The sequence below is a fragment of the Cryptomeria japonica genome, chromosome 3 (assembly GCF_030272615.1).
Source record: "Cryptomeria japonica chromosome 3, Sugi_1.0, whole genome shotgun sequence".
Taxonomy (NCBI): domain Eukaryota; kingdom Viridiplantae; phylum Streptophyta; class Pinopsida; order Cupressales; family Cupressaceae; genus Cryptomeria; species Cryptomeria japonica.
This window is the reverse complement of record NC_081407.1, coordinates 81025652-81169830: the sequence shown is the minus strand read 5'-3', so window position 1 is coordinate 81169830 and position 144179 is coordinate 81025652.

The window sequence follows — 144179 nt, the reverse complement described above, 5'->3', positions numbered from 1 at the left end:
GAATAAGGAATATCTAAAATTGGTTGTTATCAAGGTTTCCAATAGAAGTAATAGAATTTTTTTTCCAAAAAAACACAAATAATGTACTCAAATTATTCCATAATACCTTTTTTCTTATTTAGTGTTACATTTATTTTTATCTTAATGCTTACTTATTTCAAATCACTTCAGATAACTTCTCTCCCACAGAATGACCATCAAAATCTTGAATGCAAACCATCTAGCCTAATAGGCTAAATTTTTTCTCCAAAACCAATTTTCTCCAAAATAGGGCGAGTTTATAATCAAAATTCATGGAAGTAGCCTCTTGGACTCAACCGTGATGTCCAAATTATTGTAGGATGCCCCCAAAAAATATAGATCCCCAAATCCAAAAATTGAAGCCTCCAATAATGACTAATCAGAGGACCCCTTTAAGCTTTGTTACCATGTGAGATTTTGCCAAGATCAAGAGCTCAATGAAAATTACAATAGAGAGACAAAATGGATAATAGGAATAAACTGTATTCTATCAAGATGAAAATACTAATCAACTGGATCATCAATCAATCAATCAATCAAATACATACAAGGAATATGAGTCTGCTTATATAGGCAAGGCTATATGGATATGTGAGCACACAAATATGACATGTGGCTTAATGAGAAACAAGGGTAGGTAGGAAATAGGTGTCGCAGGTAGGAGAAACAATATAATATTCCACATGAGGTGGACCACCCTCCGAAGGTGGAATGTAACAACAAGATAAGACCACAAAAGGTAGAAATTCTCCTACACACACTATCCCAATGTGGCACAAACACCCTAGTGTCTCATAACCAAAGTACTATGATAGGCATGTACAAAATATTTTTTTATCGAGAGGTATTTCAAAAGTTTGGTTTTTAAATAAAAAATACCAAAAAAAAATTGTTTTTCTGGGGGGGCATGACAACCACCCCCGACACTCCATACTATATTTATTGTTGCATGGCCCGATGCCTGCTTCTGTCGCTACTGTGCATCTTTTCTGCCAGTTTCTGACCTGACCTATACCTCCACCGGGTCCTGCTGCTCATCCCCACTCCGTCTTTCGTTGCTCTGGTTTGTACATCCCCTTCCGACAACCCCTAGCAATGGATGCTTCATCTACCGACGGTCTTCGCTCCGCCTACTGCTCACCGCCCGGTGGCTACTTTGTGCCTAGCCCCCGCCAGCGCTCACCTTTCTGGCAACACCCGGCAACTAGTCCCTAGTGACCTCCCCGATTGACCTCCCCTGTTGCCTCCCCATCGACCTCCATTCCGCCTGTTGCTGTAGTCTTCCCAGGCGGCCCCTCCTGTGGCCCTCGCCACTCCTATGCCTTCCAGTGGTCCCACTCCCTATCACCAAGTACATTGGATCTATACGGCCATGCTGTCTTCCACCTCAACACACCACGTCATTTGCACTCTCATCATCTGTACAAGTACTAAAGCATTCATTGACTTCCACGTAACCTTTTTCATATGGATAGCCAAGGGGAGCAATGATCATTTTGACGGTCATATGACCAGCAATTTTAAACTTGCAGGTTGTTGACGTCAGCCTACATCAACATTTTTTTAAAATTTGAAGACCCCCTTTCATTTGCATTTTTCAATTTTGGAGTCCGACTTCACATGGCCATATCTTGATCATTTTGGCTCCTTTTTTGGTGCAATATTATTTGAATTGGGATATAATTAAGTTCTCTTCGTAGTGGTGGAGGAATTTTTTGATTTTGATGGACGAATTTTTTAGAATTTTTAGATTTCCATGACTGTACCTGTCGAATCCCCGATTTCGGAACTTCAAAGGCTTCATTTGGGGTGATATGACCTCCTTTTCAGGTGCAGTTTTTTTTGAAAGTGCATAATATTTTGTCTACTTTCATAATCTGCCATTAGTTTGTAGTGATTTTGAGTAGAAATTGTACTTTCAGTATTTGGTCATTTTTGGCCTATTTGGTACTTGCATTTTGCTTGGATCTCAGTTTAGACCACTTGAGGTATTTGTTGGAGTCTCTTATAGCCTATTTGAAGCAGTTGTAAAATTGAACTTAGAAGTCCACCTTTCCTTATTTTGCAAGTGGCCCATTGTATATGCACTAAGTATAAAGTTCCAAATCACCATTTTGGGGAGGGTTTCTTGATTGAGTGAATTTGGGGGGCTATCTTGTGTGATTGTGCCTCTCTCTATTTTGTTTTTTTTTTCATTTTGGTGCTATGGGTTCTCCTAAATTTCCACTTTTAACTCTTTATAATTATGCATCATGAAAGATTAAGGCTTGGAGTAAACTTCTGGAAAAAAAACACATTCATTATATAAATGGAACTATTAGAACACCACCTGATCCTAAGGCTGATCCTAATGCTCAAATTGAATGGCTCACTAAGAATTATATGGCACTTGCAACTCTTAGAAAGTATGTATTAGATGACCTCATTTTTCACATTGATAAGTGTACTACAATTAAGGAGGCTTGGGATATTTATGAGAAATTGTATGGTCCAATTGGTGAGATTAAGGGCTACAAGCTTGATAGTGAACTCACAACTTTGGATCCCAAGGATTTTAATACAATCCAAGATTATGTCACAAAAGCAAATGAGGTAAGAGCAAAGCTAAAGGACTGTGGCATTGACAAAAAGGATGCTCAATTGGTTTATAACTTGTTGAACAAGCTTCCATCAGAGTATGCAACCTTTGTATCTAGCTTTCACACCCATAGGTTAGTCAAGGTTCCTCATATACTTCTCCCTCTTTTGATGCATTCACGGAGATATTGATACTTGAGCAATATAAGTTGACCAAGATGTGGATTCTCAAATCTTCAAAGTCACAAGCATTTGTGGCTAATAAGAGGAATCAAAGAAATCAAGGAAAAGGCAAGAATCAAAAGCAACCAAAATAAAAAACACAACAAGATGGAGCACAATACTCCTCTCCACAACAAGGTGACTCAACTAAGAGGAAATCATATAAGGACAATTTTTTTTGTACATATTTCAAGAAGTCGGAACATGATGAACATCATTGTTACAAGAAGGATATTGATGAGTTGAAACATCTTCTTGAGAAGAACAAAATCAACCTACCTTTTAGAATGTCTACATCGGCTTCTTCTTCCAAAGAAAAAGATAAAGGAAAGGATCACTCTTTTGGGACAGATAAAGAAAGGGACAAGCTCTTTGTGCTACTACAAGTCATGATTCTAGGAGATGGCTTCTAGATTCAATGGCTTCTCATCATATGGCATCTTTGTAGTCTATGTTCTCTTCATTTGAACCTTGCCACATGCCATAGATTTTGATGGGAAATCATACATACATGGGTGTGATTGGGAAATGATCTATTGCCATTGGGGATAACTCCTTCAACAATGTGTTCTATGTACCCCACTTGACAAACAATCTTCTTTCCATCTATCAAATCCACATGGGGCAACTAGGAAAACTGTGGAGTTCACCCTTGATTCAGTTATCATTAGAGACTTGGATACTTGAGATATCATTGTGACTGGGGTAGTTGATCATGCATCTCAGTTGTACTCCTTTTCACATTTTGGTCCTATTGATGAGGTTGATTCTTCCTATGTTGATGATTCAGATTTTGAGGAGAAATTTAGGTACTTGAACTTGGGTGTTCTCATATGTGACCCCATTCTTGAGCCTTGCATTTCATCTCCTCCTATTGATATCACATCACCTATTGCACCTGATGATGTAGCTAGAGCGACAATTTTTCCTTCTTGTGATTCAGTGCAACAGGATATTACTTGTCTTCTAGCTTCAGTTGATTGGGATGACTACTTGATAGACATTGCAGGTTTGCTTGTGGAGTCCTAAATTGCAGATTTGGTAGACATCATTGATGACATTTATCTGCTCTTTGATGAAGATGATCCTTCTTCGATTGTTGCGAGGGAACACTCTGACCCTCCTGAAAATTCTCTACATGATCATTCGTTTGAGGTTGACATGATTGTGGATAATTTTGTACATTAGTTGGAGGAGATCTCTTTATATTTTGAGGAGACATGTGAGTATTTGGATATTGTTCTAGATTCATCTCCACTAGATCTTGGAGTGCTTTTTTCAGCAGTGTGGAACAATTCACCAACTTTGGACGGGGTACCTTTCAGCATCAAAATGCAGAAACTTGAGCAGTTTTCAGAGATTCCATTCATCATGATTTTTTTTCCTACATCTTCCCTTCATGATTGGGGAGACTTCATGGATACGCCTTTGGTTTTGTTTCTTCCCAAGGGGAGGAATGTTCTTTGACGTTCGTGGAGCAATTTCTTCATACATCATTGAGCTTCTATCATTGGTGCAGATTCTATATTGAGGGGAGGCTACCAAGTCTCTCTTTTTCTTCTCTCATATGGGGGGACTTTTTCCTCACATGAGTTTTTTTTCCTCACATACTTCTATGAGAGTTTCTTTGTATATGGTTTTCATCTCTTCTTGGTCTCGATTTTTCCCTATAATGCTAGTTTTAATTCTATTGAATCACGTGGATTTGGTTCCAAGACACTGCACAAAGAGATGATGACTTCCAATAGAGAATTAGATAATTCAAGGTTTGTCAATGGTGATAAAATAATGATAATCAGTTGGAATAGGATTACCAATGAAGAAATGAGCCTTATACAAATTGGCTCACACTTGGAATTGAGCAACCAATGAAAAAAGCCATGGTAAGGGTAAAAAGATGGATTCAAAGAGGAAAGGTGATGGATTGATATGATGAAACAATTCTTCTAATGGATTTGGATTGTTTGACGTGAGTAGAAGGTGTTGGAATTAATCTCAAGTACCACTCTTTATTATTCCTCTGTAGGGTCTAATTTTCTTCTTGTTGTTCTTAACTTCCAAGTATGCTCACCTATCATCTTTTATGCAGAGGGTCAGGGGTTTTAGGTGATTTCAAGAAAATATGTTTTCAAATGCTTCACACTCCTTGTAGTTACCTAGTGTTTCCAAGGCACCTTAATGGTTTTAAAAGGGAAAATCTCAATCCACTCTCCACAATGACTCCTAAGGTTGTTAAACACCTATTCCAACCCAATCCAACAAGATTCAACTAGTTTAAAAGGTTCAAGTCTTCACCATGCTCTTAAACCCCACTATGTCTGCTACTAGCCCTAGAGCCTCAATTAGACCACCTGAGGCTGAAATAAATTGTTTTCTCCAACTTTTCCCAAATAACTCCAAAAAAAAAAAAATATTTTCAGACACCCTTTTTGGCTTACTACAACATATCAAAGATTGAGGGTAGGTTGTTTTGGACCGTGCCTTTGCTGTCCTAAGATTGGGACAAATTTGCTTGCCAAAAACCCAAGTTTTACAAAGCAAGTGTAAGAAATAATTCCTCCCCAATATTGAAACTCTCAACAGTGTTTATTTATGCCTCAAAACTAAGTAATATCCAATAAAATTGGTTCTATGTGCTCTTTTAATGTGCAAACCCCAAAACCCTCACCATTAGGCTCCAAAACCAAGGATTTTCTAATTAAAACCTTTCCAATCACTTCGAGGGCTCATTCAAAGTCCCTTCACCATCTCCTTGTTCATATTAACCAACTTCAATCATCAAACTACCCTCTCCAAGAGGTAGATCTTCTGCTGCTATAAGTTTGCTATGCTTCCTACTCACTTCTCCCTCATCAAACTCATGGTGTACACCTGTTAAAACACACTTCCTGCAAATTTTTTGGTTAGGATCATAATTTACATGTTATATTGAGCCTCCTCTATGATAAACAGGACCTTACATCCATAGAAGGGCTCCAAATTGCATTTTGGGCCTTCAATGCCAATGACACAACTCAGAAAATTTTAGGACAGTCAGCACAAATGACAAAATCTGAGCAAAACCTGCTACAAAATCATTCCAAATCAATTATTACAATGTTTAATGAATGCCCAAGACTTATACCATGAAATATCAATCACTTTCAAGCAACAAAACACAAGAAATTGCAAGAAAATGAAGGTTTTATTCACTTTTTCTGTTAAATCCGTACAACATCCATACTGTAGCATCCAACCACACCAAAATGGAATTCCAAGGTTTTATAATACCTTCCCCTAACTTCCCAAACCGAAATCCATCAGTTATTCATGATTAAAATGCTTAACAAGCAAGTTTTTAGCTTTTCCCCCCAAAATGACACTAGCCACTATTTTCAAATTTTTGAATTTAAAACTCTTATGAAATGGACTTCTACCCCAACCTAATGACTTCTAAAGGATCAAAATGATTTATCAAATAGGTCTAAACACCTTTGAGACCCTTCCCAATTCTATATCCATGAAACCCTATATTTGGTCCTATGGCCTTATTAGGTCCATTAGGACAATTAATCATTACATTAGGATCATTACAATAAAATGCCATAATTGGCTTCAAGACATCATAATTGAGTCTATTAGACCCATACACCTCCTTGTCATGCTTCCATGGTGTCCTCCAAGTTGTCTTCATGCCTAGTGCCCCTGCACCAATCTTTCATTGCATATGACTCTAATTTTCCTCTTGTTATTCTTATCTTCCAAGTATGCTCACCTCTCATCTTTCATTGCATATGAGAAAATTTTGGTTACAATCCTGATTGTGATCTTTGATTGCGGGTATGCTTTCCTAAACCAGGTCTTGTAAACTTTGATTTTTAAATATTAATATATTTAGTGGCTTGCCATTTTTATCAAAAAACTATATATATAATTTAATATGTTAATTAAATTATATGTAATTTATTTTCAACTCTTTCGATTGAATGTTTTATGTATCAATGTTTTTTATGTTTAAAAGAAAAAAAATTATGAACTATAATAAGTAATTATTAAATAATAAAATGGCATAAAATAATTAATATTAATTTTTAAAAAATAATAGTATTATTTTCGTGAAAGATTTAATAAGTTTATTTGAAGATCACAACATAAAAAATATTTGATTCCTTTAAATAATTTATGAAATTTTTAAAAATTACTTTTATCTTAATATTTAAAGAAGGTCTTAGCCTGTTCATTAAGCTATAACAATGTGAACTGAAACAAAAATCAATATTAACAGATATACAAACCATTAACATCTTCATCTTTTTGCAATCTTTTGTTAACCTCTAAAATCAGAAAGTACACATAAAGAAAGATAATAACCTTTTTACATTTTAATGATATAAAAGACATTCTTTATTTTAAAGAACTTGATAAATTATACTACAAGAAAAGATATCATGATGTTGCGGATGTGCATATCAAGTTTGATCTAGAGGAAAAGACCTATCAGATAATTGTTATAATTACAAATACTTATTTTCTAAAAAGAAATAAATTAGTTGTCTTGATTTATAGATCTGCATAAGAGAGATGGAAAATTAGGGACGATCACTTAGAGCAAAGAGTTGATGGGCATATGACAATTAGCTTTTTTCCGAGCATTAGAAGGCAGAACCAAAATTTACTGGTTTTTCTGAAGATGAAGCTGAGTGGGTATGTATGATATGAATGGCGATGGCAATATTAGGTTTCTTTATATTTTCGGGATGCACCAGACCTTGGGAATTATTATGTACAAGAACAACAGAATGATAATGGTTTGTAAAAATGAATCAATGGAACTCCCGCCATATACACATGCAATCAATGGTTTGATGTTTTACAAGTTTGATGAGCTTGGCTTGTAGTAGAGATCTAAATACGGGGCAATTGTATCGGCCAAAAATTAAGGGACAATAAAATCAATGGACCTGAAAATTCGGCAAGAAAATATAAATTTAAAATTCAGGAAGAAAATCTAAATGGGTTCTTATCTGAACAAATACAGTCATTTTGGAAGACCGTGTCTAATATAACCACAAATTAATATTTTGAATCTTGAACTCTTTTCAGAACTCTTTATTGAAGGATCAGCAGATAGACCTCAGGGTTTCACAAATAAATTCAGATCTGTAGGAGAAGCCAAGTTCATCAAATTCGTAAAAAATCAAAACATGTGTGTATGGTGGGAGATCCATTGGTTTTCTTTTACAAAGCATCATCATTCTTCCCTTATGGATAATGATTCCCAAGAAAAGGTGCATCCCCAAAATAATCTCCATTCATATCAAACGTACCCAAATCTACTCCGTTTTTAGAAAAACAGGAAGTTTTGTTTCTGCATAAAAATGCTTGAAAAATAGTTAATTGTCATACTTCCATTTACTCTTTGACCCAAGTGAACATCTCTGTTTTGCCATCTCCGTTTTGCCATCTCCGCTTGCCAGATCTATAAATCAAAACAACCAATGTATCTCTTTGAGAAGATAAAGACATCCAATTATAACAATTACCTAATAAGTCCTTTCCTTTGAATCAAACTTGAGGTGCACACCCACATCATCATGATATCTTTCCATGTAAAATGAAATATTGCAGTTTTTTGGTCAGTCTTGCATCTTCAAACAATAGAATTATCTTCTCCACTTATCACTTTACCCTTGCCATGTGTATCTTCGATTGATCCATCCTCAATGCGTGGCCCAATTCCATGTGTGAGCGAATTGGTATAAGACTCATTTTCTTCACTGCTAATCCTATTCCAAGTGATTCTCATTCTTTTAGTGCCATGGATGAACCTTGAATTATCCGTTTCTCTCCTGGAAGCCATCATCGCTGTGAGGTTTGTAACTTGTTAACAAATCCCTGTAGTTAAATAGAATTAAAACTTGCACTGTGAGAAAATTTAGAGTTATTCCAAAAACTTCGGCTGTTATTTTTTTTTTGTGTAGCCATGCATTATTTTCAATCAAATTTGACTCTCTTGAGAATTTGAATTTGAACAATCTGTAGAGTATTATCCATGACTAAGCACCAATCTTCTTGGGAGAAAATGGTGAGATTTTTGGAACGTATATTTTGCTGATCTCCAATCGGAGTTAGTGTTCGGGAGTTAGTGTTCGGTCCCAATGCCATCTCAGGATGGTAAAAACGGAGAAACTTGCGGGTTTTCAATGCGTAGTTAGTTACTGGCTTTAACAGGCGTGTTTCTTGTCCGTCTTGTTTGCTTTAAATTTTACTTTTATTCGTTTTATTCGAGTTATACGTCCAGTAGGGATTGTTTCTCTACTTGAGCCTAGTCTTCACCCCTTTACAAAGACACGTTATCAAAAATAAGATCGAAATAATAGGATAAGCTTAACAATGTACTCAAATCAATCTATAATACCATTTTTTAATAGTTTAGTGTCACAACCTTTTTCTCTTTTCCCAAAACTAACATTGCCAAGGATCTTATTTATTTATGTGAACTTTAGTACATATGGGCGCAGGATAAGAGAATAACAGAATTTTTTTTTTTTTAATCCTATGATTTACTTAAAACCAATCTTTGTCAATAAATAGCGAAGTCTTTGCATACTTGAATCTACACATGAGGGAAATAGTTTTATACATTGTCTTTTGCTAGAGACTTTAACTGTCCAATTTTCCTCTGGGGAAGCTTCAGAAATTAATCTTTTGAAATGACAATTAACCGCAATCATCTGGTACAAAGCAAGGATTTAGGTATTTCATAACGAAGCATGTGGAGTGCAGAGTTTGGCAAGAAGACATTATTATTAATCAGGGCAGGACTACTTTATACTGCTCCTATTGTCTCATAGACATACCGTACTCAGTATAACTAGACTGGCAATTACACCCTCTTAATGGAGCCTGGTCATGAGATCAAAGCTTGCTAGTCTGGAATTTGAACAATGGCAAGGTAAATGGATAAAAAAGTGTGGGTTTCGAACTAGAGATGTCTCAAACATCAAATTGATGTCTCAAAACTATCCTTTCAATCGTTCCAGACAATGAAGGCAAAAGTTCAAGTTGTATTTAAATCCATACTTCATAGTATAGGCATCTAAAAATGGTCAAAGCTATGTCATACTTTAACATATCCGCATTACCTTCTTTGTCAGCATTACCTTCTTTTAGGGCATTTTCAATTAGGTCTTGTCAACATCATCTATGAATTGTAATCTTTGATTCCGATCAATCCTATCCTACCCTTTTCAATGTCAGAATTAGGGTTTTGTCCTCAATCTTTATCATTGTCAGTAATCTTATCATTTCAATTGGACATCGTCAACCCTTTTCGATGTAAAGTTAGGATTTTGTCTTCAATCATCATCAATTTCAATCATCTTTGATCAATTATCATCATTATCAATTTGCAACCAATTCATCATTGGTCTTTTGTCATTCAACCTTCATCAAGACAACCTTTTATAAATCTTTGATCCATTTGTCATTGATCTCAATCAATCATCATTTCTTATCAATTTGGATTGATTAGTTATTGGCCCTTGTGAATTGTCATCTATTAATGTACATATATGAAAAAAAATTTACTATCATTTTTTTCTCAGTATTTTAGCTGATAGCTAACCAACAGATTGCATTGTCTGTTGCCTATATCTTGTGTAAATTTCTTAAGTTCTCCCATCTCTCCCAAATTTCTTAAGTTCTCCCATCTCTCCCAAATTTCTTAAGTTCTCCAATCTCTCCCAGAGATTGTATAATTCTTTTTTAAATCTTGGGGATAAATTTTCTTCAATTTGCTAAAGATATTGAACATCATTAGTGCAAAGAGTATCAAACAGTAATTGAAAATTACACAAAAAATTAAGATTGAGTGTAAACAAAATTATCAATTAAGTGCTATGATACAAATTAAGACAATAGAAAAGCATTATTTTTATGGTTACACCTTTTTTATTTAGATTTTTTTTTTAAGTCAAATTTTGTTGATGGAGATGGAATTTATTGCAATATTTATCAATGGCATGGTTTTGCAGTCTCAACCACCTATTAAGGTCTGCTTTTGTAACCTTTTGCAAAGGGTCAATCTTACATGTGGGTCTAAGTTTTTAAGGGTTTGTGCCTCTTACTGAAGTGGGAAACTCCCCAAGATTTAAACCTTAGTTGATGCCACTGACATCAGTATCAACACCATTAGCATTTGTTTATAACTTTATTCTGCTAGTTTTTTCAAGGATTTGTGCCTGCTGACAAGGTGGGAGACTTTTCAACATTTAACTCACTTAGCATATGTTTACATATAGATTCACCCTTGCAAACTTATACCAGTCCATTTATGGCATCAACTTTTCAAGTCTTTTGTGTTTTTCTCTACATTTTAGAATAAAAATTATAGAAATGCCTATATCTTTACAGATGCCTTTTGTTCAACAAATATAGGTGATAAAGTGTTTTATATAGGTGAAAGGATTGGTGTGTAAATCATCTAGTTATGATAGGGACAGATGCCTTGTATTCAACAAATATCATATGGTATATAAGAGTCAAGTACAATGGTTAACTATTACAGCTGCAGAAATAAAATATTGGTTCATAATTCAATTTTAAATTTGGCATGTTTCTTTTTTGAGGGTTCTAACTATTGGAGGAAAAGGATGCGTCTTTTAAACAAGTAAGGAACCACTAGCCTTAAATTCTATGATCAATATTTGTTTTGGCGTACGTATGAGATTTTTAATATACTTGATTGGTAATTTGTATCTTATCCATTTCTCGTATGTTAGGTCTATTAATTATTCCATTTAGTTTGTTCACATTATTCTTCTTGCCTTACTACATTTTGTCTAATCATGCTCTCTTTAGTTGTGATCATAATTATTGTAGAAGCTTCGTTACCATCCAAGCTTTGATTTGAAATTTTTTTTTCCTGTTGTTGTTGTAGTATGTCTTGCTTTCTAAGAGAAAGATCGTAATTATTGCAGAAGCTTCGTTACCATCCAAGCTTTGATTTGAAAGATTTTTTTTCCTGTTGTTGTTGTAGTATGTCTCGCTCTCTTAGAGAAAGAGAAATAATGTAAACTGGAAGAACTGAGAATTGGTGGGAACTTCAGCTATAGATCGATTAGTATGACAATATTTTAGATTTACTACATTGGACACATGCTTTATGGATATATTTTTGATAGGAAAAATTTGAGAACAATAATTCACAATACTTTTTGTGTGTTTGTGTTTGTCTCCAAAAGCTTTCCAAAACAATCAAATAAAATTTTGAAAATACAAGGAGAGCGAAAGTTTCAGAAAAAACTAAAAGTGTCACTTATTATAGGATAATGGACATGGTTCACATCTCAAGTTTTATACGTATACATAGAATGCCAGTACAAAATTAGTTTAGTTTTGTAAGCTTAGTGATGTAAGGTGTACCTAAAATTGTCTTTATTTCCGACTTTGCTGTAGGCTGGAAATAAAATTTTAAGAAAACTAGTGAAAAATTCATCTTTAATGTTATTTCTTATGTTTGCGGACATCATATGAGTAGTTAACATGTTTGGCAAGCTTCAAAGATAGGCCTTTAAGTTTCCTGAAATTAAGATCCCAAGTTAACTTCAATCTATCTGCCTGTTTTAACTATTTGCCATTTGAACGGAGTTGTGAAATACTAAAAGTTGAAACTCTCAGAAAGAAAATACCCTTATCTTATTTTAAAACAGCAAGTTCTATTAATGCTGATTCAATTTCCTTCAAGTCGACTAGTTGAAACTCAAATTTGCAACAAAAGAGAAGATCTATGAACCTAACTGAAAAACATGTGTTTGTTGCTCCTACTAACTAGCAAGTGGTAAATGGAGTCCAAGGTGCCTGTAACAAGGCACACAAATTAAGATATACTTAATCATTTTGAATGGATGCAAATGAAATTGAATATGGTTACTATATTTGCCAATATACGAGTCAAACCGTTTAAAGAATGAGCTGATCAATTTATTAGGTAATGATGCTCCAATTAGAGGATCAAAAAGGACCTAAACCCCCTCATCATGAGAATGAAAACATTTAAAGTAACTCATCTCAGCAAAAATGAAAAATACTAGAAGCAGATGTATCTGTATATCTCATTCAAAAAATAATCTCTGGGAAGGCATTTGCAATCAGTCTGAAGGATAGATACTAAAGAAATGGGATATTATCAAATCAATTACAATTTTTCGTTGATGGTATAATGAATAGACTTGCTTATGGTTATTGACAGGTCATCGAAGACAGGAAATGGAAGGAGATAACTGTCGTGTTTAATTTTCCACCAACAACAACCAACGCATCCTTTGTTCTAAGTACATTACCTGGCTTCATCATTATGAGCAAGTTTACTTCTTTGGGGCCCAAGGTCAACTGATTCCCCCGCCACAAAGTAGGTGGAATTCTCTTTATGTTTCTCATGTTATTTTGTTGCGAAATGCATCTGACAAAAGTATTTTAACTTTTTCTATTGTCTACTCCAAGCCTTGTTTCAAACTCTCTGATTTTAAATGAACCTGCTAATCCACCTTTTGATGAAGTCCAGCCTTGTTTCAAACTCTTTGATTTTAAATGAACCTACTAATCCACCTTTGGATGAAGTCCAGCCTCTGATCAAGAGAATAAAGAGGAGAGCCTCAATTCCTATTTCTGGAGATTGTCAACTCCTGCCAATTCTATTCCTTAACGGATTTTTAGGCTTACTATTCAAATAAATTAGATTTTCTATTTAACTAGTCATGTTTATCTGATAAATTCTTGTGTAGCTTGAATTAGTGACTATTGCTAAAATATATTTCATTTTCCTTTCTCACAGGTAGCCTTGCGTCATTTGTGGGTCATCTTGTAGTTAACCCTACATCATTTGTGGGTCATCCTATGGCTGGAGTTATGTATGGGAAACTCAAATTTACAACACAAGAGAAGATCTATGAACCTAGCTGAAAAACAAGTGTTTGTTGCTCCTACTAAGTAGCATGTGGTAAATGGAGTCCCCAAGGTGTTTGTAACAAGGCACAAAAATTAAGATATACTTAATCATATTGAATGGATGCAAATGAAATTGAATATGGTTACTATATTTGCCAATATACGAGTCAAACCGTTTAGAGAATGAGCTGATCAATTTATCAGGTAATGATGCTCCATTAAAGGATCACAAAGGACCTAACCCCCTCATCATGAGAATTCTCTTTATGTTTCTCATGTTCTTTTGTTGTAATGATGCTCCAATTAAAGGATCACAAAGGACTTAACCCCCTCATCATGAGAATTCTCTTTATGTTTCTCACGTTCTTTTGTTGTGAAATGCATCTGCCAAAAGTATTTTGACTTTTTCTGTTGTTTGCTCCAAGCCCTGTTTCAAACTCTTCGATTTTAAATTAACCTGCTAATCCACCTTTGGATGAAGTCCAGCCTCTTATTAAGAGAATAAAAAGGAGAGCCTCAATTCCTATTTCTGGAGATTGTCAACTCCTGCCAATTCTATTCCTTAACGAATTTTTTATGCTTACTATTTGAATAAATTGGATTGTCTGTTTAACTAGTCATGTTTATCTGATAAATTCTTGTGTGTCTTGAATTAGTGACTATTGCTAAGATATATTTCATTTTACTTTCTCACAGGTAGCCCTACATCGATTGTGGGTCATCTCACAGTTATCCCTACATCATTTGTGGGTCATCCCGTGACTCGAGTTATGTATGGGAAGTTCAAACATGGTTATATTGTTACCGTGGTCGTTGGCTAAGAGAAATTAAGTGGTGTATGAGAACATATCTTTTGGAGTATGTAATTTTGAGGGTTCGGTCTTATTATATTACTCCACAGTCCACATGCATTTTACTTTCTCCACATGCTTTTGTTTAACATTGCAAGGCCTCTTCTTTCACATACAGATCAAAGCGCTGGAAGTTGTACACCAAAATTTGTCGAGAAGGTATGTTTTATATTTTACAATTGTGTCAATATTTTAGATCATTCCCCATAATTTAGTTAGAAAAATCCTTGTGGAGATTTTACTATTTCTATTTCACGTATTGCTCTTATGTCCAGTTGAAAGACCCGTGTGGAGAATTATTGAACAAGAACTAGCTTTCGTTGGAGAATTTCTGCTAGTTATTTTAGAAATTTAATTATATTCCCTACCTTTCTAATATTAAAATCAGTTTACTATTGATATTTTAAGAAAGGAGGCTCTTTTACCATTACCATGGAATGTAGAAGCTCAAAATATATAATTATTATACATTTGTAAAGCAAAGGTTGTGAATGGAACAGGTCAAGGGCGTCCTGCTATAGAGGAAGAAAGCCAGGAAGAAGTTAACAATAATGAAAAATAGGAGGTGGTCAACATCAATTTGGACTTGAAGTAGCCCTAAATTTGTAGATAGAAAAGGTCCAAATTGATACTGACCACCTCCTGCTTCTTCATTATTCTTAACTTCTTCCTGGTTTTCTTCCTCCATAGCAAGACGCTCTTGACCTGTTCAATTCACAACCTCTGCTTTATAAATGTATAATAATTATATATTCTGAGCTTCTACATTCCATGGTAATGGTAAAAGACCCTCTTTTCTTAAACTATCAATACTAAATTGATTTTAATATTAGACAGGTAGGGAATATAATTAAGTTTCTATAATAACTGGTTGAAATTCTCCAACAACAGCCAGATCTTGTTCCATAATTTTTCCCAAGGGTCTTCCAACTAGACATAAAAACAATACATGAAAAAGCAATAGTAAAATCTCCACAAGGATTTTTCTAATTGAATTATGGGATATGATCTAGAATATTGACACAATTGTAAAATCTAAAACATACCTTCTGGACAAATTTCAGCGTGCAACTTCCAACGCTTTGATCTGTATGTGAAAGAAGAGGCCCAAGGCCTCCATTTATAGGACTGTGTAATGTTAAACAGAAGCATTTGGAGAAAGTTAAATGCATGTGGACTGTGGAGTAAGATAATTGGACTGAAGCCTCAAAATTACATACTCTGCAAGATATTTTCTCATACACCACTTAATTTCTCTGAGCCAATGGGATTTTCCAGAGAATAGTTTGGAGAAGTACCTAGTTACCTGGATGCGGATGTTGCTTTAGGGGTTTGCCCTCGTCGCCGTCACTGGAGAAAATATGAAATTAAGAAAAAGGATTCAGATCATCCTAAAAAAAATAGGAGTGGCTACACTTTTTTCTTTATAAAATTGAAAGTATTGCATCTTGAAAAGGATAGGGAGATCAGTAAAATGATTGGTGATTGGTGGATTAATCTAAGTGAAGAAGAAAAATCGGTAAGAGAGATATGAATTCTGATATGAACTTTTCTTTTCCCACTACATAATTAGTCTTCTTTATTACTTTTTAAGCTAAAAATGAATGTTTTTCTGTTGTCTTTCTTAATATTTTATTCTTATTGAATATGTCAGGTTTACCAGGAGCTAGCATTGAATGATAAGGAAAGGTACATAAGTGAAATGCAGGAATACAAAGAGAAACAAAAATCGTAGTTCCATGACACATAAGGTACATAAGTGAAATGCAGGAATACAAAGAGAAACAAAAATTGTAGTTCCATGACACATAAGTGTTGATTGCTTGTAATGAAAGAATAATTCATGCTGGAAATGAAGGAATAATTCAACAATTGGGAAATCAGCATAGACAACAATTTGAATGAAAGGGAACTTCCATTACTATAATTGAGGGAATGAATCTCCAATTTGCCAATCATTCTAGTCTCTGTGAACACCAACCAGACAGTCATGAATCTACTATAGAAACAGGCTTTAAGATGGTGGATTTGTTTGGTAACTCTGACACTATAAATACCATTGTGCCTGAAAAACAAGAACCTCTATTTGGTAGCATTGTTTCAGAAAATCAACCATGTTCTGTGGATACCACCATGTCCATTGAGAATGAAAACTACATTCAAGAAGACAAGTGTAAGAAATCAGTATCAAAACAACAATTCCAGCAAAGTAATAAGATTCTGATTAGAATAGCTCAATGAACTACTCACATTTATAATAGACATGTAATGACAAACTATGCTTAACTCCTAATTCAGTTATTCATCTTGAAGGTTTCTTTATTTTTTGTGAAAAAACTAAATAATAGACACAAATTGCTACATAGCAATAATCATAGAATTGCTTTAAAAAATAGATAAATCTTTATATTTATTCAAAGTTGAATACAAAACACTTCTTGATCACATGATCAGAGATCAATGATCAAAAGATCAAAGACAAAGAATTCATTACAACCTACCTCTTTATATAGAAGTCTTTGGCACATGATTGCCAACTAAAAATAAAAAAGCAAACATGCATTTAAAATCTTGATGTAAATTTTATTTTTAGAGCTCTTATTTTAGCTCTTACAAACTAGAGTTCTTCTCATGCAAGTGGAAGAAATTAGCAATATTCTATTTTTATCTCATGTAATGAACTGCAATTCAAACTACAGTTGATCACATGCATGTGGGGAAATTAATATGCCAACATTCTCCCCATTAATTTCAACAACTAATCGATCTAATAGTATATTTTAGCTGATAGCTAACCAACAGATTGCATGTTCTGAATTTTCTTCAATTTGCTAAAGATATTGAACATCAGTAACTAAATGTATTGGAAGTCATGACAGATGTAATTTCATTAAAATTGGCGAGGGTTCCTATTTTCATGTGGAGATATTGTAATGTTCTCTACTCTTTTATTAGGAAGCTTTATTATGATATTTAAATTACACAAAAAATTAAGATTGAGTGTAAACAAAAATTATCAATGAGGTGCTATCATACAAATTGAGACAATAGAAAAGCATTATTTTTATGGTTACACCTTTTTTATTTAGATTTTTTTTTTAAGTCAAATTTTGTTGATGGAGATGGAATTTATTGCAATATTTATCAATGACATGGTTTTCCAGTCTCAACCACCTGTTAAGGTCTTCTTTTGTAACCTTTTGCAAAGGGTCAATCTTACATGTGGGTCTAAGTTTTTCAAGGGTTTGTGCCTGCTACTGAGTTGGGAAACTCCCCAAGATTAATAGAGGGTAGCTAGGAAAAATGATAAAATAATGAAGGAGGTGGGTAGAGGAAAATTAAAGGATAAATGATGTGTATTTTGATATATTTTGTTGAGAGGTGTTTGGATATGTAATATTTGCCACTATTTGTTTTCGATTTATAAATATTGCAAGGTTTACTTGCTTGGGTCTTGTAAAGCCCAAAGAGAAGGAAAATTCACTTATTCTAGTGAGTACTCGTGTAATTGGCCATTTGTCTTAAATTTATACTATAGAAGATGGCCAATTCTTAGGAAAATTTGAGGTATCAAATGGGGAAACCAACACCATGTCTATCTTGGATTGAGCCATCCGCTATGCGTGGACCAATTCCATGAGTGTGCCAATTGGTATTAGAGCCCAGTTCCTTAGAGGAATCCTAACAACTTGACAAAGATCCAGAAGATTGAATCAATTGACTTTGGTTTGCAGAAGCAACTTACTATGGCACTTGAAGATCTTGATGCAACAATGAAGGAAAATAGCATCTTGAAAATAATTTGAACAAATTTGAAGACTTCATTAAGACATTGAAAGATCAATTGAACACCTCTAGAGAAAAGAGAAAGGTGCTGATGGATAAGTTGCAATAGAAAGAAGAACAAAGTGTTGACAATCAAACCTTACAAGACAAAACATATGAATGCGAGAAGCTACCCAGGGAGAATGCAGTTTTGAAGAATGAGATGCAATCTATTATCATGATGCTGACTAAGGATATTGAAGACTGAAAGAAGAATGATGAAATCTTGTCTCAATCATTGAAGGATAGATGTGTTGAATGTTGCAGATTGATATATGAGAATGATCAGTTGAAGCTTGAATTGGTGCAAACAAAGAATGATGGACAAGAACTTGAAAGACATATCATAATTCTGAGAGATGAGTTGGCTATTGCTAATGAGTACAAAGAGAATTTTAAAGCTAGTTCAGTCTGATTGGATGAGATGCTGGATAGTCAGAGGCATGGAAAAAACATGCGAGGACTTGGATTTGAGAAAGGAGAATCATCTGGTTGTGGTTAAAGCAATCATCAACAAAAGAACAAGAAACCTTCGATAAGACAACCTAATGCCTATAAATTCAATGGTAGATGTTTCACTTCCAATAGATTTGGTCATATGGAAAATCAATGTAGAAGTAGGATGGATAATGGGATGATGAATAATGGTCCTGCCTTTATCAGTCAATGTTTCATACGTAACAACTTTGGTCATAAGTCAAATATGTGCAAAATAGTGATAAATAATTTTTAGAACAATAGATGCTATGCTTGTGGGATTTTTGGAAAATGAACATATATCTAACCAATGCAGGATGAGACCAAATCAAATGAACTTTAGGCCTATGCAGAGGATTGTTTTCTTCCATGCATGCAATGAACAAGGTCATATTGCAAGACATTGCAAAAGAAAGAATGCATTGGTGAACAAGAACAAACCTGATGAGAAAGGAAAAGAAAAGGTAGATGAAATCATAGATCAATATAAGAATATATGGGTGACAAAAGGAATATTCAAATGTGCAAAATGTCCCCACACCTGAATCCACTGATGGAACCTCATCCGGTAACTAGGGCTTTTTGGCCTTAGGGGGAGTTTTTCATGCAGATCAATAGAACCCCCTCTTTGGAGACCTGTAACTGATTCCAAAAGGTTACAGAAGATCTAGATCAAAGCATGTAGATAAAATCTGGAAGATTTCATGGAGATTTGAGACTCTGATAGGCAATTTCATGAAAAGTAAGATAACTGGAAGCTTTAAGGATGAACATTTATTACAACTCAAAATTAGGTTTTCAAAGGTTAAAAGGGCATTTCAAAAGTTTATTCTTCACAATGTGAATGAGAGAAAAGAGTAGAGAAGCCGAGTGAAAGATATTTGATAATAACAATCGAGCTTGAAATGATCATTGAACAATTTCTTGCACCCCGTTGTGAATCAAGAGTTATTTATCTGTTCATGAGCTATCTTTTATTAAACCCTAAATTTGTTAGTGGCATTTGCATTCGGTATTGCTACACCTCTGGTAGTTGAAATTTCTGATAGAGAAAGGCCAATTTTCAAAAAGCATCATTTGAAATCTATCAAAGATGATCCAGAAGGAGCATTTTCTTCAGTCTCATATGGTGTTCTTAACAATGAAGATATCAGGACATACATTCATCGTGATATTGAAGAACTTGTCAATGCAAATATGGTTATACTCTATAATAAGCATATGATGGATAGTCTAGGAAATCTGAAGCTCGAATACAAGATTCTTCATGACAAGGGTTTCAGACAATTTATCTACTTTCTGGTATTTGATGAGGTGGAATGGGTCTGATACACTCTTAGTAGGGTTCATGATGAGTTCATATGGCTATACAGACCTCATAAGATTACAAAGCAGGCCATTCAAGTAGTCACATGCTTGAGTGCAACTGGTGAGATCCCTAGTATGAGGAAAGTATAGAATACCACTATGGTAGCTGTCATCGGTTCCCAATATGACAACCGATTGATGACAATTAGTGACATAGTTGAGAATGATGTAAGATTTTATTCAATGGTAGTGGGCTACAAGGTATATCAATCCAGTAGGCAGAACACAGTCTCTGGTACTTCCATATTCTCTACATATCAGATGCTCAAGGAGGATAAAAAATATGATCTTTGTTTAGTACTCCTAAGTGAATTGATGAGAAACTTGAAGAAAATAAAGAAAGACAAGAAAAATACCTTTAATTTTGGATCCCTTATTGTCTTTTTAGCATTACACTTCATGAATGAGATCCCTGGTATAGGAAAATTCTAATGGGCTTATGACAAACCTGTGGCTATGCAAATTAAGGAAGGACTATTGGGTATAGGTGACAATGTAATTAGAATATCTACCTTATGGGGCTATTTCAAGACTTTCCACGCCACTATGAAAGACAAAGAGAGAATTCCTAAGATCATAGTAGAGAAATATGAGAAAACTATCTATTTTATGATGGACAAGGATCAATGTCTGATGGGGGTAGTTGAGCCAAGAAATATGTGGATCATGCCCATTGGGTATAAGGTTTAATCTAACACACTTGATGCATATGCTCAACACACTCTAAGGAGGAGAGTATAATGGGAGGATTGGCGAATAAATTTTCTCTTTTGGTTCTTTGATAAATCAGGAGGTAGGGTGTTATCTTTTAGGTATGTGTAAGTTTGGTCATAGCGGGAGGAATCATGCCCAACAAGGTGACAAATAGTTTGGGAATCAGGACAATTATGAGTAGGGTAAAACAACTCTTCCACCAGGAATTCATAACGTTGTTGATTTTTTTGTGTCTGAAGTGGAGAAGCAAGTGTAGCCATGGCATCTGCTGCTTTGTTGTCATTCCTTGGAATCTACTGAAAAGTTATTTCTACAAAGTATTTCTTGATATCATCAACTATGTTTTTATAAGGCATTAAATTTTTCATCCTTTGTTTGATAATCATCATTGATTTGATTGATGATGACCTGAGAGTCTCCAAAGACTTGAAGTTGTGTAATGTTCCATTCTATAGCCATTTTGAAGCTTGTAACCATAGCTTCATATTCTGTTGTATTGTTGGTGCATGGAAAGCTTAATTTGTATGCTTTTGGAATTGTATGACCTTGTGGTGTGATGAATAGAATACCTACTCCTGATCCATTTTGTGTATATGAACCATCAAAGTATAATTGCCATGTTTTTGTGGTGACTGTTAGGATATCAGCATCGGGAAATTGAATCTACAAAGGACAATTATCCTGAAGCGGTGCGTCGGCTAGTTGGTCTACAATGACTTATCCTTTTATAGCTTTTATGTCTACATACTCAATATCAAACTCACTCAGGATCATGATCCATTTTGCTAGTCATCTTGTTAATGTTGCCTTGTTGAGTAAATACTTCACTGGATCAATTTTAGCTATCAACATGATGGAGTGAGATAGAAGAAAAAACTACTACCAAGCATGCCTTTTCTGTTGGTGAATAGTTGAGCTCGTATCCCACTAATATTTTACTGATGTAGTAGATGGCTTGTTCTTTTTCTTCATTATCATGTTGTGCGAGGATAACCCCTAATGATACTTTAGTGGTTGATACGTAGAGTAACAACTACTTTCCTAGAATTGGCAACATTAGGACAAGTGGTTGCATGAGATAGGCCTTGATCTTGTTGAATGCGTCCTCACATTGATGGTCCCACTTGAAATGAACATTTTTGTGTAATAGATGAGTAAATGGTTGACATTTATCTGCCAGTTGAGCAACAAATCTTCTTTTTGACTGGAGTCTTCCTTGGAGTGATCTAAGTTGACTTATATTCTTGGGAGATGCCATTTCCATGATTGCTTTGACCTTAGCTAGATCTACTTCAATACCTGTAGGTGAAACAATGTATCCCCATAGCTTGCCTGAAGTGACACCAAAGGCACATTTCTTAGGATTGAGTCATATCTTATACTATTCTAACCTGTCAAAGATCTTTTCTAGTATTCCTATATGGTCTTCTCTATTGCATGATTTGGCCAAGTCGTCATCCACATAATCTTCCATGAATATATGCATCATGTCATGAAATATCATTGTCATAGCTCTCTGATATGTGGAACCCACGTTCTTTAATCCAAAAGGCATGACGTTCTGGCAAAAAGTACCCCACGGGCATGTGAAAGTTGTCTTTTCTTGATCTTCAGGTGCTATTTTAATCTGATTGTATCCAGAGAAAATATCCATTAGAGAGAACATGGAGTGCCCAACTGTTAAATCTACAATGATGTCAATGTTAGGCAAAGGAAAGTCATCCTTTGGACATACATTATCAAGATCTCTGAAGTCTGTACATATTCTAATACTTTTATCAGGTTTGGAAATAAGAACGATGTTGGAAACCCATTGAGGATATGCTACAGGTCTGATGAATCCGACATCCAACAATTTCTTTATTTTTGCTTTGGCTAGAAGAGCAATATGCTTATGCATTTTCATTAATTTATGTTTAACTGGTTTGACTCCTAGACTGACATTTAAGTGATGCATAATAAGCTCTAGATCTAACCCTGACATGTCTGCATATGACCAGGCAAAATTGATTTTCCTTTGTTTGAAGAATTCCATATACTGCTACATTTCTTCTTCTGACAGAGAAGGTGTTGGATGTAGGATCTTAGGTTGCTCTGTTGTCCCAATGTTAACTGCCTCTATTGGTTCGATCAAAATAGATGACCTTTCTTGATAGTGTGCAGGTAAGGTGTCAAATCTCCCATCTTCCAACACCTCGAGGAGGTTTTTACCGTTAGATGCGTCCTTTCTTTTTACTTTTTCTTGATCTAATGTTGCCAAGAAATGGTTTTCAACATTAGACCTGATATTGTTTTCTTTATTTTCCTTTTTGCAACTAGGAGATTTGGCAACCACTTGACTGGAAGATGCGTTGCTGAAATTCCTGGTGAAATTTGTTGCGGCTTCGATTGCATTAAGATATACGGATATGGCATGGTCATTTGGAAAGGTATCAATGGCAGTATGTCCTTCATTTTCCTAATCAATAAGTTCATTGTGGATTAGAGGTAGGGGGTCCTCATGTTGAGATGTTTCAAGAGAATCAAGGGTCATGATGGGCGTATCAAAGTTTTTGATATGCATGTCGATGTCTATACCAGTACTCTCATCAAAATGACCTTGCACTAGAAGCTCCTGATCATCCTTGATTAAGTCCAAGTCAACCAAATGTGATTCTGATTCAAGTGAACTAGTTCCTAACGTTTTCCCTACATACGTGTGAACTACATTGACTCCTACATCTTCTTCAAAGAAATTTTCTTCAGCTGATTCTTCAGAGTGATAGGAATCCCATTTCCATTCATTAGAATCTGTATCACTTGCAACTTGCAATCTAGAGATTTGTTCATATAGTATTTGATTTTTTTCTTCAACTTTTCTTGTTATATCTTTTCTTCTTTCATATTCAACCTCTTCAGGATTGAGATTGAGTTTTGTCAACCTTGCTATGAGCTCTCCTTTATTAGTACCAGGTTCGTGCTTATTTTGATTGATATTTAAGGTTGCTTGGGAGGTACTTTTAGTTTATTTTTCTTGTTGATTTGAAGCTTGATTCTTTTCCCATTTCATGTTTGCTTGTGCTTGTTGCTTAGCTGATGTTTCTTCTCTTTTAATTGCTAGTCGTTCTTGTCTATTTTCATATTCTTCTTATTGTTGGTTAAAAGATGTGTCTTCTAGTAAAGTAACTTGTCCCTACCCTAAGCCTATTTTGTCTATAGCTTGTTGAGTGTAAGGCTAGATAGGTTTTGAGAAATCTTCTTTTCTTTTCCCTATAGGACCTGTTCCAGTGTATCCCATTTTTCTGAGAATGTTAAATCCTTTTCCATACTTTTCTGTAGGTATGTGGACATTGTTGATCTTTTGTTGAACTTCTTCTTCCTTGTATAGCCATTGTAGTACATTTTTGTCTTCTGTTTCCTCTGATAAGGTCTCAACATTAACAAATGCTCCATCAAATGTCATAATATTTTTCACAATTGGTTGTTGTTTAGAGTTTGATGGTTTTCCAAAGGATTTAGGAGAAAGTGGTAATTGTGAGATTGAATATTCTCCATTCCCTCGATCTCTTAGTTGCATTTTTTTTCCATACTTGACAAAATTGAGGCAAATGATTTTTCTTTAGATTCTCTGTTTGAAGATGGTGCCTCCCTATTATGAGGAACAATGACTTCTTGAGCTAGTTTGAGATTACTACAATATTGAAATTTATTTGAATCTACTGAGATCGTGATTTCCTGCCCATTGCAGGGAAACTTTAGGCACTGATGATATGTTGATGGAACAACTTGTATGTCATATATCCAAGGTCTTCCCAAGAGTATGTTGTACAATAAGTCCAAGTCTAGAACTTGGCATGCTATGTTTTTCTATAAAGGTCCCACTCTGATGGGTAACATCATAATTCCTTTAGAGGAATTCTTTTCTTCATCATAGAATTTAATGGTGATCTTTTTCTGGGAATCAACTGATCTTCTGAATAACCTAGAGCACGAACTTGACTCAAAGAAAAAATGTTTAAGCTAGCTCCTCCATCTATTAGGACACGTTTAACTCGTGTCTTATGAGTGATGACTTTGATATGTAAGGGAGCATTATGGGGATGTTGCAAGGACATGTTGTGTTCTTTGGCAAATGATAAGCAGTGAGGGGTTGTGAGGTGTCCCACCATGGTTTGGAATTGATCTATATCGAGATCTTTACACACTATTGTATCTACCAATGATCATTCAAGAATTTCTTTGTGTGCAGGTGAAAGCTTTAAAAGTTTTAAGATGGATATTTGTGCGGGCATTTTCTGCAATTGTTCCACTAGATTATATTGTTTTGTAGTGGATGACGTGTTTGTTGTAGGACCTGGCAAAACAACTTTAGATTTTCTACTTGTGATAGCATGAGCAGCTTCTTGATTTTGCTTTTCTTTAACTACAATCACATTTACCACATTATCATATGTATGAGTGTAGTTTACCTTCGCTTTACCCTTACCATTATTTGTTATTGATGATTCACCCATCTCATAGTTTGGAAGCAGAGTTTTAAAAGTTGTATGAGATTCATTTGTTGTATGTCCATCCATAATTATTAATCTATTATCAATAACATCTTGGATGACACGTTTCAACTACTGACAATTATATGTGTGATGTCCCTTGTATTGATGGAAATCACAATAATGATTATCATTCCACAAAGGAGGTTTTACTTGATGTTCCTAGTTCCTTTCTTCTCGTAAAGTAATCAATTTTTTTGCGAGAAGTGTATTTATTTCTGACCCAAGGGGTTCACCAATATTTGTAAATTGCCTTTGAAAGAAATTTTGGATAGTTTCTTTTTGGTGATGATTGTTTTGCTGAGCTGCTCTTGAGTGATGGGATAAATTAAAAACCAGTTGCTTTGGTTTCATGTTGTTGTTATCTATTATTCCATTGCTGACGATATTACGATTTCTATTCCAAAAATTTGGCTTATCATTGGGATTGTTGTTATTAGAATTGTTAGGAGGATGGACTCCTCCTTTGTATATTTTCAACTCACCTTTCTTTATCATGGCTTCCTCCATTCTGATTCCATTATCGATCATCTTTCTGAATCTTTGATTTACTTTCATTTTTAGGTAATAACTCATTTGGTCATTTAGGTTGTCGATGAATATGTCTATTTTTTCATACTCTGGCATTGTACGAGGATATCATGAAGCTAACTGTCTCCATCATTGTAAAAATGTCATGAAAGGTTCTCCACACTTTTGTTTGGCATTACATAGGTCTAGCATTGTTACTTCATGTTGTATGTTTTAAGAGTAATATGAAACAAACTTATCCACCAATTCTGAGAATGATCGGATTCCAAGTGGAAGTTTGGAGAACCATTCCATAGCTAGTCTAGTTAAGCTTTTCGGAAATAATCTCATCAAGTAGGTATCCTCATGTGCAAACTCCATACTCATTGTGAAAAATTCTCGTATATGATCTTGAGGGTCAATGCTTCCATCATATTTTTCATAGCTAGGAGTTTCACAACCTATAGGAAATGGTATCATGTTTAGATTTATGTCAAATGGATAAGGACAAATTTCTTGAAGTGAGTATCTTCTAACATTTCCTCTCTGCATATCTTGAAATTGTGTTTGTTGTGTTTGTATTTGTTGTGTGAGAGTTGTGATAGGATTATCAATATGATTTTTTCTTGCATAATCATGATTTTACATTCTAGGAGGATCTTGATCTCTTCTTATATCATCTCTACCCCTTCTTGTAGCTTCATTGGATTGAACATTATTTAGAATTTCCATGTCATCTATTTTGGGAATGTAAGTTTCCTCATTGGTTCTGGTGTTACTAGAAATTGACGTGTCATTCATTTTGAGACCAAAACTATCCTCATATTTTTCATTATTACAGGGAGGGTCACTTCTCTTTTGTGTCAATTTGTTCACATCAAAATCTTGGGGGACTGTACCACCAGATTTTGCTAAAATTAGGAAATATTTTTCTTTTTCTCCCTCCAATAATTTCTGCATAAATTTATCGAATTGAGGATCTTTTTTGATGTCTATGACATGTTGTTATGTTATTTCTTCTTCAACTTGTATTTCATCTTTGTGTTCCATGGTTCTATAATCTTCAGTTATTTTAAATGTTTCTATTTCCTCTTTGCAATCTTTCATCTCTGAGCCCTGGTTAGAACGGGCATACACCTGTGTTAGATATTGCGCTAGGATTCAATTGTCCAAAAGTTGTTTTGATAAGTGATTAACTATCAATGTAAATGCGATAGAGTGATATGACATGAAAAGATGATTCAAGTGTTTAAAAGTTTATAAGTTTATAAGTTTTTTGATCTTCGGTTTTGGAGTGCAATGATGATGATTTGATAAAAACCAAGTCCAATAGGAATGATATATCCTACGATGTGAGACAAGGTTATCTTGACCAAATATTGTAGTTCTTTGATAGAGGATGATATATCCTGATGAGAAACTATATTTTTGAGTGATCAGTTTATCAAAGAGGGTGATGATGCACTTCGAGATGCTGGATCTTTAACTTGTTGAATGTGAATACTTGAAAATCTTGAGGTGTCTATTTCTAAAGTATGATTTGAGAGATGATAACTTGACTAGGCGGACAAATGAGACAATACAAGCACAAAATGACATATAACAGGTGTTTATGTTCACTGTAAACTAACCAAGGAAATATGGCAGATCTAAAAAAGACATGCAAGAAGACAGTTCTGAACAGACAAAGACGTAAATTCATACGACACCTTATACAACCTCGAATGACAATTTAGATAGGCTCATACGACAAACCAAAAATATCGCATGATAGAAGACATAAACTCATACAAGCTTTCTCACAGAACTAGATGACAAATGATGACACAAAATTCCTTGCTAAGATGACTTGTACGATAATTCTCACTGAACCAAATGATAAAAGATAACCCAATTTTTTTTGCTAAACTAGCTCATACGACAATTCTCACTGGACTGGACAATAAACTAGATTCCTTGTATGATAAACTAGATGCCTCGTACAAAAAACTAACAAGCTCATACGACAGAGGAAAGAACAGAGACAAAAACTTTGTTTGGACAGATTTTTGATCAATGAAGTTTGATGTTTTTCTTCTGTTTTCCAGTTTTTTAGATGTCTGATTTTCTTTTTAGGGATGAAGACATAATAAACACGTGATATGTTAAGTGACCTCAAGCAAAAAACTCAACCTAAATAAATTGGCTGAGAGAGAAATCCTTTGCTTGCAAACTTAGGTACACACCCAATAGCTAATCAGAATACAACTGCTATGTCTCATGCAGTGGATTCTCAACATCGTATTATCCTACTCCAAATGCTAATGGGGGCATGATATGGCAAGTGCCTTGGGAGAGTTACTATCTCTCTTGCACAAAGATTATCCCCCTTTTCAAGGTGAATCGGGTAGCTTCTAATTTAATTGGAATTAGTAAGGGATCCGTTTGACGCATCGATAAAATCAATTAAGAGGTCTCCCAGCCTTGAAAACCAAGGTTTGATATACCCGAAGGTACAAAGAAGGGCTATTCCCAAGCACTACCGTTGACTTGATTTTCATCAAATCATGTTTATTTTATAGTGGGTTGGAGTACTTGGTGTTAGCTTTTTCCCCTTGGGTCATTCCTCTCTCACTGGCCTTAATGGCTTTGGCCTTATAGGATCCTCGGGAAGGTAGGCCCGGTAAAGGTATGCACCAATGAAAGAAAAGGATGAGTTTGGCTTTCTGATCACCTAAGAAAGGTGAGAGAATACTCACCTATCATCAAAATACATAAGACATGTTTGTTCATTTCCATTAGCAAAAACAAGTGTGCCTAGAAAGTTTAAAGAAGACATAAAGTTTGGTTGAGTCCTCCTAAGCAACCTGCAAAAAAGATATGTTAGTAGTCATGATGTTTGGATGAAATGAAGCTTTGACAAGTGTAATATTTGACAATCGTCCTGTAAAAACCAGTTAGGTTGCCAAAAATTTGACAAACAGACCAGGGTTAGCATTAGTAATAATCAAATTAAAGCATGAAAACCCTAAAATGCAATATGTTTTAAAAACATAGAAACTAAATTTCGTACGACAATTCTCACCTGATCGTACAACAATTCTCTTAGCTCGTACGAGGACACAAAGGAACTCATATGAGGCAAAAAGGGAACTAGTATGAAATTAAGAATCAAACCCGGTCAGAAACCTACTAAATTGGAAATTTTATGATGCTAAGAGGCCAAAAATGAGTTTTCCGACCCACAATGGGTGCCAAAATGTCGTGCCTCTGAAGTGTGATACCTGCAGCTGCAACACAAATAGTCAATAGATCATTATAAGCATGGTTAGAAAATAATAAGAAAACAAAGATGAACCATGACAAAGTGACCTATCGCCTCCTAATAGATGCGAGTATGGATTTTCTCTCAGATTTGGATAAGCAATCCCACTGACTTGACTACACCTAGACGAAGGATTTGAAATGATAATGATATGAAAAGATGAGATTGATTATGCTAGATTTATCCAAGAGACTAATTAAGATAATGATATGCATGATTAAGCTATGATGATGATGATGATGCAATTAAGGTAGAAAAGAGATTGATTAAGCTACATGATTCAACAATTATGCTAGAAAATGATAAAATTAAGCTAAATATAAGATGCATTTTCCTATAACAATAATTCTCAAATGATATACCTATAGTAACAATGCCTAAATTGATAATGAGATGGGATCCCTATTGCTCCAAAATAGGGGATATTTATAGGATTTCCAAGGCCAGGGGTGAGGTGGCAGGAATCAACGATCAAGATTGACTCTAAAGATATCAAGGGTGAAATTGGAGGAGGTTGGATAAGAGGTTGGAGGAAGTGACACTTGTCATCTCTCTGGTGACAAGTGTCAAGGAGCCTTGCTCATAAAAGGGCAAGTTTCCAAGAGAGGAGACATGTGGCCGAAGTGCCATGTGTCTCAAGAAGAAAATATACACACCATAGGAGGTTAGGATAAGGAGGTTAGAATTTGCAAGATAGGATAGGGTTGGTTAATCCCTAGGTTAGGTGGAATGGGTTAGGTTAGAGGGATGGTTAGGTTAGGTGGTTATAAGTTAGGAGGCATGTGGGTAATTTGAATTTTAAAATTCAAATAATAGGAAAAGACTAATTAATACTCAACAACTCATAAATTGATTTGTTTTAATTAATTAGAGGATTAGAAGAATTGATTGAAGTGGGGGGAAGATTAATTAATTTGAATTAATTAATCAAAGGGGACTATTGAAATGAACTTAATAAATACATCCTTAGATTTATTAATAAGTAGATGAAAGGGATAGTTTAATCAAATTGCCTAATGAATTCAATTAAATTAGAAAGGGGGATTAATTAAATAATTGCTTACTTAATTAATTATCTTCAGACCATTTTTAGGTCTATACAAAAGCCATTCACTTGAAACTACCCTTATGCACCATTTTTCTTGTACTTGTCTAATTGTTTTAGACATCTAATTGGTCTTCTATGGTTGCACAACCCAACTCTACACTTGCAGGCTAGTCACATGGCACTTTTCTTCTAGTTGATTGCCTCTGGCTAAGGCTATCTTCTCCATTATTTTTAGGCATATTGTTTATCTCTTTTTCTATCTTTCCACACATACAGTCCTCCTCTTTATCCGGATGCCATCTCAGGATGTTAAAAATGGAGAAACTTGTTCACTTTCAATTTTAGTTTTTCTTGTTTTGTTCGAGTTATGCATCAACTAGGGATTTTTTCTCTAGTGGAGCTAGGTCTTTACCAAGGAACGTAGGATATTAAACATTAGAACATTATTCTATTTCATGTGTGATGAATAATGTAAGATCTATATTTTACTAATAATAAAATAATTATATTTTTTAACATGTACAAAAGAATCGTATCTATGTTTTTTAATTTGTACATATTTTTTAATATGTACAAAAGAAATATTAATAATGGTGGTTTTAATTATTGTTGGGTCTTTGGTGTTCTTTATTTTTGTTTTCCTTCCTTTTATTTAGGTGGTCTCTATTTTTATTGTTAATTTGTTTTGTTTTTTTTGGGTTGTGGTCCTTGTTTCCTCTTATTGATTTTTTTTCAATGTTGTAATCTTGGTATTTTCATCTTGTGGTAAAGTTAGTTCACCCAGCATATCTTCTCAAATATTTGCATCATTAAAAATCTAATACCAACAATCTCCTCCTTTGGCATTGATGTCAACCTCTATCAACCTTGCTCAAATTGTCCACCTTTGACAATAATGCATAAGAGCAGAACAACCAACTCTCAACCACTTATGTTCTCCCCCTTTGACCTTCTTCACTTAGCTACACACACATATCACTCTTTTTCACAATTGTATTGTACCTATTGTAGATAACACACCATGGACATCAATAACATCTCAACTTCTTCCTTTGCGCAACAGTAATACCTGCTACCATTTTGTTCTCTATTTAGCAACAATCTCCCCTTGAGAACCATTATCATTATGTTCCATATCTTAGGGAAAACACATAGGTTTAATGACGTATAACTGAAAGCCACCAGTCCCTCCTAAACCACAAGCCTCTATACTCATTTAAGTGTTGAAGGAGGGAGCCACAATACCTAACCTTAATCTTAGATATTGAAAAGTATCCTTAGGCAAAGGTTTTATAAAAATATCAGCCACTTGCTCACTAGTACTAACATATTCCACCTTGAGATTTTTTTAAGCTACCTTCTCCCTCAAGAAATGATACTTAATTTTTATATTTTTTGTTCTTGAGTGCATGACAGGGTTCTTGGAGATATTCATAACACTTGAATTATCACATTTGATGGAGATTGGATTTGCATAGTCTACCTGAATGTCCTTGTGTGTTTACTTCATTAAGAGAACTTGTGAACAACATGTAGCATCAACTATGTGCTCAACTTTAGAAATAGATAAAGAAATGGATTCCTATTTCTTGTTGTGCCATGAAACTAATATGTCACCAAGGAAGAAAGCACCACCACTAGTGCTTTTTCTGTCTTTCACAAAACCAACCCAATCTACATTTGTGTAGGCTTGCAAAGTAAAATCATCATTCTTTGGGTACCACAAGCTAAAATCCAAAGGGCTTTGCTAGTATCTAAATATCCTTCTCACAACATTTACATGAGTTTTCTTTGGGGCAGCTTGAAATCTAGCTACCATGCACACGGCTTGCACAATGTCTAGCTTGGAAGCAGTTACATACAAAAGACTCCCAATCACCTCTTCCTCAATATTTCCATTTAAAAATGCAGATTTTACATCCATTTGATAAACTTTGTAACCTTTGAATGCTAAGAATGCCAAAAACATTCTAATGGCCTCAAGTCTTGCAACATTGGAAAATGTCTCTTCAAAGACTATGCCCTCTACCTATGAGTATCCTTGTAGACCAGCCTAGCCTTGTTTCTTATCACCTTGCCATCTTCATTCACTTTGTTCATGTAGACCCACTTTGTTCCTATGACATTCTTGTCAGTTGGCCTTGGTACCAAACCCCATGTTTTGTTCTTCTCAATTTGTTGGAGTTCTTCTTCCATTTCCTTCACTCACTTCTCATTCTTGCTAGTTTCAGTGTAATTCTTTTGTTCCATCTCAGTCAAAAGGAAAAAATTTACTTTCTCATTGTTTGTATCATTCTTCCTTCTTGTTTGTACACCTCCATCCTTGCTGCCTATGATATGATCTTCAGGATGGTACTTTTGTGCATAGTTGTTTGGTCGCTTTTTAGTGACTTCTTCTTCATTTTTCATTTTCTTCATATTATTCATAACACGGTTCCTCATATAGATGTATAACATTTTGCTTTCCTTTTTGCATGTCTCCATCAACTCTTACATGTACAATTTCAACAACTTTCTTGATGTGTTTGTTGAAAAATTTATATGCCTTGCTATGAGTTCACTAGCCCAAAAATATTCCTTCATCACATGTTGACTCAAAGCTACCTAATTCATCCTCATCTCTTTTGATGAAATATTTACTACCAAAGACATTGAAATACTTGACTGAAGGTTTCTTATCATACCACAATTCATATGAAGTCATCTTGCTATTCACCATTAGCTGAACCCTATTAAGTGTATATACAATTGTATGAACTACCTCTTTTTAATAATCATCAAGCAGATTATATTCATTTAACATTGTTCTAGCCATCTCCTTGTCAATTCTATTCTTTCTTTCCACAACACTATTTTATTGTGGTGTTCTTGGAGCTGAATATTGTCTTCTAATTCCACATCACTCACAATAATCTTCAAATTAATTTTATGTGAATTCTACCCCTCTATCTAATCTCAAATATTTCAATTTATAACCACTTTCCTTTTCAACCATTTTTCTATAAATCTTGAATCTTTCAAAGGATTGTGACCTGTCTTGAAAGAAGGTGATCCATGTCATCCTTGATAAATCATCAACGAGCAGCATGAAATACTTCTCACCATTGAGAGCTCTTGTTCTAGTTAGACCACACAAATCAATATGCACTAGTTCCAATGGCCTTGTAGTTGAGTATTCCTTTGTCTTCAATCTTACCTTAGTTTTCTTTCCTCTCTGACACTCATCACAATTGGTGCTTGCAAGCCTGACAACCTTAGGTAAGTGTCTTACATTTTTCTTTCTTGCTTACCTTGACAAGGTTGTCAAAATTTATGTGACCCAATCTTGTGTGCCACAACCAACTCTCATCAACTTGCCCCATCATGCATTAAGACTCAAAGCATTCTTTAAAGTTGTAGACATTTCCATGAGTCCCTTTTTCCTTCTTCAACTAATTTGACATTGATCTCCTTTTTTATTTCACATTCTTTGGAGTCAAAAGTGAACTTATATCCTCTGTCACACATTTGACTCACACTAAGAAGATTGTGTTTCAATCCTTCTACATACTATATTGTGAGCTTTTAACTTACCATAAATTCTTAGTGTGCCCTTGCCTTTTATTGTAATTGAGGAGTTATCAGCAAACCTCACCAAGAATCCATTCGAATCTTACAACTTGGTGAACTTCTTCCTATCCCCTGTCATTTGATTGGAGCAACCATTGTCGACAAACCAGCGATTTCTTCTTTCTGCATGGAGGGTTGTTTGCACAATCAAACTTGAACCCATATCTGCTCAGTCTCATTCTTCTTCTCTACTGTAACATTTTGAGTAGGTGTAGTTTTTTATTCTATTTTTGTTGTACTTTTGTGTTTAGCTACCTTTAATTTGTAGTGTTTGACATTGTGGCAAAAGTTTTGACAATAATAGCACTTTACATTCTTATTGAAAGATGAATTAGGGGGACTTCTATATGACTGAACTATATTTCTTCTACACTCATGAATTTTATGACCAAATCAGTTATAATTATAACATATGACATTCACATCTCTTAGAGTAGCAAAAGTGTTCTTACTTACTTAATTAGGAGGCGGTCTATTTATAAGTCTATAATCTGAAACTCTATGTCCATAAGAATTACATTTAAAGCAATAACCATAAAATTTAGGAGAAAATGAATTACTATTTTCGAAGGTGTTTTTCTTTTGTCTCCTTGGAGCAACATAACTTGGTCTTCTTGAGTTCTTCCTTGTGTCCTTGATCTTTGTGAAACCTTCATCATCCACTTTTTCTTTTCCTTTCGGATCAACATGTTTATTTCTTGTAGAAACAACAATATTATTGTTCTTTGGATCAACAACCTGAGTCTTCATCCCCTCAGTTGTAGTATTTAAGTCTATCTTTTTTCTTGGAGCATTGTTAACCTTGAAAATTTTATCATGATCATTCATGTTTAAAGATACAAAATTTATGTCCCCTTTAGATCACTTAGCACTAGCATAAATTTGTCCAATCTCATATCCTACACTTGTAGAATATTTTGAATGATTTTTCCATTCAACATATCATTTAATGCATTGGTGTTGCCCTCATACTTCATCCTCAACTTGAGATCTTCCTTAAATTTTTCAAGTTCTTCCCTAAGGCTTCCCACTTCTTGTTCCAAATTTTGATATTCCTTTTATTTAATATATAACTCTAATTTTATTTCATCACCTTTTCTCTTAGTATCTTTTAGCTCAGTTGTCAAAGCAGAAATACTCAGATTAGCTTCTTCAAGACATTTGTTTAGCTAGTTTTTTTCCTTTGTGGTTGACTTCTTATAGTTTTTGAATTATTTCCTTACATTGTGAAGTTATTCAAGATCACATATTATCTCTCCTACAAGATCAACCTCTACATCTGCATCATCTTCCTCATTGTCATTTAAATTTTTAAATCATGCTCTAATTTTCTCCTCTTTAAGGACCTCTTGAGCCATGAAGAGATTAATTTATTTTTAATCTTCACTGCAATACTCTACTGACTCACTTTAATCATCAGAAACATCACTATCAATAGTGTAAATAATTTTCTTCTTTTGAGAGTTCCTTCTCCTAGTATTATTAAACTTTTTACCTTTATCCTTGACACTTTCCACATCATTATCTTCCTTCTTCTTATAAGGACATTTAGTAGCAAAATGTCCAATTCTTCTACAGTCAAAACATTTTAAGGGAAGCTTTCTTTTATACTTACCTGATCCTTTCTTCAATTTTCTTACAAAGTTGGCTTCAACATCATCTGATTCTTCGTCATCTACACAATTTGTAGCCTCTTTCCCTTTCTTCCTAGAGGTGAAGGTAATTTCTTTCTTTGATGATTCAACACTTAGAGTTCTCATTTCATATGCAAGTAATGATCCAAATAGGTCATCAATGGAGAATTTTTTAGGTCTCTAGCTTACTCAATGGTAGAGACCTTAGTATCATAGTGTTTTGTCAAAGATGTCAACACTTTCTTAATTATAGATTCATCTGGAACATCTTCTCGAGGACCTCTTATTCTATTTACTATCACATCCACCCTTAGAAAATAGTTAGAAATATTTTCTTTCTCAGTAATCTTCAAACATTCATATTAACCTCGAAGATGATACAATTTAGCCTCCTTTACTTTAATATCTTCTTCATATATTCTCTGCATATTGTCCCATGTTTCTTTTGTAGTTGTACAATGCATAACTTTAACAAACTCAGTGTCTAGCAATCCAGTAACGATAGAATTCTTGGCTTTAGCATTGTATTCATATTCCCTTTTTGTATCAGGATCAGTAGGAGTGAGAGGGACAGTATACCCATTCTTAATAGTCATTGAGACATCATATCCCAGGGCTGACAAGTATGTTTCTATTCTTCTACTTGAGAAAGCACAGTTGGTGCCATTAAATATCAGTACTTTAACAGAGGATGACTTATTTCTAGGCATTGGGTTCACACACCAGAATCTACACAAGCTAGAGAAAGCATATCTAAAAGGGAACCTAGGGGTTTGATACCAATTGTTGAACACAAATGGACTACTAAGAGGAGGGGGTGAATTAGTGGTAACTAGAAACTTGAAAATTTTGAAAGGTCTAAGGTTTATTAATAGAAATCAAGATACTATGAGAAGAAATGTTAAACACATTTGCACACATACACAAGGAAAGTACACAACTCAAGACATACGAGGAAAACCCATAGTGGGGAAAAACCTTGGTGAAAAATGTTGCTAGAGTCTACTGCTCTAATCCATCCTCACAATAAAAATTTTTGATTACAACATTTATAGGTACAAAACTAAAGGAGCAGTGTGAAACCCTAGCTTGATGAGGACCAACTCAAAGAAGCACCTACCCCTAATCTGAGCACCGACTTAGATGACATATAATGAATTAATATTTAATATCAACTAAGCACCTTCTTACAAATAAAATTTTATAACTCGCAACTTGTTATCTGCACCTCATATTGTCGTGATTCTTCTCTTCTCTCAATCTCTATTCTCTGCTCTTTGATCTCTGTCGTCAAACCCATCTCTCTGATTTTTTTTTTTTACAACTCCTATTTCTCTATCTCACTCTATATGGATGACCTTCTGTGTTATCATCCTCGGCTCTATACTCTTTGGGCTTTGGCCTCTACTATTCACTTCAATTCTCTTCTCTATCTCTCTTTGATCTTTCTTTCAGCTGCCTCCTATCTCCCCTTCACCTATTGATTATTCTTCATTCAATCTATTCTACGATTTTCTGCCTGCACTGGTGTCATGTTATGTGCACTTGTGAAAATTGCTTCTTTGCAGGTTTCTTTTTCTTCTTTGTTCATTGTCCTTTGTTTTTATTGAGCTTAATTTATTGCATTCCAACAACACACTCTTACTCATCCACCACTTCCCTTATTTACAAACTTTTCTTCTTTGTCAATTAAATATCCAAATTTTTTTTCCCTTCAATAAGAAATTAAAAAACAGAGAGTTCCAGCAAAGAAAAATCTTGTCTCCTCATTTCAGATTTATAATTGTCCACATTAAATGGCTCTTTCCTTCTATGCTAACCTAACCTTCACATGTCACTAAGCCACATGGCAGATGGTGGGACCTATCAACAACATCTTATGCTCATAAAAATTCTATGTGTGGAAGAAATCTATGTTGGATTCACAAGCTGCACTAATGTGTTCCATAGATTCACTAACACACATGTTATACGCATCACGATATAACAAAACCATCCTTCCTCTAGACTAGCAGGATAATGTGCCTTCTTCCTCTTAATTTTCCCATGAGATCATTTTTCACTCGTCTTCTCGGCTGCGAGATGGTAGGATGTCTCACGCTTCTTCTTTCTTGTTACCCCGCATGACCTTTTTCTTCTAAGATTCTTTACCATGGGATAGTGTGGTTTGTAAAACTTCTTTATTTTTGTTACCCCACAATGGTTTTTGTCTTCAATCTTCTTTTCCATGGGATAGTGAGGGCTTCCATTTTCTTTTCTTTTATGTTACCCCACAAGGTCATCTATCTTCCATTATTCATGTCGCAGAATAGAAGGGGCTACCATTTTCTTTGCTTTTATGTTACCGCCTAGGTTCTTTTCCCTTTAGTCTTGTTTTCCGTGGGATGGTGGGGGAACTAACCTATCATGTTATGTGCATCCCTTGTTGCAGTTTTAGCATTACCCCGCAAGGAACTTTGTCTGAGGTCTTCCTTTGTGCAGGATAGTGATAACATGGTGTGTTATGCGCTACCAGTAATAGTGTGTTACTAATACTCCTAGTAACTGTGTGCGACTAACATGGTGTGTTAGCCTAATTGCAACTGCACTATTTCTTGAGTCAAACCAATTTTTTTAAAGCCTTACCAACTCAATGACCTATGTTTGTTAAATAGAAATAAAACTTGAATTGTGAGAAAGTTTTAAGCTATTTCCAAAACTTTGGGCAAATTGAGTCTCTTGGGAATTTAAGTTTGGACAATCTGCAGAGTATTATCCATGACTAAGCACCTACCTTCATGGGAAAAAATGGTGAGATTTTAAGAACGTATTATTTCTTCTTAGCTTTAATTGGAGTTGTGTTAAGCAACATTTGTCTCAATGCCATCTAGGATGGTTAAAATGGAGGAACCTGTTTGCTTTCCATTTTACTTTTGTTCGTTTTGTTCAGGTATTTCTCTAGTGGAGCTAGGTCTTTAGCAATAAAACAATTATATTTTGAAATATGTACATAAGAATCGTAACTCTGTGTAGGATAATCTCATACAAACATAGAGAAAAATTTCATTGAATCTTACTTTATTGTAGACATTAAAATAAGGAAATCCAATTATCTAGATGATCCATACTTGATGATTAAAGGGAGACGATTAAAGGGGTCAAATTTATCATGCAAATCTACATTTTAAAGTCGGGGTCAACCATATTTTGAAGGGGTCCCAAATCTTATTTACATAGAGCTATCATCAGAATATCATTAGCATATTATCAGCAAACTGGCAGCGAAAACATTAAAAACCAGAATATCATTAGCATATTATCAGCAAACAGGCAGCGAAAACATTAAAAACCAAAATAAAACAGAACAAAATAAACAAGAAGAAACAACATAAATTCTTCAAAGCTTCAGCTGCTTCCACTTCAAGCTGAGAAAGGTTCATGGACAACTTAAAGCTTGTTGTTGTTTCCCTATCAGATTCATGATTGTCCGGTCAATGCTCACAAAAACAAGAATGATTGGCAAGTTGGAGATTCATTCTCTCAATTTTAATAATGGAAATTCCCTTCCATTCAAACTATTCTCCATGCTGATTTCCCAAATATTTTATTATTCCTTCATTTCTAGCAATCAACACTTCTGTGTCATGGAACCAGGATAAAATATTAAGAAAGGTAGCTTAAAAATTAACAAAGAAGACTAATTATGTACTGGGGAAAGATAAGTCAATATCAGAATTCATTTTTATCTTACCGATTTTTCCTCTTCATTTAGATTTTTCATGAATTATCAATCATTTTACTAATCTCCCTATCATTTCCAATATCAATGCTTTCAATTTTGTATACTGTTCAACAAAGAAAAAATTGTAATCACTCCTATTTTGGTTTAGGATTATTCAAATCCCTTTTTTAAGTTTCATCTTTTCTCCTGCAATGGCAACGAGAGTGAACCCCTAAAGAAGTATCCCCATTTGTTATGATTATTCTAGTAATTATGTACCTCTGCAAACTGTTCTCTGAAAAATCCTATAATAGAATAGTTGATTTCTTTGAGCCAACAACCACGATACCAAGATAAATTAAGGAGTTTACAAGACAAATTAAGTTGTGTGTTATAAGAGTTTTTAGAGAACAATTTGCAGAATTATCTAGTTACATGAGTAATCATAATAATGGGAATGAAATTAGAAAAGGGATCTTGATTATCCTAAACCAAATAGGAGTGGCTACACTTTTTTCTTTGATGAGCAACATCCAAAATTGAAAGCATTGCATCTTGGAAAGGATAGAGAGTTAGTAAAATGATAGGTAATTTGTGTAATGAAAAGAAAAATAAGTAAGATAGAAATGAATTCTGATATGAACTTTTCTTTTCCCAGTACATAATTAATCTTCTTTGTTACTTTTTAAGCTAAAAAAAAATCTTTTCTGATGCCTCTCTTAATATTTTTTCCTGATTTAATATATTAGATTTACTGGGAACTTGCGTTGAAAGATAAGGAAAGGCACAAAAGTGAAATGCAAGAATAAGACGGAAACAAATATTGCAATACCATGACACAGAAGTGTCAATTGCTGGAAATGAAGCAATAATTCCACAATTGGGAGATCAGCATGGATAACAGTTTGGATGCAAGGGAATTTCCGTTACTACAACCGAGGGAATGAATCTCCAACCCCTTTGTAGTTGTAGACTAGTTCAATAAGCTGTTGTGGGAAAGTAAGATTGTTTTATCTGACCTAGAGAAACACCAAACTTTAAGCTGTCCATGAACCTTTCTTGGCTTGAAGTGGAAGCAGCGGAATCTTTGAAGAATTTGAATTAGTTGTTTCTTTTTGTTTTGTTGTGTACTATTTTATTTTGGTTTTTGTATATTATCGTTGGTTGTTTGCTGATGGTATGCTAATTGTATTCTAATTTTTTATGGAACCTTTTCTTAAATAAGGTATGGAGTCCCTTCAAAACTTGCTAGACCACTTTAATAAAAAAACAAGCTTTAAGATGGCAGATTTACCTGAGAAGTATTACACTACAAATACCAGTATGCCTAAAAAACAAAAATCTTTCATTTGTAGCATTGTTTCAGTAGATCAACAATGTTAAGTGGATACCACCACGTTCATTAAGGATGAAAGTTGCATCCAAGAAGACAAATGTAAGCAATCAGTATCAGAACAATAATTCCAATAAACTAACAAGATTTTGATAGAATAGCTCAATGAACTACTCACGTTTAGAATAAACATGTAATGACAAACTATTCTTAACTATGTATGTTTATTTCGTTCTGGTTTTAGTGAACAGAATGCCCCAAAACTACTGTAACTGAGCTGGTTAAAAGAACAACAATATAGTGTGCCAATGTTGGTGTGCATCTTTGAACAAGTAAAGTACATAGTAATTCGTCTTTTCTGTTGCTTGTAATCGTTGAGGCCTTCCAAGTTGGAAGATGGCAGTTAAATTAATAAAGTCACAAAAGGTTGTTTAGATTTAAATATCCACAATATCAAGCACAATCAACTTGATAACAAAGTTCTTGTTTTAATCTTAGGATGCTATTTCTTTTATGAGCATTTTAATCCCCTTTCAATCTCATGATTTTATTTCTCGTTTGAATCACTAAATGTGGTTTTTTTTAAGTTTCCTCTTCAAGATTAATCTTCTGTCATTTTTTATTTATTTTTGGTTGGAGTTTGCATGCCATCTGTCATGTTGGTTTGTAGAAACATTACTTTTTAAGATTTACTTCTTACATGGATTTGTAAAGTATGAGGAATAACAATGCTAGTGTTTCTTGATAACAAATGGTTGAATTCATACTGACATTTGAACTCTCACCTTTGTTTGAATTCACACTCAAAAACATATGAATATCATATAATGTAGTTCAATCTTACCTGGATGTTTGCAGCTCATTCTTGAGATATTGGAGAAATTATATAGGCAAAAGAAAGTCTGTCTTATGAATTTCGGTCCTTTCAACTCCAAAGTCTTTAAGAGTATCTTTGGATTTTGACGGGAATTACATTCCGTTTAAGTATTTTACTGGAACATGCTCATATATTCGTCACTAATTTTTATCTGTCTACAAGTATTTCATCCATGTCACGCCCATTTTCTCATAAGCCTTGATGAATTCGAGTGCATGGGTATTTTTGGCCAATATTATTGCTTTTTAATCTTCATCCACCATATTCAATAGGCTAAAGATATAGGGGCATACTATTTCTTTTAACCTTTTCTAAATCCTAATTTCCCCATTTTTTTTTTAAGAAAAAAACAAAACAAAAAGATATATATATTCACTTACCTACTTAGCATTACCAACCTCTTATAAATATTGAAACTAAACAATATGAAATATTGTATTGATATGATATATATAGATATGAACAGACGATGCATTATAATATTTTTATATTTGTTGTTCGAGAATATGAATCTAAATACTAATAGGAATCTAAATTTTCGGGAAAAAATAGTTGATATAAATCTCATGATCATAGGAACGTCACATATTCATTGTTTCTAATTATAAATTTTCATAAAATATAATAAAATAGTGTAAATATATTAAATACAACTATCTAGAGATGTTAGATATATCAATCAAATTAACTTTATCTAACCTTTGTAATGAATCTAATACAAAAATAAAACTAATATTTTTCTACATCTTTTAAGTAAATGTACATTTGATATCTATACTATTTATATTTGAAAATTATTGAAGCAACTCTTTAAAAATATAATTTTTTTATTTTTCTTTAAAATAAATTAAAAAAAAATTATATTTATTTTCTTACGTACAATACATAACCATTGGAGAGTTTATTTTCTAGAGGGCATAAATTTAATTTAAAATTATATATTCCCTTATCTATCCACCATTTGGTTGTCACACAACATAAGTTCAGTGAAATTTTGTGGAAACAAATCCTTGGAAATCTTTACTACAATATGCAACCTTTGGATACAAAACTCTTTGAAAAATAAAACTATTTATTTAACCTTTTTGAAATCTAAAATTCCCTTATTCTAATTTATATGTTGCAACTTAAGTCTATTTAGAAATTACTAAAGGGGATCTTTTAGAATATAAATTGTTGATTTTCATTAAAATAGAATTATAAAAATTATTTGGAGATGGAGCATTATTTTCTAGAGGGCATAAATTTAGTTTAAAATTATAGAAATAACCTTTTGGAAATACAAATTTCCGTTTTCTTCTCTCAGAAAAAGAAAAGATATGTATTTCCTTACCTACCCAACATAACCATTGGATACAAAACTCTTTGAAAAATGAAACCTTTTTTTTGCCACTTTTGAAATCCAAAATTTCCTTATTCTCCTCTAAGATAAATAATAAAACTAATAATATTCACTTATCCACCTAGCATAACCACCTCATCACTTAGTCATCATGAGGCATGAGTTTAGTGAGAAAAATCCAAATTTCCCTTATTCTCCTCTAAGATTAATAATAAAACTAATAATATTAACTTATCCACCTAGTATAACCACCACATCACTTAGTCATCATGAGGCATGAGTTTAGTGAGAAATTGAAAATTGTAGTGAGAAATTGAAAATTGTAGTGAGAAATTGAAAATTGACTATTGCTTTTCATTATAAAATAAAATAATATTTCTCTTACCTACCCTCTTTAAATATTAGATCAAGAATATACCAAGTGGTATAACTTTAGTGGAAAATTATAGAAACAACTCCTTCAAACTATTAGTTATCCTATGTAGGAACTATTGCTTTACCTTATAAAATAAAACAATATTTCTCTTACCTACCCTCCTTAAATATTAGATCACTAATATACCACAAGGCATAAGTTTAGTGGAAAATTATAGAAACAACTCCTTGAAACTCTTAATTATCCTATGTAACGGTTTGATCACGAGACTCAAAATATTTGAAAATGGATTCACCTTATAAATAAAACAATGTTTCTTTTACCTACCCTTCTTGACTATTGGACCAATGAATTAAAACTATTTCCATTTATTTTGTCTTAGTGTCTACATACTTGAGTAAATTCTATTTAGCCATTCAATTATTCATTGTCATTAATCCCAAACGTTTTTCTTTTCCAATGTGTCCCCCTCTATCACATGGCATTCACTTGTTTGTGTGATCTAGCAGGTGCAAGCTTGTGAATTAGAACCAGAGAGTGTGTTCAAAATTTTTATATTGAAAGACTTTGACAATAAGAAATTTCAATGGATGGAGGGAAGTACACAGGTGACTAAATAAGCCTTTCAATTTAAGGTTGGTTTGTTCTTTGATTGTAGTCAACACAGAGAGTAGGTAGAAGTTTGGCCTGCTTCTGTCACCGCCGTGCATCTTTTCTGGCTCTTGCCGACCCAACCTGTACCTCCACAGGGTCCCGCTGCTCGTTCCCGCTCCATCTTTCGTTGCTCTGGCCCATACATCCCCTTCCGACAGTCCCCAACAGCGGATGCTTCGTCTACCGCCGGTCTTCGCTCCGCCTGCTGCTCACCGCCCGGTGGCTGCTCTATGCCTAGCCCCCGCCAGTTCTCACCTTTCCGGCAACTCCTGCCGACTAGTCCCCGGTGACCTCCCCGACCGACCTCCCTGGTTGCCTCCTCAGCGACCTCCATTCTGCCTGCTGCTGCAGTCTTCCCAGGTGGCTCCGCCTGTGGCCCTCGCCACTCCTGTGCCTTCCAGTGGTCCCACTCCCTATCACCAAGTACGTCGGATCCGTACGGCCACGCTGTCTTCCACCTCAACACACCACATCACCTACACTCTAATCATCCGTACAAGTACTAAACCATTCACAGACTGCCACGTAACACTTTCTGTATGGCTAACCAAGGAGAGCGACGATCATTTTGACGGTCATATGACCAGCAATTTTAAACTCGCAGATTTCTGTCTATGGTGGCATGGACCCTAGAAGTTTTTACTCATTGGAGGGATTGATATCAAGAAGTGGAGTAGCTTGGATTTATGTAGTGGATATCCCTTGAGGATAAACTCGAAAGGTGTCATTGTTGGTTTCATTGTTTATTGGTGATGGTGGGGATTATTATAATTTAAATCTTAATGGGATAAGGGAATGGTGATAGAGATGGAGATACTTGTTGGCCAAAATATTCATTGGAGATAGGTATGCCATTGGTGTGATTGTTTTGAGATGATTCATTGGTAGACATAATTGGGTAATTTTCATAATTCTTGAAAAATGTATCTTGATATATGTCTAGTTCCTCATTAGGTGAATTATTAATATGTTCTTCAATAATTATGTCACCTTGATAGGTAAGTTCTTGAATGAGACTTGTAAGATTTTTGCAAATATACGTCTTATGTCATATGTTTCTATTGTATTTAACAAATTTATTACCATGACACAACGATGGTTTTATTCTAGGTTCAAAAGGTCTACACTTAAGAAGTATAATTAGCTTGGATGCAACAATTTTTTGCAAGGTGAACTCTAATTTCTCCTCTAAAGGTGTTTCTTTTTGCCTTTGTGTCTTACCAATGTTTACTAGAAGGGTTTTCATAGATTTGTTGATTCTAGCAATGCAAAAGTTGTTTTGGTTTTGGGGAATGTAACTTGGATGTGTGACTTCAGAGTTTGGCCTAGGTCCTTTAACTTTCATAACATATATTCTAATCAATCCTCAAATTTTGGCTATGGGTTGTATGTCTTTGTGGAGGAGAGTGTTTTGTTGTTGTTGAGGTATATATTTTTGGTTGAGGGTTTGAGACGTGTGAGATGGATTTATAAGATGGTTGGAGGTAAAATAGTAAAATAATACAAAATTGACAATATACATCAAAAAGATAAAAGATACAAAACTTGAATCCTATGCATGAGTACAAATATTGAAATAAGATGCAAAGAGGAACTTGTCACTAAAATCTACAGGTAAAATTATCATTTAATCATGTTGAGTGCTATTGATCTAAAGGTGGTTATATTATCTAAAAATTTAGATTCTAGATTAGGATGTTTTGTACATCCTTTCCCCTAAAATTTATCCAAAAGTATCAATTACATGTGCAAATTGGCATACACTAGGGATTTTCACCTATACAAACTCTAACACTATAGGTCTCAATCTACTCTCTACAAATCTACAACCTTCTTCAATCAAATCTATAACCTACACATAGAAAAAAGAAACAAATGGTTGTGCTATATAGGAGCTTACCGAGGTCAAACCTTGGGTAGTTGTTTGTACCTCCACTACACTTATGATAATAAAAAAGAGAGCTTACCCATTGTAGGGAAAAAAATTTTAAAAAAATGAAATATTGAATTGAAGTGTTGAATTGAAATGGTATTACATTAGGATTGATAATTGTTGTGATGCAATGCTCTTAAGGTAACACCTCCAACTATTATTACAATAACATGAATAAATCATAACATAATCTCTCATGGAAACATACTTGAACATAAGTTGTATTACAATTTTAAACCATTTTAGGCATGGTAAAATTATCTCGATTCCTTTCTACTTGGTTTCATCCTTGGAAAATAGTTTACCCAAACATGCTGAGAACCAGGATAATCTGCTACTTCATAAGGGGCTTATCATTTAATCATGGAGTATGCCAAAGCTCGTGAAGTGAAACCTTCCCCCATGGATAAAACCCACATTTCTCCATCTAACCCTGAGGTGCAATTTGTTTCTGATACGAAGATGGATGAGGATGACAGTGGCATTGTCGTTGATTGGCATGATATCAAGCATTAGGAGGACCTTGAGTATAGACCAGAGAAACAAGGGGAGCCTATGGTGACCCCTGGAACTAACAACATTAGGAAAAACAATCTTCCAAGGTGGGCAACAAGCAATTTTAAGTCTAGCAACAAGAAAATGAAAGACCTCGGGCCACCCATTAGGAAGAAAATAAATTTGACCAAGTCAAGTGGCTCCAAAGACAAGGACCATGAGATTATGCTAAACTTCCCCATCAATGTGGATAACGAGGAACATGGGATCATGAATAAAGAAAATGAAGGTGGTCAAAAGGGGGAGAAGGTGCTGGAAGACCTGATTTTGGAGGTCACTAGGGGCCAAGAGAGCTGCTGGAGGTGGGTTGGTAAGGAAATTGGAACTCTGAAAGATGGGATTAAGGACTGTATTGACACTTTCACAGATTCCCCTAGGCCTAGTAAAATTAAGAAGCTCATGAGCTTGACTCAAAAATTGTCTCATGATGTTGAAACTATGAAGATCAACCACGAGCACAAAATTGATAAGCTGGAAGAGTAAGTGGTTGAAATCAAAGACAACATGAATAATTTGGTGGAAATCAGTAGGGAGGTGATGAGTAACAACGCTGAGGGTTTGAAAAAGATCAATGCCATGATTGTAGACTATAGAACGAGACCCATATCCAATGTTCCTCCCTTGGGAGAAAACCAAAAAAAGAATGTTACGGAGGGTGGCAAGAGTGCTGTTGTAGGGAAGACTATCTCGAGTCCTTGTACTAGGACCAAGAGTCAGACCCCGGACCACTATACCTCCAAATTCGTCATGGAGGATCAAGAGAAAATCAACAAGAATATTATTCAGAAGAATTATGAACTGGTGCACTCTCTCAATTGAGTGCTTTCCCTTATTTTTTGGGGCTTTTCTTGTTGTTTTTGGCTTTGGGTATGTGTGGGGTTTATCCCCTATTTTGCTTTTGTTTAATGTATGTTTGGCTGCTGGCCTTGGTCTACAAAACTTTGGGTTTTGGGTCCCTATAAAACCTATTTATCTTTATAAAAAAAACATAAGTTGTTTTATGTCTTGATACTCCTTGTAATTAGATTTACTATTATAGGAATTAAGAATGATTGTGCATAAAATTGTTATATTATAAAATGAATTAGAGATGATGCCCTTATATAGGGCTGGGTTGTCAAGGTATTTTCACATTTAGGCCAACTTCTAATAGCCATATCAAAATAACGAGACCAGATTATAGTAAATATTTTTTATATCAAATTATTTTCACAATGATTGAATTGTTTATATCCTTTTACTATAAAATAGTTCTAGTCTATACTACATTCAAATATAATTTTACTTTTGTTTATTTAGCTCATTTCTTCTCATTCTTATTTTTAATAAAATAAAAAATAAAATAATGTTTCTGTTAACTAACCTAAATAATTATTGTTTCATTTATTTGCGGTAACATATGTTAATTGTAAAATAATGTTTTTCTTACCTACCCTACATAATTGTTGGGTCATTTATGTTTTAGAGGACATATGTTTAGTATATAATTATAGAAATAACCTTTTGAAAATTTGAATTCCCCATTCTCCTCTAAGAAAAGAAAACAATAAATATTATTAGCTTCCCTACCCAACATAGACATCTCATTACTTATGTGTCACCCAAAAATTGTAGAAACAATTTTTAGCAAATCTCAAGTACCCTATGTATCCATTGGGCCATGACATGGAAAACTCTTTAAAATTTTGAAGTATTTCTTTTAATATTTTGTAAATCCAAATTTCCCCATTCTCTTCTCAGAAAAACCTACTGTACATAACCATTGGGGCATTTATTTTTATAGTAATAACCTTTTGGAAATATAGATTTCTCTATTCTTTTATATGAAACTAATCTTTGGAAATCTTTACTATAATATGCAACTATTAGATACAAATCTCTTTGAAAAATGAAACTTTTTCTTTTCCCTTTTTGAAATCAATTTTCCTTATTCTCCTTTAAGAAAAGAAATAAAATAAATAAAATCCACTTTAACCATCGCATCAATTAGTCCGCATGAGGTGTTTTTCCTTATAAAATAAAACATCATTTCTCTTACCTTCGCTCCTTAAATATTAGACCACTTATTTACCATGGGGCATAAGTTTAGTGGAAAATTATAGAACAAATTGTTCAAACTCTTTAACCATCCTATGTAATCATTGGGAGACTCAAAAATCTTTGAAAATTGAAACTATTGATTCACCTTACAAATAAAACAATGTTTATCTTACCTACCCTTCTTAACTATTGGACAGTTTAATAAAAAATATTTCCAAATATTTTATCTACTTAGTGGCTACCTACTTTGAGTAATTTCTATTTAGCCATTCAACTATTTATTTTCATTCATTCATATGTTTTTTTTGTAATGTGTCATCTTCTATCTCATTGCATTCACTTGTTTGAGTGACCTAGGAGGTTATGGCTTGTGAATTAGAATGGTAGAGTGTGTTCAAAAAATTTGTATTGCAAGGTTGTGACAATAAAAACTTTCAATGGATGGAGGAAAGTGCATAGGTGACTAAATAAGTCTTTCCATTTGACTTTGTATGATTCTTTGAGTGTAGTGAACAATACAAACTGCAGAAAGTAGGTAGAAGTGTGTTCACAAGATGGAAGCCAACATAATTAAGTATTGTATTTCTTTTGTTTCTAATATATTTAATAGTTTTCTCAAAAATGATTATATTATAAAATTCATATATATACTAACTCATGCTCACGCATATGCAAGAAGGAGAAGAGAATGATGGGTTTTGTGAGAAGTATGTTTTAAATGTTTTTAAATTGAGAACCTTAGAATTATTTTCTCTGAGTTGTGATAGTGAAGGGAGGCTTATTTTGCAAAACTCCTTTTGTTCAGTATTTGCAATAAAAGGCACCCAAATATTGAGTGGACACCTAGAGGTTGGATAAGGAATAGCTAAAAGTGTTTGTTATCAAGATTACCAATAGAGGTAATAGAAGGTTTTTTTTTAATTGGACATAAATAATATACTCAAATATATCATAATGCCATTTTTTTTATAATTTAGTTTCACATTTATTTTTATTTTAATGCTTATTTATTTCAAATCACTTCAAATAATGGGTATTTCAGCATACATGAAAGAAGACAAGCTGACAACCTCAAACTTCTCTCCCACAAAATGGCCATCAAAATTTGCTTGAAAGTGAACAAATAATTCAAAAGAAAGGGGAGATATGGCTTATGGTAAAAAGGTAAGAAAAGACATTATCTGTTGAAAATGCTAAGGGTGTTTCTTTTAAAATTTATGTTATATACATTCTTTGATCATAACCCAGGAAAATCTTCCTACTTATTCTTTAATTGCAGTTGATTATATTATCTTAGTCTCATATAAAGCTTTGAATTCTCTTTGACATAATTCTTTTTCTTTAATATTAATACTTAAAAATTATGTTATTGAAGTTTATGTTTTTTTATCTTATGCATTTGCATTACACAAAACATGGATTGTTATTATGTTGTACCATGAGATCCACTTCATGTAGGTTGTGATGTACACAAGTAAGATCCATATATCCAGCCTAACCCATATGTTTGTGCATATTTTATTGGTTCTCCACCGTTGATCAAGACCCAAAACTTTTAGTTGGCTAAAAGATATATTCCATCTTGAATTTAAATGTTAAGTATATACATTCAAGACTTTTTGGCTATGAGTTTTAAGATTTAAGTTCTACTTACCAATCTGATAGCTGGTATGGTATTAGTCTATTAGACATACACATAGTAGACAAAGAGAGTTGTGCATCACAAAATATTAAGACATAAAATCAAAAGGAAAGTACAAAAGATTAGGTTTTGTATTTGAAAAGTATTCCTTTCCTTTCTCTTGACTTGTCAGGTTATTTCTCATGTATATCATTCTACTCTATCTACTCCAAGCTACAACACTCTATCTTATCTACTTGTACTATCATCATGTCATCATACAAAAAATTTGTTTCCTATAGCATTTCTCTACAATCATAGATTACTGTGACATAACACTCCTTAATGGATATAGCATTTTTCTTAGCCTCCTTGGTTCTGTCAATTATTAACATCATTTTAATACCACTTCTACGACCACTTGTAATACCATGGAAGATACTCCCACTTATTATGGAAGATACAATACCATGGAAGTATTGCATTTCCTTTTTGGTTGTATTCATTTGCAGTTACCCTTATGCACCACTCTTCTTATACTCTTCTAAACTGTTTATATATCTACTTGAAACTCCTTGATGTCCTCCTTGTAGCCTCACACAAACTACTTCTTCACTATATTTACTTGTAGCACCATGGGAATCCTCTTGTCCTCATCATACTGTCCTCACGTGTACCCAACTCTACACTTACAGGCTACTCACATGGCACTTTTCTACCTGTTGATTGCCTCCGGCTAAGTCATATTGTTTGTCTCTTTTGCTACGACATCATTTCTCTCTTATGATTTTCGGCGTGCTATTGTCTTCCCATACTTAAATTTCCCCTCTTCGTCTATTTAATAAAATGGTGCCCTTCGCTATTGTACTTTGTATCTTTCAACAAAACAACTGCCATCGTTTAATGGCCGCTCCTATCTATACTCTCGGTCATCCAAGTCTCCTTTGGGATCGTGTGTATCACTTTCCATCCCTTTCTCAACCATTTTTTTGGCACCGTAAATGCGTCCATATTGCACACAAGGTTTGAATAGCTAATTTAGCTTCCGCTTATTTATGAGATTTGAAAAGTAATTAAAATTTTCAAAGTGACGAGGTAATAATACAATGGTGAATAGAACATTTGGTAAAGAAGAGAAATATATTTGCTCCCTTCAAATATTTTCTGAAATTTTTATCTTAATATTTTAACAAAGTTTTAGCCAGTTCATTAAGCTATAACAATATGAACTGAAACAAAAAAATCAAGATTAAAAAATATACAAACAATATAATCTCTTCCTGTTTCTCAATCTTTAGTTAACCTCTAAAATAAGAAAACATTTTTAAATTGTAATAACATAAAAGACATTCATTATTTTGCAGAACTTAATAAAATATATTAATGTTAAAAGATAAGATGAGAACACTTTTACATTGTAATAAAAATAAAAGATATTCTTTATTTTGCAGAATTTCATAAAATGTTATACAAGAAAAGATATCATGATGTTGTGGATGTACACATCAAGTTTGATCAAGAGGAAAAGAACTATCAGCTAATTGTTGTAATTACAAATTCTATCATCCTAAAAGAAAAAAATTCTACAAATTCTATCATCCTAAAAGAAAAAAATTAGCTGTCTTGATTTATAGATTTGCTGAAGAGAGATGGGAAATTAGAGACCATCACTTAGAGCAAAGAGTTAATGCATATATGACAATTAGCTATTTTCTAAACATTTTAATGCAGAACCAAGATTTACTAGTTTTATGATCTGAATGGAGATGGCAATATCAGAGTTCTTTATATATCGGAGATACAACAGAACTTGGGAATTGTTATAAGTACAGGGATAGAATGATAATGACCAGATCTCCACTGCAAGCCAAGCTCGTAAAAAATCAAAGCATGTGTATATGGTGGGAGATCCATCTGTTTTCTTTTACAAATCATTATCATCCTTCTCTTATGCCTAATGATTCCCAAGAAAAAGTGCATCCCCAAAACACGAAGAAACTTGCTATCGCAATCACCATTCAGATCATACGTACCCTCATCTGCCCAATTTTTAGAAAAACAATAGAAGTTTTGTTTCTGCACAAAAATGCTTGGAAAAAAGTTAATTGTCATACTTCCGGTTAGTCTTTGAGTCGAGTGAACATCTCTGCTTTGTCATCTCCATTTTGCAGATCTATAAATCAAAACAACCAATGTATCTCTTCTTAGAAGATCAGGACATCCAATTATAACAATTACCTAATAAGTTGCTATTTGTGTTTAGAATATGTTATTGTGAAAGGCATGTCAACATCGGACACAATGAAACTAATTTTGAAAGTTTTTGATTAGTGGAATATTGCATGCGAGGAGTAGTTTTTGAGGCTCAGTAAAACTGCTAGTTTTGAAAGCTTAGAATAATTCAATATTGTATATATGGAGTAGGGTTTCGGGTACAGTTAAACTGCCAGTTTCTAAATCTTAGATTAATGGAATATCGTATTGTAAGTACTAAATGGTTTTGATTTTAAGGATACCCCTTCGAAATTTTAATTAAAACGCTACTACGATTGCTGAGAATCTGTAAGAAAATTTCTACTCTAAATCAAGTCAGTTTGTTAAGTAAAATTTTGGTAATAGCCCTAGAAAATAAGAATTCTATATGTTGAGGCGAACTTGTTTATTATATTCACTTTATGCAAAACACAGTCAAAAAATTATTTCAAAAATTTACATGGATCATAGGTAGACTATTGCAGTCTGCCTATTTGTGCTTTTACTCCCTTCAATTTTTATTATAGTCGGACTATCTGTGGTAAAAATTATATCACGGCATTTTGTAAAATTTTGTTGTCTGGTGAGTTGCTCTTCACCCTCAACTATTTTATCTATTCATAGATTGGGAAAGTCTGACTTTGGTAGACCACGAATCCAGTCTCATTTGCATTCTTGCTTCGCACTGAGAGGCTCATCCTACAACATCCAAATTAAAATGTAGGAGTGATTCGATGTTGACAATGCAACCAAGTTAAACATATCTGTGAGATAGAACAAATCTGGTTACACATAGAATGCTAAAGTGGCATTTGATAATACGGTAACAATGGCAGATACTAATCAAATGCTATTTGACTTAAAAATAAATAGGTCATTGAAGCACAATGTAGTCCAACCATAGGAGAAGCAACGGATTGTAGTGTCTTAAAATTTCAAATTTAGAATCTTGAAGTATGATCTGTATGGTGCAGAAACGCTTTCTTAATGGGAATCTTTCTTAATGTCAATTCCCAGAGGATGTAAGCAACAATATTTTTCTACTTTCTAAATTGCAGAATCTTAAGATGACTTAAGCCGAAGAATAGAGAACATATAAAGACCGTACACATAAATACGAAGATTTTTGCCGTGGGAAACCCTTTCGGAAAAAAACCCACACCCCAAAAAGCCGAGCGTCTCCTTTATATTAAAATAAAAAATATACATACAATTGACAATGGACTTTTTGCACAGTCTCAGATTGTCCTACAATCAAACTGAATTTCTATCACACATAATAATTCCCAGTGATGCTTGTAGTAGTTTCTACAAACTGCAATCCGTTATGAAACCTGGTGCGTTAACTATCACTACACAAAAATGGTTACTGACAACCTTGGCACTCCTCCATCCGACAATCACCGAACTATGTGTGGACATCACTGCACACTAGATACTACTACACGGGCATCATTGTCTGGTATGTCATCACTATACGCTCTGCAGCTTCACCGCACACCTTCGTACACTATGAGGGCATGTCCGTACGCCACACTATTGGATCTTTCCACATAGTTCATACGATGTGTCCCTCGGCATAGTCTGCATGGTGAGTCCTTGCATAGGCCGTATGATGTCTCTTGACACATCACCATATGGCCGTACGGTGTCTCACCGCACGGTGAACAACCACAATACGATGAATTCACCGTACGTGCCTCGTCATTCTCAGCATGATCTAATAGGGAAATTAGAAAGGCTTTCTTAAAACTTGATGGAAATATCAGCAAAGGCTATAGCCCGATTGTAATAAAAATTGAAGGGAGTAAGATTAGAGGTATTTGTTGATACCAGACTTTATGTTAAGCTATAGCATTATGTATTTGGTACTTTTGTTACAGCTCCATAATCAGTGATTATAGCATTGCAATAACCTCTTTCGATAATATGTTCAATTATTAGTGCATAGGAGATATGCATAGTTGTCTAGATGAAAAAGGAATTAAAAATGTTTACAAGGGAGCATACTAGACAAGAGATACAAGGGAAAGTGGGAAAATGAAAATACAATAAATATTTTGAGATATAAAATACAAATAAAAAACTGACATAAATAGAAAAACAATAGGATGAGAATAGACACATGATTAAAATTCATATTTTCACCATAACCAAGCTATGAAGAATAATTGTAATGACTGCATAATTCATATCAATCTAAATTGCTGCGAACTCATTATATTTTATATTTAGCCACATCTTAAATATGCCGACATAAGAAAATAAAATGATGAATTGTATAAAAAAAAGAAAAAAGGAAAATAAGCCTTTTTCTATACTCCCTACTCTAATCATAATCTATATGATTATATCAGTATCAAATAACATCCAACGTGATTGAACACTAATAACTTACATTAATTCTTCATATACTAGTTTTATCTAGATGCGAAAAGTACTTAAAATTTGAATAAAATAGTATTAAATTTACATAAATTGTGTACCAATAGCAGCATGAAACTTGTTAGGGTATCGAGGAGCACTTTAGTATTGGCAACCGCTTCAATTTTTAAAATTGGTTGGGGCTAAATCTTGCTGATTGGTGTTGCTACCTGTGGTGGTAAGAAATTGGGAACCAAAGCTCCAACAATTGTTTCTTCATGCTTCGCAATTGGTTGGGCACAAATCACATTTCTTGGTATTGTTCCTTGTAGAGATGAGGAACTAGAAACGAAATGAATATCTTTTGGAGAAGACGAGGATGATATGGGTTGGTGGGCTAGCTCAGAGATGCTTTTACCATATAAATTTTTTAGGCTTGTTTAGGAAGTCTATTTTTGCATGTATGTTATTGTATATACATAATTCTATTTAGATTGATTGGGGTTATGAGTAGGGGATGCATTTAAGGGATTTTTCACATATGTGTCTCTACAATTTTATTGATCTTGCAAGCTATTACATTTAGTTTTGATGGCTTCTTAAGTTAATATACTAAGTTGTATGTGCAGATATCTGTGACTTTGAGGGTACAAGAAGATTTATATGGCTTGTATGTATTTACTAAACATCTTCATATTCTAGCATTCACAAGTACACACATTGTTTCTACTAGAACAAAACCATTCAATTACTAGGGTATAATAGATAATACTTTGTTGTTATTTCAGTTGTTGGTAGGAGCCTCCTACTCCACCATTGCTTTATTCCATACTATATTAGAAAAGCCCATTGATATTAATAATGTTTCTCAAGAGGAGAAAGTTGAGAATGAAACTCAATTTTCTAGCCAACCCATACCATCCCTGTCTTCTCCAAAAGATAATCATTTTGGTTCTTGGTTCCTCATCATTACAAAGAACAATACCAATCAATGAGATTTCTGTTTATTCCATTGTCAAGCTTGAAGAAGAAATTGATGGTGCTTTTGTTCCCAATTTCTTACCACCACAAAGAGCAAAACCAATCAACAAGATTTAACCCCAACCAGTTTTAAAAAATGAAGAGAAGGTTGGCAATAATAAAGTGTTCCTTATACTTTAAACAAGTTTCATGCTTGTATTGGAAAAAAAATCATTTTTAAGTTGTATACTATTTTCTTTAAATTTCAAGTACTTTTTGCACTAAGATAAAACTACTATATGGATAATTAATGTAAGTTGGAAGTGTTCCATGGAGTTGGATGTTATTTGATATTGATATAATCATATAGATTATTATGTTAGAGTAGGGAATAAAGAAAAAAGACTTGTTTTTCATTAGGCTTTTTTCTCTTGAGGGAATCCTTGACGAATCATCCTAGGCTAAATAAAGGTCTAGAATTATTATTTATTTCATTCCACCTCTATCTTAAATTTAATAAATATTTTTATTTATTTAATTTGACTAGCCTTTTCTCTTCATTTATATTTAACTTCCTAATCCTATTCACATTTGTATCTTTTACCTCTATAACTCCTTCCTTCATTTCTACCTATCCTCCAATCCTATTGAGTCTGTTTCTTTATGTGATCTTAGTCATTCATATTTTAACTTCTTAATGGACAAACCCTCAATTCTTCAGATGATTTCTATAAAAGAATTTTCCACCTATCATTTTCCATAGCACATAGCTTGAACATGCTTACATTTTGTCAAAATCATTGTAGCATAATTCATCACAACCCCATCCTTTCTTCTATGAGATCTTGTTAAGTGCATACAAAATCTAAGAGCAATACTATGAAATGTAAGATCATGGAGGACTGGAGAACAATGCAGATAAGACTATTGGACATGTGAAAGATATACATTAATGAATTTCATTAGTATTTGCATGTTTGATAGATTCTTATTGATGTTGTGTTAAATTAGTTTGTAGATCTAGGGTTTAGTGGTTGTATGTTATTAGGCTTTACAAATAGGTTGAAAATTTGAAAATTAACCTTTTACAGCTAGACTTGGAGACAGAAGCTTAGGATTTAGAAATATTTGATCATATATCTCAAACAACTATTAATTTTTCTTGGAGACAGAAGCTTAGGATTTAGAAATATTTGATCATATATCTCAAACAACTATTAATTTTTCCAAAAAAAGTTACTCTGAATGGGAGATGGAATAAGGAGCTCTTGGAATCAAAAAAAAATAAAAATTCTTAGAATTTTTGAGTGACATAATTTTTATTATGACTAAAATGAAAATTAAATATTGAGTGCAAATCAATAATTTTTTTTTTAAATCAATTATTTTCACAAATCTCTCAAAAATATAAAGGGTGTTTTATTTTTTTTGTTTTTTTAGACAAAAATAAATTAGAAAAAAAATAATAATCAGTGATTACAGCATTGCAATAACCTCTTTCAATAATATGTTCAATTATTAGTGCATAAGGGATATGCATAGTTGTCTAGATGAAAAAGGAATTTAAAATGTTTCCAAGGTGAGCATACTAGACAAGGGATACAAGGAAAAGTGGGAAAATGAAAATACAATAAATATTTTGAGATATAAAATACAAATAAAAAATTAACATAAATAGAAAAACAATAGGATGAGAATAGACACATGATTAAAATTCAAATTTTCACCATAACCAAGCTATGAAGCATAATTGTTAATGACTGCATAATTCATATCAATCTAAATTGCGGTGAACTCATTATATTTTATATTTAGCCACATCATAAATATGCCGACATAAGAAGATAAAGTGATGAATTGTATAAAAAATAAGAAAAAAGGAAAATAAGCCTATTTCTATAGTCCCTACTCTAATCATAATCTATATGATTATATCAGTATCAAATAACATCCAACCTGATTGAATACTAATAACTTACATTAATTCTTCATATACCAGGTTTATCTAGATGCGAAAAGTACTTAAAATTTGAATAAAATAGTATAAAATTTACATAAATTATGTACCAATAGCAACATGAAACTTGTTAAAGTATCGAGGAGAACTTTAGTATTGGAAACCGCTTCAATTTTTAAAATTGGTTGGGGGTAAATCTTGCTGATTGGTGTTGGTACTGTGGTGGTAAGAAATTGGGAACCAAAGCTCCAACAATTGTTTCTTCATGCTTGGCAATTGGTTGGGCACAAATCGCATTTCTTGGTATTGTTCCTTGTAGAGATGAGGAACTAGGAAGCGAATGAATATCTTTTGGAGAAGACGAGGATGATATGGGTTGGTGGGCTAGCTCAGAGATGCTTGTACCATATAATTTTTTTAGGCTTATTTAGGAAGTCTATTTTTGCATGTATGTTATTGTATATACATAATTTTGTTTAGATTGATTGGGGTTATGAGTAGGGGATGCATTTAAGGGAATTTTCACATATGTGTCTCTACAATTTTATTGATCTTGCAAGCTAGTACATTTAGTTTTAATGGCTTCTTAAGTTAATATACTAGGTTGTATGTGCAGATATGTGTGACTTTGAGGGGTACAAGAAGATCTATATGGCTTGTATGTATTTACTAAACATCTTCATATTCTAGCATTCACAAGTACACACATTGTTTCTACTAGAACAAAACCATTCAATTCCTAGGGCATAATAGATAATACTTTGTTGTTATTTCAGTTGTTGGTAGGAGCCTCCTAACCCACCATTGCTTTATTCCATACTATATTAGAAAAGCCCATTGATATTAAGAACTTTTCTCAAGAGGAGCAAGTTGAGAATGAAACTCAATTTTATAGCCAACCCATACCATCCCTGTCTTCTCCAAAAGATAGTTATTTTGGTTCTTGGTTCCTCATCACTACAAAGAACAATACCAATCAATGAGATTTGTGTCTATTCTATTGTCAAGCTTGAAGAAGCAATCGATGGTGCTTTTGTTCCCAATTTCTTACCACCACAAAGAGAAAAACCAATCAACAAGATTTAACCCCAACCAATTTTAAAAAATGAAGAAGAGGTTACCAATACTAAAGTGTTCCTTGATACTGTAAACAAGTTTCATGCTTGTATTGGTACAAAATTCATTTAAGTTGTATACTATTTTCTTCAAATTTCAAGTACTTTTTGCACCTAGATAAAACTACTATATGGATTTCATTAATATTTTCATGTTAGATACAATACAAAATTCATTTAAGTTGTATACTATTTTCTTCAAATTGCAAGTACTTTTTGCACCTAGATAAAACTACTATATGGATTTCATTAATATTTTCATGTTAGATAGAATTCTCATTGATTTTGTGTTGAATTCGTTCATAGATTTAGGATTAATGGTTGATCTTATAAAAATTACTACAGATTGTGAATGGTGTAGGGAGTTCTCATTCAAAAAATCACTAATTTTTCCAAGAAAAAATTATTTCTAGAAATCTCTCAAAATTCCAAATGGACTTTGTTCTTTGCATTTCTAATTTTGCCAAAAAAGTAATTACCAAATAAAATAGACCTATTTTAATTAAAATTAGAGGACATAATTTTTTAATGATTTTTAACAAAAAATAATTTTTGTGTCCAAATCAAAAAATTCTCATATTTTTTGATTAAAATTTTAGTAAGGATATATTTTTTGCAATTTTTTTGGGGTAAAAAATACTGCAAATAAATTAGATCTTCTTAACTAGGTCAAAAGCCAAAAAAAAAAAAAAGAAATTGTAATATTGCTATAATCTTATATTTTATTTCCATACATTTTATTGCATCATAAGATTACTTAATCATGCATGAAATAATTTTATTATCAGTTATAATATCATAATGAATCAATTCATGAATAACATTTATTTTCTTTGGTTTATCATTTTTGGTATATTTTCATAAAAATGTGGATGATAAAAAGCTAGCTTGGAGCTCATGATTGGATAAAAGGGTTTTAACAAAAAAGGGAAGTATTAAAATCAAGGTGCACTTGTTCTGAGTATAAATATTGAGAATGAAACAAAAGACATGACCCTTGGAATTGAAATATTGTCAATTCTTACAAGCTTATCCCAAATTGACAATATTTTACTTCCAAGATGTTTGTTGATCCACCATAGCTATTTATACTCCACTGGAACATGGGAGTTGGGCTCATCCCTTATAGTGAATACTACTTTAGGTGGTCCATTTTGCTGTAGGTGTAAAGGTCTCATCATAATCTATGCCCTCCTTTTGAGCATAACCTTTGGCAACAAGTCGGGCTTTGTGTTTGTCAAGTGTACCATCTGCTTTATATTTATTCCTGAATAATATTTTTGGCTTCATTATAGGATGATGGTTTAGAGTCAATTATGAGATTGAGTTCACCAATGGTCTCCAAGTTATCTGCACTATTGGTTTGAGCTTGGAGCCTTGCTTTGTAAGAGCTTCTTATACCTGTTTTACCTATTTCATCAGGTCTTAAATCTTTCAATGTTTGTTGGACTTGTTTTGCCCACTTATGAGAAGACTTTGGTTGCACAAAAGATGTGACCATTTCATTACTAGATGTTGTATTAGTGGTTAATAATTCAGAGAGTTCAAGCTCATCATGATGGGCTTCTTCTTGGTCATTTATTGATGGAGCAACATGAATTAGATCACTTGGACATATAGATTCTATATGTGAAATCTCACAAGAGTTTTCTATCAAATTGAGATCCTTAAAATTATTTTCTCAGAATCCTCATAGTGGAGGGAGGCTTATTTTGCAATAGGAACCTAAATCTTGAGTGGTCGTCTAGAGATTGAATAAGGAATATCTAAAATTGGTTGTTATCAAGGTTTCCAATAGAAGTAATAGAATTTTTTTTCCAAAAAAACACAAATAATGTACTCAAATTATTCCATAATACCTTTTTTCTTATTTAGTGTTACATTTATTTTTATCTTAATGCTTACTTATTTCAAATCACTTCAGATAACTTCTCTCCCACAGAATGACCATCAAAATCTTGAATGCAAACCATCTAGCCTAATAGGCTAAATTTTTTCTCCAAAACCAATTTTCTCCAAAATAGGGCGAGTTTATAATCAAAATTCATGGAAATAGCCTCTTGGACTCAACCGTGATGTCCAAATTATTGTAGGATGCCCCCAAAAAATATAGATCCCCAAATCCAAAAATTGAAGCCTCCAATAATGACTAATCAGAGGACCCCTTTAAGCTTTGTTACCATGTGAGATTTTGCCAAGATCAAGAGCTCAATGAAAATTACAATAGAGAGACAAAATGGATAATAGGAATAAACTGTATTCTATCAAGATGAAAATACTAATCAACTGGATCATCAATCAATCAATCAATCAAATACATACAAGGAATATGAGTCTGCTTATATAGGCAAGGCTATATGGATATGTGAGCACACAAATATGACATGTGGCTTAATGAGAAACAAGGGTAGGTAGGAAATAGGTGTCGCAGGTAGGAGAAACAATATAATATTCCACATGAGGTGGACCACCCTCCGAAGGTGGAATGTAACAACAAGATAAGACCACAAAAGGTAGAAATTCTCCTACACACACTATCCCAATGTGGCACAAACACCCTAGTGTCTCATAACCAAAGTACTATGATAGGCATGTACAAAATATTTTTTTATCGAGAGGTATTTCAAAAGTTTGGTTTTTAAATAAAAAATACCAAAAAAAAATTGTTTTTCTGGGGGGGCATGACAACCACCCCCGACACTCCATACTGTATTTATTGTTGCATGGCCCGATGCCTGCTTCTGTCGCTACTGTGCATCTTTTCTGCCAGTTTCTGACCTGACCTATACCTCCACCGGGTCCTGCTGCTCATCCCCACTCCGTCTTTCGTTGCTCTGGTTTGTACATCCCCTTCCGACAACCCCTAGCAATGGATGCTTCATCTACCGACGGTCTTCGCTCCGCCTACTGCTCACCGCCCGGTGGCTACTTTGTGCCTAGCCCCCGCCAGCGCTCACCTTTCTGGCAACACCCGGCAACTAGTCCCTAGTGACCTCCCCGATTGACCTCCCCTGTTGCCTCCCCATCGACCTCCATTCCGCCTGTTGCTGTAGTCTTCCCAGGCGGCCCCTCCTGTGGCCCTCGCCACTCCTATGCCTTCCAGTGGTCCCACTCCCTATCACCAAGTACATTGGATCTATACGGCCATGCTGTCTTCCACCTCAACACACCACGTCATTTGCACTCTCATCATCTGTACAAGTACTAAAGCATTCATAGACTTCCACGTAACCTTTTTCATATGGATAGCCAAGGGGAGCAATGATCATTTTGACGGTCATATGACCAGCAATTTTAAACTTGCAGGTTGTTGACGTCAGCCTACATCAACATTTTTTTAAAATTTGAAGACCCCCTTTCATTTGCATTTTTCAATTTTGGAGTCCGACTTCACATGGCCATATCTTGATCATTTTGGCTCCTTTTTTGGTGCAATATTATTTGAATTGGGATATAATTAAGTTCTCTTCGTAGTGGTGGAGGAATTTTTTGATTTTGATGGACGAATTTTTTAGAATTTTTAGATTTCCATGACTGTACCTGTCGAATCCCCGATTTCGGAACTTCAAAGGCTTCATTTGGGGTGATATGACCTCCTTTTCAGGTGCAGTTTTTTTTGAAAGTGCATAATATTTTGTCTACTTTCATAATCTGCCATTAGTTTGTAGTGATTTTGAGTAGAAATTGTACTTTCAGTATTTGGTCATTTTTGGCCTATTTGGTACTTGCATTTTGCTTGGATCTCAGTTTAGACCACTTGAGGTATTTGTTGGAGTCTCTTATAGCCTATTTGAAGCAGTTGTAAAATTGAACTTAGAAGTCCACCTTTCCTTATTTTGCAAGTGGCCCATTGTATATGCACTAAGTATAAAGTTCCAAATCACCATTTTGGGGAGGGTTTCTTGATTGAGTGAATTTGGGGGGCTATCTTGTGTGATTGTGCCTCTCTCTATTTTGTTTTTTTTTTCATTTTGGTGCTATGGGTTCTCCTAAATTTCCACTTTTAACTCTTTATAATTATGCATCATGAAAGATTAAGGCTTGGAGTAAACTTCTGGAAAAAAAACACATTCATTATATAAATGGAACTATTAGAACACCACCTGATCCTAAGGCTGATCCTAATGCTCAAATTGAATGGCTCACTAAGAATTATATGGCACTTGCAACTCTTAGAAAGTATGTATTAGATGACCTCATTTTTCACATTGATAAGTGTACTACAATTAAGGAGGCTTGGGATATTTATGAGAAATTGTATGGTCCAATTGGTGAGATTAAGGGCTACAAGCTTGATAGTGAACTCACAACTTTGGATCCCAAGGATTTTAATACAATCCAAGATTATGTCACAAAAGCAAATGAGGTAAGAGCAAAGCCAAAGGACTGTGGCATTGACAAAAAGGATGCTCAATTGGTTTATAACTTGTTGAACAAGCTTCCATCAGAGTATGCAACCTTTGTATCTAGCTTTCACACCCATAGGTTAGTCAAGGTTCCTCATATACTTCTCCCTCTTTTGATGCATTCACGGAGATATTGATACTTGAGCAATATAAGTTGACCAAGATGTGGATTCTCAAATCTTCAAAGTCACAAGCATTTGTGGCTAATAAGAGGAATCAAAGAAATCAAGGAAAAGGCAAGAATCAAAAGCAACCAAAATAAAAAACACAACAAGATGGAGCACAATACTCCTCTCCACAACAAGGTGACTCAACTAAGAGGAAATCATATAAGGACAATTTTTTTTGTACATATTTCAAGAAGTCGGAACATGATGAACATCATTGTTACAAGAAGGATATTGATGAGTTGAAACATCTTCTTGAGAAGAACAAAATCAACCTACCTTTTAGAATGTCTACATCGGCTTCTTCTTCCAAAGAAAAAGATAAAGGAAAGGATCACTCTTTTGGGACAGATAAAGAAAGGGACAAGCTCTTTGTGCTACTACAAGTCATGATTCTAGGAGATGGCTTCTAGATTCAATGGCTTCTCATCATATGGCATCTTTGTAGTCTATGTTCTCTTCATTTGAACCTTGCCACATGCCATAGATTTTGATGGGAAATCATACATACATGGGTGTGATTGGGAAATGATCTATTGCCATTGGGGATAACTCCTTCAACAATGTGTTCTATGTACCCCACTTGACAAACAATCTTCTTTCCATCTATCAAATCCACATGGGGCAACTAGGAAAACTGTGGAGTTCACCCTTGATTCAGTTATCATTAGAGACTTGGATACTTGAGATATCATTGTGACTGGGGTAGTTGATCATGCATCTTAGTTGTACTCCTTTTCACATTTTGGTCCTATTGATGAGGTTGATTCTTCCTATGTTGATGATTCAGATTTTGAGGAGAAATTTAGGTACTTGAACTTGGGTGTTCTCATATGTGACCCCATTCTTGAGCCTTGCATTTCATCTCCTCCTATTGATATCACATCACCTATTGCACCTGATGATGTAGCTAGAGCGACAATTTTTCCTTCTTGTGATTCAGTGCAACAGGATATTACTTGTCTTCTAGCTTCAGTTGATTGGGATGACTACTTGATAGACATTGCAGGTTTGTTTGTGGAGTCCTAAATTGCAGATTTGGTAGACATCATTGATGACATTTATCTGCTCTTTGATGAAGATGATCCTTCTTCGATTGTTGCGAGGGAACACTCTGACCCTCTTGAAAATTCTCTACATGATCATTCGTTTGAGGTTGACATGATTGTGGATACTTTTGTACATTAGTTGGAGGAGATCTCTTTATATTTTGAGGAGACATGTGAGTATTTGGATATTGTTCTAGATTCATCTCCACTAGATCTTGGAGTGCTTTTTTCAGCAGTGTGGAACAATTCACCAACTTTGGACGGGGTACCTTTCAGCATCAAAATGCAGAAACTTGAGCAGTTTTCAGAGATTCCATTCATCATGATTTTTTTTCCTACATCTTCCCTTCATGATTGGGGAGACTTCATGGATACGCCTTTGGTTTTGTTTCTTCCCAAGGGGAGGAATGTTCTTTGACGTTCGTGGAGCAATTTCTTCATACATCATTGAGCTTCTATCATTGGTGCAGATTCTATATTGAGGGGAGGCTACCAAGTCTCTCTTTTTCTTCTCTCATATGGGGGGACTTTTTCCTCACATGAGTTTTTTTTCCTCACATACTTCTATGAGAGTTTCTTTGTATATGGTTTTCATCTCTTCTTGGTCTCGATTTTTCCCTATAATGCTAGTTTTAATTCTATTGAATCACGTGGATTTGGTTCCAAGACACTGCACAAAGAGATGATGACTTCCAATAGAGAATTAGATAATTCAAGGTTTGTCAATGGTGATAAAATAATGATAATCAGTTGGAATAGGATTACCAATGAAGAAATGAGCCTTATACAAATTGGCTCACACTTGGAATTGAGCAACCAATGAAAAAAGCCATGGTAAGGGTAAAAAGATGGATTCAAAGAGGAAAGGTGATGGATTGATATGATGAAACAATTCTTCTAATGGATTTGGATTGTTTGACGTGAGTAGAAGGTGTTGGAATTAATCTCAAGTACCACTCTTTATTATTCCTCTGTAGGGTCTAATTTTCTTCTTGTTGTTCTTAACTTCCAAGTATGCTCACCTATCATCTTTTATGAAGAGGGTCAGGGGTTTTAGGTGATTTCAAGAAAATATGTTTTCAAATGCTTCACACTCCTTGTAGTTACCTAGTGTTTCCAAGGCACCTTAATGGTTTTAAAAGGGAAAATCTCAATCCACTCTCCACAATGACTCCTAAGGTTGTTAAACACCTATTCCAACCCAATCCAACAATATTCAACTAGTTTAAAAGGTTCAAGTCTTCACCATGCTCTTAAACCCCACTATGTCTGCTACTAGCCCTAGAGCCTCAATTAGACCACCTGAGGCTGAAATAAATTGTTTTCTCCAACTTTTCCCAAATAACTCCAAAATAAAAAAAATATTTTCAGACACCCTTTTTGGCTTACTACAACATATCAAAGATTGAGGGTAGGTTGTTTTGGACCGTGCCTTTGCTGTCCTAAGATTGGGACAAATTTGCTTGCCAAAAACCCAAGTTTTACAAAGCAAGTGTAAGAAATAATTCCTCCCCAATATTGAAACTCTCAACAGTGTTTATTTATGCCTCAAAACTAAGTAATATCCAATAAAATTGGTTCTATGTGCTCTTTTAATGTGCAAACCCCAAAACCCTCACCATTAGGCTCCAAAACCAAGGATTTTCTAATTAAAACCTTTCCAATCACTTCGAGGGCTCATTCAAAGTCCCTTCACCATCTCCTTGGTCATATTAACCAACTTCAATCATCAAACTACCCTCTCCAAGAGGTAGATCTTCTGCTGCTATAAGTTTGCTATGCTTCCTACTCACTTCTCCCTCATCAAACTCATGGTGTACACCTGTTAAAACACACTTCCTGCAAATTTTTTGGTTAGGATCATAATTTACATGTTATATTGAGCCTCCTCTATGATAAACAGGACCTTACATCCATAGAAGGGCTCCAAATTGCATTTTGGGCCTTCAATGCCAATGACACAACTCAGAAAATTTTAGGACAGTCAGCACAAATGACAAAATCTGAGCAAAACCTGCTACAAAATCATTCCAAATCAATTATTACAATGTTTAATGAATGCCCAAGACTTATACCATGAAATATCAATCACTTTCAAGCAACAAAACACAAGAAATTGCAAGAAAATGAAGGTTTTATTCACTTTTTCTGTTAAATCCGTACAACATCCATACTGTAGCATCCAACCACACCAAAATGGAATTCCAAGGTTTTATAATACCTTCCCCTAACTTCCCAAACCGAAATCCATCAGTTATTCATGATTAAAATGCTTAACAAGCAAGTTTTTAGCTTTTCCCCCCAAAATGACACTAGCCACTATTTTCAAATTTTTGAATTTAAAACTCTTATGAAATGGACTTCTACCCCAACCTAATGACTTCTAAAGGATCAAAATGATTTATCAAATAGGTCTAAACACCTTTGAGACCCTTCCCAATTCTATATCCATGAAACCCTATATTTGGTCCTATGGCCTTATTAGGTCCATTAGGACAATTAATCATTACATTAGGATCATTACAATAAAATGCCATAATTGGCTTCAAGACATCATAATTGAGTCTATTAGACCCATACACCTCCTTGTCATGCTTCCATGGTGTCCTCCAAGTTGTCTTCATGCCTAGTGCCCCTGCACCAATCTTTCATTGCATATGACTCTAATTTTCCTCTTGTTATTCTTATCTTCCAAGTATGCTCACCTCTCATCTTTCATTGCATATGAGAAAATTTTGGTTACAATCCTGATTGTGATCTTTGATTGCGGGTATGCTTTCCTAAACCAGGTCTTGTAAACTTTGATTTTTAAATATTAATATATTTAGTGGCTTGCCATTTTTATCAAAAAACTATATATATAATTTAATATGTTAATTAAATTATATGTAATTTATTTTCAACTCTTTCGATTGAATGTTTTATGTATCAATGTTTTTTATGTTTAAAAGAAAAAAAATTATGAACTATAATAAGTAATTATTAAATAATAAAATGGCATAAAATAATTAATATTAATTTTTAAAAAATAATAGTATTATTTTCGTGAAAGATTTAATAAGTTTATTTGAAGATCACAACATAAAAAATATTTGATTCCTTTAAATAATTTATGAAATTTTTAAAAATTACTTTTATCTTAATATTTAAAGAAGGTCTTAGCCTGTTCATTAAGCTATAACAATGTGAACTGAAACAAAAATCAATATTAACAGATATACAAACCATTAACATCTTCATCTTTTTGCAATCTTTTGTTAACCTCTAAAATCAGAAAGTACACATAAAGAAAGATAATAACCTTTTTACATTTTAATGATATAAAAGACATTCTTTATTTTAAAGAACTTGATAAATTATACTACAAGAAAAGATATCATGATGTTGCGGATGTGCATATCAAGTTTGATCTAGAGGAAAAGACCTATCAGATAATTGTTATAATTACAAATACTTATTTTCTAAAAAGAAATAAATTAGTTGTCTTGATTTATAGATCTGCATAAGAGAGATGGAAAATTAGGGACGATCACTTAGAGCAAAGAGTTGATGGGCATATGACAATTAGCTTTTTTCCGAGCATTAGAAGGCAGAACCAAAATTTACTGGTTTTTCTGAAGATGAAGCTGAGTGGGTATGTATGATATGAATGGCGATGGCAATATTAGGTTTCTTTATATTTTCGGGATGCACCAGACCTTGGGAATTATTATGTACAAGAACAACAGAATGATAATGGTTTGTAAAAATGAATCAATGGAACTCCCGCCATATACACATGCAATCAATGGTTTGATGTTTTACAAGTTTGATGAGCTTGGCTTGTAGTAGAGATCTAAATACGGGGCAATTGTATCGGCCAAAAATTAAGGGACAATAAAATCAATGGACCTGAAAATTCGGCAAGAAAATATAAATTTAAAATTCAGGAAGAAAATCTAAATGGGTTCTTATCTGAACAAATACAGTCATTTTGGAAGACCGTGTCTAATATAACCACAAATTAATATTTTGAATCTTGAACTCTTTTCAGAACTCTTTATTGAAGGATCAGCAGATAGACCTCAGGGTTTCACAAATAAATTCAGATCTGTAGGAGAAGCCAAGTTCATCAAATTCGTAAAAAATCAAAACATGTGTGTATGGTGGGAGATCCATTGGTTTTCTTTTACAAAGCATCATCATTCTTCCCTTATGGATAATGATTCCCAAGAAAAGGTGCATCCCCAAAATAATCTCCATTCATATCAAACGTACCCAAATCTACTCCGTTTTTAGAAAAACAGGAAGTTTTGTTTCTGCATAAAAATGCTTGAAAAATAGTTAATTGTCATACTTCCATTTACTCTTTGACCCAAGTGAACATCTCTGTTTTGCCATCTCCGTTTTGCCATCTCCGCTTGCCAGATCTATAAATCAAAACAACCAATGTATCTCTTTGAGAAGATAAAGACATCCAATTATAACAATTACCTAATAAGTCCTTTCCTTTGAATCAAACTTGAGGTGCACACCCACATCATCATGATATCTTTCCATGTAAAATGAAATATTGCAGTTTTTTGGTCAGTCTTGCATCTTCAAACAATAGAATTATCTTCTCCACTTATCACTTTACCCTTGCCATGTGTATCTTCGATTGATCCATCCTCAATGCGTGGCCCAATTCCATGTGTGAGCGAATTGGTATAAGACTCATTTTCTTCACTGCTAATCCTATTCCAAGTGATTCTCATTCTTTTAGTGCCATGGATGAACCTTGAATTATCCGTTTCTCTCCTGGAAGCCATCATCGCTGTGAGGTTTGTAACTTGTTAACAAATCCCTGTAGTTAAATAGAATTAAAACTTGCACTGTGAGAAAATTTAGAGTTATTCCAAAAACTTCGGCTGTTATTTTTTTTTTGTGTAGCCATGCATTATTTTCAATCAAATTTGACTCTCTTGAGAATTTGAATTTGAACAATCTGTAGAGTATTATCCATGACTAAGCACCAATCTTCTTGGGAGAAAATGGTGAGATTTTTGGAACGTATATTTTGCTGATCTCCAATCGGAGTTAGTGTTCGGGAGTTAGTGTTCGGTCCCAATGCCATCTCAGGATGGTAAAAACGGAGAAACTTGCGGGTTTTCAATGCGTAGTTAGTTACTGGCTTTAACAGGCGTGTTTCTTGTCCGTCTTGTTTGCTTTAAATTTTACTTTTATTCGTTTTATTCGAGTTATACGTCCAGTAGGGATTGTTTCTCTACTTGAGCCTAGTCTTCACCCCTTTACAAAGACACGTTATCAAAAATAAGATCGAAATAATAGGATAAGCTTAACAATGTACTCAAATCAATCTATAATACCATTTTTTAATAGTTTAGTGTCACAACCTTTTTCTCTTTTCCCAAAACTAACATTGCCAAGGATCTTATTTATTTATGTGAACTTTAGTACATATGGGCGCAGGATAAGAGAATAACAGAATTTTTTTTTTTTTAATCCTATGATTTACTTAAAACCAATCTTTGTCAATAAATAGCGAAGTCTTTGCATACTTGAATCTACACATGAGGGAAATAGTTTTATACATTGTCTTTTGCTAGAGACTTTAACTGTCCAATTTTCCTCTGGGGAAGCTTCAGAAATTAATCTTTTGAAATGACAATTAACCGCAATCATCTGGTACAAAGCAAGGATTTAGGTATTTCATAACGAAGCATGTGGAGTGCAGAGTTTGGCAAGAAGACATTATTATTAATCAGGGCAGGACTACTTTATACTGCTCCTATTGTCTCATAGACATACCGTACTCAGTATAACTAGACTGGCAATTACACCCTCTTAATGGAGCCTGGTCATGAGATCAAAGCTTGCTAGTCTGGAATTTGAACAATGGCAAGGTAAATGGATAAAAAAGTGTGGGTTTCGAACTAGAGATGTCTCAAACATCAAATTGATGTCTCAAAACTATCCTTTCAATCGTTCCAGACAATGAAGGCAAAAGTTCAAGTTGTATTTAAATCCATACTTCATAGTATAGGCATCTAAAAATGGTCAAAGCTATGTCATACTTTAACATATCCGCATTACCTTCTTTGTCAGCATTACCTTCTTTTAGGGCATTTTCAATTAGGTCTTGTCAACATCATCTATGAATTGTAATCTTTGATTCCGATCAATCCTATCCTACCCTTTTCAATGTCAGAATTAGGGTTTTGTCCTCAATCTTTATCATTGTCAGTAATCTTATCATTTCAATTGGACATCGTCAACCCTTTTCGATGTAAAGTTAGGATTTTGTCTTCAATCATCATCAATTTCAATCATCTTTGATCAATTATCATCATTATCAATTTGCAACCAATTCATCATTGGTCTTTTGTCATTCAACCTTCATCAAGTCAACCTTTTATAAATCTTTGATCCATTTGTCATTGATCTCAATCAATCATCATTTCTTATCAATTTGGATTGATTAGTTATTGGCCCTTGTGAATTGTCATCTATTAATGTACATATATGAAAAAAAATTTACTATCATTTTTTTCTCAGTATTTTAGCTGATAGCTAACCAACAGATTGCATTGTCTGTTGCCTATATCTTGTGTAAATTTCTTAAGTTCTCCCATCTCTCCCAAATTTCTTAAGTTCTCCCATCTCTCCCAAATTTCTTAAGTTCTCCAATCTCTCCCAGAGATTGTATAATTCTTTTTTAAATCTTGGGGATAAATTTTCTTCAATTTGCTAAAGATATTGAACATCATTAGTGCAAAGAGTATCAAACAGTAATTGAAAATTACACAAAAAATTAAGATTGAGTGTAAACAAAATTATCAATTAAGTGCTATGATACAAATTAAGACAATAGAAAAGCATTATTTTTATGGTTACACCTTTTTTATTTAGATTTTTTTTTTAAGTCAAATTTTGTTGATGGAGATGGAATTTATTGCAATATTTATCAATGGCATGGTTTTGCAGTCTCAACCACCTATTAAGGTCTGCTTTTGTAACCTTTTGCAAAGGGTCAATCTTACATGTGGGTCTAAGTTTTTAAGGGTTTGTGCCTCTTACTGAAGTGGGAAACTCCCCAAGATTTAAACCTTAGTTGATGCCACTGACATCAGTATCAACACCATTAGCATTTGTTTATAACTTTATTCTGCTAGTTTTTTCAAGGATTTGTGCCTGCTGACAAGGTGGGAGACTTTTCAACATTTAACTCACTTAGCATATGTTTACATATAGATTCACCCTTGCAAACTTATACCAGTCCATTTATGGCATCAACTTTTCAAGTCTTTTGTGTTTTTCTCTACATTTTAGAATAAAAATTATAGAAATGCCTATATCTTTACAGATGCCTTTTGTTCAACAAATATAGGTGATAAAGTGTTTTATATAGGTGAAAGGATTGGTGTGTAAATCATCTAGTTATGATAGGGACAGATGCCTTGTATTCAACAAATATCATATGGTATATAAGAGTCAAGTACAATGGTTAACTATTACAGCTGCAGAAATAAAATATTGGTTCATAATTCAATTTTAAATTTGGCATGTTTCTTTTTTGAGGGTTCTAACTATTGGAGGAAAAGGATGCGTCTTTTAAACAAGTAAGGAACCACTAGCCTTAAATTCTATGATCAATATTTGTTTTGGCGTACGTATGAGATTTTTAATATACTTGATTGGTAATTTGTATCTTATCCATTTCTCGTATGTTAGGTCTATTAATTATTCCATTTAGTTTGTTCACATTATTCTTCTTGCCTTACTACATTTTGTCTAATCATGCTCTCTTTAGTTGTGATCATAATTATTGTAGAAGCTTCGTTACCATCCAAGCTTTGATTTGAAATTTTTTTTTCCTGTTGTTGTTGTAGTATGTCTTGCTTTCTAAGAGAAAGATCGTAATTATTGCAGAAGCTTCGTTACCATCCAAGCTTTGATTTGAAAGATTTTTTTTCCTATTGTTGTTGTAGTATGTCTCGCTCTCTTAGAGAAAGAGAAATAATGTAAACTGGAAGAACTGAGAATTGGTGGGAACTTCAGCTATAGATCGATTAGTATGACAATATTTTAGATTTACTACATTGGACACATGCTTTATGGATATATTTTTGATAGGAAAAATTTGAGAACAATAATTCACAATACTTTTTGTGTGTTTGTGTTTGTCTCCAAAAGCTTTCCAAAACAATCAAATAAAATTTTGAAAATACAAGGAGAGCGAAAGTTTCAGAAAAAACTAAAAGTGTCACTTATTATAGGATAATGGACATGGTTCACATCTCAAGTTTTATACGTATACATAGAATGCCAGTACAAAATTAGTTTAGTTTTGTAAGCTTAGTGATGTAAGGTGTACCTAAAATTGTCTTTATTTCCGACTTTGCTGTAGGTTGGAAATAAAATTTTAAGAAAACTAGTGAAAAATTCATCTTTAATGTTATTTCTTATGTTTGCGGACATCATATGAGTAGTTAACATGTTTGGCAAGCTTCAAAGATAGGCCTTTAAGTTTCCTGAAATTAAGATCCCAAGTTAACTTCAATCTATCTGCCTGTTTTAACTATTTGCCATTTGAACGGAGTTGTGAAATACTAAAAGTTGAAACTCTCAGAAAGAAAATACCCTTATCTTATTTTAAAACAGCAAGTTCTATTAATGCTGATTCAATTTCCTTCAAGTCGACTAGTTGAAACTCAAATTTGCAACAAAAGAGAAGATCTATGAACCTAACTGAAAAACATGTGTTTGTTGCTCCTACTAACTAGCAAGTGGTAAATGGAGTCCAAGGTGCCTGTAACAAGGCACACAAATTAAGATATACTTAATCATTTTGAATGGATGCAAATGAAATTGAATATGGTTACTATATTTGCCAATATACGAGTCAAACCGTTTAAAGAATGAGCTGATCAATTTATTAGGTAATGATGCTCCAATTAGAGGATCAAAAAGGACCTAAACCCCCTCATCATGAGAATGAAAACATTTAAAGTAACTCATATCAGCAAAAATGAAAAATACTAGAAGCAGATGTATCTGTATATCTCATTCAAAAAATAATCTCTGGGAAGGCATTTGCAATCAGTCTGAAGGATAGATACTAAAGAAATGGGATATTATCAAATCAATTACAATTTTTCGTTGATGGTATAATGAATAGACTTGCTTATGGTTATTGACAGGTCATCGAAGACAGGAAATGGAAGGAGATAACTGTCGTGTTTAATTTTCCACCAACAACAACCAACGCATCCTTTGTTCTAAGTACATTACCTGGCTTCATCATTATGAGCAAGTTTACTTCTTTGGGGCCCAAGGTCAACTGATTCCCCCACCACAAAGTAGGTGGAATTCTCTTTATGTTTCTCATGTTATTTTGTTGCGAAATGCATCTGACAAAAGTATTTTAACTTTTTCTATTGTCTGCTCCAAGCCTTGTTTCAAACTCTCTGATTTTAAATGAACCTGCTAATCCACCTTTTGATGAAGTCCAGCCTTGTTTCAAACTCTTTGATTTTAAATGAACCTACTAATCCACCTTTGGATGAAGTCCAGCCTCTGATCAAGAGAATAAAGAGGAGAGCCTCAATTCCTATTTCTGGAGATTGTCAACTCCTGCCAATTCTATTCCTTAACGGATTTTTATGCTTACTATTCAAATAAATTAGATTTTCTATTTAACTAGTCATGTTTATCTGATAAATTCTTGTGTAGCTTGAATTAGTGACTATTGCTAAAATATATTTCATTTTCCTTTCTCACAGGTAGCCTTGCGTCATTTGTGGGTCATCTTGTAGTTAACCCTACATCATTTGTGGGTCATCCTATGGCTGGAGTTATGTATGGGAAACTCAAATTTACAACACAAGAGAAGATCTATGAACCTAGCTGAAAAACAAGTGTTTGTTGCTCCTACTAAGTAGCATGTGGTAAATGGAGTCCCCAAGGTGTTTGTAACAAGGCACAAAAATTAAGATATACTTAATCATATTGAATGGATGCAAATGAAATTGAATATGGTTACTATATTTGCCAATATACGAGTCAAACCGTTTAGAGAATGAGCTGATCAATTTATCAGGTAATGATGCTCCATTAAAGGATCACAAAGGACCTAACCCCCTCATCATGAGAATTCTCTTTATGTTTCTCATGTTCTTTTGTTGTAATGATGCTCCAATTAAAGGATCACAAAGGACTTAACCCCCTCATCATGAGAATTCTCTTTATGTTTCTCACGTTCTTTTGTTGTGAAATGCATCTGCCAAAAGTATTTTGACTTTTTCTGTTGTTTGCTCCAAGCCCTGTTTCAAACTCTTCGATTTTAAATTAACCTGCTAATCCACCTTTGGATGAAGTCCAGCCTCTTATTAAGAGAATAAAAAGGAGAGCCTCAATTCCTATTTCTGGAGATTGTCAACTCCTGCCAATTCTATTCCTTAACGAATTTTTTATGCTTACTATTTGAATAAATTGGATTGTCTGTTTAACTAGTCATGTTTATCTGATAAATTCTTGTGTGTCTTGAATTAGTGACTATTGCTAAGATATATTTCATTTTACTTTCTCACAGGTAGCCCTACATCGATTGTGGGTCATCTCACAGTTATCCCTACATCATTTGTGGGTCATCCCGTGACTCGAGTTATGTATGGGAAGTTCAAACATGGTTATATTGTTACCGTGGTCGTTGGCTAAGAGAAATTAAGTGGTGTATGAGAACATATCTTTTGGAGTATGTAATTTTGAGGGTTCGGTCTTATTATATTACTCCACAGTCCACATGCATTTTACTTTCTCCACATGCTTTTGTTTAACATTGCAAGGCCTCTTCTTTCACATACAGATCAAAGCGCTGGAAGTTGCACACCAAAATTTGTCGAGAAGGTATGTTTTATATTTTACAATTGTGTCAATATTTTAGATCATTCCCCATAATTTAGTTAGAAAAATCCTTGTGGAGATTTTACTATTTCTATTTCACGTATTGCTCTTATGTCCAGTTGAAAGACCCGTGTGGAGAATTATTGAACAAGAACTAGCTTTCGTTGGAGAATTTCTGCTAGTTATTTTAGAAATTTAATTATATTCCCTACCTTTCTAATATTAAAATCAGTTTACTATTAATATTTTAAGAAAGGAGGCTCTTTTACCATTACCATGGAATGTAGAAGCTCAAAATATATAATTATTATACATTTGTAAAGCAAAGGTTGTGAATGGAATAGGTCAAGGGCGTCCTGCTATAGAGGAAGAAAGCCAGGAAGAAGTTAACAATAATGAAAAATAGGAGGTGGTCAACATCAATTTGGACTTGAAGTAGCCCTAAATTTGTAGATAGAAAAGGTCCAAATTGATACTGACCACCTCCTGCTTCTTCATTATTCTTAACTTCTTCCTGGTTTTCTTCCTCCATAGCAAGACGCTCTTGACCTATTCAATTCACAACCTCTGCTTTATAAATGTATAATAATTATATATTCTGAGCTTCTACATTCCATGGTAATGGTAAAAGACCCTCTTTTCTTAAACTATCAATACTAAATTGATTTTAATATTAGACAGGTAGGGAATATAATTAAGTTTCTATAATAACTGGTTGAAATTCTCCAACAACAGCCAGATCTTGTTCCATAATTTTTCCCAAGGGTCTTCCAACTAGACATAAAAACAATACATGAAAAAGCAATAGTAAAATCTCCACAAGGATTTTTCTAATTGAATTATGGGATATGATCTAAAATATTGACACAATTGTAAAATCTAAAACATACCTTCTGGACAAATTTCAGCGTGCAACTTCCAACGCTTTGATCTATATGTGAAAGAAGAGGCCCAAGGCCTCCATTTATAGGACTGTGTAATGTTAAACAGAAGCATTTGGAGAAAGTTAAATGCATGTGGACTGTGGAGTAAGATAATTGGACTGAAGCCTCAAAATTACATACTCTGCAAGATATTTTCTCATACACCACTTAATTTCTCTGAGCCAATGGGATTTTCCAGAGAATAGTTTGGAGAAGTACCTAGTTACCTGGATGCGGATGTTGCTTTAGGGGTTTGCCCTCGTCGCCGTCACTGGAGAAAATATGAAATTAAGAAAAAGGATTCAGATCATCCTAAAAAAAATAGGAGTGGCTACACTTTTTTCTTTATAAAATTGAAAGTATTGCATCTTGAAAAGGATAGGGAGATCAGTAAAATGATTGGTGATTGGTGGATTAATCTAAGTGAAGAAGAAAAATCGGTAAGAGAGATATGAATTCTGATATGAACTTTTCTTTTCCCACTACATAATTAGTCTTCTTTATTACTTTTTAAGCTAAAAATGAATGTTTTTCTGTTGTCTTTCTTAATATTTTATTCTTATTGAATATGTCAGGTTTACCAGGAGCTAGCATTGAATGATAAGGAAAGGTACATAAGTGAAATGCAGGAATACAAAGAGAAACAAAAATCGTAGTTCCATGACACATAAGGTACATAAGTGAAATGCAGGAATACAAAGAGAAACAAAAATTGTAGTTCCATGACACATAAGTGTTGATTGCTTGTAATGAAAGAATAATTCATGCTGGAAATGAAGGAATAATTCAACAATTGGGAAATCAGCATAGACAACAATTTGAATGAAAGGGAACTTCCATTACTATAATTGAGGGAATGAATCTCCAATTTGCCAATCATTCTAGTCTCTGTGAACACCAACCAGACAGTCATGAATCTACTATAGAAACAGGCTTTAAGATGGTGGATTTGTTTGGTAACTCTGACACTATAAATACCATTGTGCCTGAAAAACAAGAACCTCTATTTGGTAGCATTGTTTCAGAAAATCAACCATGTTCTGTGGATACCACCATGTCCATTGAGAATGAAAACTACATTCAAGAAGACAAGTGTAAGAAATCAGTATCAAAACAACAATTCCAGCAAAGTAATAAGATTCTGATTAGAATAGCTCAATGAACTACTCACATTTATAATAGACATGTAATGACAAACTATGCTTAACTCCTAATTCAGTTATTCATCTTGAAGGTTTCTTTATTTTTTTGTGAAAAAACTAAATAATAGACACAAATTGCTACATAACAATAATCATAGAATTGCTTTAAAAAATAGATAAATCTTTATATTTATTCAAAGTTGAATACAAAACACTTCTTGATCACATGATCAGAGATCAATGATCAAAAGATCAAAGACAAAGAATTCATTACAACCTACCTCTTTATATAGAAGTCTTTGGCACATGATTGCCAACTAAAAATAAAAAAGCAAACATGCATTTAAAATCTTGATGTAAATTTTATTTTTAGAGCTCTTATTTTAGCTCTTACAAACTAGAGTTCTTCTCATGCAAGTGGAAGAAATTAGCAATATTCTATTTTTATCTCATGTAATGAACTGCAATTCAAACTACAGTTGATCACATGCATGTGGGGAAATTAATATGCCAACATTCTCCCCATTAATTTCAACAACTAATCAATCTAATAGTATATTTTAGCTGATAGCTAACCAACAGATTGCATGTTCTGAATTTTCTTCAATTTGCTAAAGATATTGAACATCAGTAACTAAATGTATTGGAAGTCATGACAGATGTAATTTCATTAAAATTGGCGAGGGTTCCTATTTTCATGTGGAGATATTGTAATGTTCTCTACTCTTTTATTAGGAAGCTTTATTATGATATTTAAATTACACAAAAAATTAAGATTGAGTGTAAACAAAAATTATCAATGAGGTGCTATCATACAAATTGAGACAATAGAAAAGCATTATTTTTATGGTTACACCTTTTTTATTTAGATTTTTTTTTTAAGTCAAATTTTGTTGATGGAGATGGAATTTATTGCAATATTTATCAATGACATGGTTTTCCAGTCTCAACCACCTGTTAAGGTCTTCTTTTGTAACCTTTTGCAAAGGGTCAATCTTACATGTGGGTCTAAGTTTTTCAAGGGTTTGTGCCTGCTACTGAGTTGGGAAACTCCCCAAGATTAATAGAGGGTAGCTAGGAAAAATGATAAAATAATGAAGGAGGTGGGTAGAGGAAAATTAAAGGATAAATGATGTGTATTTTGATATATTTTGTTGAGAGGTGTTTGGATATGTAATATTTGCCACTATTTGTTTTCGATTTATAAATATTGCAAGGTTTACTTGCTTGGGTCTTGTAAAGCCCAAAGAGAAGGAAAATTCACTTATTCTAGTGAGTACTCGTGTAATTGGCCATTTGTCTTAAATTTATACTATAGAAGATGGCCAATTCTTAGGAAAATTTGAGGTATCAAATGGGGAAACCAACACCATGTCTATCTTGGATTGAGCCATCCGCTATGCGTGGACCAATTCCATGAGTGTGCCAATTGGTATTAGAGCCCAGTTCCTTAGAGGAATCCTAACAACTTGACAAAGATCCAGAAGATTGAATCAATTGACTTTGGTTTGCGGAAGCAACTTACTATGGCACTTGAAGATCTTGATGCAACAATGAAGGAAAATAGCATCTTGAAAATAATTTGAACAAATTTGAAGACTTCATTAAGACATTGAAAGATCAATTGAACACCTCTAGAGAAAAGAGAAAGGTGCTGATGGATAAGTTGCAATAGAAAGAAGAACAAAGTGTTGACAATCAAACCTTACAAGACAAAACATATGAATGCGAGAAGCTACCCAGGGAGAATGCAGTTTTGAAGAATGAGATGCAATCTATTATCATGATGCTGACTAAGGATATTGAAGACTGAAAGAAGAATGATGAAATCTTGTCTCAATCATTGAAGGATAGATGTGTTGAATGTTGCAGATTGATATATGAGAATGATCAGTTGAAGCTTGAATTGGTGCAAACAAAGAATGATGGACAAGAACTTGAAAGACATATCATAATTCTGAGAGATGAGTTGGCTATTGCTAATGAGTACAAAGAGAATTTTAAAGCTAGTTCAGTCTGATTGGATGAGATGCTGGATAGTCAGAGGCATGGAAAAAACATGCGAGGACTTGGATTTGAGAAAGGAGAATCATCTGGTTGTGGTTAAAGCAATCATCAACAAAAGAACAAGAAACCTTCGATAAGACAACCTAATGCCTATAAATTCAATGGTAGATGTTTCACTTCCAATAGATTTGGTCATATGGAAAATCAATGTAGAAGTAGGATGGATAATGGGATGATGAATAATGGTCCTGCCTTTATCAGTCAATGTTTCATACGTAACAACTTTGGTCATAAGTCAAATATGTGCAAAATAGTGATAAATAATTTTTAGAACAATAGATGCTATGCTTGTGGGATTTTTGGAAAATGAACATATATCTAACCAATGCAGGATGAGACCAAATCAAATGAACTTTAGGCCTATGCAGAGGATTGTTTTCTTCCATGCATGCAATGAACAAGGTCATATTGCAAGACATTGCAAAAGAAAGAATGCATTGGTGAACAAGAACAAACCTGATGAGAAAGGAAAAGAAAAGGTAGATGAAATCATAGATCAATATAAGAATATATGGGTGACAAAAGGAATATTCAAATGTGCAAAATGTCCCCACACCTGAATCCACTGATGGAACCTCATCCGGTAACTAGGGCTTTTTGGCCTTAGGGGGAGTTTTTCATGCAGATCAATAGAACCCCCTCTTTGGAGACCTGTAACTGATTCCAAAAGGTTACAGAAGATCTAGATCAAAGCATGTAGATAAAATCTGGAAGATTTCATGGAGATTTGAGACTCTGATAGGCAATTTCATGAAAAGTAAGATAACTGGAAGCTTTAAGGATGAACATTTATTACAACTCAAAATTAGGTTTTCAAAGGTTAAAAGGGCATTTCAAAAGTTTATTCTTCACAATGTGAATGAGAGAAAAGAGTAGAGAAGCCGAGTGAAAGATATTTGATAATAACAATCGAGCTTGAAATGATCATTGAACAATTTCTTGCACCCCGTTGTGAATCAAGAGTTATTTATCTGTTCATGAGCTATCTTTTATTAAACCCTAAATTTGTTAGTGGCATTTGCATTCGGTATTGCTACACCTCTGGTAGTTGAAATTTCTGATAGAGAAAGGCCAATTTTCAAAAAGCATCATTTGAAATCTATCAAAGATGATCCAGAAGGAGCATTTTCTTCAGTCTCATATGGTGTTCTTAACAATGAAGATATCAGGACATACATTCATCGTGATATTGAAGAACTTGTCAATGCAAATATGGTTATACTCTATAATAAGCATATGATGGATAGTCTGGGAAATCTGAAGCTCGAATACAAGATTCTTCATGACAAGGGTTTCATACAATTTATCTACTTTCTGGTATTTGATGAGGTGGAATGGGTCTGATACACTCTTAGTAGGGTTCATGATGAGTTCATATGGCTATACAGACCTCATAAGATTACAAAGCAGGCCATTCAAGTAGTCACATGCTTGAGTGCAACTGGTGAGATCCCTAGTATGAGGAAAGTATAGAACACCACTATGGTAGCTGTCATCGGTTCCCAATATGACAACCGATTGATGACAATTAGTGACATAGTTGAGAATGATGTAAGATTTTATTCAATGGTAGTGGGCTACAAGGTATATCAATCCAGTAGGCAGAACACAGTCTCTGGTACTTCCATATTCTCTACATATCAGATGCTCAAGGAGGATAAAAAATATGATCTTTGTTTAGTACTCCTAAGTGAATTGATGAGAAACTTGAAGAAAATAAAGAAAGACAAGAAAAATACCTTTAATTTTGGATCCCTTATTGTCTTTTTAGCATTACACTTCATGAATGAGATCCCTGGTATAGGAAAATTCTAATGGGCTTATGACAAACCTGTGGCTATGCAAATTAAGGAAGGACTATTGGGTATAGGTGACAATGTAATTAGAATATCTACCTTATGGGGCTATTTCAAGACTTTCCACGCCACTATGAAAGACAAAGAGAGAATTCCTAAGATCATAGTAGAGAAATATGAGAAAACTATCTATTTTATGATGGACAAGGATCAATGTCTGATGGGGGTAGTTGAGCCAAGAAATATGTGGATCATGCCCATTGGGTATAAGGTTTAATCTAACACACTTGATGCATATGCTCAACACACTCTAAGGAGGAGAGTATAATGGGAGGATTGGCGAATAAATTTTCTCTTTTGGTTCTTTGATAAATCAGGAGGTAGGGTGTTATCTTTTAGGTATGTGTAAGTTTGGTCATAGCGGGAGGAATCATGCCCAACAAGGTGACAAATAGTTTGGGAATCAGGACAATTATGAGTAGGGTAAAACAACTCTTCCACCAGGAATTCATAACGTTGTTGATTTTTTTGTGTCTGAAGTGGAGAAGCAAGTGTAGCCATGGCATCTGCTGCTTTGTTGTCATTCCTTGGAATCTACTGAAAAGTTATTTCTACAAAGTATTTCTTGATATCATCAACTATGTTTTTATAAGGCATTAAATTTTTCATCCTTTGTTTGATAATCATCATTGATTTGATTGATGATGACCTGAGAGTCTCCAAAGACTTGAAGTTGTGTAATGTTCCATTCTATAGCCATTTTGAAGCTTGTAACCATAGCTTCATATTCTGTTGTATTGTTGGTGCATGGAAAGCTTAATTTGTATGCTTTTGGAATTGTATGACCTTGTGGTGTGATGAATAGAATACCTACTCCTGATCCATTTTGTGTATATGAACCATCAAAGTATAATTGCCATGTTTTTGTGGTGACTGTTAGGATATCAGCATCGGGAAATTGAATCTACAAAGGACAATTATCCTGAAGCGGTGCGTCGGCTAGTTGGTCTACAATGACTTATCCTTTTATAGCTTTTATGTCTACATACTCAATATCAAACTCACTCAGGATCATGATCCATTTTGCTAGTCATCTTGTTAATGTTGCCTTGTTGAGTAAATACTTCACTGGATCAATTTTAGCTATCAACATGATGGAGTGAGATAGAAGAAAAAACTACTACCAAGCATGCCTTTTCTGTTGGTGAATAGTTGAGCTCATATCCCACTAATATTTTACTGATGTAGTAGATGGCTTGTTCTTTTTCTTCATTATCATGTTGTGCGAGGATAACCCCTAATGATACTTTAGTGGTTGATACGTAGAGTAACAACTACTTTCCTAGAATTGGCAACATTAGGACAAGTGGTTGCATGAGATAGGCCTTGATCTTGTTGAATGCGTCCTCACATTGATGGTCCCACTTGAAATGAATATTTTTGTGTAATAGATGAGTAAATGGTTGACATTTATCTGCCAGTTGAGCAACAAATCTTCTTTTTGACTGGAGTCTTCCTTGGAGTGATCTGAGTTGACTTATATTCTTGGGAGATGCCATTTCCATGATTGCTTTGACCTTAGCTGGATCTACTTCAATACCTATAGGTGAAACAATGTATCCCCATAGCTTGCCTGAAGTGACACCAAAGGCACATTTCTTAGGATTGAGTCATATCTTATACTATTCTAACCTGTCAAAGATCTTTTCTAGTATTCCTATATGGTCTTCTCTATTGCATGATTTGGCCAAGTCGTCATCCACATAATCTTCCATGAATATATGCATCATGTCATGAAATATCATTGTCATAGCTCTCTGATATGTGGAACCCACGTTCTTTAATCCAAAAGGCATGACGTTCTGGCAAAAAGTACCCCACGGGCATGTGAAAGTTGTCTTTTCTTGATCTTCAGGTGCTATTTTAATCTGATTGTATCCAGAGAAAATATCCATTAGAGAGAACATGGAGTGCCCAACTGTTAAATCTACAATGATGTCAATGTTAGGCAAAGGAAAGTCATCCTTTGGACATACATTATCAAGATCTCTGAAGTCTGTACATATTCTAATACTTTTATCAGGTTTGGAAATAAGAACGATGTTGGAAACCCATTGAGGATATGCTACAGGTCTGATGAATCCGACATCCAACAATTTCTTTATTTTTGCTTTGGCTAGAAGAGCAATATGCTTATGCATTTTCATTAATTTATGTTTAACTGGTTTGACTCCTAGACTGACATTTAAGTGATGCATAATAAGCTCTAGATCTAACCCTGACATGTCTGCATATGACCAGGCAAAATTGATTTTCCTTTGTTTGAAGAATTCCATATACTGCTACATTTCTTCTTCTGACAGAGAAGGTGTTGGATGTAGGATCTTAGGTTGCTCTGTTGTCCCAATGTTAACTGCCTCTATTGGTTCGATCTAAATAGATGACCTTTCTTGATAGTGTGCAGGTAAGGTGTCAAATCTCCCATCTTCCAACACCTCGAGGAGGTTTTTACCGTTAGATGCGTCCTTTCTTTTTACTTTTTCTTGATCTAATGTTGCCAAGAAATGGTTTTCAACATTAGACCTGATATTGTTTTCTTTATTTTCCTTTTTGCAACTAGGAGATTTGGCAACCACTTGACTGGAAGATGCGTTGCTGAAATTCCTGGTGAAATTTGTTGCGGCTTCGATTGCATTAAGATATACGGATATGGCATGGTCATTTGGAAAGGTATCAATGGCAGTATGTCCTTCATTTTCCTAATCAATAAGTTCATTGTGGATTAGAGGTAGGGGGTCCTCATGTTGAGATGTTTCAAGAGAATCAAGGGTCATGATGGGCGTATCAAAGTTTTTGATATGCATGTCGATGTCTATACCAGTACTCTCATCAAAATGACCTTGCACTAGAAGCTCCTGATCATCCTTGATTAAGTCCAAGTCAACCAAATGTGATTCTGATTCAAGTGAACTAGTTCCTAACGTTTTCCCTACATACGTGTGAACTACATTGACTCCTACATCTTCTTCAAAGAAATTTTCTTCAGCTGATTCTTCAGAGTGATAGGAATCCCATTTCCATTCATTAGAATCTGTATCACTTGAAACTTGCAATCTAGAGATTTGTTCATATAGTATTTGATTTTTTTCTTCAACTTTTCTTGTTATATCTTTTCTTCTTTCATATTCAACCTCTTCAGGATTGAGATTGAGTTTTGTCAACCTTGCTATGAGCTCTCCTTTATTAGTACCAGGTTCGTGCTTATTTTGATTGATATTTAAGGTTGCTTGGGAGGTACTTTTAGTTTATTTTTCTTGTTGATTTGAAGCTTGATTCTTTTCCCATTTCATGTTTGCTTGTGCTTGTTGCTTAGCTGATGTTTCTTCTCTTTTAATTGCTAGTCGTTCTTGTCTATTTTCATATTCTTCTTATTGTTGGTTAAAAGATGTGTCTTCTAGTAAAGTAACTTGTCCCTACCCTAAGCCTATTTTGTCTATAGCTTGTTGAGTGTAAGGCTAGATAGGTTTTGAGAAATCTTCTTTTCTTTTCCCTATAGGACCTGTTCCAGTGTATCCCATTTTTCTGAGAATGTTAAATCCTTTTCCATACTTTTCTGTAGGTATGTGGACATTGTTGATCTTTTGTTGAACTTCTTCTTCCTTGTATAGCCATTGTAGTACATTTTTGTCTTCTGTTTCCTCTGATAAGGTCTCAACATTAACAAATGCTCCATCAAATGTCATAATATTTTTCACAATTGGTTGTTGTTTAGAGTTTGATGGTTTTCCAAAGGATTTAGGAGAAAGTGGTAATTGTGAGATTGAATATTCTCCATTCCCTCGATCTCTTAGTTGCATTTTTTTTCCATACTTGACAAAATTGAGGCAAATGATTTTTCTTTAGATTCTCTGTTTGAAGATGGTGCCTCCCTATTATGAGGAACAATGACTTCTTGAGCTAGTTTGAGATTACTACAATATTGAAATTTATTTGAATCTACTGAGATCGTGATTTCCTGCCCATTGCAGGGAAACTTTAGGCACTGATGATATGTTGATGGAACAACTTGTATGTCATATATCCAAGGTCTTCCCAAGAGTATGTTGTACAATAAGTCCAAGTCTAGAACTTGGCATGCTATGTTTTTCTATAAAGGTCCCACTCTGATGGGTAACATCATAATTCCTTTAGAGGAATTCTTTTCTTCATCATAGAATTTAATGGTGATCTTTTTCTGGGAATCAACTGATCTTCTGAATAACCTAGAGCACGAACTTGACTCAAAGAAAAAATGTTTAAGCTAGCTCCTCCATCTATTAGGACACGTTTAACTCGTGTCTTATGAGTGATGACTTTGATATGTAAGGGAGCATTATGGGGATGTTGCAAGGACATGTTGTGTTCTTTGGCAAATGATAAGCAGTGAGGGGTTGTGAGGTGTCCCACCATGGTTTGGAATTGATCTATATCGAGATCTTTACACACTATTGTATCTACCAATGATCATTCAAGAATTTCTTTGTGTGCAGGTGAAAGCTTTAAAAGTTTTAAGATGGATATTTGTGCGGGCATTTTCTGCAATTGTTCCACTAGATTATATTGTTTTGTAGTGGATGACGTGTTTGTTGTAGGACCTGGCAAAACAACTTTAGATTTTCTACTTGTGATAGCATGAGCAGCTTCTTGATTTTGCTTTTCTTTAACTACAATCACATTTACCACATTATCATATGTATGAGTGTAGTTTACCTTCGCTTTACCCTTACCATTATTTGTTATTGATGATTCACCCATCTCATAGTTTGGAAGCAGAGTTTTAAAAGTTGTATGAGATTCATTTGTTGTATGTCCATCCATAATTATTAATCTATTATCAATAACATCTTGGATGACACGTTTCAACTACTGACAATTATATGTGTGATGTCCCTTGTATTGATGGAAATCACAATAATGATTATCATTCCACAAAGGAGGTTTTACTTGATGTTCCTAGTTCCTTTCTTCTCGTAAAGTAATCAATTTTTTTGCGAGAAGTGTATTTATTTCTGACCCAAGGGGTTCACCAATATTTGTAAATTGCCTTTGAAAGAAATTTTGGATAGTTTCTTTTTGGTGATGATTGTTTTGCTGAGCTGCTCTTGAGTGATGGGATAAATTAAAAACCAGTTGCTTTGGTTTCATGTTGTTGTTATCTATTATTCCATTGCTGACGATATTACGATTTCTATTCCAAAAATTTGGCTTATCATTGGGATTGTTGTTATTAGCATTGTTAGGAGGATGGACTCCTCCTTTGTATATTTTCAACTCACCTTTCTTTATCATGGCTTCCTCCATTCTGATTCCATTATCGATCATCTTTCTGAATCTTTGATTTACTTTCATTTTTAGGTAATAACTCATTTGGTCATTTAGGTTGTCGATGAATATGTCTATTTTTTCATACTCTGGCATTGTACGAGGATATCATGAAGCTAACTGTCTCCATCATTGTAAAAATGTCATGAAAGGTTCTCCACACTTTTGTTTGGCATTACATAGGTCTAGCATTGTTACTTCATGTTGTATGTTTTAAGAGTAATATGAAACAAACTTATCCACCAATTCTGAGAATGATCGGATTCCAAGTGGAAGTTTGGAGAACCATTCCATAGCTAGTCTAGTTAAGCTTTTCGGAAATAATCTCATCAAGTAGGTATCCTCATGTGCAAACTCCATACTCATTGTGAAAAATTCTCGTATATGATCTTGAGGGTCAATGCTTCCATCATATTTTTCATAGCTAGGAGTTTCACAACCTATAGGAAATGGTATCATGTTTAGATTTATGTCAAATGGATAAGGACAAATTTCTTGAAGTGAGTATCTTCTAACATTTCCTCTCTGCATATCTTGAAATTGTGTTTGTTGTGTTTGTATTTGTTGTGTGAGAGTTGTGATAGGATTATCAATATGATTTTTTCTTGCATAATCATGATTTTACATTCTAGGAGGATCTTGATCTCTTCTTATATCATCTCTACCCCTTCTTGTAGCTTCATTGGATTGAACATTATTTAGAATTTCCATGTCATCTATTTTGGGAATGTAAGTTTCCTCATTGGTTCTGGTGTTACTAGAAATTGACGTGTCATTCATTTTGAGACCAAAACTATCCTCATATTTTTCATTATTACAGGGAGGGTCACTTCTCTTTTGTGTCAATTTGTTCACATCAAAATCTTGGGGGACTGTACCACCAGATTTTGCTAAAATTAGGAAATATTTTTCTTTTTCTCCCTCCAATAATTTCTGCATAAATTTATCGAATTGAGGATCTTTTTTGATGTCTATGACATGTTGTTATGTTATTTCTTCTTCAACTTGTATTTCATCTTTGTGTTCCATGGTTCTATAATCTTCAGTTATTTTAAATGTTTCTATTTCCTCTTTGCAATCTTTCATCTCTGAGCCCTGGTTAGAACGGGCATACACCTGTGTTAGATATTGCGCTAGGATTCAATTGTCCAAAAGTTGTTTTGATAAGTGATTAACTATCAATGTAAATGCGATAGAGTGATATGACATGAAAAGATGATTCAAGTGTTTAAAAGTTTATAAGTTTATAAGTTTTTTGATCTTCGGTTTTGGAGTGCAATGATGATGATTTGATAAAAACCAAGTCCAATAGGAATGATATATCCTACGATGTGAGACAAGGTTATCTTGACCAAATATTGTAGTTCTTTGATAGAGGATGATATATCCTGATGAGAAACTATATTTTTGAGTGATCAGTTTATCAAAGAGGGTGATGATGCACTTCGAGATGCTGGATCTTTAACTTGTTGAATGTGAATACTTGAAAATCTTGAGGTGTCTATTTCTAGAGTATGATTTGAGAGATGATAACTTGACTAGGCGGACAAATGAGACAATACAAGCACAAAATGACATATAACAGGTGTTTATGTTCACTGTAAACTAACCAAGGAAATATGGCAGATCTAAAAAAGACATGCAAGAAGACAGTTCTGAACAGACAAAGACGTAAATTCATACGACACCTTATACAACCTCGAATGACAATTTAGATAGGCTCATACGACAAACCAAAAATATCGCATGATAGAAGACATAAACTCATACAAGCTTTCTCACAGAACTAGATGACAAATGATGACACAAAATTCCTTGCTAAGATGACTTGTACGATAATTCTCACTGAACCAAATGATAAAAGATAACCCAATTTTTTCTGCTAAACTAGCTCATACGACAATTCTCACTGGACTGGACAATAAACTAGATTCCTTGTATGATAAACTAGATGCCTCGTACAAAAAACTAACAAGCTCATACGACAGAGGAAAGAACAGAGACAAAAACTTTGTTTGGACAGATTTTTGATCAATGAAGTTTGATGTTTTTCTTCTGTTTTCCAGTTTTTTAGATGTCTGATTTTCTTTTTAGGGATGAAGACATAATAAACACGTGATATGTTAAGTGACCTCAAGCAAAAAACTCAACCTAAATAAATTGGCTGAGAGAGAAATCCTTTGCTTGCAAACTTAGGTACACACCCAATAGCTAATCAGAATACAACTGCTATGTCTCATGCAGTGGATTCTCAACATCGTATTATCCTACTCCAAATGCTAATGGGGGCATGATATGGCAAGTGCCTTGGGAGAGTTACTATCTCTCTTGCACAAAGATTATCCCCCTTTTCAAGGTGAATCGGGTAGCTTCTAATTTAATTGGAATTAGTAAGGGATCCGTTTGACGCATCGATAAAATCAATTAAGAGGTCTCCCAGCCTTGAAAACCAAGGTTTGATATACCCGAAGGTACAAAGAAGGGCTATTCCCAAGCACTACCGTTGACTTGATTTTCATCAAATCATGTTTATTTTATAGTGGGTTGGAGTACTTGGTGTTAGCTTTTTCCCCTTGGGTCATTCCTCTCTCACTGGCCTTAATGGCTTTGGCCTTATAGGATCCTCGGGAAGGTAGGCCCGGTAAAGGTATGCACCAATGAAAGAAAAGGATGAGTTTGGCTTTCTGATCACCTAAGAAAGGTGAGAGAATACTCACCTATCATCAAAATACATAAGACATGTTTGTTCATTTCCATTAGCAAAAACAAGTGTGCCTAGAAAGTTTAAAGAAGACATAAAGTTTGGTTGAGTCCTCCTAAGCAACCTGCAAAAAAGATATGTTAGTAGTCATGATGTTTGGATGAAATGAAGCTTTGACAAGTGTAATATTTGACAATCGTCCTGTAAAAACCAGTTAGGTTGCCAAAAATTTGACAAACAGACCAGGGTTAGCATTAGTAATAATCAAATTAAAGCATGAAAACCCTAAAATGCAATATGTTTTAAAAACATAGAAACTAAATTTCGTACGACAATTCTCACCTGATCGTACAACAATTCTCTTAGCTCGTACGAGGACACAAAGGAACTCATATGAGGCAAAAAGGGAACTAGTATGAAATTAAGAATCAAACCCGGTCAGAAACCTACTAAATTGGAAATTTTATGATGCTAAGAGGCCAAAAATGAGTTTTCCGACCCACAATGGGTGCCAAAATGTCGTGCCTCTGAAGTGTGATACCTGCAGCTGCAACACAAATAGTCAATAGATCATTATAAGCATGGTTAGAAAATAATAAGAAAACAAAGATGAACCATGACAAAGTGACCTATCGCCTCCTAATAGATGCGAGTATGGATTTTCTCTCAGATTTGGATAAGCAATCCCACTGACTTGACTACACCTAGACGAAGGATTTGAAATGATAATGATATGAAAAGATGAGATTGATTATGCTAGATTTATCCAAGAGACTAATTAAGATAATGATATGCATGATTAAGCTATGATGATGATGATGATGCAATTAAGCTAGAAAAGAGATTGATTAAGCTACATGATTCAACAATTATGCTAGAAAATGATAAAATTAAGCTAAATATAAGATGCATTTTCCTATAACAATAATTCTCAAATGATATACCTATAGTAACAATGCCTAAATTGATAATGAGATGGGATCCCTATTGCTCCAAAATAGGGGATATTTATAGGATTTCCAAGGCCAGGGGTGAGGTGGCAGGAATCAACGATCAAGATTGACTCTAAAGATATCAAGGGTGAAATTGGAGGAGGTTGGATAAGAGGTTGGAGGAAGTGACACTTGTCATCTCTCTGGTGACAAGTGTCAAGGAGCCTTGCTCATAAAAGGGCAAGTTTCCAAGAGAGGAGACATGTGGCCGAAGTGCCATGTGTCTCAAGAAGAAAATATACACACCATAGGAGGTTAGGATAAGGAGGTTAGAATTTGCAAGATAGGATAGGGTTGGTTAATCCCTAGGTTAGGTGGAATGGGTTAGGTTAGAGGGATGGTTAGGTTAGGTGGTTATAAGTTAGGAGGCATGTGGGTAATTTGAATTTTAAAATTCAAATAATAGGAAAAGACTAATTAATACTCAACAACTCATAAATTGATTTGTTTTAATTAATTAGAGGATTAGAAGAATTGATTGAAGTGGGGGGAAGATTAATTAATTTGAATTAATTAATCAAAGGGGACTATTGAAATGAACTTAATAAATACATCCTTAGATTTATTAATAAGTAGATGAAAGGGATAGTTTAATCAAATTGCCTAATGAATTCAATTAAATTAGAAAGGGGGATTAATTAAATAATTGCTTACTTAATTAATTATCTTCAGACCATTTTTAGGTCTATACAAAAGCCATTCACTTGAAACTACCCTTATGCACCATTTTTCTTGTACTTGTCTAATTGTTTTAGACATCTAATTGGTCTTCTATGGTTGCACAACCCAACTCTACACTTGCAGGCTAGTCACATGGCACTTTTCTTCTAGTTGATTGCCTCTGGCTAAGGCTATCTTCTCCATTATTTTTAGGCATATTGTTTATCTCTTTTTCTATCTTTCCACACATACAGTCCTCCTCTTTATCCGGATGCCATCTCAGGATGTTAAAAATGGAGAAACTTGTTCACTTTCAATTTTAGTTTTTCTTGTTTTGTTCGAGTTATGCATCAACTAGGGATTTTTTCTCTAGTGGAGCTAGGTCTTTACCAAGGAACGTAGGATATTAAACATTAGAACATTATTCTATTTCATGTGTGATGAATAATGTAAGATCTATATTTTACTAATAATAAAATAATTATATTTTTTAACATGTACAAAAGAATCGTATCTATGTTTTTTAATTTGTACATATTTTTTAATATGTACAAAAGAAATATTAATAATGGTGGTTTTAATTATTGTTGGGTCTTTGGTGTTCTTTATTTTTGTTTTCCTTCCTTTTATTTAGGTGGTCTCTATTTTTATTGTTAATTTGTTTTGTTTTTTTTGGGTTGTGGTCCTTGTTTCCTCTTATTGATTTTTTTTCAATGTTGTAATCTTGGTATTTTCATCTTGTGGTAAAGTCAGTTCACCCAGCATATCTTCTCAAATATTTGCATCATTAAAAATCTAATACCAACAATCTCCTCCTTTGGCATTGATGTCAACCTCTATCAACCTTGCTCAAATTGTCCACCTTTGACAATAATGCATAAGAGCAGAACAACCAACTCTCAACCACTTATGTTCTCCCCCTTTGACCTTCTTCACTTAGCTACACACACATATCACTCTTTTTCACAATTGTATTGTACCTATTGTAGATAACACACCATGGACATCAATAACATCTCAACTTCTTCCTTTGCGCAACAGTAATACCTGCTACCATTTTGTTCTCTATTTAGCAACAATCTCCCCTTGAGAACCATTATCATTATGTTCCATATCTTAGGGAAAACACATAGGTTTAATGACGTATAACTGAAAGCCACCAGTCCCTCCTAAACCACAAGCCTCTATACTCATTTAAGTGTTGAAGGAGGGAGCCACAATACCTAACCTTAATCTTAGATATTGAAAAGTATCCTTAGGCAAAGGTTTTATAAAAATATCAGCCACTTGCTCACCAGTACTAACATATTCCACCTTGAGATTTTTTTAAGCTACCTTCTCCCTCAAGAAATGATACTTAATTTTTATATTTTTTGTTCTTGAGTGCATGACAGGGTTCTTGGAGATATTCATAACACTTGAATTATCACATTTGATGGAGATTGGATTTGCATAGTCTACCTGAATGTCCTTGTGTGTTTACTTCATTAAGAGAACTTGTGAACAACATGTAGCATCAACTATGTGCTCAACTTTAGAAATAGATAAAGAAATGGATTCCTATTTCTTGTTGTGCCATGAAACTAATATGTCACTAAGGAAGAAAGCACCACCACTAGTGCTTTTTCTGTCTTTCACAAAACCAACCCAATCTACATTTGTGTAGGCTTGCAAAGTAAAATCATCATTCTTTGGGTACCACAAGCTAAAATCCAAAGGGCTTTGCTAGTATCTAAATATCCTTCTCACAACATTTACATGAGTTTTCTTTGGGGCAGCTTGAAATCTAGCTACCATGCACACGGCTTGCACAATGTCTAGCTTGGAAGCAGTTACATACAAAAGACTCCCAATCACCTCTTCCTCAAGATTTCCATTTAAAAATGCAGATTTTACATCCATTTGATAAACTTTGTAACCTTTGAATGCTAAGAATGCCAAAAACATTCTAATGGCCTCAAGTCTTGCAACATTGGAAAATGTCTCTTCAAAGACTATGCCCTCTACCTATGAGTATCCTTGTAGACCAGCCTAGCCTTGTTTCTTATCACCTTGCCATCTTCATTCACTTTGTTCATGTAGACCCACTTTGTTCCTATGACATTCTTGTCAGTTGGCCTTGGTACCAAACCCCATGTTTTGTTCTTCTCAATTTGTTGGAGTTCTTCTTCCATTTCCTTCACTCACTTCTCATTCTTGCTAGTTTCAGTGTAATTCTTTTGTTCCATCTCAGTCAAAAGGAAAAAATTTACTTTCTCATTGTTTGTATCATTCTTCCTTCTTGTTTGTACACCTCCATCCTTGCTGCCTATGATATGATCTTCAGGATGGTACTTTTGTGCATAGTTGTTTGGTCGCTTTTTAGTGACTTCTTCTTCATTTTTCATTTTCTTCATATTATTCATAACATGGTTCCTCATATAGATGTATAACATTTTGCTTTCCTTTTTGCATGTCTCCATCAACTCTTACATGTACAATTTCAACAACTTTCTTGATGTGTTTGTTGAAAAATTTATATGCCTTGCTATGAGTTCACTAGCCCAAAAATATTCCTTCATCACATGTTGACTCAAAGCTACCTAATTCATCCTCATCTCTTTTGATGAAATATTTACTACCAAAGACATTGAAATACTTGACTGAAGGTTTCTTATCATACCACAATTCATATGAAGTCATCTTGCTATTCACCATTAGCTGAACCCTATTAAGTGTATATACAATTGTATGAACTACCTCTTTTTAATAATCATCAAGCAGATTATATTCATTTAACATTGTTCTAGCCATCTCCTTGTCAATTCTATTCTTTCTTTCCACAACACTATTTTATTGTGGTGTTCTTGGAGCTGAATATTGTCTTCTAATTCCACATCACTCACAATAATCTTCAAATTAATTTTATGTGAATTCTACCCCTCTATCTAATCTCAAATATTTCAATTTATAACCACTTTCCTTTTCAACCATTTTTCTATAAATCTTGAATCTTTCAAAGGATTGTGACCTGTCTTGAAAGAAGGTGATCCATGTCATCCTTGATAAATCATCAACGAGCAGCATGAAATACTTCTCACCATTGAGAGCTCTTGTTCTAGTTAGACCACACAAATCAATATGCACTAGTTCCAATGGCCTTGTAGTTGAGTATTCCTTTGTCTTCAATCTTACCTTAGTTTTCTTTCCTCTCTGACACTCATCACAATTGGTGCTTGCAAGCCTGACAACCTTAGGTAAGTGTCTTACATTTTTCTTTCTTGCTTACCTTGACAAGGTTGTCAAAATTTATGTGACCCAATCTTGTGTGCCACAACCAACTCTCATCAACTTGCCCCATCATGCATTAAGACTCAAAGCATTCTTTAAAGTTGTAGACATTTCCATGAGTCCCTTTTTCCTTCTTCAACTAATTTGACATTGATCTCCTTTTTTATTTCACATTCTTTGGAGTCAAAAGTGAACTTATATCCTCTGTCACACATTTGACTCACACTAAGAAGATTGTGTTTCAATCCTTCTACATACTATATTGTGAGCTTTTAACTTACCATAAATTCTTAGTGTGCCCTTGCCTTTTATTGTAATTGAGGAGTTATCAGCAAACCTCACCAAGAATCCATTCGAATCTTACAACTTGGTGAACTTCTTCCTATCCCCTGTCATTTGATTGGAGCAACCATTGTCGACAAACCAGCGATTTCTTCTTTCTGCATGGAGGGTTGTTTGCACAATCAAACTTGAACCCATATCTGCTCGGTCTCATTCTTCTTCTCTACTGTAACATTTTGAGTAGGTGTAGTTTTTTATTCTATTTTTGTTGTACTTTTGTGTTTAGCTACCTTTAATTTGTAGTGTTTGACATTGTGGCAAAAGTTTTGACAATAATAGCACTTTACATTCTTATTGAAAGATGAATTAGGGGGACTTCTATATGACTGAACTATATTTCTTCTACACTCATGAATTTTATGACCAAATCAGTTATAATTATAACATATGACATTCACATCTCTTAGAGTAGCAAAAGTGTTCTTACTTACTTAATTAGGAGGCGGTCTATTTATAAGTCTATAATCTGAAACTCTATGTCCATAAGAATTACATTTAAAGCAATAACCATAAAATTTAGGAGAAAATGAATTACTATTTTCGAAGGTGTTTTTCTTTTGTCTCCTTGGAGCAACATAACTTGGTCTTCTTGAGTTCTTCCTTGTGTCCTTGATCTTTGTGAAACCTTCATCATCCACTTTTTCTTTTCCTTTCGGATCAACATGTTTATTTCTTGTAGAAACAACAATATTATTGTTCTTTGGATCAACAACCTGAGTCTTCATCCCCTCAGTTGTAGTATTTAAGTCTATCTTTTTTCTTGGAGCATTGTTAACCTTGAAAATTTTATCATGATCATTCATGTTTAAAGATACAAAATTTATGTCCCCTTTAGATCACTTAGCACTAGCATAAATTTGTCCAATCTCATATCCTACACTTGTAGAATATTTTGAATGATTTTTCCATTCAACATATCATTTAATGCATTGGTGTTGCCCTCATACTTCATCCTCAACTTGAGATCTTCCTTAAATTTTTCAAGTTCTTCCCTAAGGCTTCCCACTTCTTGTTCCAAATTTTGATATTCCTTTTATTTAATATATAACTCTAATTTTATTTCATCACCTTTTCTCTTAGTATCTTTTAGATCAGTTGTCAAAGCAGAAATACTCAGATTAGCTTCTTCAAGACATTTGTTTAGCTAGTTTTTTTCCTTTGTGGTTGACTTCTTATAGTTTTTGAATTATTTCCTTACATTGTGAAGTTATTCAAGATCACATATTATCTCTCCTACAAGATCAACCTCTACATCTGCATCATCTTCCTCATTGTCATTTAAATTTTTAAATCATGCTCTAATTTTCTCCTCTTTAAGGACCTCTTGAGCCATGAAGAGATTAATTTATTTTTAATCTTCACTGCAATACTCTACTGACTCACTTGAATCATCAGAAACATCACTATCAATAGTGTAAATAATTTTCTTCTTTTGAGAGTTCCTTCTCCTAGTATTATTAAACTTTTTACCTTTATCCTTGACACTTTCCACATCATTATCTTCCTTCTTCTTATAAGGACATTTAGTAGCAAAATGTCCAATTCTTCTACAGTCAAAACATTTTAAGGGAAGCTTTCTTTTATACTTACCTGATCCTTTCTTCAATTTTCTTACAAAGTTGGCTTCAACATCATCTGATTCTTCGTCATCTACACAATTTGTAGCCTCTTTCCCTTTCTTCCTAGAGGTGAAGGTAATTTCTTTCTTTGATGATTCAACACTTAGAGTTCTCATTTCATATGCAAGTAATGATCCAAATAGCTCATCAATGGAGAATTTTTTAGGTCTCTAGCTTACTCAATGGTAGAGACCTTAGTATCATAGTGTTTTGTCAAAGATGTCAACACTTTCTTAATTATAGCTTCATCTGGAACATCTTCTCGAGGACCTCTTATTCTATTTACTATCACATCCACCCTTAGAAAATAGTTAGAAATATTTTCTTTCTCAGTAATCTTCAAACATTCATATTAACCTCGAAGATGATACAATTTAGCCTCCTTTACTTTAATATCTTCTTCATATATTCTCTGCATATTGTCCCATGTTTCTTTTGTAGTTGTACAATGCATAACTTTAACAAACTCAGTGTCTAGCAATCCAGTAACGATAGAATTCTTGGCTTTAGCATTGTATTCATATTCCCTTTTTGTATCAGGATCAGTAGGAGTGAGAGGGACAGTATACCCATTCTTAATAGTCATTGAGACATCATATCCCAGGGCTGACAAGTATGTTTCTATTCTTCTACTTGAGAAAGCACAGTTGGTGCCATTAAATATCAGTACTTTAACAGAGGATGACTTATTTCTAGGCATTGGGTTCACACACCAGAATCTACACAAGCTAGAGAAAGCATATCTAAAAGGGAACCTAGGGGTTTGATACCAATTGTTGAACACAAATGGACTACTAAGAGGAGGGGGTGAATTAGTGGTAACTAGAAACTTGAAAATTTTGAAAGGTCTAAGGTTTATTAATAGAAATCAAGATACTATGAGAAGAAATGTTAAACACATTTGCACACATACACAAGGAAAGTACACAACTCAAGACATACGAGGAAAACCCATAGTGGGGAAAAACCTTGGTGAAAAATGTTGCTAGAGTCTACTGCTCTAATCCATCCTCACAATAAAAATTTTTGATTACAACATTTATAGGTACAAAACTAAAGGAGCAGTGTGAAACCCTAGCTTGATGAGGACCAACTCAAAGAAGCACCTACCCCTAATCTGAGCACCGACTTAGATGACATATAATGAATTAATATTTAATATCAACTAAGCACCTTCTTACAAATAAAATTTTATAACTCGCAACTTGTTATCTGCACCTCATATTGTCGTGATTCTTCTCTTCTCTCAATCTCTATTCTCTGCTCTTTGATCTCTGTCGTCAAACCCATCTCTCTGATTTTTTTTTTTTACAACTCCTATTTCTCTATCTCACTCTATATGGATGACCTTCTGTGTTATCATCCTCGGCTCTATACTCTTTGGGCTTTGGCCTCTACTATTCACTTCAATTCTCTTCTCTATCTCTCTTTGATCTTTCTTTCAGCTGCCTCCTATCTCCCCTTCACCTATTGATTATTCTTCATTCAATCTATTCTACGATTTTCTGCCTGCACTGGTGTCATGTTATGTGCACTTGTGAAAATTGCTTCTTTGCAGGTTTCTTTTTCTTCTTTGTTCATTGTCCTTTGTTTTTATTGAGCTTAATTTATTGCATTCCAACAACACACTCTTACTCATCCACCACTTCCCTTATTTACAAACTTTTCTTCTTTGTCAATTAAATATCCAAATTTTTTTTCCCTTCAATAAGAAATTAAAAAACAGAGAGTTCCAGCAAAGAAAAATCTTGTCTCCTCATTTCAGATTTATAATTGTCCACATTAAATGGCTCTTTCCTTCTATGCTAACCTAACCTTCACATGTCACTAAGCCACATGGCAGATGGTGGGACCTATCAACAACATCTTATGCTCATAAAAATTCTATGTGTGGAAGAAATCTATGTTGGATTCACAAGCTGCACTAATGTGTTCCATAGATTCACTAACACACATGTTATACGCATCACGATATAACAAAACCATCCTTCCTCTAGACTGGCAGGATAATGTGCCTTCTTCCTCTTAATTTTCCCATGAGATCATTTTTCACTCGTCTTCTCGGCTGCGAGATGGTAGGATGTCTCACGCTTCTTCTTTCTTGTTACCCCGCATGACCTTTTTCTTCTAAGATTCTTTACCATGGGATAGTGTGGTTTGTAAAACTTCTTTATTTTTGTTACCCCACAATGGTTTTTGTCTTCAATCTTCTTTTCCATGGGATAGTGAGGGCTTCCATTTTCTTTTCTTTTATGTTACCCCACAAGGTCATCTATCTTCCATTATTCATGTCGCAGAATAGAAGGGGCTACCATTTTCTTTGCTTTTATGTTACCGCCTAGGTTCTTTTCCCTTTAGTCTTGTTTTCCGTGGGATGGTGGGGGAACTAACCTATCATGTTATGTGCATCCCTTGTTGCAGTTTTAGCATTACCCCGCAAGGAACTTTGTCTGAGGTCTTCCTTTGTGCAGGATAGTGATAACATGGTGTGTTATGCGCTACCAGTAATAGTGTGTTACTAATACTCCTAGTAACTGTGTGCGACTAACATGGTGTGTTAGCCTAATTGCAACTGCACTATTTCTTGAGTCAAACCAATTTTTTTAAAGCCTTACCAACTCAATGACCTATGTTTGTTAAATAGAAATAAAACTTGAATTGTGAGAAAGTTTTAAGCTATTTCCAAAACTTTGGGCAAATTGAGTCTCTTGGGAATTTAAGTTTGGACAATCTGCAGAGTATTATCCATGACTAAGCACCTACCTTCATGGGAAAAAATGGTGAGATTTTAAGAACGTATTATTTCTTCTTAGCTTTAATTGGAGTTGTGTTAAGCAACATTTGTCTCAATGCCATCTAGGATGGTTAAAATGGAGGAACCTGTTTGCTTTCCATTTTACTTTTGTTCGTTTTGTTCAGGTATTTCTCTAGTGGAGCTAGGTCTTTAGCAATAAAACAATTATATTTTGAAATATGTACATAAGAATCGTAACTCTGTGTAGGATAATCTCATACAAACATAGAGAAAAATTTCATTGAATCTTACTTTATTGTAGACATTAAAATAAGGAAATCCAATTATCTAGATGATCCATACTTGATGATTAAAGGGAGACGATTAAAGGGGTCAAATTTATCATGCAAATCTACATTTTAAAGTCGGGGTCAACCATATTTTGAAGGGGTCCCAAATCTTATTTACATAGAGCTATCATCAGAATATCATTAGCATATTATCAGCAAACTGGCAGCGAAAACATTAAAAACCAGAATATCATTAGCATATTATCAGCAAACAGGCAGCGAAAACATTAAAAACCAAAATAAAACAGAACAAAATAAACAAGAAGAAACAACATAAATTCTTCAAAGCTTCAGCTGCTTCCACTTCAAGCTGAGAAAGGTTCATGGACAACTTAAAGCTTGTTGTTGTTTCCCTATCAGATTCATGATTGTCCGGTCAATGCTCACAAAAACAAGAATGATTGGCAAGTTGGAGATTCATTCTCTCAATTTTAATAATGGAAATTCCCTTCCATTCAAACTATTCTCCATGCTGATTTCCCAAATATTTTATTATTCCTTCATTTCTAGCAATCAACACTTCTGTGTCATGGAACCAGGATAAAATATTAAGAAAGGTAGCTTAAAAATTAACAAAGAAGACTAATTATGTACTGGGGAAAGATAAGTCAATATCAGAATTCATTTTTATCTTACCGATTTTTCCTCTTCATTTAGATTTTTCATGAATTATCAATCATTTTACTAATCTCCCTATCATTTCCAATATCAATGCTTTCAATTTTGTATACTGTTCAACAAAGAAAAAATTGTAATCACTCCTATTTTGGTTTAGGATTATTCAAATCCCTTTTTTAAGTTTCATCTTTTCTCCTGCAATGGCAACGAGAGTGAACCCCTAAAGAAGTATCCCCATTTGTTATGATTATTCTAGTAATTATGTACCTCTGCAAACTGTTCTCTGAAAAATCCTATAATAGAATAGTTGATTTCTTTGAGCCAACAACCACGATACCAAGATAAATTAAGGAGTTTACAAGACAAATTAAGTTGTGTGTTATAAGAGTTTTTAGAGAACAATTTGCAGAATTATCTAGTTACATGAGTAATCATAATAATGGGAATGAAATTAGAAAAGGGATCTTGATTATCCTAAACCAAATAGGAGTGGCTACACTTTTTTCTTTGATGAGCAACATCCAAAATTGAAAGCATTGCATCTTGGAAAGGATAGAGAGTTAGTAAAATGATAGGTAATTTGTGTAATGAAAAGAAAAATAAGTAAGATAGAAATGAATTCTGATATGAACTTTTCTTTTCCCAGTACATAATTAATCTTCTTTGTTACTTTTTAAGCTAAAAAAAAATCTTTTCTGATGCCTCTCTTAATATTTTTTCCTGATTTAATATATTAGATTTACTGGGAACTTGCGTTGAAAGATAAGGAAAGGCACAAAAGTGAAATGCAAGAATAAGACGGAAACAAATATTGCAATACCATGACACAGAAGTGTCAATTGCTGGAAATGAAGCAATAATTCCACAATTGGGAGATCAGCATGGATAACAGTTTGGATGCAAGGGAATTTCCGTTACTACAACCGAGGGAATGAATCTCCAACCCCTTTGTAGTTGTAGACTAGTTCAATAAGCTGTTGTGGGAAAGTAAGATTGTTTTATCTGACCTAGAGAAACACCAAACTTTAAGCTGTCCATGAACCTTTCTTGGCTTGAAGTGGAAGCAGCGGAATCTTTGAAGAATTTGAATTAGTTGTTTCTTTTTGTTTTGTTGTGTACTATTTTATTTTGGTTTTTGTATATTATCGTTGGTTGTTTGCTGATGGTATGCTAATTGTATTCTAATTTTTTATGGAACCTTTTCTTAAATAAGGTATGGAGTCCCTTCAAAACTTGCTAGACCACTTTAATAAAAAAACAAGCTTTAAGATGGCAGATTTACCTGAGAAGTATTACACTACAAATACCAGTATGCCTAAAAAACAAAAATCTTTCATTTGTAGCATTGTTTCAGTAGATCAACAATGTTAAGTGGATACCACCACGTTCATTAAGGATGAAAGTTGCATCCAAGAAGACAAATGTAAGCAATCAGTATCAGAACAATAATTCCAATAAACTAACAAGATTTTGATAGAATAGCTCAATGAACTACTCACGTTTAGAATAAACATGTAATGACAAACTATTCTTAACTATGTATGTTTATTTCGTTCTGGTTTTAGTGAACAGAATGCCCCAAAACTACTGTAACTGAGCTGGTTAAAAGAACAACAATATAGTGTGCCAATGTTGGTGTGCATCTTTGAACAAGTAAAGTACATAGTAATTCGTCTTTTCTGTTGCTTGTAATCGTTGAGGCCTTCCAAGTTGGAAGATGGCAGTTAAATTAATAAAGTCACAAAAGGTTGTTTAGATTTAAATATCCACAATATCAAGCACAATCAACTTGATAACAAAGTTCTTGTTTTAATCTTAGGATGCTATTTCTTTTATGAGCATTTTAATCCCCTTTCAATCTCATGATTTTATTTCTCGTTTGAATCACTAAATGTGGTTTTTTTTAAGTTTCCTCTTCAAGATTAATCTTCTGTCATTTTTTATTTATTTTTGGTTGGAGTTTGCATGCCATCTGTCATGTTGGTTTGTAGAAACATTACTTTTTAAGATTTACTTCTTACATGGATTTGTAAAGTATGAGGAATAACAATGCTAGTGTTTCTTGATAACAAATGGTTGAATTCATACTGACATTTGAACTCTCACCTTTGTTTGAATTCACACTCAAAAACATATGAATATCATATAATGTAGTTCAATCTTACCTGGATGTTTGCAGCTCATTCTTGAGATATTGGAGAAATTATATAGGCAAAAGAAAGTCTGTCTTATGAATTTCGGTCCTTTCAACTCCAAAGTCTTTAAGAGTATCTTTGGATTTTGACGGGAATTACATTCCGTTTAAGTATTTTACTGGAACATGCTCATATATTCGTCACTAATTTTTATCTGTCTACAAGTATTTCATCCATGTCACGCCCATTTTCTCATAAGCCTTGATGAATTCGAGTGCATGGGTATTTTTGGCCAATATTATTGCTTTTTAATCTTCATCCACCATATTCAATAGGCTAAAGATATAGGGGCATACTATTTCTTTTAACCTTTTCTAAATCCTAATTTCCCCATTTTTTTTTTAAGAAAAAAACAAAACAAAAAGATATATATATTCACTTACCTACTTAGCATTACCAACCTCTTATAAATATTGAAACTAAACAATATGAAATATTGTATTGATATGATATATATAGATATGAACAGACGATGCATTATAATATTTTTATATTTGTTGTTCGAGAATATGAATCTAAATACTAATAGGAATCTAAATTTTCGGGAAAAAATAGTTGATATAAATCTCATGATCATAGGAACGTCACATATTCATTGTTTCTAATTATAAATTTTCATAAAATATAATAAAATAGTGTAAATATATTAAATACAACTATCTAGAGATGTTAGATATATCAATCAAATTAACTTTATCTAACCTTTGTAATGAATCTAATACAAAAATAAAACTAATATTTTTCTACATCTTTTAAGTAAATGTACATTTGATATCTATACTATTTATATTTGAAAATTATTGAAGCAACTCTTTAAAAATATAATTTTTTTATTTTTCTTTAAAATAAATTAAAAAAAAATTATATTTATTTTCTTACGTACAATACATAACCATTGGAGAGTTTATTTTCTAGAGGGCATAAATTTAATTTAAAATTATATATTCCCTTATCTATCCACCATTTGGTTGTCACACAACATAAGTTCAGTGAAATTTTGTGGAAACAAATCCTTGGAAATCTTTACTACAATATGCAACCTTTGGATACAAAACTCTTTGAAAAATAAAACTATTTATTTAACCTTTTTGAAATCTAAAATTCCCTTATTCTAATTTATATGTTGCAACTTAAGTCTATTTAGAAATTACTAAAGGGGATCTTTTAGAATATAAATTGTTGATTTTCATTAAAATAGAATTATAAAAATTATTTGGAGATGGAGCATTATTTTCTAGAGGGCATAAATTTAGTTTAAAATTATAGAAATAACCTTTTGGAAATACAAATTTCCGTTTTCTTCTCTCAGAAAAAGAAAAGATATGTATTTCCTTACCTACCCAACATAACCATTGGATACAAAACTCTTTGAAAAATGAAACCTTTTTTTTGCCACTTTTGAAATCCAAAATTTCCTTATTCTCCTCTAAGATAAATAATAAAACTAATAATATTCACTTATCCACCTAGCATAACCACCTCATCACTTAGTCATCATGAGGCATGAGTTTAGTGAGAAAAATCCAAATTTCCCTTATTCTCCTCTAAGATTAATAATAAAACTAATAATATTAACTTATCCACCTAGTATAACCACCACATCACTTAGTCATCATGAGGCATGAGTTTAGTGAGAAATTGAAAATTGTAGTGAGAAATTGAAAATTGACTATTGCTTTTCATTATAAAATAAAATAATATTTCTCTTACCTACCCTCTTTAAATATTAGATCAAGAATATACCAAGTGGTATAACTTTAGTGGAAAATTATAGAAACAACTCCTTCAAACTATTAGTTATCCTATGTAGGAACTATTGCTTTACCTTATAAAATAAAACAATATTTCTCTTACCTACCCTCCTTAAATATTAGATCACTAATATACCACAAGGCATAAGTTTAGTGGAAAATTATAGAAACAACTCCTTGAAACTCTTAATTATCCTATGTAACGGTTTGATCACGAGACTCAAAATATTTGAAAATGGATTCACCTTATAAATAAAACAATGTTTCTTTTACCTACCCTTCTTGACTATTGGACCAATGAATTAAAACTATTTCCATTTATTTTGTCTTAGTGTCTACATACTTGAGTAAATTCTATTTAGCCATTCAATTATTCATTGTCATTAATCCCAAACGTTTTTCTTTTCCAATGTGTCCCCCTCTATCACATGGCATTCACTTGTTTGTGTGATCTAGCAGGTGCAAGCTTGTGAATTAGAACCAGAGAGTGTGTTCAAAAATTTTATATTGAAAGACTTTGACAATAAGAAATTTCAATGGATGGAGGGAAGTACACAGGTGACTAAATAAGCCTTTCAATTTAAGGTTGGTTTGTTCTTTGATTGTAGTCAACACAGAGAGTAGGTAGAAGTTTGGCCTGCTTCTGTCACCGCCGTGCATCTTTTCTGGCTCTTGCCGACCCAACCTGTACCTCCACAGGGTCCCGCTGCTCGTTCCCGCTCCATCTTTCGTTGCTCTGGCCCATACATCCCCTTCCGACAGTCCCCAACAGCGGATGCTTCGTCTACCGCCGGTCTTCGCTCCGCCTGCTGCTCACCGCCCGGTGGCTGCTCTATGCCTAGCCCCCGCCAGTTCTCACCTTTCCGGCAACTCCTGCCGACTAGTCCCCGGTGACCTCCCCGACCGACCTCCCTGGTTGCCTCCTCAGCGACCTCCATTCTGCCTGCTGCTGCAGTCTTCCCAGGTGGCTCCGCCTGTGGCCCTCGCCACTCCTGTGCCTTCCAGTGGTCCCACTCCCTATCACCAAGTACGTCGGATCCGTACGGCCACGCTGTCTTCCACCTCAACACACCACATCACCTACACTCTAATCATCCGTACAAGTACTAAACCATTCACAGACTGCCACGTAACACTTTCTGTATGGCTAACCAAGGAGAGCGACGATCATTTTGACGGTCATATGACCAGCAATTTTAAACTCGCAGATTTCTGTCTATGGTGGCATGGACCCTAGAAGTTTTTACTCATTGGAGGGATTGATATCAAGAAGTGGAGTAGCTTGGATTTATGTAGTGGATATCCCTTGAGGATAAACTCGAAAGGTGTCATTGTTGGTTTCATTGTTTATTGGTGATGGTGGGGATTATTATAATTTAAATCTTAATGGGATAAGGGAATGGTGATAGAGATGGAGATACTTGTTGGCCAAAATATTCATTGGAGATAGATATGCCATTGGTGTGATTGTTTTGAGATGATTCATTGGTAGACATAATTGGGTAATTTTCATAATTCTTGAAAAATGTATCTTGATATATGTCTAGTTCCTCATTAGGTGAATTATTAATATGTTCTTCAATAATTATGTCACCTTGATAGGTAAGTTCTTGAATGAGACTTGTAAGATTTTTGCAAATATACGTCTTATGTCATATGTTTCTATTGTATTTAACAAATTTATTACCATGACACAACGATGGTTTTATTCTAGGTTCAAAAGGTCTACACTTAAGAAGTATAATTAGCTTGGATGCAACAATTTTTTGCAAGGTGAACTCTAATTTCTCCTCTAAAGGTGTTTCTTTTTGCCTTTGTGTCTTACCAATGTTTACTAGAAGGGTTTTCATAGATTTGTTGATTCTAGCAATGCAAAAGTTGTTTTGGTTTTGGGGAATGTAACTTGGATGTGTGACTTCAGAGTTTGGCCTAGGTCCTTTAACTTTCATAACATATATTCTAATCAATCCTCAAATTTTGGCTATGGGTTGTATGTCTTTGTGGAGGAGAGTGTTTTGTTGTTGTTGAGGTATATATTTTTGGTTGAGGGTTTGAGACGTGTGAGATGGATTTATAAGATGGTTGGAGGTAAAATAGTAAAATAATACAAAATTGACAATATACATCAAAAAGATAAAAGATACAAAACTTGAATCCTATGCATGAGTACAAATATTGAAATAAGATGCAAAGAGGAACTTGTCACTAAAATCTACAGGTAAAATTATCATTTAATCATGTTGAGTGCTATTGATCTAAAGGTGGTTATATTATCTAAAAATTTAGATTCTAGATTAGGATGTTTTGTACATCCTTTCCCCTAAAATTTATCCAAAAGTATCAATTACATGTGCAAATTGGCATACACTAGGGATTTTCACCTATACAAACTCTAACACTATAGGTCTCAATCTACTCTCTACAAATCTACAACCTTCTTCAATCAAATCTATAACCTACACATAGAAAAAAGAAACAAATGGTTGTGCTATATAGGAGCTTACCGAGGTCAAACCTTGGGTAGTTGTTTGTACCTCCACTACACTTATGATAATAAAAAAGAGAGCTTACCCATTCTAGGGAAAAAAATTTAAAAAAAATGAAATATTGAATTGAAGTGTTGAATTGAAATGGTATTACATTAGGATTGATAATTGTTGTGATGCAATGCTCTTAAGGTAAGACCTCCAACTATTATTACAATAACATGAATAAATCATAACATAATCTCTCATGGAAACATACTTGAACATAAGTTGTATTACAATTTTAAACCATTTTAGGCATGGTAAAATTATCTCGATTCCTTTCTACTTGGTTTCATCCTTGGAAAATAGTTTACCCAAACATGCTGAGAACCAGGATAATCTGCTACTTCATAAGGGGCTTATCATTTAATCATGGAGTATGCCAAAGCTCGTGAAGTGAAACCTTCCCCCATGGATAAAACCCACATTTCTCCATCTAACCCTGAGGTGCAATTTGTTTCTGATACGAAGATGGATGAGGATGACAGTGGCATTGTCGTTGATTGGCATGATATCAAGCATTAGGAGGACCTTGAGTATAGACCAGAGAAACAAGGGGAGCCTATGGTGACCCCTGGAACTAACAACATTAGGAAAAACAATCTTCCAAGGTGGGCAACAAGCAATTTTAAGTCTAGCAACAAGAAAATGAAAGACCTCGGGCCACCCATTAGGAAGAAAATAAATTTGACCAAGTCAAGTGGCTCCAAAGACAAGGACCATGAGATTATGCTAAACTTCCCCATCAATGTGGATAACGAGGAACATGGGATCATGAATAAAGAAAATGAAGGTGGTCAAAAGGGGGAGAAGGTGCTGGAAGACCTGATTTTGGAGGTCACTAGGGGCCAAGAGAGCTGCTGGAGGTGGGTTGGTAAGGAAATTGGAACTCTGAAAGATGGGATTAAGGACTGTATTGACACTTTCACAGATTCCCCTAGGCCTAGTAAAATTAAGAAGCTCATGAGCTTGACTCAAAAATTGTCTCATGATGTTGAAACTATGAAGATCAACCACGAGCACAAAATTGATAAGCTGGAAGAGTAAGTGGTTGAAATCAAAGACAACATGAATAATTTGGTGGAAATCAGTAGGGAGGTGATGAGTAACAACGCTGAGGGTTTGAAAAAGATCAATGCCATGATTGTAGACTATAGAACGAGACCCATATCCAATGTTCCTCCCTTGGGAGAAAACCAAAAAAAGAATGTTACGGAGGGTGGCAAGAGTGCTGTTGTAGGGAAGACTATCTCGAGTCCTTGTACTAGGACCAAGAGTCAGACCCCGGACCACTATACCTCCAAATTCGTCATGGAGGATCAAGAGAAAATCAACAAGAATATTATTCAGAAGAATTATGAACTGGTGCACTCTCTCAATTGAGTGCTTTCCCTTATTTTTTGGGGCTTTTCTTGTTGTTTTTGGCTTTGGGTATGTGTGGGGTTTATCCCCTATTTTGCTTTTGTTTAATGTATGTTTGGCTGCTGGCCTTGGTCTACAAAACTTTGGGTTTTGGGTCCCTATAAAACCTATTTATCTTTATAAAAAAAACATAAGTTGTTTTATGTCTTGATACTCCTTGTAATTAGATTTACTATTATAGGAATTAAGAATGATTGTGCATAAAATTGTTATATTATAAAATGAATTAGAGATGATGCCCTTATATAGGGCTGGGTTGTCAAGGTATTTTCACATTTAGGCCAACTTCTAATAGCCATATCAAAATAACGAGACCAGATTATAGTAAATATTTTTTATATCAAATTATTTTCACAATGATTGAATTGTTTATATCCTTTTACTATAAAATAGTTCTAGTCTATACTACATTCAAATATAATTTTACTTTTGTTTATTTAGCTCATTTCTTCTCATTCTTATTTTTAATAAAATAAAAAATAAAATAATGTTTCTGTTAACTAACCTAAATAATTATTGTTTCATTTATTTGCGGTAACATATGTTAATTGTAAAATAATGTTTTTCTTACCTACCCTACATAATTGTTGGGTCATTTATGTTTTAGAGGACATATGTTTAGTATATAATTATAGAAATAACCTTTTGAAAATTTGAATTCCCCATTCTCCTCTAAGAAAAGAAAACAATAAATATTATTAGCTTCCCTACCCAACATAGACATCTCATTACTTATGTGTCACCCAAAAATTGTAGAAACAATTTTTAGCAAATCTCAAGTACCCTATGTAACCATTGGGCCATGACATGGAAAACTCTTTAAAATTTTGAAGTATTTCTTTTAATATTTTGTAAATCCAAATTTCCCCATTCTCTTCTCAGAAAAACCTACTGTACATAACCATTGGGGCATTTATTTTTATAGTAATAACCTTTTGGAAATATAGATTTCTCTATTCTTTTATATGAAACTAATCTTTGGAAATCTTTACTATAATATGCAACTATTAGATACAAATCTCTTTGAAAAATGAAACTTTTTCTTTTCCCTTTTTGAAATCAATTTTCCTTATTCTCCTTTAAGAAAAGAAATAAAATAAATAAAATCCACTTTAACCATCGCATCAATTAGTCCGCATGAGGTGTTTTTCCTTATAAAATAAAACATCATTTCTCTTACCTTCGCTCCTTAAATATTAGACCACTTATTTACCATGGGGCATAAGTTTAGTGGAAAATTATAGAACAAATTGTTCAAACTCTTTAACCATCCTATGTAATCATTGGGAGACTCAAAAATCTTTGAAAATTGAAACTATTGATTCACCTTACAAATAAAACAATGTTTATCTTACCTACCCTTCTTAACTATTGGACAGTTTAATAAAAAATATTTCCAAATATTTTATCTACTTAGTGGCTACCTACTTTGAGTAATTTCTATTTAGCCATTCAACTATTTATTTTCATTCATTCATATGTTTTTTTTGTAATGTGTCATCTTCTATCTCATTGCATTCACTTGTTTGAGTGACCTAGGAGGTTATGGCTTGTGAATTAGAATGGTAGAGTGTGTTCAAAAAATTTGTATTGCAAGGTTGTGACAATAAAAACTTTCAATGGATGGAGGAAAGTGCATAGGTGACTAAATAAGTCTTTCCATTTGACTTTGTATGATTCTTTGAGTGTAGTGAACAATACAAACTGCAGAAAGTAGGTAGAAGTGTGTTCACAAGATGGAAGCCAACATAATTAAGTATTGTATTTCTTTTGTTTCTAATATATTTAATAGTTTTCTCAAAAATGATTATATTATAAAATTCATATATATACTAACTCATGCTCACGCATATGCAAGAAGGAGAAGAGAATGATGGGTTTTGTGAGAAGTATGTTTTAAATGTTTTTAAATTGAGAACCTTAGAATTATTTTCTCTGAGTTGTGATAGTGAAGGGAGGCTTATTTTGCAAAACTCCTTTTGTTCAGTATTTGCAATAAAAGGCACCCAAATATTGAGTGGACACCTAGAGGTTGGATAAGGAATAGCTAAAAGTGTTTGTTATCAAGATTACCAATAGAGGTAATAGAAGGTTTTTTTTTAATTGGACATAAATAATATACTCAAATATATCATAATGCCATTTTTTTTATAATTTAGTTTCACATTTATTTTTATTTTAATGCTTATTTATTTCAAATCACTTCAAATAATGGGTATTTCAGCATACATGAAAGAAGACAAGCTGACAACCTCAAACTTCTCTCCCACAAAATGGCCATCAAAATTTGCTTGAAAGTGAACAAATAATTCAAAAGAAAGGGGAGATATGGCTTATGGTAAAAAGGTAAGAAAAGACATTATCTGTTGAAAATGCCAAGGGTGTTTCTTTTAAAATTTATGTTATATACATTCTTTGATCATAACCCAGGAAAATCTTCCTACTTATTCTTTAATTGCAGTTGATTATATTATCTTAGTCTCATATAAAGCTTTGAATTCTCTTTGACATAATTCTTTTTCTTTAATATTAATACTTAAAAATTATGTTATTGAAGTTTATGTTTTTTTATCTTATGCATTTGCATTACACAAAACATGGATTGTTATTATGTTGTACCATGAGATCCACTTCATGTAGGTTGTGATGTACACAAGTAAGATCCATATATCCAGCCTAACCCATATGTTTGTGCATATTTTATTGGTTCTCCACCGTTGATCAAGACCCAAAACTTTTAGTTGGCTAAAAGATATATTCCATCTTGAATTTAAATGTTAAGTATATACATTCAAGACTTTTTGGCTATGAGTTTTAAGATTTAAGTTCTACTTACCAATCTGATAGCTGGTATGGTATTAGTCTATTAGACATACACATAGTAGACAAAGAGAGTTGTGCATCACAAAATATTAAGACATAAAATCAAAAGGAAAGTACAAAAGATTAGGTTTTGTATTTGAAAAGTATTCCTTTCCTTTCTCTTGACTTGTCAGGTTATTTCTCATGTATATCATTCTACTCTATCTACTCCAAGCTACAACACTCTATCTTATCTACTTGTACTATCATCATGTCATCATGCAAAAAATTTGTTTCCTATAGCATTTCTCTACAATCATAGATTACTGTGACATAACACTCCTTAATGGATATAGCATTTTTCTTAGCCTCCTTGGTTCTGTCAATTATTAACATCATTTTAATACCACTTCTACGACCACTTGTAATACCATGGAAGATACTCCCACTTATTATGGAAGATACAATACCATGGAAGTATTGCATTTCCTTTTTGGTTGTATTCACTTGCAGTTACCCTTATGCACCACTCTTCTTATACTCTTCTAAACTGTTTATATATCTACTTGAAACTCCTTGATGTCCTCCTTGTAGCCTCACACAAACTACTTCTTCACTATATTTACTTGTAGCACCATGGGAATCCTCTTGTCCTCATCATACTGTCCTCACGTGTACCCAACTCTACACTTACAGGCTACTCACATGGCACTTTTCTACCTGTTGATTGCCTCCGGCTAAGTCATATTGTTTGTCTCTTTTGCTACGACATCATTTCTCTCTTATGATTTTCGGCGTGCTATTGTCTTCCCATACTTAAATTTCCCCTCTTCGTCTATTTAATAAAATGGTGCCCTTCGCTATTGTACTTTGTATCTTTCAACAAAACAACTGCCATCGTTTAATGGCCGCTCCTATCTATACTCTCGGTCATCCAAGTCTCCTTTGGGATCGTGTGTATCACTTTCCATCCCTTTCTCAACCATTTTTTTGGCACCGTAAATGCGTCCATATTGCACACAAGGTTTGAATAGCTAATTTAGCTTCCGCTTATTTATGAGATTTGAAAAGTAATTAAAATTTTCAAAGTGACGAGGTAATAATACAATGGTGAATAGAACATTTGGTAAAGAAGAGAAATATATTTGCTCCCTTCAAATATTTTCTGAAATTTTTATCTTAATATTTTAACAAAGTTTTAGCCAGTTCATTAAGCTATAACAATATGAACTGAAACAAAAAAATCAAGATTAAAAAATATACAAACAATATAATCTCTTCCTGTTTCTCAATCTTTAGTTAACCTCTAAAATAAGAAAACATTTTTAAATTGTAATAACATAAAAGACATTCATTATTTTGCAGAACTTAATAAAATATATTAATGTTAAAAGATAAGATGAGAACACTTTTACATTGTAATAAAAATAAAAGATATTCTTTATTTTGCAGAATTTCATAAAATGTTATACAAGAAAAGATATCATGATGTTGTGGATGTACACATCAAGTTTGATCAAGAGGAAAAGAACTATCAGCTAATTGTTGTAATTACAAATTCTATCATCCTAAAAGAAAAAAATTCTACAAATTCTATCATCCTAAAAGAAAAAAATTAGCTGTCTTGATTTATAGATTTGCTGAAGAGAGATGGGAAATTAGAGACCATCACTTAGAGCAAAGAGTCAATGCATATATGACAATTAGCTATTTTCTAAACATTTTAATGCAGAACCAAGATTTACTAGTTTTATGATCTGAATGGAGATGGCAATATCAGAGTTCTTTATATATCGGAGATACAACAGAACTTGGGAATTGTTATAAGTACAGGGATAGAATGATAATGACCAGATCTCCACTGCAAGCCAAGCTCGTAAAAAATCAAAGCATGTGTATATGGTGGGAGATCCATCTGTTTTCTTTTACAAATCATTATCATCCTTCTCTTATGCCTAATGATTCCCAAGAAAAAGTGCATCCCCAAAACACGAAGAAACTTGCTATCGCAATCACCATTCAGATCATACGTACCCTCATCTGCCCAATTTTTAGAAAAACAATAGAAGTTTTGTTTCTGCACAAAAATGCTTGGAAAAAAGTTAATTGTCATACTTCCGGTTAGTCTTTGAGTCGAGTGAACATCTCTGCTTTGTCATCTCCATTTTGCAGATCTATAAATCAAAACAACCAATGTATCTCTTCTTAGAAGATCAGGACATCCAATTATAACAATTACCTAATAAGTTGCTATTTGTGTTTAGAATATGTTATTGTGAAAGGCATGTCAACATCGGACACAATGAAACTAATTTTGAAAGTTTTTGATTAGTGGAATATTGCATGCGAGGAGTAGTTTTTGAGGCTCAGTAAAACTGCTAGTTTTGAAAGCTTAGAATAATTCAATATTGTATATATGGAGTAGGGTTTCGGGTACAGTTAAACTGCCAGTTTCTAAATCTTAGATTAATGGAATATCGTATTGTAAGTACTAAATGGTTTTGATTTTAAGGATACCCCTTCGAAATTTTAATTAAAACGCTACTACGATTGCTGAGAATCTGTAAGAAAATTTCTACTCTAAATCAAGTCAGTTTGTTAAGTAAAATTTTGGTAATAGCCCTAGAAAATAAGAATTCTATATGTTGAGGCGAACTTGTTTATTATATTCACTTTATGCAAAACACAGTCAAAAAATTATTTCAAAAATTTACATGGATCATAGGTAGACTATTGCAGTCTGCCTATTTGTGCTTTTACTCCCTTCAATTTTTATTATAGTCGGACTATCTGTGGTAAAAATTATATCACGGCATTTTGTAAAATTTTGTTGTCTGGTGAGTTGCTCTTCACCCTCAACTATTTTATCTATTCATAGATTGGGAAAGTCTGACTTTGGTAGACCACGAATCCAGTCTCATTTGCATTCTTGCTTCGCACTGAGAGGCTCATCCTACAACATCCAAATTAAAATGTAGGAGTGATTCGATGTTGACAATGCAACCAAGTTAAACATATCTGTGAGATAGAACAAATCTGGTTACACATAGAATGCTAAAGTGGCATTTGATAATACGGTAACAATGGCAGATACTAATCAAATGCTATTTGACTTAAAAATAAATAGGTCATTGAAGCACAATGTAGTCCAACCATAGGAGAAGCAACGGATTGTAGTGTCTTAAAATTTCAAATTTAGAATCTTGAAGTATGATCTGTAAGGAAATCTATGGTGCAGAAACGCTTTCTTAATGTCAATTCCCAGAGGATGTAAGCAACAATATTTTTCTACTTTCTAAATTGCAGAATCTTAAGATGACTTAAGCCGAAGAATAGAGAACATATAAAGACCGTACACATAAATACGAAGATTTTTGCCGTGGGAAACCCTTTCGGAAAAAAACCCACACCCCAAAAAGCCGAGCGTCTCCTTTATATTAAAATAAAAAATATACATACAATTGACAATGGACTTTTTGCACAGTCTCAGATTGTCCTACAATCAAACTGAATTTCTATCACACATAATAATTCCCAGTGATGCTTGTAGTAGTTTCTACAAACTGCAATCCGTTATGAAACCTGGTGCGTTAACTATCACTACACAAAAATGGTTACTGACAACCTTGGCACTCCTCCATCCGACAATCACCGAACTATGTGTGGACATCACTGCACACTAGATACTACTACACGGGCATCATTGTCTGGTATGTCATCACTATACGCTCTGCAGCTTCACCGCACACCTTCGTACACTATGAGGGCATGTCCGTACGCCACACTATTGGATCTTTCCACATAGTTCATACGATGTGTCCCTCGGCATAGTCTGCATGGTGAGTCCTTGCATAGGCCGTATGATGTCTCTTGACACATCACCATATGGCCGTACGGTGTCTCACCGCACGGTGAACAACCACAATACGATGAATTCACCGTACGTGCCTCGTCATTCTCAGCATGATCTAATAGGGAAATTAGAAAGGCTTTCTTAAAACTTGATGGAAATATCAGCAAAGGCTATAGCCCGATTGTAATAAAAATTGAAGGGAGTAAGATTAGAGGTATTTGTTGATACCAGACTTTATGTTAAGCTATAGCATTATGTATTTGGTACTTTTGTTACAGCTCCATAATCAGTGATTATAGCATTGCAATAACCTCTTTCGATAATATGTTCAATTATTAGTGCATAGGAGATATGCATAGTTGTCTAGATGAAAAAGGAATTAAAAATGTTTACAAGGGAGCATACTAGACAAGAGATACAAGGGAAAGTGGGAAAATGAAAATACAATAAATATTTTGAGATATAAAATACAAATAAAAAACTGACATAAATAGAAAAACAATAGGATGAGAATAGACACATGATTAAAATTCATATTTTCACCATAACCAAGCTATGAAGAATAATTGTAATGACTGCATAATTCATATCAATCTAAATTGCTGCGAACTCATTATATTTTATATTTAGCCACATCTTAAATATGCCGACATAAGAAAATAAAATGATGAATTGTATAAAAAAAAGAAAAAAGGAAAATAAGCCTTTTTCTATACTCCCTACTCTAATCATAATCTATATGATTATATCAGTATCAAATAACATCCAACGTGATTGAACACTAATAACTTACATTAATTCTTCATATACTAGTTTTATCTAGATGCGAAAAGTACTTAAAATTTGAATAAAATAGTATTAAATTTACATAAATTGTGTACCAATAGCAGCATGAAACTTGTTAGGGTATCGAGGAGCACTTTAGTATTGGCAACCGCTTCAATTTTTAAAATTGGTTGGGGCTAAATCTTGCTGATTGGTGTTGCTACCTGTGGTGGTAAGAAATTGGGAACCAAAGCTCCAACAATTGTTTCTTCATGCTTCGCAATTGGTTGGGCACAAATCACATTTCTTGGTATTGTTCCTTGTAGAGATGAGGAACTAGAAACGAAATGAATATCTTTTGGAGAAGACGAGGATGATATGGGTTGGTGGGCTAGCTCAGAGATGCTTTTACCATATAAATTTTTTAGGCTTGTTTAGGAAGTCTATTTTTGCATGTATGTTTTTGCATGTATGTTATTGTATATACATAATTCTATTTAGATTGATTGGGGTTATGAGTAGGGGATGCATTTAAGGGATTTTTCACATATGTGTCTCTACAATTTTATTGATCTTGCAAGCTATTACATTTAGTTTTGATGGCTTCTTAAGTTAATATACTAAGTTGTATGTGCAGATATCTGTGACTTTGAGGGTACAAGAAGATTTATATGGCTTGTATGTATTTACTAAACATCTTCATATTCTAGCATTCACAAGTACACACATTGTTTCTACTAGAACAAAACCATTCAATTACTAGGGTATAATAGATAATACTTTGTTGTTATTTCAGTTGTTGGTAGGAGCCTCCTACTCCACCATTGCTTTATTCCATACTATATTAGAAAAGCCCATTGATATTAATAATGTTTCTCAAGAGGAGCAAGTTGAGAATGAAACTCAATTTTCTAGCCAACCCATACCATCCCTGTCTTCTCCAAAAGATAATCATTTTGGTTCTTGGTTCCTCATCATTACAAAGAACAATACCAATCAATGAGATTTCTGTTTATTCCATTGTCAAGCTTGAAGAAGAAATTGATGGTGCTTTTGTTCCCAATTTCTTACCACCACAAAGAGCAAAACCAATCAACAAGATTTAACCCCAACCAGTTTTAAAAAATGAAGAGAAGGTTGGCAATAATAAAGTGTTCCTTATACTTTAAACAAGTTTCATGCTTGTATTGGAAAAAAAATCATTTTTAAGTTGTATACTATTTTCTTTAAATTTCAAGTACTTTTTGCACTAAGATAAAACTACTATATGGATAATTAATGTAAGTTGGAAGTGTTCCATGGAGTTGGATGTTATTTGATATTGATATAATCATATAGATTATTATGTTAGAGTAGGGAATAAAGAAAAAAGACTTGTTTTTCATTAGGCTTTTTTCTCTTGAGGGAATCCTTGACGAATCATCCTAGGCTAAATAAAGGTCTAGAATTATTATTTATTTCATTCCACCTCTATCTTAAATTTAATTTTTTAAATCAATAATTGAGTGCAAATCAATAATTTTTTTTTTAAATCAATTATTTTCACAAATCTCTCAAAAATATAAAGGGTGTTTTATTTTTTTTGTTTTTTTAGACAAAAATAAATTAGAAAAAAAATAATAATCAGTGATTACAGCATTGCAATAACCTCTTTCAATAATATGTTCAATTATTAGTGCATAAGGGATATGCATAGTTGTCTAGATGAAAAAGGAATTTAAAATGTTTCCAAGGTGAGCATACTAGACAAGGGATACAAGGAAAAGTGGGAAAATGAAAATACAATAAATATTTTGAGATATAAAATACAAATAAAAAATTAACATAAATAGAAAAACAATAGGATGAGAATAGACACATGATTAAAATTCAAATTTTCACCATAACCAAGCTATGAAGCATAATTGTTAATGACTGCATAATTCATATCAATCTAAATTGCGGCGAACTCATTATATTTTATATTTAGCCACATCATAAATATGCCGACATAAGAAGATAAAGTGATGAATTGTATAAAAAATAAGAAAAAAGGAAAATAAGCCTATTTCTATAGTCCCTACTCTAATCATAATCTATATGATTATATCAGTATCAAATAACATCCAACCTGATTGAATACTAATAACTTACATTAATTCTTCATATACCAGGTTTATCTAGATGCGAAAAGTACTTAAAATTTGAATAAAATAGTATAAAATTTACATAAATTATGTACCAATAGCAACATGAAACTTGTTAAAGTATCGAGGAGAACTTTAGTATTGGAAACCGCTTCAATTTTTAAAATTGGTTGGGGGTAAATCTTGCTGATTGGTGTTGGTACTGTGGTGGTAAGAAATTGGGAACCAAAGCTCCAACAATTGTTTCTTCATGCTTGGCAATTGGTTGGGCACAAATCGCATTTCTTGGTATTGTTCCTTGTAGAGATGAGGAACTAGGAAGCGAATGAATATCTTTTGGAGAAGACGAGGATGATATGGGTTGGTGGGCTAGCTCAGAGATGCTTGTACCATATAATTTTTTTAGGCTTATTTAGGAAGTCTATTTTTGCATGTATGTTATTGTATATACATAATTTTGTTTAGATTGATTGGGGTTATGAGTAGGGGATGCATTTAAGGGAATTTTCACATATGTGTCTCTACAATTTTATTGATCTTGCAAGCTAGTACATTTAGTTTTAATGGCTTCTTAAGTTAATATACTAGGTTGTATGTGCAGATATGTGTGACTTTGAGGGGTACAAGAAGATCTATATGGCTTGTATGTATTTACTAAACATCTTCATATTCTAGCATTCACAAGTACACACATTGTTTCTACTAGAACAAAACCATTCAATTCCTAGGGCATAATAGATAATACTTTGTTGTTATTTCAGTTGTTGGTAGGAGCCTCCTAACCCACCATTGCTTTATTCCATACTATATTAGAAAAGCCCATTGATATTAAGAACTTTTCTCAAGAGGAGCAAGTTGAGAATGAAACTCAATTTTATAGCCAACCCATACCATCCCTGTCTTCTCCAAAAGATAGTTATTTTGGTTCTTGGTTCCTCATCACTACAAAGAACAATACCAATCAATGAGATTTGTGTCTATTCTATTGTCAAGCTTGAAGAAGCAATCGATGGTGCTTTTGTTCCCAATTTCTTACCACCACAAAGAGAAAAACCAATCAACAAGATTTAACCCCAACCAATTTTAAAAAATGAAGAAGAGGTTACCAATACTAAAGTGTTCCTTGATACTGTAAACAAGTTTCATGCTTGTATTGGTACAAAATTCATTTAAGTTGTATACTATTTTCTTCAAATTTCAAGTACTTTTTGCACCTAGATAAAACTACTATATGGATTTCATTAATATTTTCATGTTAGATACAATACAAAATTCATTTAAGTTGTATACTATTTTCTTCAAATTGCAAGTACTTTTTGCACCTAGATAAAACTACTATATGGATTTCATTAATATTTTCATGTTAGATAGAATTCTCATTGATTTTGTGTTGAATTCGTTCATAGATTTAGGATTAATGGTTGATCTTATAAAAATTACTACAGATTGTGAATGGTGTAGGGAGTTCTCATTCAAAAAATCACTAATTTTTCCAAGAAAAAATTATTTCTAGAAATCTCTCAAAATTCCAAATGGACTTTGTTCTTTGCATTTCTAATTTTGCCAAAAAAGTAATTACCAAATAAAATAGACCTATTTTAATTAAAATTAGAGGACATAATTTTTTAATGATTTTTAACAAAAAATAATTTTTGTGTCCAAATCAAAAAATTCTCATATTTTTTGATTAAAATTTTAGTAAGGATATATTTTTTGCAATTTTTTTGGGGTAAAAAATACTGCAAATAAATTAGATCTTCTTAACTAGGTCAAAAGCCAAAAAAAAAAAAAAGAAATTGTAATATTGCTATAATCTTATATTTTATTTCCATACATTTTATTGCATCATAAGATTACTTAATCATGCATGAAATAATTTTATTATCAGTTATAATATCATAATGAATCAATTCATGAATAACATTTATTTTCTTTGGTTTATCATTTTTGGTATATTTTCATAAAAATGTGGATGATAAAAAGCTAGCTTGGAGCTCATGATTGGATAAAAGGGTTTTAACAAAAAAGGGAAGTATTAAAATCAAGGTGCACTTGTTCTGAGTATAAATATTGAGAATGAAACAAAAGACATGACCCTTGGAATTGAAATATTGTCAATTCTTACAAGCTTATCCCAAATTGACAATATTTTACTTCCAAGATGTTTGTTGATCCACCATAGCTATTTATACTCCACTGGAACATGGGAGTTGGGCTCATCCCTTATAGTGAATACTACTTTAGGTGGTCCATTTTGCTGTAGGTGTAAAGGTCTCATCATAATCTATGCCCTCCTTTTGAGCATAACCTTTGGCAACAAGTCGGGCTTTGTGTTTGTCAAGTGTACCATCTGCTTTATATTTATTCCTGAATAATATTTTTGGCTTCATTATAGGATGATGGTTTAGAGTCCATTATGAGATTGAGTTCACCAATGGTCTCCAAGTTATCTGCACTATTGGTTTGAGCTTGGAGCCTTGCTTTGTAAGAGCTTCTTATACCTGTTTTACCTATTTCATCAGGTCTTAAATCTTTCAATGTTTGTTGGACTTGTTTTGCCCACTTATGAGAAGACTTTGGTTGCACAAAAGATGTGACCATTTCATTACTAGATGTTGTATTAGTGGTTAATAATTCAGAGAGTTCAAGCTCATCATGATGGGCTTCTTCTTGGTCATTTATTGATGGAGCAACATGAATTAGATCACTTGGACATATAGATTCTATATGTGAAATCTCACAAGAGTTTTCTATCAAATTGAGATCCTTAAAATTATTTTCTCAGAATCCTCATAGTGGAGGGAGGCTTATTTTGCAATAGGAACCTAAATCTTGAGTGGTCGTCTAGAGATTGAATAAGGAATATCTAAAATTGGTTGTTATCAAGGTTTCCAATAGAAGTAATAGAATTTTTTTTCCAAAAAAACACAAATAATGTACTCAAATTATTCCATAATACCTTTTTTCTTATTTAGTGTTACATTTATTTTTATCTTAATGCTTACTTATTTCAAATCACTTCAGATAACTTCTCTCCCACAGAATGACCATCAAAATCTTGAATGCAAACCATCTAGCCTAATAGGCTAAATTTTTTCTCCAAAACCAATTTTCTCCAAAATAGGGCGAGTTTATAATCAAAATTCATGGAAGTAGCCTCTTGGACTCAACCGTGATGTCCAAATTATTGTAGGATGCCCCCAAAAAATATAGATCCCCAAATCCAAAAATTGAAGCCTCCAATAATGACTAATCAGAGGACCCCTTTAAGCTTTGTTACCATGTGAGATTTTGCCAAGATCAAGAGCTCAATGAAAATTACAATAGAGAGACAAAATGGATAATAGGAATAAACTGTATTCTATCAAGATGAAAATACTAATCAACTGGATCATCAATCAATCAATCAATCAAATACATACAAGGAATATGAGTCTGCTTATATAGGCAAGGCTATATGGATATGTGAGCACACAAATATGACATGTGGCTTAATGAGAAACAAGGGTAGGTAGGAAATAGGTGTCGCAGGTAGGAGAAACAATATAATATTCCACATGAGGTGGACCACCCTCCGAAGGTGGAATGTAACAACAAGATAAGACCACAAAAGGTAGAAATTCTCCTACACACACTATCCCAATGTGGCACAAACACCCTAGTGTCTCATAACCAAAGTACTATGATAGGCATGTACAAAATATTTTTTTATCGAGAGGTATTTCAAAAGTTTGGTTTTTAAATAAAAAATACCAAAAAAAAATTGTTTTTCTGGGGGGGCATGACAACCACCCCCGACACTCCATACTGTATTTATTGTTGCATGGCCCGATGCCTGCTTCTGTCGCTACTGTGCATCTTTTCTGCCAGTTTCTGACCTGACCTATACCTCCACCGGGTCCTGCTGCTCATCCCCACTCCGTCTTTCGTTGCTCTGGTTTGTACATCCCCTTCCGACAACCCCTAGCAATGGATGCTTCATCTACCGATGGTCTTCGCTCCGCCTACTGCTCACCGCCCGGTGGCTACTTTGTGCCTAGCCCCCGCCAGCGCTCACCTTTCTGGCAACACCCGGCAACTAGTCCCTAGTGACCTCCCCGATTGACCTCCCCTGTTGCCTCCCCATCGACCTCCATTCCGCCTGTTGCTGTAGTCTTCCCAGGCGGCCCCTCCTGTGGCCCTCGCCACTCCTATGCCTTCCAGTGGTCCCACTCCCTATCACCAAGTACATTGGATCTATACGGCCATGCTGTCTTCCACCTCAACACACCACGTCATTTGCACTCTCATCATCTGTACAAGTACTAAAGCATTCATAGACTTCCACGTAACCTTTTTCATATGGATAGCCAAGGGGAGCAATGATCATTTTGACGGTCATATGACCAGCAATTTTAAACTTGCAGGTTGTTGACGTCAGCCTACATCAACATTTTTTTAAAATTTGAAGACCCCCTTTCATTTGCATTTTTCAATTTTGGAGTCCGACTTCACATGGCCATATCTTGATCATTTTGGCTCCTTTTTTGGTGCAATATTATTTGAATTGGGATATAATTAAGTTCTCTTCGTAGTGGTGGAGGAATTTTTTGATTTTGATGGACGAATTTTTTAGAATTTTTAGATTTCCATGACTGTACCTGTCGAATCCCCGATTTCGGAACTTCAAAGGCTTCATTTGGGGTGATATGACCTCCTTTTCAGGTGCAGTTTTTTTTGAAAGTGCATAATATTTTGTCTACTTTCATAATCTGCCATTAGTTTGTAGTGATTTTGAGTAGAAATTGTACTTTCAGTATTTGGTCATTTTTGGCCTATTTGGTACTTGCATTTTGCTTGGATCTCAGTTTAGACCACTTGAGGTATTTGTTGGAGTCTCTTATAGCCTATTTGAAGCAGTTGTAAAATTGAACTTAGAAGTCCACCTTTCCTTATTTTGCAAGTGGCCCATTGTATATGCACTAAGTATAAAGTTCCAAATCACCATTTTGGGGAGGGTTTCTTGATTGAGTGAATTTGGGGGGCTATCTTGTGTGATTGTGCCTCTCTCTATTTTGTTTTTTTTTTCATTTTGGTGCTATGGGTTCTCCTAAATTTCCACTTTTAACTCTTTATAATTATGCATCATGAAAGATTAAGGCTTGGAGTAAACTTCTGGAAAAAAAACACATTCATTATATAAATGGAACTATTAGAACACCACCTGATCCTAAGGCTGATCCTAATGCTCAAATTGAATGGCTCACTAAGAATTATATGGCACTTGCAACTCTTAGAAAGTATGTATTAGATGACCTCATTTTTCACATTGATAAGTGTACTACAATTAAGGAGGCTTGGGATATTTATGAGAAATTGTATGGTCCAATTGGTGAGATTAAGGGCTACAAGCTTGATAGTGAACTCACAACTTTGGATCCCAAGGATTTTAATACAATCCAAGATTATGTCACAAAAGCAAATGAGGTAAGAGCAAAGCCAAAGGACTGTGGCATTGACAAAAAGGATGCTCAATTGGTTTATAACTTGTTGAACAAGCTTCCATCAGAGTATGCAACCTTTGTATCTAGCTTTCACACCCATAGGTTAGTCAAGGTTCCTCATATACTTCTCCCTCTTTTGATGCATTCACGGAGATATTGATACTTGAGCAATATAAGTTGACCAAGATGTGGATTCTCAAATCTTCAAAGTCACAAGCATTTGTGGCTAATAAGAGGAATCAAAGAAATCAAGGAAAAGGCAAGAATCAAAAGCAACCAAAATAAAAAACACAACAAGATGGAGCACAATACTCCTCTCCACAACAAGGTGACTCAACTAAGAGGAAATCATATAAGGACAATTTTTTTTGTACATATTTCAAGAAGTCGGAACATGATGAACATCATTGTTACAAGAAGGATATTGATGAGTTGAAACATCTTCTTGAGAAGAACAAAATCAACCTACCTTTTAGAATGTCTACATCGGCTTCTTCTTCCAAAGAAAAAGATAAAGGAAAGGATCACTCTTTTGGGACAGATAAAGAAAGGGACAAGCTCTTTGTGCTACTACAAGTCATGATTCTAGGAGATGGCTTCTAGATTCAATGGCTTCTCATCATATGGCATCTTTGTAGTCTATGTTCTCTTCATTTGAACCTTGCCACATGCCATAGATTTTGATGGGAAATCATACATACATGGGTGTGATTGGGAAATGATCTATTGCCATTGGGGATAACTCCTTCAACAATGTGTTCTATGTACCCCACTTGACAAACAATCTTCTTTCCATCTATCAAATCCACATGGGGCAACTAGGAAAACTGTGGAGTTCACCCTTGATTCAGTTATCATTAGAGACTTGGATACTTGAGATATCATTGTGACTGGGGTAGTTGATCATGCATCTCAGTTGTACTCCTTTTCACATTTTGGTCCTATTGATGAGGTTGATTCTTCCTATGTTGATGATTCAGATTTTGAGGAGAAATTTAGGTACTTGAACTTGGGTGTTCTCATATGTGACCCCATTCTTGAGCCTTGCATTTCATCTCCTCCTATTGATATCACATCACCTATTGCACCTGATGATGTAGCTAGAGCGACAATTTTTCCTTCTTGTGATTCAGTGCAACAAGATATTACTTGTCTTCTAGCTTCAGTTGATTGGGATGACTACTTGATAGACATTGCAGGTTTGTTTGTGGAGTCCTAAATTGCAGATTTGGTAGACATCATTGATGACATTTATCTGCTCTTTGATGAAGATGATCCTTCTTCGATTGTTGCGAGGGAACACTCTGACCCTCTTGAAAATTCTCTACATGATCATTCGTTTGAGGTTGACATGATTGTGGATACTTTTGTACATTAGTTGGAGGAGATCTCTTTATATTTTGAGGAGACATGTGAGTATTTGGATATTGTTCTAGATTCATCTCCACTAGATCTTGGAGTGCTTTTTTCAGCAGTGTGGAACAATTCACCAACTTTGGACGGGGTACCTTTCAGCATCAAAATGCAGAAACTTGAGCAGTTTTCAGAGATTCCATTCATCATGATTTTTTTTCCTACATCTTCCCTTCATGATTGGGGAGACTTCATGGATACGCCTTTGGTTTTGTTTCTTCCCAAGGGGAGGAATGTTCTTTGACGTTCGTGGAGCAATTTCTTCATACATCATTGAGCTTCTATCATTGGTGCAGATTCTATATTGAGGGGAGGCTACCAAGTCTCTCTTTTTCTTCTCTCATATGGGGGGACTTTTTCCTCACATGAGTTTTTTTTCCTCACATACTTCTATGAGAGTTTCTTTGTATATGGTTTTCATCTCTTCTTGGTCTCGATTTTTCCCTATAATGCTAGTTTTAATTCTATTGAATCACGTGGATTTGGTTCCAAGACACTGCACAAAGAGATGATGACTTCCAATAGAGAATTAGATAATTCAAGGTTTGTCAATGGTGATAAAATAATGATAATCAGTTGGAATAGGATTACCAATGAAGAAATGAGCCTTATACAAATTGGCTCACACTTGGAATTGAGCAACCAATGAAAAAAGCCATGGTAAGGGTAAAAAGATGGATTCAAAGAGGAAAGGTGATGGATTGATATGATGAAACAATTCTTCTAATGGATTTGGATTGTTTGACGTGAGTAGAAGGTGTTGGAATTAATCTCAAGTACCACTCTTTATTATTCCTCTGTAGGGTCTAATTTTCTTCTTGTTGTTCTTAACTTCCAAGTATGCTCACCTATCATCTTTTATGAAGAGGGTCAGGGGTTTTAGGTGATTTCAAGAAAATATGTTTTCAAATGCTTCACACTCCTTGTAGTTACCTAGTGTTTCCAAGGCACCTTAATGGTTTTAAAAGGGAAAATCTCAATCCACTCTCCACAATGACTCCTAAGGTTGTTAAACACCTATTCCAACCCAATCCAACAAGATTCAACTAGTTTAAAAGGTTCAAGTCTTCACCATGCTCTTAAACCCCACTATGTCTGCTACTAGCCCTAGAGCCTCAATTAGACCACCTGAGGCTGAAATAAATTGTTTTCTCCAACTTTTCCCAAATAACTCCAAAATAAAAAAAATATTTTCAGACACCCTTTTTGGCTTACTACAACATATCAAAGATTGAGGGTAGGTTGTTTTGGACCGTGCCTTTGCTGTCCTAAGATTGGGACAAATTTGCTTGCCAAAAACCCAAGTTTTACAAAGCAAGTGTAAGAAATAATTCCTCCCCAATATTGAAACTCTCAACAGTGTTTATTTATGCCTCAAAACTAAGTAATATCCAATAAAATTGGTTCTATGTGCTCTTTTAATGTGCAAACCCCAAAACCCTCACCATTAGGCTCCAAAACCAAGGATTTTCTAATTAAAACCTTTCCAATCACTTCGAGGGCTCATTCAAAGTCCCTTCACCATATCCTTGGTCATATTAACCAACTTCAATCATCAAACTACCCTCTCCAAGAGGTAGATCTTCTGCTGCTATAAGTTTTCTATGCTTCCTACTCACTTCTCCCTCATCAAACTCATGGTGTACACCTGTTAAAACACACTTCCTGCAAATTTTTTGGTTAGGATCATAATTTACATGTTATATTGAGCCTCCTCTATGATAAACAGGACCTTACATCCATAGAAGGGCTCCAAATTGCATTTTGGGCCTTCAATGCCAATGACACAACTCAGAAAATTTTAGGACAGTCAGCACAAATGACAAAATCTGAGCAAAACCTGCTACAAAATCATTCCAAATCAATTATTACAATGTTTAATGAATGCCCAAGACTTATACCATGAAATATCAATCACTTTCAAGCAACAAAACACAAGAAATTGCAAGAAAATGAAGGTTTTATTCACTTTTTCTGTTAAATCCGTACAACATCCATACTGTAGCATCCAACCACACCAAAATGGAATTCCAAGGTTTTATAATACCTTCCCCTAACTTCCCAAACCGAAATCCATCAGTTATTCATGATTAAAATGCTTAACAAGCAAGTTTTTAGCTTTTCCCCCCAAAATGACACTAGCCACTATTTTCAAATTTTTGAATTTAAAACTCTTATGAAATGGACTTCTACCCCAACCTAATGACTTCTAAAGGATCAAAATGATTTATCAAATAGGTCTAAACACCTTTGAGACCCTTCCCAATTCTATATCCATGAAACCCTATATTTGGTCCTATGGCCTTATTAGGTCCATTAGGACAATTAATCATTACATTAGGATCATTACAATAAAATGCCATAATTGGCTTCAAGACATCATAATTGAGTCTATTAGACCCATACACCTCCTTGTCATGCTTCCATGGTGTCCTCCAAGTTGTCTTCATGCCTAGTGCCCCTGCACCAATCTTTCATTGCATATGACTCTAATTTTCCTCTTGTTATTCTTATCTTCCAAGTATGCTCACCTCTCATCTTTCATTGCATATGAGAAAATTTTGGTTACAATCCTGATTGTGATCTTTGATTGCGGGTATGCTTTCCTAAACCAGGTCTTGTAAACTTTGATTTTTAAATATTAATATATTTAGTGGCTTGCCATTTTTATCAAAAAACTATATATATAATTTAATATGTTAATTAAATTATATGTAATTTATTTTCAACTCTTTCGATTGAATGTTTTATGTATCAATGTTTTTTATGTTTAAAAGAAAAAAAATTATGAACTATAATAAGTAATTATTAAATAATAAAATGGCATAAAATAATTAATATTAATTTTTAAAAAATAATAGTATTATTTTCGTGAAAGATTTAATAAGTTTATTTGAAGATCACAACATAAAAAATATTTGATTCCTTTAAATAATTTATGAAATTTTTAAAAATTACTTTTATCTTAATATTTAAAGAAGGTCTTAGCCTGTTCATTAAGCTATAACAATGTGAACTGAAACAAAAATCAATATTAACAGATATACAAACCATTAACATCTTCATCTTTTTGCAATCTTTTGTTAACCTCTAAAATCAGAAAGTACACATAAAGAAAGATAATAACCTTTTTACATTTTAATGATATAAAAGACATTCTTTATTTTAAAGAACTTGATAAATTATACTACAAGAAAAGATATCATGATGTTGCGGATGTGCATATCAAGTTTGATCTAGAGGAAAAGACCTATCAGATAATTGTTATAATTACAAATACTTATTTTCTAAAAAGAAATAAATTAGTTGTCTTGATTTATAGATCTGCATAAGAGAGATGGAAAATTAGGGACGATCACTTAGAGCAAAGAGTTGATGGGCATATGACAATTAGCTTTTTTCCGAGCATTAGAAGGCAGAACCAAAATTTACTGGTTTTTCTGAAGATGAAGCTGAGTGGGTATGTATGATATGAATGGCGATGGCAATATTAGGTTTCTTTATATTTTCGGGATGCACCAGACCTTGGGAATTATTATGTACAAGAACAACAGAATGATAATGGTTTGTAAAAATGAATCAATGGAACTCCCGCCATATACACATGCAATCAATGGTTTGATGTTTTACAAGTTTGATGAGCTTGGCTTGTAGTAGAGATCTAAATACGGGGCAATTGTATCGGCCAAAAATTAAGGGACAATAAAATCAATGGACCTGAAAATTCGGCAAGAAAATATAAATTTAAAATTCAGGAAGAAAATCTAAATGGGTTCTTATCTGAACAAATACAGTCATTTTGGAAGACCGTGTCTAATATAACCACAAATTAATATTTTGAATCTTGAACTCTTTTCAGAACTCTTTATTGAAGGATCAGCAGATAGACCTCAGGGTTTCACAAATAAATTCAGATCTGTAGGAGAAGCCAAGTTCATCAAATTCGTAAAAAATCAAAACATGTGTGTATGGTGGGAGATCCATTGGTTTTCTTTTACAAAGCATCATCATTCTTCCCTTATGGATAATGATTCCCAAGAAAAGGTGCATCCCCAAAATAATCTCCATTCATATCAAACGTACCCAAATCTACTCCGTTTTTAGAAAAACAGGAAGTTTTGTTTCTGCATAAAAATGCTTGAAAAATAGTTAATTGTCATACTTCCATTTACTCTTTGACCCAAGTGAACATCTCTGTTTTGCCATCTCCGTTTTGCCATCTCCGCTTGCCAGATCTATAAATCAAAACAACCAATGTATCTCTTTGAGAAGATAAAGACATCCAATTATAACAATTACCTAATAAGTCCTTTCCTTTGAATCAAACTTGAGGTGCACACCCACATCATCATGATATCTTTCCATGTAAAATGAAATATTGCAGTTTTTTGGTCAGTCTTGCATCTTCAAACAATAGAATTATCTTCTCCACTTATCACTTTACCCTTGCCATGTGTATCTTCGATTGATCCATCCTCAATGCGTGGCCCAATTCCATGTGTGAGCGAATTGGTATAAGACTCATTTTCTTCACTGCTAATCCTATTCCAAGTGATTCTCATTCTTTTAGTGCCATGGATGAACCTTGAATTATCCGTTTCTCTCCTGGAAGCCATCATCGCTGTGAGGTTTGTAACTTGTTAACAAATCCCTGTAGTTAAATAGAATTAAAACTTGCACTGTGAGAAAATTTAGAGTTATTCCAAAAACTTCGGCTGTTATTTTTTTTTTGTGTAGCCATGCATTATTTTCAATCAAATTTGACTCTCTTGAGAATTTGAATTTGAACAATCTGTAGAGTATTATCCATGACTAAGCACCAATCTTCTTGGGAGAAAATGGTGAGATTTTTGGAACGTATATTTTGCTGATCTCCAATCGGAGTTAGTGTTCGGGAGTTAGTGTTCGGTCCCAATGCCATCTCAGGATGGTAAAAACGGAGAAACTTGCGGGTTTTCAATGCGTAGTTAGTTACTGGCTTTAACAGGCGTGTTTCTTGTCCGTCTTGTTTGCTTTAAATTTTACTTTTATTCGTTTTATTCGAGTTATACGTCCAGTAGGGATTGTTTCTCTACTTGAGCCTAGTCTTCACCCCTTTACAAAGACACGTTATCAAAAATAAGATCGAAATAATAGGATAAGCTTAACAATGTACTCAAATCAATCTATAATACCATTTTTTAATAGTTTAGTGTCACAACCTTTTTCTCTTTTCCCAAAACTAACATTGCCAAGGATCTTATTTATTTATGTGAACTTTAGTACATATGGGCGCAGGATAAGAGAATAACAGAATTTTTTTTTTTTTTAATCCTATGATTTACTTAAAACCAATCTTTGTCAATAAATAGCGAAGTCTTTGCATACTTGAATCTACACATGAGGGAAATAGTTTTATACATTGTCTTTTGCTAGAGACTTTAACTGTCCAATTTTCCTCTGGGGAAGCTTCAGAAATTAATCTTTTGAAATGACAATTAACCGCAATCATCTGGTACAAAGCAAGGATTTAGGTATTTCATAACGAAGCATGTGGAGTGCAGAGTTTGGCAAGAAGACATTATTATTAATCAGGGCAGGACTACTTTATACTGCTCCTATTGTCTCATAGACATACCGTACTCAGTATAACTAGACTGGCAATTACACCCTCTTAATGGAGCCTGGTCATGAGATCAAAGCTTGCTAGTCTGGAATTTGAACAATGGCAAGGTAAATGGATAAAAAAGTGTGGGTTTCGAACTAGAGATGTCTCAAACATCAAATTGATGTCTCAAAACTATCCTTTCAATCGTTCCAGACAATGAAGGCAAAAGTTCAAGTTGTATTTAAATCCATACTTCATAGTATAGGCATCTAAAAATGGTCAAAGCTATGTCATACTTTAACATATCCGCATTACCTTCTTTGTCAGCATTACCTTCTTTTAGGGCATTTTCAATTAGGTCTTGTCAACATCATCTATGAATTGTAATCTTTGATTCCGATCAATCCTATCCTACCCTTTTCAATGTCAGAATTAGGGTTTTGTCCTCAATCTTTATCATTGTCAGTAATCTTATCATTTCAATTGGACATCGTCAACCCTTTTCGATGTAAAGTTAGGATTTTGTCTTCAATCATCATCAATTTCAATCATCTTTGATCAATTATCATCATTATCAATTTGCAACCAATTCATCATTGGTCTTTTGTCATTCAACCTTCATCAAGTCAACCTTTTATAAATCTTTGATCCATTTGTCATTGATCTCAATCAATCATCATTTCTTATCAATTTGGATTGATTAGTTATTGGCCCTTGTGAATTGTCATCTATTAATGTACATATATGAAAAAAAATTTACTATCATTTTTTTCTCAGTATTTTAGCTGATAGCTAACCAACAGATTGCATTGTCTGTTGCCTATATCTTGTGTAAATTTCTTAAGTTCTCCCATCTCTCCCAAATTTCTTAAGTTCTCCCATCTCTCCCAAATTTCTTAAGTTCTCCAATCTCTCCCAGAGATTGTATAATTCTTTTTTAAATCTTGGGGATAAATTTTCTTCAATTTGCTAAAGATATTGAACATCATTAGTGCAAAGAGTATCAAACAGTAATTGAAAATTACACAAAAAATTAAGATTGAGTGTAAACAAAATTATCAATTAAGTGCTATGATACAAATTAAGACAATAGAAAAGCATTATTTTTATGGTTACACCTTTTTTATTTAGATTTTTTTTTTAAGTCAAATTTTGTTGATGGAGATGGAATTTATTGCAATATTTATCAATGGCATGGTTTTGCAGTCTCAACCACCTATTAAGGTCTGCTTTTGTAACCTTTTGCAAAGGGTCAATCTTACATGTGGGTCTAAGTTTTTAAGGGTTTGTGCCTCTTACTGAAGTGGGAAACTCCCCAAGATTTAAACCTTAGTTGATGCCACTGACATCAGTATCAACACCATTAGCATTTGTTTATAACTTTATTCTGCTAGTTTTTTCAAGGATTTGTGCCTGCTGACAAGGTGGGAGACTTTTCAACATTTAACTCACTTAGCATATGTTTACATATAGATTCACCCTTGCAAACTTATACCAGTCCATTTATGGCATCAACTTTTCAAGTCTTTTGTGTTTTTCTCTACATTTTAGAATAAAAATTATAGAAATGCCTGCATATAGGTGCAAAAGTGTTTTATATCTTTACAGATGCCTTTTGTTCAACAAATATAGGTGATAAAGTGTTTTATATAGGTGAAAGGATTGGTGTGTAAATCATCTAGTTATGATAGGGACAGATGCCTTGTATTCAACAAATATCATATGGTATATAAGAGTCAAGTACAATGGTTAACTATTACAGCTGCAGAAATAAAATATTGGTTCATAATTCAATTTTAAATTTGGCATGTTTCTTTTTTGAGGGTTCTAACTATTGGAGGAAAAGGATGCGTCTTTTAAACAAGTAAGGAACCACTAGCCTTAAATTCTATGATCAATATTTGTTTTGGCGTACGTATGAGATTTTTAATATACTTGATTGGTAATTTGTATCTTATCCATTTCTCGTATGTTAGGTCTATTAATTATTCCATTTAGTTTGTTCACATTATTCTTCTTGCCTTACTACATTTTGTCTAATCATGCTCTCTTTAGTTGTGATCATAATTATTGTAGAAGCTTCGTTACCATCCAAGCTTTGATTTGAAATTTTTTTTTCCTGTTGTTGTTGTAGTATGTCTTGCTTTCTAAGAGAAAGATCGTAATTATTGCAGAAGCTTCGTTACCATCCAAGCTTTGATTTGAAAGATTTTTTTTCCTGTTGTTGTTGTAGTATGTCTCGCTCTCTTAGAGAAAGAGAAATAATGTAAACTGGAAGAACTGAGAATTGGTGGGAACTTCAGCTATAGATCGATTAGTATGACAATATTTTAGATTTACTACATTGGACACATGCTTTATGGATATATTTTTGATAGGAAAAATTTGAGAACAATAATTCACAATACTTTTTGTGTGTTTGTGTTTGTCTCCAAAAGCTTTCCAAAACAATCAAATAAAATTTTGAAAATACAAGGAGAGCGAAAGTTTCAGAAAAAACTAAAAGTGTCACTTATTATAGGATAATGGACATGGTTCACATCTCAAGTTTTATACGTATACATAGAATGCCAGTACAAAATTAGTTTAGTTTTGTAAGCTTAGTGATGTAAGGTGTACCTAAAATTGTCTTTATTTCCGACTTTGCTGTAGGCTGGAAATAAAATTTTAAGAAAACTAGTGAAAAATTCATCTTTAATGTTATTTCTTATGTTTGCGGACATCATATGAGTAGTTAACATGTTTGGCAAGCTTCAAAGATAGGCCTTTAAGTTTCCTGAAATTAAGATCCCAAGTTAACTTCAATCTATCTGCCTGTTTTAACTATTTGCCATTTGAACGGAGTTGTGAAATACTAAAAGTTGAAACTCTCAGAAAGAAAATACCCTTATCTTATTTTAAAACAGCAAGTTCTATTAATGCTGATTCAATTTCCTTCAAGTCGACTAGTTGAAACTCAAATTTGCAACAAAAGAGAAGATCTATGAACCTAACTGAAAAACATGTGTTTGTTGCTCCTACTAACTAGCAAGTGGTAAATGGAGTCCAAGGTGCCTGTAACAAGGCACACAAATTAAGATATACTTAATCATTTTGAATGGATGCAAATGAAATTGAATATGGTTACTATATTTGCCAATATACGAGTCAAACCGTTTAAAGAATGAGCTGATCAATTTATTAGGTAATGATGCTCCAATTAGAGGATCAAAAAGGACCTAAACCCCCTCATCATGAGAATGAAAACATTTAAAGTAACTCATATCAGCAAAAATGAAAAATACTAGAAGCAGATGTATCTGTATATCTCATTCAAAAAATAATCTCTGGGAAGGCATTTGCAATCAGTCTGAAGGATAGATACTAAAGAAATGGGATATTATCAAATCAATTACAATTTTTCGTTGATGGTATAATGAATAGACTTGCTTATGGTTATTGACAGGTCATCGAAGACAGGAAATGGAAGGAGATAACTGTCGTGTTTAATTTTCCACCAACAACAACCAACGCATCCTTTGTTCTAAGTACATTACCTGGCTTCATCATTATGAGCAAGTTTACTTCTTTGGGGCCCAAGGTCAACTGATTCCCCCGCCACAAAGTAGGTGGAATTCTCTTTATGTTTCTCATGTTATTTTGTTGCGAAATGCATCTGACAAAAGTATTTTAACTTTTTCTATTGTCTACTCCAAGCCTTGTTTCAAACTCTCTGATTTTAAATGAACCTGCTAATCCACCTTTTGATGAAGTCCAGCCTTGTTTCAAACTCTTTGATTTTAAATGAACCTACTAATCCACCTTTGGATGAAGTCCAGCCTCTGATCAAGAGAATAAAGAGGAGAGCCTCAATTCCTATTTCTGGAGATTGTCAACTCCTGCCAATTCTATTCCTTAACGGATTTTTAGGCTTACTATTCAAATAAATTAGATTTTCTATTTAACTAGTCATGTTTATCTGATAAATTCTTGTGTAGCTTGAATTAGTGACTATTGCTAAAATATATTTCATTTTCCTTTCTCACAGGTAGCCTTGCGTCATTTGTGGGTCATCTTGTAGTTAACCCTACATCATTTGTGGGTCATCCTATGGCTGGAGTTATGTATGGGAAACTCAAATTTACAACACAAGAGAAGATCTATGAACCTAGCTGAAAAACAAGTGTTTGTTGCTCCTACTAAGTAGCATGTGGTAAATGGAGTCCCCAAGGTGTTTGTAACAAGGCACAAAAATTAAGATATACTTAATCATATTGAATGGATGCAAATGAAATTGAATATGGTTACTATATTTGCCAATATACGAGTCAAACCGTTTAGAGAATGAGCTGATCAATTTATCAGGTAATGATGCTCCATTAAAGGATCACAAAGGACCTAACCCCCTCATCATGAGAATTCTCTTTATGTTTCTCATGTTCTTTTGTTGTAATGATGCTCCAATTAAAGGATCACAAAGGACTTAACCCCCTCATCATGAGAATTCTCTTTATGTTTCTCACGTTCTTTTGTTGTGAAATGCATCTGCCAAAAGTATTTTGACTTTTTCTGTTGTTTGCTCCAAGCCCTGTTTCAAACTCTTCGATTTTAAATTAACCTGCTAATCCACCTTTGGATGAAGTCCAGCCTCTTATTAAGAGAATAAAAAGGAGAGCCTCAATTCCTATTTCTGGAGATTGTCAACTCCTGCCAATTCTATTCCTTAACGAATTTTTTATGCTTACTATTTGAATAAATTGGATTGTCTGTTTAACTAGTCATGTTTATCTGATAAATTCTTGTGTGTCTTGAATTAGTGACTATTGCTAAGATATATTTCATTTTACTTTCTCACAGGTAGCCCTACATCGATTGTGGGTCATCTCACAGTTATCCCTACATCATTTGTGGGTCATCCCGTGACTCGAGTTATGTATGGGAAGTTCAAACATGGTTATATTGTTACCGTGGTCGTTGGCTAAGAGAAATTAAGTGGTGTATGAGAACATATCTTTTGGAGTATGTAATTTTGAGGGTTCGGTCTTATTATATTACTCCACAGTCCACATGCATTTTACTTTCTCCACATGCTTTTGTTTAACATTGCAAGGCCTCTTCTTTCACATACAGATCAAAGCGCTGGAAGTTGCACACCAAAATTTGTCGAGAAGGTATGTTTTATATTTTACAATTGTGTCAATATTTTAGATCATTCCCCATAATTTAGTTAGAAAAATCCTTGTGGAGATTTTACTATTTCTATTTCACGTATTGCTCTTATGTCCAGTTGAAAGACCCGTGTGGAGAATTATTGAACAAGAACTAGCTTTCGTTGGAGAATTTCTGCTAGTTATTTTAGAAATTTAATTATATTCCCTACCTTTCTAATATTAAAATCAGCTTACTATTGATATTTTAAGAAAGGAGGCTCTTTTACCATTACCATGGAATGTAGAAGCTCAAAATATATAATTATTATACATTTGTAAAGCAAAGGTTGTGAATGGAACAGGTCAAGGGCGTCCTGCTATAGAGGAAGAAAGCCAGGAAGAAGTTAACAATAATGAAAAATAGGAGGTGGTCAACATCAATTTGGACTTGAAGTAGCCCTAAATTTGTAGATAGAAAAGGTCCAAATCGATACTGACCACCTCCTGCTTCTTCATTATTCTTAACTTCTTCCTGGTTTTCTTCCTCCATAGCAAGACGCTCTTGACCTGTTCAATTCACAACCTCTACTTTATAAATGTATAATAATTATATATTCTGAGCTTCTACATTCCATGGTAATGGTAAAAGACCCTCTTTTCTTAAACTATCAATACTAAATTGATTTTAATATTAGACAGGTAGGGAATATAATTAAGTTTCTATAATAACTGGTTGAAATTCTCCAACAACAGCCAGATCTTGTTCCATAATTTTTCCCAAGGGTCTTCCAACTAGACATAAAAACAATACATGAAAAAGCAATAGTAAAATCTCCACAAGGATTTTTCTAATTGAATTATGGGATATGATCTAAAATATTGACACAATTGTAAAATCTAAAACAATTCCAGCAAAGTAATAAGATTCTGATTAGAATAGCTCAATGAACTACTCACATTTATAATAGACATGTAATGACAAACTATGCTTAACTCCTAATTCAGTTATTCATCTTGAAGGTTTCTTTATTTTTTGTGAAAAAACTAAATAATAGACACAAATTGCTACATAGCAATAATCATAGAATTGCTTTAAAAAACAGATAAATCTTTATATTTATTCAAAGTTGAATACAAAACACTTCTTGATCACATGATCAGAGATCAATGATCAAAAGATCAAAGACAAAGAATTCATTACAACCTACCTCTTTATATAGAAGTCTTTGGCACATGATTGCCAACTAAAAATAAAAAAGCAAACATGCATTTAAAATCTTGATGTAAATTTTATTTTTAGAGCTCTTATTTTAGCTCTTACAAACTAGAGTTCTTCTCATGCAAGTGGAAGAAATTAGCAATATTCTATTTTTATCTCATGTAATGAACTGCAATTCAAACTACAGTTGATCACATGCATGTGGGGAAATTAATATGCCAACATTCTCCCCATTAATTTCAACAACTAATCGATCTAATAGTATATTTTAGCTGATAGCTAACCAACAGATTGCATGTTCTGAATTTTCTTCAATTTGCTAAAGATATTGAACATCAGTAACTAAATGTATTGGAAGTCATGACAGATGTAATTTCATTAAAATTGGCGAGGGTTCCTATTTTCATGTGGAGATATTGTAATGTTCTCTACTCTTTTATTAGGAAGCTTTATTATGATATTTAAATTACACAAAAAATTAAGATTGAGTGTAAACAAAAATTATCAATGAGGTGCTATCATACAAATTGAGACAATAGAAAAGCATTATTTTTATGGTTACACCTTTTTTATTTAGATTTTTTTTTTAAGTCAAATTTTGTTGATGGAGATGGAATTTATTGCAATATTTATCAATGACATGGTTTTCCAGTCTCAACCACCTGTTAAGGTCTTCTTTTGTAACCTTTTGCAAAGGGTCAATCTTACATGTGGGTCTAAGTTTTTCAAGGGTTTGTGCCTGCTACTGAGTTGGGAAACTCCCCAAGATTAATAGAGGGTAGCTAGGAAAAATGATAAAATAATGAAGGAGGTGGGTAGAGGAAAATTAAAGGATAAATGATGTGTATTTTGATATATTTTGTTGAGAGGTGTTTGGATATGTAATATTTGCCACTATTTGTTTTCGATTTATAAATATTGCAAGGTTTACTTGCTTGGGTCTTGTAAAGCCCAAAGAGAAGGAAAATTCACTTATTCTAGTGAGTACTCGTGTAATTGGCCATTTGTCTTAAATTTATACTATAGAAGATGGCCAATTCTTAGGAAAATTTGAGGTATCAAATGGGGAAACCAACACCATGTCTATCTTGGATTGAGCCATCCGCTATGCGTGGACCAATTCCATGAGTGTGCCAATTGGTATTAGAGCCCAGTTCCTTAGAGGAATCCTAACAACTTGACAAAGATCCAGAAGATTGAATCAATTGACTTTGGTTTGCAGAAGCAACTTACTATGGCACTTGAAGATCTTGATGCAACAATGAAGGAAAATAGCATCTTGAAAATAATTTGAACAAATTTGAAGACTTCATTAAGACATTGAAAGATCAATTGAACACCTCTAGAGAAAAGAGAAAGGTGCTGATGGATAAGTTGCAATAGAAAGAAGAACAAAGTGTTGACAATCAAACCTTACAAGACAAAACATATGAATGCGAGAAGCTACCCAGGGAGAATGCAGTTTTGAAGAATGAGATGCAATCTATTATCATGATGCTGACTAAGGATATTGAAGACTGAAAGAAGAATGATGAAATCTTGTCTCAATCATTGAAGGATAGATGTGTTGAATGTTGCAGATTGATATATGAGAATGATCAGTTGAAGCTTGAATTGGTGCAAACAAAGAATGATGGACAAGAACTTGAAAGACATATCATAATTCTGAGAGATGAGTTGGCTATTGCTAATGAGTACAAAGAGAATTTTAAAGCTAGTTCAGTCTGATTGGATGAGATGCTGGATAGTCAGAGGCATGGAAAAAACATGCGAGGACTTGGATTTGAGAAAGGAGAATCATCTGGTTGTGGTTAAAGCAATCATCAACAAAAGAACAAGAAACCTTCGATAAGACAACCTAATGCCTATAAATTCAATGGTAGATGTTTCACTTCCAATAGATTTGGTCATATGGAAAATCAATGTAGAAGTAGGATGGATAATGGGATGATGAATAATGGTCCTGCCTTTATCAGTCAATGTTTCATACGTAACAACTTTGGTCATAAGTCAAATATGTGCAAAATAGTGATAAATAATTTTTAGAACAATAGATGCTATGCTTGTGGGATTTTTGGAAAATGAACATATATCTAACCAATGCAGGATGAGACCAAATCAAATGAACTTTAGGCCTATGCAGAGGATTGTTTTCTTCCATGCATGCAATGAACAAGGTCATATTGCAAGACATTGCAAAAGAAAGAATGCATTGGTGAACAAGAACAAACCTGATGAGAAAGGAAAAGAAAAGGTAGATGAAATCATAGATCAATATAAGAATATATGGGTGACAAAAGGAATATTCAAATGTGCAAAATGTCCCCACACCTGAATCCACTGATGGAACCTCATCCGGTAACTAGGGCTTTTTGGCCTTAGGGGGAGTTTTTCATGCAGATCAATAGAACCCCCTCTTTGGAGACCTGTAACTGATTCCAAAAGGTTACAGAAGATCTAGATCAAGCATGTAGATAAAATCTGGAAGATTTCATGGAGATTTGAGACTCTGATAGGCAATTTCATGAAAAGTAAGATAACTGGAAGCTTTAAGGATGAACATTTATTACAACTCAAAATTAGGTTTTCAAAGGTTAAAAGGGCATTTCAAAAGTTTATTCTTCACAATGTGAATGAGAGAAAAGAGTAGAGAAGCCGAGTGAAAGATATTTGATAATAACAATCGAGCTTGAAATGATCATTGAACAATTTCTTGCACCCCGTTGTGAATCAAGAGTTATTTATCTGTTCATGAGCTATCTTTTATTAAACCCTAAATTTGTTAGTGGCATTTGCATTCGGTATTGCTACACCTCTGGTAGTTGAAATTTCTGATAGAGAAAGGCCAATTTTCAAAAAGCATCATTTGAAATCTATTAAAGATGATCCAGAAGGAGCATTTTCTTCAGTCTCATATGGTGTTCTTAACAATGAAGATATCAGGACATACATTCATCGTGATATTGAAGAACTTGTCAATGCAAATATGGTTATACTCTATAATAAGCATATGATGGATAGTCTGGGAAATCTGAAGCTCGAATACAAGATTCTTCATGACAAGGGTTTCATACAATTTATCTACTTTCTGGTATTTGATGAGGTGGAATGGGTCTAATACACTCTTAGTAGGGTTCATGATGAGTTCATATGGCTATACAGACCTCATAAGATTACAAAGCAGGCCATTCAAGTAGTCACATGCTTGAGTGCAACTGGTGAGATCCCTAGTATGAGGAAAGTATAGAACACCACTATGGTAGCTGTCATCGGTTCCCAATATGACAACCGATTGATGACAATTAGTGACATAGTTGAGAATGATGTAAGATTTTATTCAATGGTAGTGGGCTACAAGGTATATCAATCCAGTAGGCAGAACACAGTCTCTGGTACTTCCATATTCTCTACATATCAGATGCTCAAGGAGGATAAAAAATATGATCTTTGTTTAGTACTCCTAAGTGAATTGATGAGAAACTTGAAGAAAATAAAGAAAGACAAGAAAAATACCTTTAATTTTGGATCCCTTATTGTCTTTTTAGCATTACACTTCATGAATGAGATCCCTGGTATAGGAAAATTCTAATGGGCTTATGACAAACCTGTGGCTATGCAAATTAAGGAAGGACTATTGGGTATAGGTGACAATGTAATTAGAATATCTACCTTATGGGGCTATTTCAAGACTTTCCACGCCACTATGAAAGACAAAGAGAGAATTCCTAAGATCATAGTAGAGAAATATGAGAAAACTATCTATTTTATGATGGACAAGGATCAATGTCTGATGGGGGTAGTTGAGCCAAGAAATATGTGGATCATGCCCATTGGGTATAAGGTTTAATCTAACACACTTGATGCATATGCTCAACACACTCTAAGGAGGAGAGTATAATGGGAGGATTGGCGAATAAATTTTCTCTTTTGGTTCTTTGATAAATCAGGAGGTAGGGTGTTATCTTTTAGGTATGTGTAAGTTTGGTCATAGCGGGAGGAATCATGCCCAACAAGGTGACAAATAGTTTGGGAATCAGGACAATTATGAGTAGGGTAAAACAACTCTTCCACCAGGAATTCATAACGTTGTTGATTTTTTTGTGTCTGAAGTGGAGAAGCAAGTGTAGCCATGGCATCTGCTGCTTTGTTGTCATTCCTTGGAATCTACTGAAAAGTTATTTCTACAAAGTATTTCTTGATATCATCAACTATGTTTTTATAAGGCATTAAATTTTTCATCCTTTGTTTGATAATCATCATTGATTTGATTGATGATGACCTGAGAGTCTCCAAAGACTTGAAGTTGTGTAATGTTCCATTCTATAGCCATTTTGAAGCTTGTAACCATAGCTTCATATTCTGTTGTATTGTTGGTGCATGGAAAGCTTAATTTGTATGCTTTTGGAATTGTATGACCTTGTGGTGTGATGAATAGAATACCTACTCCTGATCCATTTTGTGTATATGAACCATCAAAGTATAATTGCCATGTTTTTGTGGTGACTGTTAGGATATCAGCATCGGGAAATTGAATCTACAAAGGACAATTATCCTGAAGCGGTGCGTCGGCTAGTTGGTCTACAATGACTTATCCTTTTATAGCTTTTATGTCTACATACTCAATATCAAACTCACTCAGGATCATGATCCATTTTGCTAGTCATCTTGTTAATGTTGCCTTGTTGAGTAAATACTTCACTGGATCAATTTTAGCTATCAACATGATGGAGTGAGATAGAAGAAAAAACTACTACCAAGCATGCCTTTTCTGTTGGTGAATAGTTGAGCTCGTATCCCACTAATATTTTACTGATGTAGTAGATGGCTTGTTCTTTTTCTTCATTATCATGTTGTGCGAGGATAACCCCTAATGATACTTTAGTGGTTGATACGTAGAGTAACAACTACTTTCCTAGAATTGGCAACATTAGGACAAGTGGTTGCATGAGATAGGCCTTGATCTTGTTGAATGCGTCCTCACATTGATGGTCCCACTTGAAATGAACATTTTTGTGTAATAGATGAGTAAATGGTTGACATTTATCTGCCAGTTGAGCAACAAATCTTCTTTTTGACTGGAGTCTTCCTTGGAGTGATCTGAGTTGACTTATATTCTTGGGAGATGCCATTTCCATGATTGCTTTGACCTTAGCTGGATCTACTTCAATACCTGTAGGTGAAACAATGTATCCCCATAGCTTGCCTGAAGTGACACCAAAGGCACATTTCTTAGGATTGAGTCATATCTTATACTATTCTAACCTGTCAAAGATCTTTTCTAGTATTCCTATATGGTCTTCTCTATTGCATGATTTGGCCAAGTCGTCATCCACATAATCTTCCATGAATATATGCATCATGTCATGAAATATCATTGTCATAGCTCTCTGATATGTGGAACCCACGTTCTTTAATCCAAAAGGCATGACGTTCTGGCAAAAAGTACCCCACGGGCATGTGAAAGTTGTCTTTTCTTGATCTTCAGGTGCTATTTTAATCTGATTGTATCCAGAGAAAATATCCATTAGAGAGAACATGGAGTGCCCAACTGTTAAATCTACAATGATGTCAATGTTAGGCAAAGGAAAGTCATCCTTTGGATATACATTATCAAGATCTCTGAAGTCTGTACATATTCTAATACTTTTATCAGGTTTGGAAATAAGAACGATGTTGGAAACCCATTGAGGATATGCTACAGGTCTGATGAATCCGACATCCAACAATTTCTTTATTTTTGCTTTGGCTAGAAGAGCAATATGCTTATGCATTTTCATTAATTTATGTTTAACTGGTTTGACTCCTAGACTGACATTTAAGTTATGCATAATAAGCTCTAGATCTAACCCTGACATGTCTGCATATGACCAGGCAAAATTGATTTTCCTTTGTTTGAAGAATTCCATATACTGCTACATTTCTTCTTCTGACAGAGAAGGTGTTGGATGTAGGATCTTAGGTTGCTCTGTTGTCCCAATGTTAACTGCCTCTATTGGTTCGATCAAAATAGATGACCTTTCTTGATAGTGTGCAGGTAAGGTGTCAAATCTCCCATCTTCCAACACCTCGAGGAGGTTTTTACCGTTAGATGCGTCCTTTCTTTTTACTTTTTCTTGATCTAATGTTGCCAAGAAATGGTTTTCAACATTAGACCTGATATTGTTTTCTTTATTTTCCTTTTTGCAACTAGGAGATTTGGCAACCACTTGACTGGAAGATGCGTTGCTGAAATTCCTGGTGAAATTTGTTGCGGCTTCGATTGCATTAAGATATACGGATATGGCATGGTCATTTGGAAAGGTATCAATGGCAGTATGTCCTTCATTTTCCTAATCAATAAGTTCATTGTGGATTAGAGGTAGGGGGTCCTCATGTTGAGATGTTTCAAGAGAATCAAGGGTCATGATGGGCGTATCAAAGTTTTTGATATGCATGTCGATGTCTATACCAGTACTCTCATCAAAATGACCTTGCACTAGAAGCTCCTGATCATCCTTGATTAAGTCCAAGTCAACCAAATGTGATTCTGATTCAAGTGAACTAGTTCCTAACGTTTTCCCTACATACGTGTGAACTACATTGACTCCTACATCTTCTTCAAAGAAATTTTCTTCAGCTGATTCTTCAGAGTGATAGGAATCCCATTTCCATTCATTAGAATCTGTATCACTTGCAACTTGCAATCTAGAGATTTGTTCATATAGTATTTGATTTTTTTCTTCAACTTTTCTTGTTATATCTTTTCTTCTTTCATATTCAACCTCTTCAGGATTGAGATTGAGTTTTGTCAACCTTGCTATGAGCTCTCCTTTATTAGTACCAGGTTCGTGCTTATTTTGATTGATATTTAAGGTTGCTTGGGAGGTACTTTTAGTTTATTTTTCTTGTTGATTTGAAGCTTGATTCTTTTCCCATTTCATGTTTTCTTGTGCTTGTTGCTTAGCTGATGTTTCTTCTCTTTTAATTGCTAGTCGTTCTTGTCTATTTTCATATTCTTCTTATTGTTGGTTAAAAGATGTGTCTTCTAGTAAAGTAACTTGTCCCTACCCTAAGCCTATTTTGTCTATAGCTTGTTGAGTGTAAGGCTAGATAGGTTTTGAGAAATCTTCTTTTCTTTTCCCTATAGGACCTGTTCCAGTGTATCCCATTTTTCTGAGAATGTTAAATCCTTTTCCATACTTTTCTGTAGGTATGTGGACATTGTTGATCTTTTGTTGAACTTCTTCTTCCTTGTATAGCCATTGTAGTACATTTTTGTCTTCTGTTTCCTCTGATAAGGTCTCAACATTAACAAATGCTCCATCAAATGTCATAATATTTTTCACAATTGGTTGTTGTTTAGAGTTTGATGGTTTTCCAAAGGATTTAGGAGAAAGTGGTAATTGTGAGATTGAATATTCTCCATTCCCTCGATCTCTTAGTTGCATTTTTTTTCCATACTTGACAAAATTGAGGCAAATGATTTTTCTTTAGATTCTCTGTTTGAAGATGGTGCCTCCCTATTATGAGGAACAATGACTTCTTGAGCTAGTTTGAGATTACTACAATATTGAAATTTATTTGAATCTACTGAGATCGTGATTTCCTGCCCATTGCAGGGAAACTTTAGGCACTGATGATATGTTGATGGAACAACTTGTATGTCATATATCCAAGGTCTTCCCAAGAGTATGTTGTACAATAAGTCCAAGTCTAGAACTTGGCATGCTATGTTTTTCTATAAAGGTCCCACTCTGATGGGTAACATCATAATTCCTTTAGAGGAATTCTTTTCTTCATCATAGAATTTAATGGTGATCTTTTTCTGGGAATCAACTGATCTTCTGAATAACCTAGAGCACGAACTTGACTCAAAGAAAAAATGTTTAAGCTAGCTCCTCCATCTATTAGGACACGTTTAACTCGTGTCTTATGAGTGATGACTTTGATATGTAAGGGAGCATTATGGGGATGTTGCAAGGACATGTTGTGTTCTTTGGCAAATGATAAGCAGTGAGGGGTTGTGAGGTGTCCCACCATGGTTTGGAATTGATCTATATCGAGATCTTTACACACTATTGTATCTACCAATGATCATTCAAGAATTTCTTTGTGTGCAGGTGAAAGCTTTAAAAGTTTTAAGATGGATAT